This window comes from Chelon labrosus (assembly GCF_963514085.1).
Source record: "Chelon labrosus genome assembly, chromosome: 21".
NCBI classification, from domain to species: Eukaryota; Metazoa; Chordata; class Actinopteri; order Mugiliformes; family Mugilidae; genus Chelon; species Chelon labrosus.
This window is the reverse complement of record NC_140354.1, coordinates 7,546,143-7,686,561: the sequence shown is the minus strand read 5'-3', so window position 1 is coordinate 7,686,561 and position 140,419 is coordinate 7,546,143. Positions and strand designations below refer to the sequence as shown.

At 41.6% G+C, this 140,419-nt stretch overlaps 12 protein-coding genes across 18 annotated transcripts; 7 read left to right on the top strand and 5 right to left on the bottom strand.

The window, feature by feature from the left end:
• Positions 1-23,817: 23,817 nt before the first annotated feature.
• Positions 23,818-28,808, bottom strand: LOC311506228 (uncharacterized protein). Of its 2 annotated transcripts, none has more exons than XM_084570109.1 (4): positions 28,658-28,808; positions 26,853-26,984; positions 25,833-25,962; positions 23,818-24,813 (listed from the first exon to the last, which is right to left on the bottom strand). In XM_084570109.1, exons 2-4 carry the CDS (start codon positions 26,968-26,970, stop codon positions 24,531-24,533), a joined length of 531 nt encoding a protein of 176 aa, XP_084426235.1. In that variant the 5' UTR covers positions 26,971-26,984; positions 28,658-28,808; the 3' UTR covers positions 23,818-24,530. The 2 variants fall into 2 exon arrangements, with proteins under 2 accessions (XP_084426235.1, XP_084426236.1); XM_084570110.1 differs by having other exon boundaries at positions 26,877-26,984.
• An 841-nt stretch (positions 28,809-29,649) lies between these two features.
• Positions 29,650-40,932, top strand: ift70 (intraflagellar transport 70). Of its 4 annotated transcripts, XM_084570441.1 has the most exons (21): positions 29,650-29,973; positions 30,660-30,725; positions 31,175-31,384; positions 32,003-32,059; positions 32,167-32,302; positions 32,954-33,058; positions 33,178-33,306; positions 34,357-34,406; positions 34,988-35,140; positions 35,499-35,564; positions 35,699-35,752; positions 36,137-36,202; positions 36,715-36,791; positions 37,094-37,301; positions 37,423-37,470; positions 37,980-38,051; positions 38,215-38,318; positions 38,468-38,546; positions 39,695-39,824; positions 40,550-40,699; positions 40,797-40,932. In XM_084570441.1, the coding sequence occupies exons 1-20, from the start codon at positions 29,926-29,928 to the stop codon at positions 40,684-40,686; spliced, it is 1,995 nt and encodes a 664-aa protein (XP_084426567.1). In that variant the 5' UTR covers positions 29,650-29,925; the 3' UTR covers positions 40,687-40,699; positions 40,797-40,932. The 4 variants fall into 4 exon arrangements, with proteins under 4 accessions (XP_084426567.1, XP_084426568.1, XP_084426570.1 ...); XM_084570442.1 differs by lacking the exon at positions 40,797-40,932 and having other exon boundaries at positions 36,721-36,791; positions 40,550-40,695; XM_084570444.1 differs by lacking the exons at positions 37,423-37,470; positions 40,797-40,932 and having other exon boundaries at positions 36,721-36,791; positions 40,550-40,695.
• A 1,471-nt stretch (positions 40,933-42,403) lies between these two features.
• On the bottom strand, positions 42,404-47,119 carry cUnh16orf89 (chromosome Un C16orf89 homolog). Its single transcript, XM_084570446.1, has 8 exons — positions 46,895-47,119; positions 44,483-44,635; positions 44,177-44,327; positions 43,905-44,022; positions 43,470-43,632; positions 42,973-43,077; positions 42,687-42,776; positions 42,404-42,540 (listed from the first exon to the last, which is right to left on the bottom strand). Exons 1-8 carry the CDS (start codon positions 47,070-47,072, stop codon positions 42,437-42,439), a joined length of 1,062 nt encoding a protein of 353 aa, XP_084426572.1. The 5' UTR covers positions 47,073-47,119; the 3' UTR covers positions 42,404-42,436.
• A 1,027-nt stretch (positions 47,120-48,146) lies between these two features.
• alg1 (ALG1 chitobiosyldiphosphodolichol beta-mannosyltransferase) lies at positions 48,147-52,857 on the top strand (the record flags this gene model as incomplete). The annotated part of the gene is made up of 13 exons (XM_084571504.1): positions 48,147-48,492; positions 49,574-49,651; positions 49,742-49,845; positions 49,949-50,097; positions 50,263-50,352; positions 50,637-50,750; positions 51,002-51,123; positions 51,348-51,386; positions 51,476-51,535; positions 51,771-51,881; positions 51,982-52,096; positions 52,408-52,483; positions 52,723-52,857. Exons 1-13 carry the CDS (start codon positions 48,201-48,203, stop codon positions 52,855-52,857), a joined length of 1,485 nt encoding a protein of 494 aa, XP_084427630.1. The 5' UTR covers positions 48,147-48,200.
• Positions 52,858-53,203: 346 nt separating this feature from the next.
• eef2kmt (eukaryotic elongation factor 2 lysine methyltransferase) lies at positions 53,204-56,161 on the bottom strand. The gene is made up of 8 exons (XM_084571505.1): positions 55,993-56,161; positions 55,602-55,664; positions 55,424-55,504; positions 55,174-55,275; positions 54,329-54,462; positions 53,885-54,129; positions 53,512-53,649; positions 53,204-53,339 (listed from the first exon to the last, which is right to left on the bottom strand). The coding sequence occupies exons 1-8, from the start codon at positions 56,104-56,106 to the stop codon at positions 53,239-53,241; spliced, it is 978 nt and encodes a 325-aa protein (XP_084427631.1). The 5' UTR covers positions 56,107-56,161; the 3' UTR covers positions 53,204-53,238.
• Positions 56,162-57,553: 1,392 nt separating this feature from the next.
• On the top strand, positions 57,554-66,765 carry pigq (phosphatidylinositol glycan anchor biosynthesis, class Q). Of its 2 annotated transcripts, none has more exons than XM_084570345.1 (14): positions 57,554-57,649; positions 58,851-59,046; positions 59,290-59,476; positions 59,585-59,778; positions 59,899-60,095; positions 60,233-60,364; positions 60,632-60,752; positions 60,990-61,116; positions 61,255-61,408; positions 63,636-63,747; positions 64,394-64,474; positions 64,616-64,730; positions 64,825-64,886; positions 64,971-66,765. In XM_084570345.1, the coding sequence occupies exons 2-14, from the start codon at positions 58,894-58,896 to the stop codon at positions 65,121-65,123; spliced, it is 1,788 nt and encodes a 595-aa protein (XP_084426471.1). In that variant the 5' UTR covers positions 57,554-57,649; positions 58,851-58,893; the 3' UTR covers positions 65,124-66,765. The 2 variants fall into 2 exon arrangements, with proteins under 2 accessions (XP_084426471.1, XP_084426472.1); XM_084570346.1 differs by lacking the exon at positions 57,554-57,649 and adding an exon at positions 57,946-58,188.
• Positions 66,766-67,462: 697 nt separating this feature from the next.
• LOC311506606 (ras-related protein Rab-40C) lies at positions 67,463-85,088 on the top strand. Of its 2 annotated transcripts, none has more exons than XM_084570630.1 (6): positions 67,463-68,784; positions 73,925-73,985; positions 77,023-77,083; positions 77,207-77,284; positions 79,202-79,424; positions 79,841-85,088. In XM_084570630.1, exons 1-6 carry the CDS (start codon positions 68,643-68,645, stop codon positions 80,113-80,115), a joined length of 840 nt encoding a protein of 279 aa, XP_084426756.1. In that variant the 5' UTR covers positions 67,463-68,642; the 3' UTR covers positions 80,116-85,088. The 2 variants fall into 2 exon arrangements, with proteins under 2 accessions (XP_084426756.1, XP_084426755.1); XM_084570629.1 differs by having other exon boundaries at positions 68,696-68,784; positions 71,300-73,985.
• An 885-nt stretch (positions 85,089-85,973) lies between these two features.
• LOC311507126 (uncharacterized protein) lies at positions 85,974-90,735 on the top strand. The gene is made up of 2 exons (XM_084571349.1): positions 85,974-86,573; positions 87,147-90,735. The coding sequence occupies exons 1-2, from the start codon at positions 86,378-86,380 to the stop codon at positions 89,159-89,161; spliced, it is 2,211 nt and encodes a 736-aa protein (XP_084427475.1). The 5' UTR covers positions 85,974-86,377; the 3' UTR covers positions 89,162-90,735.
• A 2,949-nt stretch (positions 90,736-93,684) lies between these two features.
• soul5 (heme-binding protein soul5) lies at positions 93,685-95,780 on the top strand. Its single transcript, XM_084570344.1, has 7 exons — positions 93,685-93,729; positions 93,839-93,901; positions 94,069-94,150; positions 94,245-94,365; positions 94,783-94,919; positions 95,024-95,187; positions 95,291-95,780. Coding segments are annotated over exons 1-7 (657 nt in total). The 5' UTR covers positions 93,685-93,727; the 3' UTR covers positions 95,379-95,780.
• A 1,427-nt stretch (positions 95,781-97,207) lies between these two features.
• nr5a5 (nuclear receptor subfamily 5, group A, member 5) lies at positions 97,208-100,742 on the top strand (the record flags this gene model as incomplete). The annotated part of the gene is made up of 7 exons (XM_084570230.1): positions 97,208-97,307; positions 97,893-98,008; positions 98,201-98,342; positions 98,657-99,399; positions 99,544-99,663; positions 99,776-99,923; positions 100,038-100,742. 7 exons carry the CDS (start codon positions 97,208-97,210, stop codon positions 100,283-100,285), a joined length of 1,617 nt encoding a protein of 538 aa, XP_084426356.1. The 3' UTR covers positions 100,286-100,742.
• A 141-nt stretch (positions 100,743-100,883) lies between these two features.
• Positions 100,884-122,811, bottom strand: camsap3 (calmodulin regulated spectrin-associated protein family, member 3). The gene is made up of 17 exons (XM_084571067.1): positions 122,330-122,811; positions 115,840-116,102; positions 110,023-110,163; positions 109,736-109,822; positions 108,194-108,332; positions 107,960-108,099; positions 107,783-107,867; positions 107,647-107,689; positions 107,489-107,544; positions 107,186-107,258; positions 104,992-107,092; positions 104,764-104,888; positions 104,246-104,538; positions 104,059-104,146; positions 103,632-103,756; positions 103,420-103,538; positions 100,884-103,310 (listed from the first exon to the last, which is right to left on the bottom strand). The coding sequence occupies exons 1-17, from the start codon at positions 122,460-122,462 to the stop codon at positions 103,011-103,013; spliced, it is 4,311 nt and encodes a 1,436-aa protein (XP_084427193.1). The 5' UTR covers positions 122,463-122,811; the 3' UTR covers positions 100,884-103,010.
• Positions 122,812-124,439: 1,628 nt separating this feature from the next.
• On the bottom strand, positions 124,440-131,550 carry xab2 (XPA binding protein 2). The gene is made up of 19 exons (XM_084570890.1): positions 131,397-131,550; positions 130,900-131,048; positions 130,548-130,671; positions 130,259-130,456; positions 129,812-129,946; positions 129,550-129,714; positions 129,310-129,454; positions 129,077-129,228; positions 128,845-128,964; positions 128,606-128,737; positions 128,256-128,387; positions 127,992-128,105; positions 127,404-127,566; positions 127,096-127,286; positions 126,372-126,494; positions 126,084-126,255; positions 125,777-125,903; positions 125,587-125,696; positions 124,440-125,465 (listed from the first exon to the last, which is right to left on the bottom strand). Exons 1-19 carry the CDS (start codon positions 131,430-131,432, stop codon positions 125,404-125,406), a joined length of 2,550 nt encoding a protein of 849 aa, XP_084427016.1. The 5' UTR covers positions 131,433-131,550; the 3' UTR covers positions 124,440-125,403.
• Between the last annotated feature and the right edge of the window lie 8,869 nt (positions 131,551-140,419).

The window sequence follows — 140,419 nt, the reverse complement described above, 5'->3', positions numbered from 1 at the left end:
CTGTCCGCTAAACAGTGTAGATCAAAAACAAAAATTCAATTTTACTGTGTCATGTGGCCTTTGTTGAAATACTAATTCTGCTGCAGAAGCTAGCTGGATGTTAGCACATCAGATTCATCTTTTCCCAGTGCTGGTCCGATGAAGGAAGCCAATAAACTAAAAACATCTTTCCCAGCTGGACTTGACTACAGTCCAAACATTTATAATCCAGAACAGAGCTTTGGACAGTAGCCAGTGACGTTTTCTTTTATTCATTGCCGCAGCGAGGCCACAATGTTTCTACAGTGCACCGCCCTCAAATCAATGGAGATTTAAAGAAGCTTTATCCTTTGCATGTTTTTTTTTTTTTTTTTTTTTTTTGCTTTATTTCAATGCCGCCACCTTGCACAACTTATGTGTGTGTGTGAGATAAAGCGAGATAGCGAGCGAGAGAGAGAGTCTGAAGCTCAAACAACAAGGCTAAAGTTGTAAATCTGCTGTCTCCTCTTGGTGCTCACAGACAGTCAGCCTTTACAGTAGAGGCAGATGTGATATATGGTCGCAGCTCTGGAGAGAGGGACAGGGGAAAAGTGACGGATGAGGGACAGACAACAGAAGACGGATAGGTCTTCATTTCAGTCTCTGCAGCACATTTCTTCACCTTTAACATTGCAACCACATTTGTAATCTGAACATGCTAAAAGATAGCTGCTGGCTCCTGGAGTCTGCCTGAATGTTGCTGAAGTAGGTATTCAAACAGCCTGTGGAGTTTTTTCTTTTACACAAACCAAAATCAAGTCAACAAATCCTTGAGCTTTAACTGGCCTTGTGTTGTTTGCTTCCATTTTTCGTGCATAGGAGTTTTCTCCCTAGCTGCACTGTAGCGCTATTCGTGCACACACCTGTGATTCAAAACTCCTCAGGTAATCTCTGTATAAACAGCTGATTTAGTCTTGGACTGTGATACATGAATATTGCTTTAGTTTTGGTTGTGAAAATATTGTGTCGCTTTTAATGTCTTTTGGAATAGACATGTAATTTGAGAATGAGTGAGTTACAGTTGGATGCGAAAAGGTTAAATAGCTGAGCTTGCTCAGATTTGCACCATATCTATCCACATCAAAGTTCGTACTGAGACAAATTAAAAAATCAAGGCCCGAGAACATTTTTATGAAACTTTGAATGAAAGTCAATGATGCGCGTTCTCAGCTTTCTTCCGAACCTCATGCCAAGTTCTGTGTTCCGTGCTGAGGCAACACTTGGCATTTTTAAAATAAAGTATACTTTAAAACTAACAAAGTGACAAACAGACATGATAAATATTGGGATTAATACAATGCATGAGTATTGGGGACGTTCAATTTTGAGAATTTTGAGGCAACAGTTCAAGAAAAAGACGGAAAACATTAATAAAAATGCTTTATGAAGATAAATGTAACAATAGTATGAATTGTAGGATATATTTATTATCTGGAATACATAATTCGTGTTATTCTACATATGTTATAACTTGTAAAATTACAATTTTATTCTTGAAATATATCAACTGTATTTTCTAAAAATCTAAATTTAGACTTTTAGCTCCAAAGAAGAAACCTGGGCATCAGGTGTTGCTGTGAGTCTCTGCAGCATCCATGAGAAACCTCAGTGGAGAAGTCTCAGCTCATTCCTAATCCTTTGAGCCTTGATTGAAATTCCCAGGGACCATTAAGGCACGGGAGGCTCGTCGAATTCAAAATCCCCCCACCAGCAAGGGACCCCAGTCTGAACCGGGGCCATCCTTCTTTTCTGAGGGCCCGTCTGTCATATGTCAGGATTAGTCAGGCGTTGAGGTGGACCTTGTTATTGAAAAGCTCGCCTCACTCTCTCCCACCATCCGACTGCCTGATCTCCAGAGAAGGAAATGTTCAATTTCCGTGATATTTTACTTTGTAATGAAAGTGTCAGCAGGATGTGAAAAGGAGGAAATGCACCATAAATCCTCACCTTTAGAGGACAGGGCGGGGTGTACACACGTCTGTGCTGGTCCGGCTGCTCGGTGAGTCGATGTTTTATTCACAGCGTCTGTTCGCTCTGCTTGTGTTCACCTCTCCAGGGTTTGACAGGCCTTCATCTGGCAGGTAAAGGATGACAGACAGTCCATTTTTCTGCCTTCATCTGAAAACTCTCCTCATTCAATCACGCCACTCTTATTCCAGAAGTAAAAGTTCAATTGTTTTCTGCATAAAGGATTTTAGTGATGGATATGGAGCTCTCGAAACTTCAGTAAAAACCTTAGAATGGAAATCTCACTCTTTGATGAAAAAGTTCAAGCACATGGACTGAAAAGCCATCAGCTAAGAAGTTAACAACTCCAAGCATGGCCGTATAAACTTTGTGAAGTGCCTTGGGGCAAAGATTTGTTGTTGACCCCCCAATGTAAATCTCAGTTTGACTTATTCCCCAGAAAACAACCAGCATGCTAGAGCTGTAGTTGTTTAGTGAATCAGATTATAGGCAGAACATTAATTGGTAACTGTTTGGTAATTGAATAAACATCTTTTAAGCACCAAATCAATTTTGCACCAGTGTCTCCAATGCGAAGATTTGCTGATTTCCATTCATTTTGTAACAATTAACTAGATATTTCCCCTTCTGAGTGTTGTGAGAACTATAAAAGCTTAATGTGAGTTTTCTTCTTGTTTTTTGTTTGTTGGTTTGTTTTCCAGGAATTTATGCAACCTAAAGTGTTCAGACAGCTTTCCCTCAACATGACGCGAGGCATAGAACCGAGCAATCATGTTTGACATTGCACTTCAACAGTGCAAATGACTAAATCTATAATGCAGACACAAATAATATCGAGCAAACCCGGCCTCGTAACCTGGCCTCGGTCCCAAGGTGCATTTCAGCAAGAAACATTTAATCACGCAGCTTTAAACTCCTCCACGTGCGTCACCAACAGCAGATGGAGCTTCGGGATGTCACTGCCGAGCAAACTGATGATAAAATCTGCATCATCAATTAGTAGTTAGGGTTAGGATGATCACATGGACTCCAGTTCAACAACACAGTGGAACGACGTTGGTCTTTCTGTGAAGACGCTGCAATGATGTCAAATAGGTTTGGTGTGTTTGTCTTGATTTTTGACTGGACCCAGGTACGTGTGGAAATAAACTAAATGCAGATAAAGAAATAGTAGACATACAGACTTTTTCCTGTCTTTTGTGGGGTACTGTAGGTACCCATCCCCTTCAATAAAAACCAGACAAGCCTCGGCTCTGCTACATAATGACACTGTCTAATCTGAAGAGATATCCGAATGGTCAATTTCAATTATGGCCTTCCCACCTTATCAGCCTTGAGAGGGCCTGATCTTTGCTGCTGATTGGACAGCTTAATTTGCCGAATATTTCTCACATACCACCTGCCTTTGTCACAGATTTTTCTTTTTGGTGTAAAACAGGCCAGCAGCTGTGGCCTTCCAGCTTGGACAAAATGTGACCAAAGAAGAATGTGTGTTTGCATGAAGGATCAATAGCAAATCCTGAGCTTAATCTGGTGTCTGCTGTACAGCGTATCTGTCCTCCCTCTCCGCTGCCAGCTGCTTCCTTATGAAGAGAACAAGATCGTTTGTGTCTGACAAAAAGCTCCAGTGACTTAGGAGCTAATGCCTCCACCGGAGCAATGTCTGCACTCTGAGAGGAAGACGGAGGGACATCTTATCTCATCTTGACAAGATGCACAGCAGGGAGAGGAGAGGTGTGAAGATAAGGCAACAATAGTTTTAAAAGTTTCTTGTGTACAGTCGGGCTCTAAGCAACATCAATGGATGCTGCAACATCTGCCTGCTTTCAACACACCTGGAGTTTTCTTTGGAACTCATTGGGCTTGTCATTTCTCTCCAGAACAACACAGATACTTGTCTTCTGATCAAAAGCCTCAATTAAATGGACAACATCAAAAAAATATCAGTATGAAGAAGTTTTACAAGTTTTCTTCATTGTTGTCTTAAAGGTTAGTCACTTATTTTTTTCACAAACTACATTCTCAAACTTGCGTTTCCTGTTTCTGTTCTGAAAGTTTCTTCCTTTTTACGTCCTGTGTTTTCCCCCCTTCTCTTGATGCCTTGGTTTCTCCTTGTGTGTTCCTCCCCCATTAGTTTCACCTGTATCTCCATGTGTGTATATACACTACCTGGACAAAAAACCACCTGGATTTAACTAAGCAAATAGGTACGAGCCTCCTATTGGATAATTACTGGATGGACGATTATCTTTCAGCTGGCAACAAGTTATTTAACCCCAACTGATGCAATGAGTAGCTTCTCATTTCTTAAACAACCATGTCGAAAGACACATCACGTGGTTGTGGAAAAGATGTTAGTCTGTTTGAAACAATGCCGCAGCAAACATGTGCTCAAAGCTAAAGGCAGTCCAGTGAAATATTAGAGTGTGTGACTTTTTTTTTGGCCAGGCAGTGTATGTAGTCCTGCCTTTCCCTTTGTCCCTTGTCAAGTCATCTGTAGAATTACCCCCCCCCCCCCCCGAGTTAAGTCTGTTGAAGTTACCTCTGTTTACTTGCCCGCTTGTTCATGTGGCCTATTGTTTCGGTTCATCTCCCCATTTCCTGAGTTTTTGTCTTGACTTGTTTTTTTTTGGACTACCCTGCCTGCCCTGCAGCGCTTTCTGATCCTGATTAGTAAGTTTTCATTAAAGTTCTTTTGTTTCCTGCTCCTGCCTACCTCCTCACCTCACACCACAACAGAATCAACTTTTATTGTTCATTGCAAATCATCTGGTATTTGTTCTTTTCAGAATTAAGTATTCGATTGATTTGAACGGTACACGAGCAAACTGGGGGAGACTGTGGAGTATCCCTAAACAAAAAGCGATGCAGATCCCTCATAAAAAACAACAGCTGGAGCTTTAAATGCATCTGCAGTAATGGTCATTATTAATGGTTATTTAAATTAAATTAAGCTTTCATAAAGTCTGACAAGAACACTGAGGCTAGACAGTTAAATAGTTTAAATAAAATCCAATTATATTTAAAAGTAAGTGGCCTAGGACTACTAGCACGTAGTATAAAGATGCTAGTCACTAGGATTCCGTCTTTCTCAGTGTCATTTGTGTTGGTTTTGATATTTATTTGGGAATAGGTTGACATTGGATTGGGACTTGATTTTAGATTGGTTTTGGATTTGTTTTTTTGCTGGCCTTGGACCTTTTTCTGTGTTGGCTTTGAGCTTGGTTTGGGTCTTATTTAAACTTCACGTTTAATCCCAGACTCACTCCATGAGGATAGAAGCAGAACTCTGTGGACTTCAGATCTGTTGTGTGACTCCTTGTTCTACCTTCCTCTTCATGACTCTGCATCATTGTCTCATTCCTGAATATATAAATGACAAGAATCGGATACACCCCTTAACAGTACAGAGTGACTGATAACGGTCCAGGCGCGTGCTTGAAACTTTAACACAGTACCGTACATTCACCAAAACACAGATTGACTCGCGTATTCAACAGCACATGTTTCTTCCCCCTGTGATATCTTTGAGTCAATCTCCCCTCAGATCCAATCCAGAGCCGACGCTCCACTGCTCAGACTCATCCTCCTGCCGCCCGTGACACTCCTCCATCAGCCTCCAGCTTCGGCTCGGAGGAATAACTCACCACCAGCCCACAGTAATATCTGGCTGCCTATCGATTACAGAGCCGGCCGGGGAGACATTGACTTTTTTCGAACACAGACAGAGATGGAGTACATAGATGTGTTTGAGGGACTCTCGGAGTGCTGCAGACCTGAGGAAATGAACCAGAGAAATTGTATGAACTCACTGAAAGCCCTGCCCTCGTGTGCTGTATTACATGTTGTGCTTTTTAAATGTTCAAACCAAATTCTACACCCTGGAAACAATTTCCTCTCTTGCCCTTTTTACTGTGAACTTTGCAGTAATTTGTTAAGCAAGACAAATAAACAGGCTTCGTTAACCTTGGCGAGTGTACGTGCAAAAAAACAAATCGGTGGAGGTTTTCATCGTCACCTTCCCGTTTAGCGTCTCCGCGGGCGGAGAATTTGACACCAAAGTAGCAACAAGTGATTGTTTTGATGGCAGGAGCGTACACGCACGCAGCTGACCCGCCATACCTCACGTTAGGTGTCCTTCAAGATCCTGAGCGTGTGTCCTTAAACCTCCCATTTCACCTTGTTTAGATTAGACTCCGCGTAGCCACGGGGGCAAAATTAATTAAATTACTGCTGAGATGTCCGATGGACCAGTGACCTCCACTTTATCTTCACGCACACAAATATACTTACTGCTTGCATGCAGAGCACACACACACGCACACACCTCCCCTTCCCTCTCTTTCTAAATTAAATCATACTGCACTCTGATCATTAGTCCAATCTGCTGAAGCTGGACTGAGGGGAAAAGCAACAGGCTGTTTTTCACGAGATGTCAAGTTACTGCTCGTTAGCTTTCAGTTTTATTTACTCCGAACAGTGTGGTGTCTGATGCTGCTGCTGCCGGCAACATCAGTATTTTGCCAGTCAGCTAGCACGTAAATCGGACCCGACTGTGTCCACCTTCGACGGACATGTGTCTTTTTAGCTGCTCACCGTCTTCGTGTTCGTCGGCTTGCCTCCAGCTGTGTCTGTCTCCTACAGCTTCTCCTCTGAAACCAGCCAGAGTTGTGGCCAGACAGCTAAGCGGTGACCTGAAACTGGGACTGTGTCTACATTAATCTAGCCACATTTAAAAAAGCTGTTTGCAGCAGGCGTTTCAGCATGCCGGAGTTATGGCTCAGCCACAAAAAAAAGCCGTAAACCGAACGAGCCACCAACAAGTATAAATCTTCTCCCCTTTCCTGGTTGAGAACAGAGGATGCACCAAGTTACCCGACTCTCTGCGGACAGGGTCTCACTCGAAAGCACATTTATCACCGCGAACGGCCTCTTTCCCACTCTCATATTGGTTTGTTATCATTTAATGCGTCGTTATTTTAAATTTGAACATGACAAATGAACACGAATCTGTTTTAAGGGGTTAGAAATAAATCTGTCCGCTCCTGCATGTCCAGAAGCAGTCGTAATAATACCTCCATTACCATTAAACACACACTCGTTCTTCCACAAAATGTCCCGGAATATGATAAATAAATTACTTGGAAGTTTTACTACCGGGAAAAGAAATCTGAATTCAGAGAAGAGGCAAAACAAAGAATAAGACAGCCTGGATTTATTGAGAGTAATTAACGTGAAGAAGGAAAATCATTGAGGAGAGAGTGAGTGATCTGAGGTGCTGATTGTTTGTGTGTGTGTGTGTGTGTGTGTGTGTGTGTGTGTGTTATCTTGTCTCCCCACATTTGTGCCCTGTAAGCAGCAATCTCCACAGAGTTTAACCCACAGTAGTATAATTTAAAAGAGATTAAAGCAGACACCGGTGGTAGTTGCCCCAAGAGGCTGCCATGATTTTTAAATTCAATATACTTAAATATTTGCATTTACAGACAATTTAACTATTCGTAAAGTTGTAATAGCTGGGTTCATCCTCTGGAGAGCAGGAATGTGATCAAAAATTCTCACTTATCTGGCCTTCAAGATTCGAGATCACCAGAGTCACTAGGATCTATCGCCTGCATATTCACTCTAAACCTTTGCAACTATCTGTTCAGTAGTTTTGTAGTTACTTTGTTTTAAGTGTCTGGTTGATGTTCAGTGTTACTGAAGTCTAAAATAAGCCACCCTGACCCGGTTCTTGTTCACATCACAGTCACCGAATAATAACACAGTCCGTGGGGAGCACAGCAGCAGCTGGAGGTGAGATGTTTGACTTCACCGGGGCAGGACGGCAGGGTGCCGGGGCCCAGCTGGGGGTCGCGACAGGGAAAGGTCGAGACCCTTCGTGGAGGCGCGCGTGACTGACGTGAATCACAGCCTCCCTGACGTCCGCGAGGGATTCCCTCACCGCAGCACAAGCTCAGCCGCGCAGAGACGCTTTCACATCACAGAAACCGCCTGATGGGTGTCTGATTTCCATAAGGTTACAGTCCACACTGGTGCTACTGTCACATTTGAAGAGAGCAAGCTGCAGACAATGGGTGTTAAGACGATGATTGCTTTTGCTCATTTCTTTATCTTAAAGTTAATTTTCTTTACATCACACTGTAGTGAACTATGCTGTTGCAGCATATCGATAAGTATATTTTACTTATTTATAATCTTTCTTATGACATGGAAACATGTGAAAGACTAAATATGGCGAATTTAGTACTGTATATTCAACAAGATAAGAAACACACCTTTATATTGATAATTTAGATAATTATTCTCCAGATCCAATATGGAGCATCTTCTGTCACTGAGTGTAACCGATGTGCATGTTGTTTTTTTTGTTTTGTTTTTAATCCACCATGGCTCATAAGTTCATGCATTGTTTTGTACACTTGCTGTGTGATAACTGTGTGGCAGACTGGCAGTTCTGGACTTGTCTGTGCGGTGTCGGCTCCTGGGCCAAAACTGCTGCCAGTTCTGCAGCTTCCGTCACATCATTTCTGCAGAGTTAACTCAAGCGTCCCCTCTATCAGCTGGCACCTGCAGAAGTTCTCAGATGATACTGCAGTTGTGGGGCGTATCAGGGATGGACAGGAGCAGGAGTACAAGGGTCCAGTGAACAACTTTGTCTCGTGGTGCGTAACAAAGCATATTCTGATCAATACAGCTAAAACCAAGGAGATGGTAGTGGATTTCCGGAGATCTAGGCTTCACCTGCAGCCTGTAACCATCAACGGGGAGTGTGTAAAGGTGCTTCAGACCTATAAGTCAAATCTACAGCTGGATCACAAACTGGATTGGTCAGCTAACACAGGCCAAGCATAAAAAAATGTCTGAGCCGTCTCTATTTCCTTAGGAGACTAAGATCGTTAAGATCTGCTAAAACGGCTAATGCAACGTTGGTTTATTACACTTTGTTCGAGGGCATCTTGCTGATAAAAAATTTTGATTCTGCAAGCCAACCGGTACTTCCTGGACACGCCATTAATTTTTGTCTTTGTGCAGCAAAGTTAGTCCGTGGTTCACCTAACCTGCACGTCCTTGAGATGCTGGGGGAAACCGACAGCTGCTGCAGGGCGAATCTTCAAACCTCTCATCTCTTCCACTCTTAGGTGTAAAGCTGGTGATCGCCAGGTTACCGTCACCATGCTTCTCAGACTCTGCGTGGTTCACCCGCCGATCATCTATAATGAAACACCTCCTACTGTCTGGAGAGGACACACACGCACACACAAACTTCCAGACTCATGGGTCGGTAATAAAAGGAGATGATTTCCAGAGTTCCTGCTGTCTCACACAAACACACATTCGCGCACACACACACACTTGGAGTCCCACTTGCGGCGGGAAGCATCTGGTCTCGGCGATGACACAGGTGGTGGAGTGTGACACCGACCACCTGGCACTCTTTAAGTATCCTTTTATAGATGAAATGAATGACACTGTGTGTGTGCCTGTGTGTGTGTGTGAGTGAGCTCATCAAAGCCCTCGCCCTGTGGAGGTCCTTTATTAAAACACCTGTTGGGTTTTGTCTTCGAGATCACACCTGTCCGTCACTGACAACAGCGTCCTAAGCAGTGTGTGTTTCACATTTTGACACGTTTCCACACGGAGCCAGCGTGTACCTGATTTTTCTCAAGCTTTGCATAACCATGAGAGGGTCACAGATTTCAGAAACTCCATCCATGATAATTATTATCTTGACTATTTGTTCAACAATAAGCATACAGTATACAGAGTATACTGATCAGCCACAACATTAAAACCACTGACAGGAGAAGTGAATAGCATTGACCATCTTGTGATAATTCAATGTTCTGCTGGGAAACTTTTGGACCTGGCATTAATGTGGATGTTACTTAGACATGTAGCACCCACCTAGACCAGACCAGACACCCCCACCCCATAGCAATGACACTCCTTGATGGTAGCAGCCATCCCCAGCAGGATGCAGCCTGACACAGGCACACACACACACACAAGGTGTTGACCTGGCATCCAAATTCCCTAGATGATCCACAGAGTCCCCTCCCCTCAACCCACAGGACCCCATTAACAACATCCTGTTACCAGACACCACAGGACACCCTCAGAAGGCCCATGTCCATTCCCTGATGAGTCACAACTGTTTTGGAGGCACAAGGGAGACCTACACAATATTAGGAAGGTGGTCATAATGTTATGCCTGATCGGTGTAAGATGTCATTGAATATTAGGTGAAACTGATGTTTCCAAAATCAAATCAGTCAGCACAGTAGTCACTAATCACAGACACACAAAGCTATGGCAGTTTTGTTCTGACTCTGGGCCAACTAAAGACTTTCAGAGCCTCCATCAACTTTTGGCTCTACTCTTCATTTTTCTTGAACCACTGCCAATGACCAGAATTAGTTTTTATTTTTGGAAAATGAATATCAGGATTCATGATTTCCTCCCTCATATAGATTGTGACATACTTTAAAAAAAAAAAAAAAAAAAAGTAAAATAAAATTGATAATTAAAATAAAATCCTGTAATGGGGTTAATAAGGCTTTTATTAAAGTAGCACATTCCCACTGCGGCCGTGAAGTGAAAACGAAAGCCGATGTTAAACCATTATGTCATTTCAAAGTGCCAAGAGAGTGCCAACTTTCATCTAATTAGATTTTTTTGTTTTTAATTTGGTGGGAAAACTACGGCACCGTGTATGTTTAATCAAATTCCTCTCTGTGGCAGACTGAAAGGAGTTTTATTGATCTCAGACTGGGATTTGTGTCGCTCCCAGTGCACCCAATTTGACAGAGGACTGATTGGACTCGGATAAATCAGGCCTTGCAGAGAGGCTCCAAACAAATCTGACGAGATCACAGGCTGAGGCGTCTGTGATCCTGCTCTCTTTAAATTCGCCCACAGTTTTATTGTTCTCTGGTAACGCGTGAATTTTGTATGGAGATAATGGCTTCTGTAGAATTACAATCAGCGCTTTGAGAAATCATCAACACACACGAGCCAAAACTGTTAATTTTATTTGAATGTTTGCTGTTTTGTAGTATTAGTGGTAGCAGTTTCGAGACTCTGACTTATTTTCTCCATCAACAATGCTCATTCATACCGAACACTAAACGTATCAACAATCATTTAGTGTCTGTAATTAAGTAAAGAAGAAAATATGTATTTATTCCAGCTCCAGGTCATAAACGTGAGATAAAAGTACATTTTTAAGAGGAGGGTTTTTTAAAGATTGATATTATCAAGGTGAGAGGCGAATGATTCCAGAGTTTAAGGCCGTAAATCAATCTTAAAGGGCGATTTCAGCTTGCCGTCTTTCCCATTAATATGCCTGTTGCGTCTCAGTTGGTCACAACTAACTGTACACTCCTTTGAGGAATTCAGGCAAACCCATTATCTGCAGCCTTCCGAAAGAACATGTTGCTGAGCTGTTTAATATATTTATATTGTTGGGTTTCCTTTCCTCCGCCATCAGCGGCGTTATTTACTTTCACCTCTGTATCCCAGCAGAGGAATACGTGCTGCGTGTCGGCACTGCCTTAAATCAAAGACAGTGAATCCCTGGCAGGTCAATTACCGTCCGTCCTTGTGTGCTCAAATTTAAACACAAAGTAAATCACAATACAACGTCTGCGCTGGCAGCTGACATCACAGACTCACCGCCACTTCTCTAATACATTACCATGGAAAAATAATGTTTAGTAACACCGTTAAAAAAACATCTAAATGTCCTGTAGCGTGTTTTCCGCAATTACACTTCTGTACTCAAAGGTTTTATCAGTGCGATGCATTAGAACTGTATAAAAAATTAGACACATTATACACAACATTTACTTTCCAATGCTTTTTTATGTTCCTGGATGATTATTACTGTAATGTGTAAAACAGAAAAGCCTTCTAACCTTCTGGAGTGAATTGAGATTTATTTATAAAAGACATTTTGACGCTAGTTTCAAGTGGCAGCTTCAAAAATGTGTTGTAAGAATGTGTTGATAAAAAATACACTAGTTGTACAGCTGCAAAAACCATGAGAAAGATGAAGGGTGTGAACCAAAATGAGTCGGCTACAGAAAGTTATTTGCACCTGGTTGCATCATGTGTATTAACTTTTTAGAAGCTAGTCATATGTTGCCAAATGAATGCTCTAAATTGAAGTAAGACTATGCCGTGGTATTAACAAAAAAGAAAACACACAAAACACAATTTTTCAAGCGTAGTATTGATTTCTTCTCAGTGAGAGTATTATTTGTTGTCTTTCTACTTTTACTGCAACAATTTATGTTACAAAAACTCATCTGGTGCCATTTTCAGTGTGTGCTGAGAAGCGAAACTGACAGCGGCGGTCATTGTTGCCTTTCCTTTCACTTGCTGGTTTCACTCGATTTCTCTGCAAAACAGAAACCGCCTGCTGAACACAGTTAAAGTCTTCTCAAAAATCACTGAACAGCCTACTCGGACTCTTGCTGCCTTATGTAATCGTCAGACTGTGAAATCAGCTCACAGGATTTTACAGGACCCCTCCCGTATTCTGTTTCCAAATTGCTATCAGGCTGGTATTTCCTCTCTAGTTTACACTTTTCAGTTTTGCAGATCTCAGTGTGACCTGGTGATGGAGACAAAAGAGTTTCTGATCCATGGAGTGCAACGCTGGTCGAGTACTTTTACAGATTCAGTTTTTTCAAGTGGAAATGCAGAAAGACTAATAGTTTTGAGCAGGATGGCTCCACAACGTCAGGCTGTGTGCAGTTTTTGTAACCTTGTAATGACAAACATACTTAACAAATGCTGGAAAGGATGGATGATATTTTTGGTCTAATGCATACAGTATTTGTGTTCCCTCTTGCGTGCATGGCTCCTTGTATTTGTTGGTTGTGTGCCTTTAAATAAAAAGAATCAGCCAAAAAAAGGTTTCGCTGGGTTCCTTCAGCTACACCACAGATGGTCTCTGGCAGGCAGGTAAAGGTGGATGAGGTTATTATGGTGTGGTCACGGCACAACGGTTTCCATCACGACCCCAGTTAAGGCATTATTAGATAGCGGTGACAAGTGTGTGTGTGCGTGTGTGTGGGGACGGAGATGAGAGAATAAAACTGACAAGGCAAATTTTCCGCTTCAGGTGTCACCTACTTGTTTATCAAAGTGTCTGTAATCAAACTGCCTCGGTGAGAAAATGGAGCTGCCAGCGCCTGAGAATCCTAATCGCGCTAACCAGTGTGTCTGTGCGGCCAATTTGGCTTCCGAAGAGCCTCTACATCCCGCACACTGTTGCCTTCCAGATTTCCTGCGACCGATGCGGCGTCCTGCTGAGAGACAGCCCGCGACCTGCTGCCACCGGGGCTCCTGTAAATGTCAGCAGAGCCGTCAAGGGCCAAATATCCCGATGGGAAACACATGACATACGCTTTTTCTTTTCATTTTTTTTTTGGCTAACATTTTCAGGTGTCTGCTGATGAAAAGGGCCTCCTGTGTGCTTTTGGCTTTCACCTCCATCGTCTGACATTTCTCCCGAGTGTCCTGTGAAAGGTGTCATGTGCTCTCAGCATTTCAAAACCAGGCCTGTCACTTGAAGAAATGCTTTGGGGACAATTAGAGCATTGGGAATTTTTAAATCCTTCTCATGAAGCGGATTTATTATGCGGCATGAGAAAGTGTAAAACCATCAACCATTCAGAGAGACCAAGTAAATCAATGGACACAATTTAACCCAGAGTTTGTCCTGTTGCAGACAAAGTTCAAGAAGAGGAGGGGAGCTCTCTGTTCTTGATGTTTTTCCCTGTACACACAAGTGTTTTGTGTATTTTTTCTAGGTTTTAGGGGGACCTAAGCAAAAAATGTAGTGTGAGTACCAGCCTTGAGTCCAAACTAAAGAAATCTGTCATAGGGAGGATAGAAGGGGGCACCTTGGGAGTCTAATAGAGTACTGATGACGCACTGTAGGGCATCCCTGTTTGCCATGGGCCTCTTTCACATCTGTAGTACAAGTCATTTAATGCGAATCAAAAGCAAATAAATGTTATACACTTTATAAAGCACTTTATATATAACAATGACAAATGTTTTAAGGCATTCCTAAATGTCTGCACACATATGCAAGTTCCTAATGTGCTGTAGATATAGTACACATGCTTTCATTTTCCCTAAACACTGTCAAAATTTGCAAATGACTTTCTTCTTGCAACACAATGAACACACCAGTCCACCAGTTCAAAAAACCAGAGGACTGCGGTATGCAGCATGTCCCGGGCAGCAGAGAGAGCAAGCGAGTGGCTGTGGGTGAGGAGGAAGCATGCTTGCTGGGGAGCTCACTAAAGGTAAGGCTGGCTGCATAAGTTTAGTGTTTGCCAATCATGATAGATTTGGTCGATTGGTTCGTGGCTCAGTCCGCATCAACGGGACGAACCACAGTAGATTTGTTTGTTTGGATCGTGGTTCAGTCCGCATCAACGGGGCGAACCACAGTAGATTTGTTTGTTTGGATCGTGGTTCAGTCCGCATGAACGTATCAGGTACGTTTGATTGCTACATAAAAGGACTAGGCTAAATTACTGAAGGATTAGTTGTTGATAATTACTGAATGGTGAGATAAACAGGGTTGTGCAGTGGTAGCGTGGAGGGGGGTGACTCCAGGACGCTGGAATTCACTGTTAAGCCTTCTTGAGGTGTCGTGGGCCTAACTTGGGTGAAGGGAGGTGCCCACTTGAAAACCCCAATGACATGCTGCATACTGCTGTTGACTAGGCCAGGTATCTGATGTCTTCATGTTGGTTGGTAGTGATATTTCTTTGTTTGGTTAGCTGCTGAGCGGACCGTACAAGCCAGCAGCATTTGGTTAGCTTATATTTCACAAGGTTTGAATTATCCTTTGCTGCTCTGTGGGCCTACAAGCCAGCAGCATTTACTCATTTACTTCATTTAGATTGTAGGTTTATCGTCATATCTCATGACTGTAGGTTTGTTAGGGTTTCTCAGTTGGACAGTGCCTCTAAATGTGTTTTGCCTGGGATCTTGGCACGAATGCTACAAAAAAAAAATAAAAAAATGTACAAAAGTAGAATATCTACAATAGTTACTTTGACTGTCGTCGATTACGATTAATCATAAATCACTATGGATTTGCAAGATACTTTTTATTAATTACAACTAAAATAAACTTCTGATTTCACATATTTGAATGTATATGTCAATTCCTTGGAGAGCTGCATTTGTATGATAAGGACATTATTTTTGATTGAAGATCAACTTGCTTCAAATGTAAACAAACTGCAGGCAGCAGCCTTGGGTTTGCTGGAAAGCAGTTCTGAAGCTCAGTGTGGTTTTTGCGGCCGTCTTCATCTTGGCTGTGCTTGGTGCCCCATAATGCTCAGTCAGTTAAAATGGTATAATAGTTTCTTAATAGTAAGAAATATACTTTAGACTGAAAGATGGACAGCAACCTGTGAGGACATCCGCCAGACACTCGATGTAGCCATGTCCGTAATTATGCATAACTGCTTGATATAGCTTGAGCAGGCGCCTATCTAAGAATTTAGCCTGACAATTGTCATAAAGTTTAATATCGGGGCCTGTGAGGACGGACTTGCTTTTTGAGACTGCCTCAAGTTGTAGGTTGGCCCTTGGGGTTAAACATGGTTTCATCAGATTTCGTACTTCCCCCCTGAATCACACGAGCCAAAGCTCTGGTGACAGACAGCAGATCACAGCAGAGTTTATTAATGAACCTGATGCGTTTATTCTGAAAATCTAGGTGGTCTCTTGGCTGAAAGTAAATTAAAAGAAGTCACAGCTTTTTTCCAGCAGCTCTCCAGATGAACTGAGCCACACGCTGCACCAAAACATCAATTACACTGTGGTTTGTCTGTTTTCTTTCTTCCGTGACTCCATGATTCATTTCACCCGACAGCGAGCCAACTCGTTTACCAGTTTAACATGAAAGTGAGCCATTAGCTGGTGTGATGTTGCCGCAGCACCTTCTGCTGCTTGTGACTCTCATCCAAATGTCGGCAGAAACTCCAAGCAAATTAGCAAAATACTCCCCGGGTCCAGCTGTTTCCTGCTTTGTTTCCAAACAAAATCCCTCTGTTTGAGTGGGTTGAGCTGCAGCGACCTCACCCACAAACCCACCCACACATACACACACACAGTTGGCTGAGGAGCTCGAGGCATCTGGGACTTAGATTAGAAGCCATGACAGGGAGATGGAGGAGGGATTATTCTGGCTGCCTCATTTCAGTTTTCCCTTGCCTCGGTTTGTTTGCATGAGTTAGAAAGAGGAAGAAAATAAAAGATTGAGAGAGAGAGGAAGAGAGAGAGACTGAGTGTGGTGGTCTGAACGGCTGCTCTGTTATTGGAAAATAACAAAAGAGAAAGACCAAATGGAAGCTGAGAAAGCTGCACGGTTGAAACTGTTTCAAATTAGAGAACAGTGTGGTTGATCTGCCACTGAAACAACACCAACTCTCAACAAATCTCTACGCTGCAGACAGAGAAGTGTTTGTAGAATCAGCTGTTTGCGTATAGTACATTACAAATTAATATAATAAAAGTATGATATGTCATGGCCTGGTCTGTTTCTTATTACACACTGCTGGCACACAGAAAATATCAATTTTGGACAATTCTGTCTTTGGACAGTGGGAGGAAGACAGAGTACCCTGAGAGAACCCATGCTGACACAGGGAGAACATGTAAACTCCACACAGAAAAGGAGTTTGCATGTACATATTATATATAATAAATATGTTATAGTTTTAGTAATTGTAGTTATATATAGCAAGTATAATTTAAAGTTCAAAGTCCTCTTTATTAATAAACATGGACAATTGTGGTTAAAAAAGTAAACCGACTCCAGTGTTTTGTTGACCCACCCTTCCTCCTTTAGCTCCTCTCAAACACTGTGTTCCTCCTCACCTGGCTTTCTGCCTTTCTCCCCTCATAGTTGCACCACTAGAGGGTGCTGTTTATGGCAGAGCAGCCTGATCCAGATTGAAACATCTTCACTCTTAGATGGGATCAAAATCTTCAGAAGAAGAATCCTGCAGACTTTGGTGATCCTGTGACGACCATGACGTTCACGTTTTTGGTTTATATTGAATTTTGACAACTACTGTATATTTTGAATCCATCCTCCATGTTGTGTATGTATGTACTGCATGTACTTTATTTTTTTTTACTCCTGGTTTTGGGCAAAATACCTGCAAAGTTAATGTCATTCCCATCAGCCTTGCCTGTACTGTGCATTTTAAAATGCTAAACGATGGTTAACATGTTGTTGACTCTGGCTAAACGTCAGCACATTAGCATGGTGATAGATGGTGGTGCATTTAGGTCTAAGTTGTGTTGCTTGATAGATGCTGACTTTTAAATGGGTATAGAAACACTGTAAAATCTATGTATGGAAAACATCTTGTTGTCTCTTGTTCAGAAATGTATTTCTTTCTGATCTGACTGTTTCCAGCAAGTATTAGATGAATTTCTTCTCATTTATCACATTGTTAGGTTTAATAAAGCTTGCTGTTATTACAGTGTTGCACTGTTTAATCAAACAGATCTTTTTGCAAATTTTCATTACTACAGTCACATTCCTTTAGGATACTTGTGCCCTAAAACCTTGAGAATAATAAATAAAACCCATGTGAAGCAGTTTAAATTAGGGTCCTGCTCGACATTTAATCACTTTCGGGTCTGCTGAACAAATATTTTGCCATGCTTGTGTGGTCTGCAGGGCACGAGAGGCTGATCAAAAGAGTCATTACCACCTCGGAGAGCTTGTTTCAGTCTTTCTGGAGTTTTAGGCTATCTCTGCACTCAGTGAGCACATTTTTAGGAACGCTTGTAAGTGCTTCAGACAATCAAGCGAATGCACAGGATAAGACATCAGACTCGTAGCGACCAGAAAGGCCACAGAAACTCAGACTCACACCAAACACCAAACTTAAGGTGGATGAACTTCGACAGCAGATGGCCTCTACAAGTTCCACTGCTGTCGGTCAAGAACAAAAATCGAAGGCTACATTAAACAGGAGCTCACCAACTCTGGACAGCTGATGATGAAAAGATGTAGCCTGAAATGATAAATCTCTGTTTCTGCTGAGGTTTCAGATGGCAAGTCAGAACCAATGGCATGCCTCCTTCTGCTGCTCTGATGGTGTAGGGAATGTTTTCCTGGGCACTTTTGGCTCCTTAGCACCAATCGATCAAGGTTTGAATGCCACAGTCTCACCTTATGGCCACAGTTTGCCATCTTCTAATGGCTGCTTCCAGCACAATAATGCTCCATGCCACGAAGCAAAGTAGTTTCATTAACATGACAACGCCCTCTTCTTCCTCACCTGTTTTAATTTATCAGCACAGCCGCGTCTCAGTTCAGTAAAACTGCCATGGTGTTGGGTATAAATTTACTTTATTTGCAGGCAAAGTTTCAAATTGAGTGACAAATTAAATCTTAGTTTTTATCCTGATATTGAGGTTGCTCATTTCTTATTTCCTATTTTGAATGTGCAGTTGCAATAGCATTAGTATGCATGGCACTGAATGCCTGCGAGAAATGCCATCAGAAGCCCATCTACATCCCAGTTGCTGCGACTCAAGACAACAAAGACAAATGTAGATCTGCACCTGATGAATAATGAAGTCAGAGCAAGATTTTGATGTCTGTGCCGAGGTGGCTGATAATGTGGAGCCTCAACAAACGGAGCAGATCGGCTGAAAGAGCCGAGCAAGTGCTGTATCTTTATGCGCATGCACGCGGAAGAACACTGAATCGTTAATGAAACGTATGTGAAAGAGAAAAGTAATACAAACAATCTAAAGAACAGTGAACAGTTTTCACCAGGAAAAAAAAGTTGAAAACTGTGATATCTGCGCCGATCATCCATGGTCAAATTCAAGTAGTAGAAGATTATGCAGCGCTGGATGGACAGTCACTCGAGTATTTCATTCGATTACGGGGGGAAAGCTGCTTCAGTGAGATTCACACTGACTGCAGTGAATTCAAATGAGACGACTTCCTCTGCCTTTGATGCCGTACAGCTGCTGCCTCTACAGTTGCAGCAAGTGACAGCAGAACAACTGAAGTTCTTGGGAAAGAGAGAAAAGGAAACTTTGGCTCTCAGTGAAGGTGCCCTGAGTAACATCAGAGAAAAAAGTCACTTGCTACTGTGCGTTTACATGGACCCTAGTATTCCACTAATAATCTGAATAAAAATGTCTCATGTAACCACCTCAATCAGAACAGATTGGTCCTGATCAGAAGGAATTTTCAATCAGACTTTTTACACTTCTTGCACTTCTAGTTTTTTTAACATAGCAACACTGGTAAAAGAGACAGATGATTGTTATTCGCCACACTCTGTGATTGATGTAATGCCACAAACTAGTCATTGTTATGAAGAACAACTGTTGAGTTAATAAGCAGATTCACACAAAAGTAGCAAAAGAAACTTTTGATTTATTAACCTATCTTCTTCCATTTGAGAGAGCACTTGTCACTTTGAGGCAGCACAGAGACAGCAGACACTGCTGTAGCCCTGCAAACAGTTCGTCAAGCATCTTCCAACTTGCGCAGATTAAGTTCTTAAAATTAAAGGGAGGCGGCTCATCACATCCTCGCCCCGAGAGTGCTGCAGATTTACCCTCTGATTTAAATGTCATCCGAGGCTGCGGCATCCTCATACTCCCGGACTCTCTCCGTCACTCCAAAACAACCTCTCATCGCAGGAATCCAACATATCGACAGGAAAAGCATTAAGACACCATGAAGAGACAAGGACAAGGTGGCAGCTGCCCTTTTCCCCCTGACTTTAATTTATTCATGCAAGACCTTGCTGGAACAGAACCTTTCAGAGAACATTAGAAAAAATTATGTCTGCGTCAAATATTACACCGCTGCCGTCCGTCCGAGGCCCGTGCTCACAGCAGCTGACAAATCGAGCTCCAAAGCAATGTTCCCTTGCGAGAGTTTATGAACGTCCCCTCTCATCTTTCACCTGTTGTTTTTCTGCTAAGTCGTGCGGAGAGCTGGCATGGAAAAATCTCAGCATCAAGTTATATTTAATAAAAGTCTGTTTACTTTATTGGGTAAGGGCTCTGTTCTTAAATCTAGAGAATGATGCAAGTGGCTTCAAGGGGGAATGTCAGTGTGGAAAAATGATGCAATCATCCTGTTTCCAGCGGACAGGTGAGAATGAAGGCCTTCCTTTTTTTTTTTTAACATCCAAATACGGAATACATCACCGGTTCAGTGTAAGAAAAACGCTTAATAAACTATTTAAATGCACATTTATATATCTTAATAATTTACACATGTACTAATAGTTACTAAGTGTGTTAATAAATGGTTTATAAACATGCATTCTTTTTGTAACTCATGAATAATTCTGGCAGCTATAAAACATTTAGTGTTTGTTAATGATCTATTTTTGCCTTCTGCAGAGTAGCATTGGAAGGTTTCTCCCAGTGGCAACGGTGACTTGTTTGTCAGTCAGATTGAACTAAAACATGCTTCCAAGATTAGGATTAAAATAATGGCAATCCCTTGACTCCTGTGCTGGTACAGCATACTGTAAGGCTGACATTTAGAATGCTTAAACTCTTTCATGGATGAAAACAATGAACTCTGGTTAAATGTTCACGGTTCCCCTCGGGATCAGTGTAAACACCATCACTTTAATTTCTCTATTAATTTTGATTATGACCAAATACCTGCAAACTAACAGACATTCTCATCCACCTCAGCTTTATTTCTTTATTTTTTAATTTTTTTTATGAATGGTTGCATTGTCAGTCATGTCATTTTACCCTTAAGACATCTGCATGTTAGCAATTTCACTCTGAGCATGTTAGCATCCTGGCATCAGCATAAAGACCCAAGTACTAAATGTCCACGCTATAAAAGCCAATAGCATGATTGTAGGCTTTTTGTCTTTCACATTTGATTTTGCAAAACCAGCTACAGAAAATGACAACAGAAAAAATATGAAATGACAAAGACAAACAGAATAACCACAAAGGAACGTAACTCAGTTTGTGGCTTCATTTCATTTTTCTCATAATCTCATGATCTCATAATCGACCTATCGCAGAGATAAAATCTTTTGTGTGTGTGTCTGAACTTGCCTTTTGCCGTTCACCACAACAGTGAGTGAGAAAATGAAGAGCATCGCTTAGTGTCAAAGCCTCAGGACATGTTTCAAGGAGATGAGCGAGGACTGAATTAAGATGACGGCAGCTTCTCAGAGGGACGTGGTGACTCCCGTTGACCTCCAGGTCAGGAAGCCTTGACTGATGAGCTGCAAAATCAATCGTCACATCTGATTGGCAGAGACTTGTGACATACAGTGACATATGACTGCCTTTCAAATGAAGGGTCAGAGGTCAAAGCGGATTAATGGCATCACAGAGGACAAGAGGACAAAAAGGAAGAAGTGTTTTCCTGATATGTGGGAGTTTAAACTCCTTGAGAATATCAGAAAACCGCGACTCTAGCGATATCACACATGAAAGTTTTAAAAGGTAGCGTGTTTCTTCTCCAGTGATCCTGGGCAGAATGTCAATGGCACCAAAAAGCATGAAATTCATTATTGATCCGAAATACAAGCAGGGCAGTTGGAGCGCTGCAGCCGGTGAATCCACTTATGAACTGGCCAAGTGAGGCAAGCCAATAATGCCGTGTGGCCACGAATTATGGCATGAAAGTGAGTCCTGGGCTGGAGTTTCTCTTTCCGCCACCTGCGCTCATGTTGTATTCATCAGCTGATTCACTCTGTTCAGCCAGCTGTCAATGAGCCGAGTGAATCTGGAGTTCATGGTTTCGTTTGGGAGCTGTCACACACACGCTTCTCTAGTACGGCCACAACCAGTTTTATATTGTATTTAACATTAGAACAATGACAATTAAATTTGCAACATCTGATGTGCGGCAATTACAAACTGCATTATGAAGACTGGAGTACTGTAGTAAAACTAGATGAGTGCAGTGTTTGTAGAGAGGATAAACCAGGTTTACTTTAGCTTCTAGATACTGTACATTTTAATATACAGTATCTATTATGACTTCATGCATAACTTTCCACCCTAAACGTCCTTTACGGCTTTCTAAAACCTCCGATTTTCGGAGCCATTTTAATAAAGTCTGCAGCAGATTACAGCTGGATCATTAAAATGAAAGCAGCTTTCAATGTTTTATACATAAACTGCTTGATACACCGTTTGGTTCACGTTTCAGTGTTTCTGTCGCCCTGGTTAACCTCCTCTGCTGCCTCTCCGTCCCACATGGTCTCCTGCAGTGAGTCAGAAATGAGAGCAACGACAGATTACACACAGTGTGTTACAGTATATGGGATTACTGATGTTTCTCTCGGTGACTCTGATGTAATACAAATTTGGGTCACAGCTCGCAGACAGCTGAATTTGGCTTTTTGTTGAAAAGAGTGTTCGAGCCCCTAAACTGAGCCTCAAAGAGCTTTTGGGGCCTCAAATAGATTGGATTTCAAGCCCACAAATCTCTATACTTAACCGTTTTTAGGCTATAAATAAATAAAATTTATATTTTGTTGGACTGCCTTTAGCTTTGATTACAGCGGTGTGACATTGTTTTGATAAGCTTCTGCAATGTCACAAGATTTATTTCCATCCAGTGTTGCATTCATTTTTCACCAAGATCTAATATTGATGATGGGAGAGTCTGACCACTGCACAAAGCCTTCTCCAACACATCCATAAGATTCTCAACGGGGTTAAGGTCTGGACTCTGTGGTGGCCAATCCATGTGTGAAAATGATGTCATGCTCCCTGAACCACTCACAATTTCACAATTTGAGCCCAGTGAATCCTGGCATTGTCATCTTAGAATATATCCATGCCATCAGGGAAGAAAAAATCCATTGATGGAATAACCTGGTCATTCAGTATATTCAGGTAGTCAGCTGACCTCATTCTTTGGGCACATAATGTTGCTGAACCTAGACCTGACCAACTGCAGCAACCCCAGATCATAGCACTGCCCCCACAGGCTTGTACAGTAGACACTAGGCACGATGGGTGCATCACTTCATCTGCCTCTCTTCTTACCCTGATGCCCCCATCACTCTGGAACAGGGTAAATCTGGACTCATCAGACCGCATGACCTTCTTCCATTGCTCCAGAGTCCAATCTTTATGCTCCCTAACCAACTGAAGCCCTTTTGTCCAGTTAGCCTCACTGATTAATGGTTTTCTTAAGGCCATACAGCTGTTCAGTCCCAATCCCTCGAGTTCCCTTCACATTGTACGTGTGGAAATGCTCTTACTTTCACTATTAAACATAGCCCTGAGTTCTACTGTTGTTTTTCTTCTATTTGATTTCACCAAACGTTTAAGTGATCGCAGTCACGATCAATCAGGATTTTTTCCCGACCACATTTCTACCTCGAAGACGGCGGTTCCCCACTATCCTTCCAGTTTTTAATAATGCGTTGGACAGTTGTTAACCCAATATTAGTAGTTTCTCCAATCTCTTTAGATGTTTTCTCTGCTTGATGCATGGCAATGATCAGACTAACATCTTTTCCACGACCAAAAGTTTTTCACATCAAAATATCAAACACTAAATCTGAAGTTGTACATTCATCTGTTAAACCTAGAGGACCATGTATCAACATCACTGATCAAATGTTACTGTTAGGAATTTTCTTTTCTTTTTTTAAAAAAAACATTTGGATGAAATCAGGACTAAAGTTTTACTTTGCGTTCCCCTCTTGCTGTTGGAACATTTTCGGACCTTCTTATTTCAGATCAGAGTAGACTTGTTTTTAAAGAAGCAACAACTGAACCGATGAATTAATGCAATAAGCGAGTTTATTTGGATGCAGCAGTAATCCAAACCAACATTGTCAAGCATGCTCGCAGAATACAGACACAGGCAGAGCTGAAGAAGATGTCATTCAGAAGCCATGGGAAACCTTAAATCATTCAAAATTGTTGTGTACCTTTCCTTTTTTGGGAGTCAGTGGTGCAGATTAAATAGCCTTACCAGTCTTCCACCACTGGTCCCTGAGCACCTGATTCAATATTGTGACCCCATTAAGAGGCTGGTACAGCCATGTGACATCTCAGTAAGAAATGATTGCTTTTGGGGTTTCTGTGTCTAGCAATTTCCCTTGTGGATCAATAAAGTTTATCTAAGCCTAAGTCTAATTTAATTATTTATTACATTGCAACAGGGAAGCATGCTGTTTAGTAAAAACATTATTTTGAAATTATTAACTAACATGAATTGCCAATAAGTGCACCTCAGTGTATGAAGCCCAACACAAATCGTGACTATACACCTGCGAACCACTGATGACAGCTTAACAAATTTTATGACTAATTGTGTGCTTCAAGGATTGTCCCCATTATCGTATCAATCTGCTTGTCAATCTGCCAGAAAACATGCTGTGTAGAACACATGACCTGATAACAATGAAGTTAATGGAGGATTAGCTTCAGAGTGCCTGAGCTGTTGGATAAGATAGAGACAAAGAAGCAAACATCAGAGGAGAAGAAGCTGTTTAGGAGGTGGTGGATGGCCTCTTCCTCACTGTCCTCCTCTGAGTTGGCCTGGAGGCTGGGGCAGGAACTGGTGCGGGATCAGAGGCAGGTGCAGGGGCAGTATTGGCGGTATTGGCGGTATTGGCGGTATTGGCAGTATTGGCGGTGTTGGCACGACTGGCCTTGACCTCGTCAATGAAAGATTCTATGGCGGTAAACTTCTCGGTCAGGTCGCCCAGGTGAGCTTTGAGGGCGTTGAACTCCTTGTAGAGGTCGTCTAAAGCCTCAGACAGTGGCTGGATCCTGAACAGAGAGCGAGTAAAGGCAAATGGTAAACAGAAGCTCTTGAGTGGCATGTGTCAGATAATTTAAATACAAAACCTTTTACAAATACATGAAAAAATGATTCAATTACATAAAACCCGTCAGCTTTATATGTATTTTTGTAGACAACGGGTCAATTTGTGGTGAATATTTTATTTATAATTGGGAAAAGCTTGAGAAAGGTTTTCATTTCCTTCCCCTCTTTTGAAGCTAAAAAGCAAGACTGCAGCCTCCTTCAAGATCAGTTTCAGTGACATTTGGCAGAGAAGTTCTGAAAAAGCCTGCGGTGTGATCCATGTGGGTTTCTGACAGCGGATATTCTACTGATGTTTATGGATGGAAGAAAAGACTGGAGGATTTAATAAGCGCTCATACATCCGTGAAACTGATTTTCAACACCAGCAGCAGTGCTCTGCAATAAAATTGCACATTAACGTGAGATATTACAGATTTAGAACTGAAAATATTTCTGAGCAAGTCATCAGCTATGAAGCGGAGACTGAAAAGGAAACAAGAAAACAGAATGGAGAAAGACCCGAGGAGTGAGAAAAACAAGGATTAAATATGGCTGCTCCTGTACTGCTTATTTAACTAGTGGACCATAATGATCTCTCGTCCAATGACCTGTGGCGAGAGGCAGGAAGCAGCAGACTTCCTTGTGGAAAAACTCAAGTACATTTGATTCCCACTGCACAAGAGCACGTTTCTATTTTCACATTTAAATTGCAGTTTGAGCTGCAGTCTCTTATGACGGCATTGGCCGCAGCGCGTACCCCGAAAAAAAAAAGAAAAAATTCCTGTGGCGACCCTCAGCACACACACTGTTTTATTTGAAATTGTCTGCTCAGAAATAAAACACACAGGAGGACAAAGACACTCAATTCAGATCCGCAAAAATAACACTGCCTCCACACTTAGGACACAGTCATATTTTTTTTCCTGCAGACAAGTCTATTATATTATGCACGCTGATGCCAGATATTACACTGTGGTATCACCTGGCGTAGTCCGGCAGCAGAGCCTGGTGGTCGTTCTGCAGGAGTCCCTTCATCTGGCTCAGGATGTCGAACCTCCAGTTGTCCAAAACCTCTGTCAGGTTGGCAACGCCGCGCATGCTCACCTTCTCAGCTGATACAGAAAGTCACAACACAGGTTAATTTAGGACAATCCTCTTCAGACACAGCTGAGCAGTGACACGGTTTGTCACATAAAAGCTCATATTTATAAGTCCCCGAGGTCAGAACTCATGTTTCCTTCAAACCAAATGATGCAAAGATAAAAAGCTGCTTGAGTCATATAAAGTAATACTTTTGACATTTTGGAAACTTGTTTGCTGTATTGGCAATTTTTATAGAAGATTTTTTTCCCTGATGTTCTCTGCCAGAATATATGTATACAAAACGCACAAATGAAATAGATTACATTCCATCTAAAATGTATTTTTCTGAGGATATTCTACAGGTTATTTATCACAAAAAAGGAAAGCCTACATTTCTCAAATTAAATTTATCATAAGTCTATGTCAGTCTCAAGTTACTCTCCCCAAACAAACTAAATAAATGATAAGATGTAATGTGACAATTATACTGGGGTGTGTTTTAGAGGTGTATTTTTGAATTTTAGCCGGATAGTTTCCCCTTGTCCCCAGACTTTATGCTAAGCTAAGCTAACCGTCTCCTAGTTCTGGCTTCATATTTTGTTGTGTGAGTCTATTCATAATTTTTTTTTTTAACTGCTTTGTTCATGTTATTAATCTGTGGTCTTTTGGTATACTCGGCACAAGAGAAAATAGGTGTTTACTGTATCTTGTCAGGACATCAGGGTATTTTGACTCTGAACAGAAGACGCATCTTTCTCTAAATGTTATTCAAATAAAAGGCGAATCCATTCATAGGTTCACAGAAAGGATTGCTCTGAGGTTGCAGCGTGATCTTTCACCTCCAGCTCTGACATCACCATGATGAGCCCTGAACTTGACCTCTGACCCGGAGTAAACAAAGAGTAATCTGGGTGCTCACAGCCATCCCTGTAGTTCCATTCACCGTTGGCCTTCGAAGTCGGGCGTCTCCTCTGGGCCAGCACTGTTACCACGGCGACAGCCAGTAACAGCAGCAGCACGCTCAGTTTGGAGGCCATGATCAGACCAGCACCTGGCAGGGAGTGAGAGAGAGAGAGAGAGAGAGAGAGAGAGGAGATTAACCACGAGGACAATTTGTTTTTATCAGTTTGCCCCCAGCTTTAGTCAGGAATGGTAAGGTGGGACTCTCCAGGTGCTTCGTGATTCTATGATGCTTAATAGCCCCCGACAGACTTCAGCCTGTGGCCATGTTCCTGACCTTAATTCCTGTCATTTCTATTCAAGAGAATACCACTACTCTTGATGGGAAAATTAACAATTATGGGATGCTTTTAAACAAATAAAATCTGACTTACTTTGTGTCTTCCTATAGAGAAATGCAATGCTAGTCTCAGTGTCACTGGATCAAACAGGTGTCCGTCCTACGTTACTAGAAAAAAACATTTGTGTTTGTTCCACTTGCAGAGCATTTTTTAACTGAACTGTTTTGTTTTATTCTTTTACTGTGGACACTACATTAAGATAATGAATACACGCATTAAAGCTCCTTTTTTGGGTTCAAGATATTGCCTCCTGAACACGATGTCCTCTGAGATCTGTATGCCAGTTGTTATTATGGTCTAGTTTTCTGTGTCTGTGCCTGAGTCAGAATGCTCTGGGATTTCAGTATTCCTGAGCACCGTGTTAAACCAGGTATGGCTTTGCTACCGCCGTGGCTATCAATCCTAATAAAGCACAGAGAAAGGAAATCTAACTTCTCAGTGTACAAACTTCTAAGTCTTCCAGGCGTGTCAGGGGTTGGAACAAAGGAAGTCGGCCCGAGGCTATAAAACTCTCGGCAGTCAGCTTACATTAAGGAATGAGTCCAAGCTTCAGTCAGAAAGCTGGGGCACAAAACTGAACTGACAGGCCGACTTGGAAAACTTGGAGGAGAGCTGCAGAGGCATGCAGAGAAGACACTAGCTCAGCAACATCATGTTTGTCTCACAGATGCCTACAATAATACACAGAGGATCCAGTAGACTATACAGACAGCCATCTTGGGCATTTGTGTTTACCTGAATTTCACATGTTTTAAAGATGGACCTGCTTGTCAGCTTAAAAAAAAAAATTCAACCTGCAGTATTTCAGGGGATAACTGTGTGATTTTGGTATCAAACTTATCACCAAACAACTGAACATGCTTGAGCACCTGTAGTTAAGGTATAAACACTCAAACAGAATCTAAAACACACACACATAAACACAGTATTCCTGTCACCTTTCCTGTTGCAGGTTTTCTCTGAACAAACACTTTAAGCAACCCAAAATCTTATCAGCTCTTGCAGGCTCAATCTGACAACCATGAAATAAGTTTGGCCTTGCAGTGTAGGGAGGCACAATATGGAAGAATTACAGGAGTCCCCAGAGTTATTCAATATTTAAATGGCAGATGCCTTATCTAAATTCATGCTCGACATTAATAAAGAGTCCCATTCAGTTTCATCTCGAGCATGCATAACACTTAGAGAGCTCGTGCTTTTGTGCAGCATGAATACAGTGATGTTTTCTTGCAGAAGCAACAGCATTGTCTCTTTTGGCAATAATCAATATAAAGTAATTCCGAAAACAAGAATAGATAGGAAAAAAAAAAAGAAGTTTACTTGAGATGCCACAGATAAGCTGACATCCTCCCATCTGACAGCACTAATTTGGCTTTTTTTTAATCATACAGCTAAAAAAGTTGATCAGTATCTTTGCACATACCTGCGAATTATAGTGTTGTTTTGCAGCTCCTCTACTGCAAAGCTTCCTGCTCGCCTCAACAGAAGTCAATGACAGGCATGCAAGAAGTTGCAAAAAGAGAGAAGAAGAAAAAACACACCCCTTCTGCACACGAGCATGCATGCACATGTATATACAGAAAGAAAAGTCTTACACTCTTACTTTTCAACACACACATACACACAAACCATAAGCCCTGTCCCCCATCATTATGGAGGCATGGTGGTCAGCACAGTGTGGTTTGGGTTTGAGGCAAAGCTCCAGATCCTTGGGTGGTTTCATATGTTTTTGCACTTTGTGTATGTGTGTGTGTGTGTTCTCCTTTTCTTTAACCTTTGGATGAGGTCACCTCCTGGATCCTTCAGACATTAAGTCATTGGTAGATTTGATCAGTCTCTGCTTGTATTCTGTCGTGTGAGATGAAAGAACAGAAGAGATTATAAAACGAACGTGTGCATGAGCAGGACACGTGAAAGGACTGAACACAGCCTATAGGCTACCAGGCCGAGGCACAAGCACCCCCAGTCCAACGCTTCAGTTTGAAACAATGGTTGAAATTTTTTTCTGCAACTCCTGTCAAACAAACACAGAAAGACAAAAAGAAAAAAAAATACGTTTGAAATAACAGCAACAAGATGCTAAAAACTACAACTGCACAAAATATTACTTGAAGGAGAAGCAAAGACATCTGAAAGGACCACAGAAGAGATCAAACTTTCATTTATAAAGAGATGCAAACCAGTTACAAATTGACTCATAGTAACCCGATAAGAGGCAATAAGTTGAAACGAGTGCAAAATTAGATGCAAATAAAATGATGAAAAAGAAGCAAAATCCAAAGAAATTCAGAACAACTAAAAATAGAGGCGCAAAGTAAGAAGTTTTGTGCGTTCAGGATAACAATACTATATGTTGCTGTTTTATATTTGCTTTTTTTTTTTTAATAAAGAATAAATAAAGCATTTCTGTTGATACATCTGTCTCTGTGCAGCAGACAAATGAAAGCTGCAGGAAAAAAAAAAAAATATGAAACGGTTGACAACCATGCTGGAAACTGCCGAATGTGCTCGTAGATGATTGGCTGCTCCACACGTCTGTTACTCTTTCCTTTTCCGGTCCACTGGGTTGCTAGGTAACAGCTGCTATGCGCTGTCCACTGAAGAGAAGCTAGCTAGATGCTGCACTCAAAAGTTTGGGGATACGCACACATGCAAGTAGCTTGCATTCTTTGAAGCTACTGGTTTGGAGTCATGACAGCTATAAAAGACGGAGAGTACACTGCTACAATCTACAAACTGGTGAGAATAGTGTTCGATTTAAAGTTAGCGTGTTAGCTGAGTGCTAAGCTAGCAGCCGTCGATACTGCTCGACCGAATCTCAATTTAAAAAGCGTTCATTTTGGTGCGTCCAGTTTATTGAACAATTTACGCACGGTACAAAACACTTTTCCCGGAATGTTCGTGTATTCAGCATACATTTAATACAACGAACAACAAGCAGTCATTGCAATGTGTGTCCGTAAACCTGACGTTAAGTTGGTGTATAGTTAGCTGATGGTTTAAGTTGTCACTCCTGCAGTTCACGGAGTTATGCGTCAAATGGTTAGCGAATTAGGTCGGATGTACATTACTTTACAACTAACAGAACAGTTTTTATTAATAACAGGGGGTTTCAGTGGTGTTACAGAGTGTGAAACCATCCACATGAACAACAACAATAACTCTGCATTAATTGCATGTACTCACTGTACAAAATCCTGGATATTGTATATATCTTCTCTTATTCTTTATTCTTCAGTTTTTTTTTATTTTATTTTATGTGTACAGATCGAGATTCATTTTTTACGCTTTTATTTTTTACGCTTATTTAAGTTCTGTGTTATTGTACAAGAGAGCAAAAGTTACCGGTGTCAGATTCCTTGTATGTGAACAATACAGCTGATTCAGATTCATCAAAATGTGCTTTTAAATGTAATCTCTCATAGATTAAAGACAGCCAGTATGTAGAGGCAATCCACATTCTGAGTGGCCAGCTTCAAAAGCACACAAAGGTAAGTGACATGATTGTTCATCAGAAAAAACAAAACAAAACAAAAAAACAGGCATTATAGTATGTTTTTTTTTCGTGATGTATTTACGTCTTGTCATTAAAATAAATAGGCCAAAAATGAAATATGCCATCCATTCCATTGTCTGTTTTTTTGCTAATCTACAGAAGAAATTATGTATGTAATAAACAGTCCATGGACAGAAAATGAGCAACAATAAACAACAATTTCAGGCATTTCATAGACCAAGCAAATTAACAATAATCATAGGTTAAGCAGCCTTAGTGGAAATTTTGAACACTAGAGTATCACGTTTTGGGATGTGACAACTGCAGATTTACATTCTTAGTATCCCGGTGTCTTGGATGCAGATGGTAAGATGGGTGTTTTCTCTCTGTAGAGATGCAACAAACGGTCATCAGTATAACTTATTCTTACTCTCTGTGTCTCAGTCCAGGGCAGCGCTGTCTCTGCTGGGTTTTTGCTACTATCACATCCAGGACTTCACCAACGCTGCAGAGTGCTACGAGCAGCTCACCCAGCTTCACCCGGAAGTGGAAGAGTACAAGGTGTACTATGCCCAGTCCTTGTACAAATCTGGGGCTTATCCTGAGGCCACTAAGGCCTCATTTGTGCTGGACAACCCCAGCAGTCACATCAAGGTACAGTACACACACACACAGACACGCACACACACTGGTGGACTCAGAACAAGTATGATAATGCTTGTATGTGACTTTTATGGCGACGTAAAAGTACTTTGTTCCAGGTGCTCCATCACTGCTTCCAATTTGCATTTGAGGAACAATTTCACCTTATTTGCACTAAAATCTTTACGCTTTGTTTCAACCATCTGTTACACACCCTCCATCACTGGGAGCATTTGTTCCACAGAAGTGTTGTAACAAATACATCTGGGGCATAAATGCACAACAAATGAGATAAGGCAAGGAAAACTCAGTATAGCACAACAACAGGGAAAACATTTTCATTACCAAAAATTCACATTGATGCTGCCTTTAAATGTAATTTAAGTCTATCTTGTCAAAATGATTAAATCTAGCAGAGGAATTAAAAAACTTCTGGAGGATGTTTTTTAATTAATTGTGGGAAAACAAGTTTGAGCTCATCAAAATGAGTGAATGGACAGTGTGGATCAGAGATTGCAGTTTATGTTGGTGCTTAATGTTATGCTCTGAAGTCGAAGTAAAATGAGCCCTTGGCTTGCAGTATTGTGTCCCTGGTTTACCTTTTGTTTATCCTCTCTTGCTCTAACACAGATGGTCAAGCTTCAAGCCTGTATCAAATATTGTGAGGAAGATTATTCTGCTGCCAAGGTGACGAGCTGCCACACATTATCTGTAAATAGATGCAAATGACACGTTTTCTGTTCAGTATGGAAGCAGTTGAAATGATTATTATCTGCTTACTATTCCTTTTATAGTCACTGTTGGAGCAGCTTCCCCAGGACGATCCAGACTACGTCTACAATATGGGCTGTTTGCTTTATCAGGACGGCAAGTATGAGGAGGCTTGCAAGAAGTTCATGTCTGCCATGCAAGTGCTGGGATATGTGCCAGGTAGTCATTCAAAGACAGATGTGAATACACCTTCAATGAATTGTTGTTTTTTTACAAACAGAATGTATCTTCTCACATTTGTATGTCAAACTACCAGTGAGAAAACACATTTAGCCATATGTGCGCCCTACCGGAAAATGTGCACCGATACGGAACTGTATCCAGTTTCATATCAGATTTACATGTAGTTGAGCAACTGCTGTCTTATATTGTGGACAAAACACCTCCCAGATCTGTTCCACATGTTATTGCAAGACCACTTCTTTGCAGTCTCTCTGTATCTTCCCCAGAAATTTCTGTTTACAAAAGTAAATGAACGTAGCATATTTTATACATTTAAAAAACATACAAGCAATGCTTTAGGACATAAGGAAAGTTAAGGATGTAGAGGAATTAGAGAGCACTCGAAAAATTAGTCAACAGACAAAAGACGACTCTCTGTGTCTTCCCCAGAAGTTTCTTGTTAATAACTGCATTTGTACAAAAACGTCTAAGATCCTTTTTCATGGAGAAGAAAACCACTGATGTTGGTCACAGACGCGCTCTTAAAGACTACTGAAAGCAGCAGTCTTCAAGATCAGGTTTTGATTAAAATAAGTTGAACGTTCATCTTGGTTTCTTTGCCTTCCTGCTCCTTTCTCTCTCTGTCAGCGTTGTCCTACAACATCGCCCTGACATACTACAGCCTGAAGAACTACGCTCAGGCCCTCAAATACATCGGAGAGATCATAGAACGAGGGATCAAGGAACATCCAGGTAAAAACACATCTCATTAAAATGCTAATGTCTATTCCGTTGACAGACAACATGACATGAGTGATATTATTACCATTATTTGGTCATCAGAAAACAAGTGTGATTTTTCTGTACGCCAGAGCTGAGCGTTGGGATGACGACCGAAGGCATCGATGTCCACAGTGTGGGAAACACGCTGGTACTCCATCAGACAGCGCTGATCGAAGCCTTCAATCTCAAAGCTGCCATTGAATACCAGCTGAAGAACTGTAAGCACCTCAATCAGTGGCTCTAAAACCTGGCATGTAGTGAAGATAAAAAACTGTGAGAGCTCAGAGACTCATAACAGGCAGAGCTGGATTTATACTTCTGAGTATGTACAAGAAGTCAGGCAGGGACATATAAATAAGCTTTTAGATTACTATAAACTTGGATCAAATTACAGTCCTGTTTATGTAACATTTAACCAATGGACTGAGTCTGAAGATCTCAATCATTTAAATTTTTCACTGTAAAAACACAAACAGTGTGTAGACGATATTAAGGGGACAGAATACTTAGTTGCTGTGACACCTCAATATGTGAGCACCTACAGCCGGTCTACAGTATCATGGGACTGTCACATCACAGCATCACGACAACAATTAGGATAGAATGTGAGTTGAATCTGAGTTTTCCTTACTAAAGTGCAGCTCTTATGATTCAGTCCAAAGCAGGTCACTACCACAGAACTTGTTTCTAAATATAGCTACAGAGAGAGTAACCAGTACAAGAAGATGAAGATCACCTGGAAAAGCTTTCTTTTATCTTCAAAAGCGGGGTCGTTCGGTCTCCTCCCTGAACTGTCTGACACATTATCAAACCAAAGCTTTAAAGAATAGGGATCAGAGGACAACAAGCAGGAAGGAGGATGTCTGAAGCCCACATCAAACAATCTCCTTTGTCAGAAGGACAGGGAGCTACATCACCTGCTGTATGTCCTTGGTGAGACAGACAGGAGATTGAGGTGCTCGATTTCAGATCTGAAACCAGGTTGCAGAGATGATTCCAAATATGGAGCTAGGAAGAAGTTTTAGAGGTCGTCCTGTTAGGCTGGTGGTTAAAAGACTTGCCTTACATTTGCAATTATACCCTCTCCTCACGTTTGCTCTCTGTATCTCTTTGTCCAACTGTCCAACAAAGGCAAAGTTTTAGGAATTATGTAGGAAAGCCTTAAAATATAATGTCACTTTTTGTAAAGTAAAAAGTGTGTAGCAGAGACGTACACACACTTGAATCAACTGCTTTCTTTCCTGCTGTTTTCATGTGGATTCCTGCAGTGAAAGGAGCTCAGGAGGCTTTGACAGACATGCCCCCGAGATCCGAGGAGGTAACAATCATCGCACTTTCACTCCCAATCTATTCCGTGTACATGTGTGTACTTGTGTTACTGTATTATGTTGTGGGGACTTAAATCTGTTTGTCCACTCCCCCATGAGAGTAAGTTTTGGGTTGGGGACTCCAGGACATGTTTGGCTTTGTGTGAGTTTTCACTTGTAATGTGAATGTTTACATAGAGGCAATCATGATAGTTTCATATTCCTAAAGGAGCCTTATTAAAAATTAACATACAGATGTGGGACTGTCCTTGGTCCATCCTCCACTGCCGCCGAGTCACGACTGTCTTTTTAAGCTCAGAGTGAGGATTGTGAGAGAAATGCACGTCCACTGCCCCCTAGTGGAATTTAATACTAAGTGTATTTTATCACTGTCAAAAAACTAAACTAAATATTATTAATGACAATTTATTGATTATTTTTCTCAAACGTGTGTGTCATAAATTGATTTGACTTTAAGTATAGTGATGTTGCAGTGGGGTGTTGTCAGTTGTGTTGTATGCTGTATATATAATATGTTTTGTGTCTCTAAATTCATATACTTTGATATGTGTGTGTCGGTGCGTGTTGTCAGGAGTTGGATCCAGTGACTCTTCACAACCAGGCTCTGGTGAACATGGACACAAAGCCATCGGAGGGTTTCGAGAAGCTGGCCTTCCTCCTGCAGCAGCCCTCCTTCCCTCCTGTCACATTTGGAAACCTGCTGCTGCTCTACTGCAAACACGAGGTAATATGCAGTAGGTCATGCACAGAGAGAGTTTTATTAAAAAATATATGAAAGGTTTTCATTCACTTTAGTTTCAGCTGCATAAACCTGACAGCGCTCACCCTAACTTCATTATTTTGAGAATCATCAATGTGCTCTAATTTAATACAATGACGCCCTCAAACATGTTTGGCCCGTCTGTATTTTCCACCGTACTGTACATAAGTTAGGTTTCACGCAGGAACTAACAGTCTTAAAGGGATTTAGACTCATGTGGTGTGAGTCCTTGTGGAAAGAGCTAAAAACACGCAAAAAGGTGTAGAGAGGTGTGGCTCTTTCATTAAAATGGTATTAATCTCTCTGCTGGATATGTTTCCAGTACTTTGACTTGGCAGCTGATGTCCTGGCAGAAAACGCCCATCTGACCTACAAGTTCCTCTCCCCGGTGAGTTCCTCTGCTCTCGTACAAAAACTCAGCTCATGTCCAGTGTTGTCTGCACAATTGTTAAAATCTTCATCTACTTAATGAAGATGAAAGGTTTTCATTCAGTGTTTAAGTTATTTTTTTTTTCTTTCTAGTACATGTACGAGTTCCTTGATGCCTTACTGACCTGTCAGACGGCACCAGAGGAGGTACAGTATGAAACACCTGACATTTAATGTTGTGTTTCTTGAGAAGATATTAAACTGTAAGCAATCTGAGTGATAAATTATTTTAAAATGAACAAAGCCTTCATTTTTATTTAACAGCCTTGGTGAAGAGAAGAGGGAAATTGAATTTTGGACAGCTTGGATGCACAAGCTTGTCGGTTTTACATGTTCAAATGTGGTACATCTTCTTAGTGTGTATTGAAAGCTTGGTGAGCATAGAACTATCTTTCCTGCAGTCACATTGTATTTTAGTCGATTTAGATTTAGCTATAATTTACATATTTTTACAGCAGAACTTTTAAGTTTACAGATTTATTTTTTCATGCTTTTTTCATCGTTTTTTATTTTTATTTTCTGTTTTTACAGGCGTTCCGGAAGTTTGACGAGATGAATGGAAAACTGACTGAGCAGCTGCGCAAGCTAGCAAAGCAGGTCGTTTTCCTCATTCCTAGTTGTGTGTTTTTTGTATTTTATTTTGTAGAATTACATACTAATTACTTGTCATCCTGTCAAGATGTTTTTGTTAAATTCTATCCATAATGTAGGTGTCTCAGTAAGGACCTCTGTCTTCGATCTGATGTGTTTAAATAGAAAGTATGCAGTGTAGAATGTATTTAAATCAGTTTAACTCATGTATTGCTCTTATTTTAACTACATTTTTTATTCCCGAGTCATTTCTCTTTATCACATAATTGTAACACTTCACCTATACGGACAAACAAGTAAACAAATAAGCAAACAAGACAAAAAAGAAAAACTAACTTACCACCAACTTTAAAGGTGCTGCCTTAGAGGCTCAAAGGTCAGGAAGGCTTCCTACTCTAACATGGACTACCCAGATCCAGACTTCCACCTTCAACAGATAACAGAGACACTGCCACATCCTGAGATAATGGTAGACTTGAAGTTTTGTGTGAATATTTATTTTGTCCATCTTTTCTAAGGTGCAGGAGGCCAGGATGACTCGGGACGATGAAGCTCAGAAGAAAGCTCTGCAGGACTACGACCTGATGCAGGAAAAGTGAGGACACACAAACACACGGTCATATTTTCATCCCTTCAGAGGAAACTACATTACAGTGACCTACTTCATTTCCTGGACTTGTCTACTGTTTAACCAGGTCGTCACTCCAGAATTAAATAATTTTAGTTGTAGGGGAATATAGATACAGAGATATGACAAACAAAACATATGAAAGACTTTTTTCACAAACGACTATTACAACAGTTATTACATTGTCAGTATTCCTTACTCTCATTCTACAAGAAAATGCTTCCCATTATTTCCCTCTTCATCCTCCCTTTCTGATTGTCTTGTCTCAGGTACATCGTGGTCCTCATGGCCCAGGCCAAGATCTACTGGAACCGGGAGAACTTCCAGATGGTGGAGAAACTTTTCCGAAAGTCGGTGGAGGTCTGCAACGAGGACGACACCTGGAAGCTCAACGTGGCTCATGTCCTCTTCATGCAGAACAAGTACAAGGAGGCCATCGGCTTCTACGAGCCAATCGTCAAGAAGCACTACGACAACGTGAGTGTTTCAGCATGGCTGGTGACATTTCTAATGTGCGGTGTGAGATTTAGAATATCGTTCACCCGTCAGCAGAGTCTGTGGTCAGGACTAAACGTTGACAGTTTGCCTTTCTGTCCAGGTGGAGCAGTGTAACATACAGGAGTGTCCCTGCAAGTGTAAACCCTCGGTAAAAATAGAGCCCAAACAGCTGTTGGTTATTCCTCTGCAGTGTCTTCACATCTGTGCATGACATCTGTTTCAGTGATTTTCTGATGATTTTGTGTGGGTTTGATTGTTTGCAGTGGTGTTGGCATTTGTCAAATTTCAGATAATTAAGTCACAAAGACATGACTATGGAGCATGGGGGAAAGGCACAGGAAACTATAAATCTACTAATTTTGTTAAAGCAACAAGTCTATTCAAGGCTTTAGGTGGTCATGGCAACACAAGTTGTGTGTTTTTTTTACCTGAAATCTAAGCAACAAAGGTTTGTCTTTAGTGAAGATGTTTTTTTCCTCTAAAATCACATTGTCACATCTTTCAAGTACACTGGGTTTAGTTTCAACCTAGTTTTAAAAAATCTTCTGGCCATTGTGGCTGTGATTCTGTAAAGTCAGCTAAATACCAGCAGTCACAGGTCTGCAGTTTGTTTTTTAAAATAATAGTTGATGAATCGATGTGTGTGTTCCACTGCAGATCCTGAACGTGAGCGCTGTAGTTCTGGCCAACCTGTGTGTGTCCTACATCATGACCAGCCAAAACGAAGAGGTAATGTACGAAGAAGTCAGCAGGCCCACAGTGTCTTCACAGGAACTACTTGCTCTTGGAAATTAGCCAGCATTTATTTTTGTCTGTAAATGTTGTTGCTATAAGGATTACATTTCTACGGTAAATTAACGTTCTTCTTCTTCATGACAACTTGCTTCAACAGGCTGAAGAGCTGATGAGGAAGATCGAAAAAGAAGAGGAGCAGATCTCTTACGATGACCCAGACAAAAAGGTGTTCCACCTTTGCATTGTCAACTTAGTCATTGGGTGAGTTACATTAGCAGAGAGTGATTTAACAGGAATGTGCTGTAGACACAGGACTTTAAAATGTATTAAGGCTCTGTGATTGTACTGTATCTAAGGTGTTTTAAGACATGACAGGAAACAAACAGAGCGTTGTATTGTTTTATTTTCAGGACACTATACTGTGCAAAGGGAAACTATGACTTTGGCATCTCGCGTGTCATCAAGAGCCTGGAGCCGTACAATAAGAAGGTAGGCCATTTAATTGTTTTTTACTTACCTAAGTGTTTAGGGTAATTGTTCTGCTGCATCAACTAATATCATCTGAACTCCACTGAGCAGCCAGTCTGCCATCATCCTGTAAGATATGTTGATAAGCCTGTCCTCATCATCCAGTGATTTGTGTATAGAGCTCTGATGAAGTCTTTTTTTTCTGGACTTCAGTTTCATCTCTGAAGTTGGGCTTTTAGAAGCATCTTAGCTAGATGCCTTGAGAGAATGAGAACAACCACAGTCCAAATCTATCATCTATTTAAGGACAGTGTATCTACTGATAAATATCTAAACTCCCACACTTTCCATCTTTATGCAAACCAACATTTCTTGATGGTAGGCCTTCTAGTAGGAGTTATTTTTTGCAAGCCATTGTTCAAGCCTTTGTGCAAATATTAAACTTGAAGTGATTTTAATTAGTTAAACTAGCTTTAATCTTCACCTCTGATCTTGTTTTTTTTTTTTTATTTGGACTCCAAACTTGCCATGTCCTGAATCCAGTTCCTAATTGTAACTTAGATGAAGAACTAACACCATTTTATGTAGAAATGCTAATAATCCCACTTGCCAGAGTATTTTCCAGATTTTATTTTCCAGTATTTTCCATTTTCAACCAATTATTTTCTTTTATCAACCAAAAATAACCACCTGAGCCCTCCGGGACTCTGTGTGTGAGGAACTTCTCTGAGACTGAGCTGCTCTTTTTGGGACCTTTGATCCCGTCCAGTCACAACACCACACTCCAGCTGCAGCTGAGTCCACTAAGTTCCAGCTGAGAACACAAGCCGTCATCCTGAGTGTTTCCCCCTCTCATCCGCAAAACAGTCACCATTGCTGAGTCACATTCACAGTGAAAGCAAAGAGGAGTTCAGGAATGTGAAGCCTGGGGAGACGGTCACGCCAGCCTCTCAGAACCCGACCATTATCTCTGGTTACTTCAAACCATTTCACTATTTCAGGGGTGTCGATGCCACACACTGTCCTATGTAGTTAAAGCATGAAGCAAAGTTGTGGTTTACAAAACAAAACCGCTGGCAGGAATCAGGTTTTAGTCTGGTTTTACTAAGATTATATTTTTTTTGTATTAAAAATATAACAATTTCATATATGTGTGTTTGTGTGTGTAGCTGGGGACAGACACATGGTTCTACGCCAAGCGTTGTTTCCTCTCCCTGCTGGAAAACATGTCCAAACACATGGTCATGCTGAGGGACGCTGTGGTACAGGAGTGTATTCAGTTCCTGGAGCACTGCGAGGGTGAGCAGCAGTCGCACACACACACACTGAACAACAGTAACAACATTTCAGTTGGTTTCAATTTTAAACACAGCTGCAGGTTCACATTTTATCATTTTATCTCAAAAGCAACATTTTTTTCCTTATTAAAAGTTTATAAATTATCCTGTGTGTGAAGGAACAGATTTAGCATCACATGGAACTTTTCCATGCGGCTTTTTTGTCTATACTGTAATGATTAACTCACACCTGTGACAATGGTTGAGAAAAAGTAAAACAACAGATCATTAGAACAGTTTAGAATCTACAAGTACTCACGAATCACGACCTTTTCCACTTGGTTAAGTTTGTGTGCTCGTTTCTGGGTGGGCATTAAGCAGCAGGACCTCCATACCATCCCTCTAAACTTTTTCTTAATAGTTCCCAAACCATTAATAAAATGCCCTAGTGCAATTTGTCCCTGTAGTAGTTCCTTGTTCAATTATTTGACACACAGGTTTAGTTCTTAAGTACCTTAAAGCTTTTGCTTGTATAGCAAAGTTCCTGCAGAGGGAACTCAAGGCCTAAATTACCTTTTGAGGAGTTGACAGTGTTGTTTTCACAGACGTCACAACATGCTAGGGGAACTCCTCCCCAGGAAGGTTTCTGAATATTAGTTCTTGTGAAATTAAAGTTCCTTGAACTTACCCAAAACATGAGTTTATTGTTCTCTTTGAATTGACTGAGTTTTCTTTGTCTCCCTGCAGTGTATGGGAAGGAGGTGCCTGCCATCATTGAGCAGCCACTGGAGGAGGTCCGCATTCACATCGGCAAGAACACCGTCACCTACGAGGCTCGACTGCTCAAGGCTTTGTTCTACGAGGTCATTGGCTGGAACAAGTGACATCATTACACAGGTGTCACTGCAATGTTTTCATCCTGAAATTGTTTGATTCAAAGGATAACAGAACTTGAGTCAGAAGACAATAATTTCACACTCTGATGTGTTTTCAGTCAGGTCTTAGGATCAAAACCATCTTCAAGTTCCTGACTTCCTTCGTGCAGCTTCTTCACTCTTTCTCTGCTCTGTGGAAGCAGAGAGAGTTTTGACTGAAAGATCCGTTCCCAGTTTACTCCAACAAATCTTACACAATCACTGTTAAAGGAGCCTTCCTGCTCCAACCCTTAGCTCTACTCAACTATCACGGCCACTAATATATCACAGATTTTATTATCACCGCTACTCAATGTATTAAATATAAAGAGATTTGTAGAAATAGAGCAGACTTTGTTTATTAGTTGGGTTTATTCTGCTAACAAACATTCACATGATACCAGCTGGTCTGTCTCTTTATCTATCATACATTCATAGTCCATGCAGATCCCCTTTGGTACTGGACTGCTGCCTTAATATGAATAACATGGACTGTATATTAAGTTGATTACATGTCAAAAGCAAAAACATAAAGAAAATAAAGACTTAAGAAAAACTTAAGAAGTTTGTTTTTATGAAAGTAAAGTGTGTTTAAATGTAAATATAGACTCATAATAGAGATGATCCAAACTGTTTCAATAGACTTCACTCTTGCAGATGATGTCCAGTAATGTCAAATTCTGAGCCTGAGACAAGACAAATCAAATCCCTGAACTGCACAGAATGCACTAAGTCTCTTTAATTTTCTGTCATGTTGACATTGTTTTCACACTACAAGTAATAAACGGTACAGTAAATCTGCACACATTTTCTGGTCTCTGTGTTTCATAAAACCCTGATCATTGTCCTTTTGAAATGTTTGGCTTACAAAACATTTCAAACTTGAGTCTTACTCTCAGTTTACGCTGCCAAAGCAAAGGCATAATTTCAGTTAATTAGAGCCTGCTGACCTTTCCCTTAATCTGTCTATTGTGTGGCTCATGCATTCTTCAACTCCAATGTAGACAACGTTGCACATAACAGTGTATATTGGGATACAATCTGTGTCCATGCACAAATATACAGGGGGACCGTGTGAGCCAGGGAGTGCATATGGATGGAGATCAATCTCTTTTCTTAAAAAAATGGTCTTTCCAAGAAGCTTATTTCACTCAAAAACAAACCATGATTGCTCCTCATATCCCTGAATACAGATGCTGTTTGTCTTACCAAGAGACATTCTGACACATTGATTATATTACAGACATTTTAACCCCTACGCTATTGTTGAAGTACAAAACTAATAAAACCTAATAGAAATCTTCCTCCAAAACCATAATTTCATTTAGAAAAACAAGATCTTAATTAACTGCATAAGCTTCTAAGACCACTGACTTAGATTTCTCTGGCTACTTTGACAGACTAAAGACACTTATATTTGGAGCACAACAGGAAAATCACATAAACCTTTATTCAATCAAGTGAACTAATTGTATCTGGTTACTTATGAATCAAGCATCTCTACTTTTAAAAGATCTTTAGTGTGGAATTTATTATTTATACTTAACTATAAATGCTTTTCTACATTGTTTTACTCACAAAATCTAGTATGAAAAGAGATGTAAGTAAAAATCTCTTAAGTTTTCATTTTTCCATCTTTGAAGAACATTTCTAGCTGATGATCTACAATGTTTTGGTTGTGAGAACCCCTCAGTAGGGGTTAGGAGGGTGGGTGGCTGGTTCAGGACAGCGGCCTCTTTGTTATGTCCTGTTCTGCCAGGTAATAGTTCAGGTATCCCCCCAGAGCACCGACGGCCACCGCCGTCATGTGGCTGGAGCAGCCATCTGTCAGATGAGAAATGACAGAAAAAAAGTAAAAAGCCATGCAGTTGCATGATCATAAAAACAAATCAAAAGTGCAATCCATAAGAGTAAAGTGTAAAGAAACTAGAGAGTGATGGTCTGTGAAAATAAAACAAAGACAAACTTACCTGGAAGTATCTTCTCCCTCCTCTTCACCCTCCTGTGAGGCTGCAGCTGTTCCAGAAGCTCGTCTCCAATGATCTGAGACATGATGCTCTCTGTGGAAATACGCAGTAAAACATACTTAAAGTATTGTTAATGTTGTTATTGTTGAAGCTGCTTTGATAGTTTAGTCCAGAAATTAAATTCTATTACACAATTTTGCTTTCCATGTTGGGTATTTTGGCAATTTATATCTGCAGTCCTCATTCAGTAGCATGTAACTAGTGACAAATAAGTATTATTGATACTCACTGTCTCTCCCAAAGCAGCCCACCTCCTCATCCTGCAGCCTGAGAATGTGCTGCAGCCAGTCAGCTTTATGGAAGTCCGAGAAACCAGACAATCCACAGATCAGGACTAGCAAAAGAGGGAACAAGTAGGTCACCTTAAGAAATACTTATCAGAATCCCCCACTATACCATGTCCAGTTTACATTCATTTTGGTATAAAACAATCAGGTTTTTCATCTTTTGCATTATTTGTTGGAGATTTTACTGACTGCTGCAAAAATAACAAAAGAATCTAATTTTACACAGGGTTTTTACTTTTAGGTAAAGGGTTACTGGCTTGGAAAGTGGTGAGAAACACAGCATGAGTCTTTTTTCAGCTTTTTTTTTTTTTTTAATGTTACCAGGATTTAAGGTTCTTACCTGCCATGAACAAGTTCAAAACATAAGCAGTTTGATCTAAGTAAAACAATTTTAATACAGTCAATAGATTAATGAGCAAATGAACATGCTGATACTCACTGTTTTCAATGAAGATGTCAACTGTCTGTTCAGTTAAACCATCCTTTATGATATCCTGGTTGGTCTTCATCATGTTGGAGCAGAAGATCTTTTGGTAGTTTTGTTCAGTCATGTTGGCTCTGGACTCGCGTGTGTCACCTTTCAGCAGGTTAGTGCAGCCTCTCTGATTCAAACAAATTCAAACCAGTTAGCGTCTGGAGGTTTTGAGGTTATAGATTCTCTTCATACTGAAAATGCAAATATTTAAAGGTCTTCTCTACTTTAAATAGTTTCAAATTGTATTTTTTTTGCATGGAAAAGTTAAAAGTCACATCTGTGGTGTTCCCCAAGGTTCCATCCTTGGTCCTCTGCTGTTGTCTATTTAAATGCTTCCTTTAACTAACATTTTCATCCAACACATTATATTTTTTATGCAGATTACATACATCATCTCACCATTTTTCCAATCATGAAGTAGAGTAGCTGGTGGGACAGAGAATAGTGTGGGCAACCAAAACGAGTCATGGTGTCTCGACAGGGCTTTGTGACGATGCAGGGCGTACCATTCATCTTCCTATCCAAACAGACACACATGAGCCAGACAGGTGAGCATCCTCAAACTCAATCTAACATGTACACAACCTGCGTATATTGAGAGCCAGAGAGCTCAAACACAAGGCAAGACAAAGGAATTACGATACAATTTGGACAACACTGTGGCTGCATACCAGGTTCCAAGCAGCAGGGTCAAACATTTGTCACTGAGCTGCTCGTCATAACACTCAGTGGTCATGGTGGAGGAATAAACCAGACTGGGATCTGTGGAACACCACTCCTGTGGAATCAGCCAGAAAGTCCATGACAGCAGGGGCTCAAACTCTGAAAGGTGGAGAAAATTATTAAGGCCTAACGATCTCTGATTAACCCCAGTGATTCTCAATGAAACTCAACTTCTGAAAGTAAATCTTTTTGTGCTGCACATGCCTGCTCTTTTCCTCTTGAGTCAACCAACATTTCTGGGAATACAGACTTACCTCTGTAGTATTTAGGGTCGTTCTGTTTGAGGGCAGCGACGGCCTTTTCGAGGTTTTGGTCGAGCCGTTTGACCAGAGCAACGGTTGTTGTTCTCTGAGCCCAACTGACTGGGTCAGTGTGAGGCCACGTCCGAACTGCCTCCTTCAGTTCAGCTGAGACACAAAACAAACCCAACAGTAAAGAAACAGATCCTGTTGACTGACATTGTTGTTTTGGAAAGATTAATGGATTCATTCATATCCCAAAAGGTGTGTCAAGGGATCCTCTGACTTTTCCATCACCTACGCATTCAGTAATACACAGGATAAGATGTTATAATCCCTTGTGCCAAAATCCCAGGCAAAACACATTTAGAGGCCCTGTTCAACTAAGAGACCCTACCAAACCTATGGTCATGTGATATGACAATTAACCTATAATCTACATAAACTAAACACTGCTGGCTTGTATAGCCCGCTCAGCAGCTAACCATAGCTACCACGTAACATGAAGACAACAGCAGTATGCAGCATATCATTGGGGTTTTCAAGTGGGCACCTCCTTTCACCGATGTTTCGTTAAGTTAGGCCCAAGACACCTCGAGAAGGCTTAACAGTGACTTACAGCGTCCTGGAGTCACCCCCCTCCACACCGCCACTGCGCAACCCTGTTTTCCTCACCATTCGATGTCTATCAACAACTAATATAGTAACTAATAACCACGAGCCAAACAAACAAATCTACCATGATTCGCCCCGCTGATGCGGGCTGAAACACGTAACAAACAAACAAATCGCGTAACAAACAAATCGATCATGGCCTACATGCGGCCATCCTTACCTTAGCTAGTTCCCCAGCTAGCATGCTTCCTGCGTACCCATAACCAGTCGCTGGCTCTCTCTGCTGCTCGGGACATATTGCTAACCGCAGTCCTCTGGCTTCTTCCTCGTATGCCCAGCTCACTCAGCAGAGCAATCACCGACTTTGCCACAAATCCACGGCAACCCACTTCTACCGGGCGGACATAAGCCTTCCATCCATTCTGCTCTGCATCTGCTGCTAACTCTGCATACCTAGCTCTTTTTCGCTCATGAGCCTCCTCGACTCTATCTTCCCACGGGACAGTCAGCTCTATGAAATAAACCACTTTCTCTGGCTCAGACCACAACAGCAGATCTGGCCGTAGCCGGTTGCTAGCTATCTCGGTTGGAATAACCAGCTGTTCATTTAAATCCGCCCTCATCTCCCAGGCTCCTCCTACTCTTAGCTGTCCCGTGTTATGCCTGATGCCTGCTGGTCTAGCCTTTTCTCCCTCCCGTACAAACTTAATACGTATATTCTCTCTGTTAACGGCCATGGAATTTGCATTCACCCGTTTTTCCTCAGTTACAGCTGCTAAACATTTCAGTACCTGATTGTGATGCCAGGTATAACGTCCTTGGGAAAGACTAACCTTACAACCTGTCAGAATATGGCTAAGCGTGCAGACACAAGTGCACAGTGGGCAGGCAGCATCCTCACCTACCCACTGGTTTAGGTTCTGGGGAGTTGGCAGCAGAGCCATAGAGAGAGAGTCTCTCTCTATGGCTCTGGTTGGCAGCACATCATAAGTAGCCCCTAACATAAATCTAATCCTGCTAACCTCCATGCTCCAAAGCTCTCTCCACTTCAACTTCCCTTTCTCCACACTCTCCCAGTTCACCCATTGACCCTGCTTAGCCTGCGACACTGCCTTAGAGCATCTAACTGCTTCCTCTTGCTTCTGTACCTCTACCATTACCATATTTCTATGCTTGAAATGCCTTGAATCATTTCCTGCCTCAACCCTTCAAACTGCGCCTTATCACTAAGACTTGCATCATACCATCTTCCCAAGCTGAACTAACAGCATTTCCATGAGCCTCATCTGTATTAATCTTGATTGTTAAATGGCAAATGCTCATGCCGCATAAAAAAGTCAACATGATGAACACACTGATAGAGCTGCAATAGTTAATCCAGTTAGTTTTCCAATTAATTCATCAGTTTATTGTTGCCATTTATTTATTTGTTGTTTCAGTGTTTTGTAGACCAACAATTAACTAAATAGTTTGAGACAATTATTAATTAGTTTTATTTTATTTATGAATTCATCTAGTCACTCATACATAGACCCAAACTAACTTATTAAACAGTAGGCTAAGTCGTGCAGCAGTGGGTTGAACTTGTATGTACATGACATATGCAGAAGCTTGAGGACGCTTTGTCTTATCTGCACCCGCATTGGTGCACCATATTTATTATAGTTTCCATTAATAATCTGAACATGTATTCAGAAAATATTTATTTTCCACCGTAGGTAAGTAGGTTGAGAACAACGTCGAAAACAAACACAAAACCCCTGCAGATGTTTCCCAGATGTTTCCTGCAGCTGAGGGGAGCTGCTGACTTACCCTGCAGCACGACAAACCCGACCACCCCGTCCAGGTTGATGTGGTCATGTTGCCGCTCCAGGAAGGACACTCCGTGGGAAAGGCTGCTCAGGATGTCATCGATCACCTCCGCCTGTGTCCCGCACACTGCGGCAAACAGAGCCAGCACTGCGGCCAGCCGGAGCCCCGCCGCCCGCATCTTCTCACTCGGATGAGCCCAGTCCGGAGGCTCCGGGACAGTTTACTCCGTCAGACAGACAGGAATGAAGGGGAGCAGAGAGGGCAGACTGCCTCTTGTTTACCAGGGGGACGAAAGTAGGGACCAAAGGGGAGGAAACCGCCGTGACGTCAGATTGACTGTCATTACGATACTTACAATCAGCATATTTGTTCACGCCTGCACCATCAAACCTTCAAATTACTGCAGTGTCTTCTTAAAGATTTTAAAAGATATAAAGTGAAGCTATGAGATCAGCACAATTTAATAAACGTTTTATTCCCAATCATTGCTGTTTGTGCATCTTTAAATTGAAGCAGTGTTCCCTAGTCCCTTAGCCTAACCTTAACCACCACAACTAAATGCCTCACCCCAACCCTGCGCTGCCTTGAAGGCTCCGTTGGGGGCAAAAAACAGCATTCAGGCTCCGCTCATGGGATGTTATTAGCTTCCTTTGGTTCATGTTACTAACATATAGGCTAATGTTAATAAAAGGCAATGTGGCATGACGTGAGGCAAATATCAGAGGCAGAGGGCACCGCTGACGTTGTCAAAATAAAATAACTTTTTGATCAATTTAATTTGTTTTAACACTTCTGCTTTACCAATTATGTGCACGTCAGTGCTTTTTAGGGGCTGAAATAACGAAATACATATATTTGTAGTGCCCCCTTGTGGTAGAACCCAGAATAACTTTTAGTACCTTTTATGTGTGGTGTTTAAGTGTTCTTTTATAAATGTGAGGTGGAAAATCCTTGCATTTTGTCAAGAGTGCGCTGTGTCTATTCAATTTAATTTATTTGGATACTGTCACTGGTCTATTTTGTATTTCTAAAGCTGCTATCTATGTACAGATTTGTGTTTTCATTTTCTGCAATTTTCAATAAAGTTTTATAGGCTGCTATTATAAAAAATCTATTAACACATGCTATCAGATAGTGACATGTTGGATCAAATCTAACAATGGTTCAAAAGAAAGTTCTTATTTTCTGATATTCATGAACATCTCCTTTGTTGCATTTGAACGCATCGTTTCCAACTCCGCTGCCCCTTTAAATCTGAAGCCCCTCCCCCCTCACTGAGCCGCGTCATCACAAATCTCAAACAAACATGGCGACGCTCTGCAGCTCCACGGCTTTTCTCGTAGTTTTTTCGCTGTTTGCTGTGATTTTAGCGGCGTGTTATGCGACAGACTCGGGCTTAGCGTGTCCGACTGTGTCTTTCACTGTCGTTACCGGGCTGCTGTCGCTGTGGTGGCGGAGCTTGCGGCATCGGGACGGCGGAACTGACCGGCGGGTGTGTGTGCTGGTGTTGGGGGACATTGGTCGCAGTCCTAGGATGCAGTATCACTCCTTGTCCCTCAGCAAACACGGATATCATGTCACTTTTGTGGGGTTTTTAGGTAAGAATACTGTCATTTATTTATTTGTTTCCCTTCATAATGTTTCACAAGATGCTGTTATGATCAGCGGAACTTTAAATAAAGTTTCATTCAAGTGTCAACTCATGTACGAGAATGAATGCACACTGTAGATTAGACGAAAAGCAACTCTAAATAAAATACCTGATCGACCTATCCAGTACTGTACATTACACCTAGAACACATGAGAGTAATACTGATGACCCCAGGGATCAAGGGGTTCCCTTTTAGAAATTATATTATTATTATGAATATTTTGATGTTCCACAGTCAATCAAATTATCACAAAGATAACAAACCCTCTAAACAAATGTTAAACATTCACAAATAAATGCAGAATGATTATTGAGACATGAAACGACCAGAAAGCAGAGCATAATATACCATTAGTTATGTAGAGACGCAAAATTGCTGCAGAGAGATTTGAAATGATCCCAAGAAGAGACATGACACAGCGGAAAGGACATGTAAAAAAAAAAAAAAAGTTATCACAAAGATTTAGAATGACCATGAGGAGATGCTGCGATAGACTGGCGACCTGTCCAGAGTGTACCCCGTCTCTTGCCCGGGATACGCTCCAGCCCCCCCAGCGACCCTTCACAGGACAAGTGGTTACAGAAGATGAATGAATGAATGAGGAGATGCAAACCAACGTCCGGGAAGAGACATAAAGCAATGAAAAAAAGGCAAAGAGACACAAGCCAAACTACAGAAGATGGGTTTGAAATAATCGCAGAGATCCAAAACAATCACAAAAAAAGATGCAACATAATGAATCCTAACATATTTGTAGCATATTTAGAAGTATATTGAATTTTCACAATACTAAAAGTTCCAAAAACAATGAAAACATAATATTCTGACTGAAAGTCCTGTTTTTTAAAAAAACAAAAAACAAAACTATAATATAGTCTTCTTGCCTTTTCTGGATCTATTTTTCTATGTGTTCATATTAAACCATTATCCCCGATGTAGTTGTTGTATCAGTTAGCACTTGAAAAAGTCATCAAATAAAAACTCTGGGTGTTACGTTAACAGATGTTTGCTCTGATTCTTTTCAAGACACCAAGCCTCACCAAGACGTCCTGAATGAGGAGAAAATCAGGATCGTCCCCATTGCAGAAGTGAGAGGTGTTCGAGGTAACAGGACTTATATTTTTATATCTGCTCAGTGATTTAATGAAACTCCAGAGAAGCTGGTTCACACGAAGCGCTCTGTTGCTTTTCCAGTCGGACCCAAAGTCCTCACATACGTGACGAAGGTGATCGTTCAGTCGCTGCAGCTTCTTCGCGTGCTGCTGACAATGGAGCTCCAGTCTCATATTCTAATGCAGGTTTGTTTGCACTACTATATGTACTGCTTTTATAAATCTAATGTGCCCCACTCGACTAGGTTTTGCATAGACATCGCCCTTTTAATGACTGTTTGTATCCCAGAATCCTCCTGGGCTGCCTAGTATTGCCGTAGCCTGGCTCGTGTGCGTTCTGCGTGGCAGCAGCTTTGTTATCGACTGGCACAACTACGGCTACACCATCATGGCGCTGAGCCACGGTCCGACACATCCTGTGGTCCGCCTGGCAAAGTGGTGAGTACAGCTGCAGAGCGGTGATCAATCACTTGAGACTCCCCCTTTTCCTTGCGATCCAAATCTTTCAATAAATTCCTCTTTGGTGGTGTTTAATTCCAGTGATTTATCAGGTTAAGCAGATCTGGTGTTTCTCTGATAGCAGTTTTCATTCTTATCTTACAGGTATGAGCACTTCTTCGGACCTCTGGCCACCCACAACCTGTGTGTTACCAATGCAATGAAGGAAGACTTGCAGAAAAACTGGGGCATCAAGTATGATGTTCTTTGCACTTTCAGTATTGAATGTCCCATTTTTAGTGGACAAAAACAGAATCAGAAATTTAGGATCCAATTCTCTGCTGTGTGACCCTGACGAGCTGTTGTATTTTTTGCTGTTAAGTCTTACAGTGTGTCATTAACATCATGTATCATCAAATATCATGGCAGACTATAGCAGCAGTAAAACCAATTAACTTTAGACTGAAAACATGAGCTGCAGGATAAAAGATTGTGATTATAGACGTGCAGCAACATTGCTGACGGTGTGATCTTTGCAGGGCGACAACTCTGTACGACCGACCTGCCTCCATCTTCAGAGAGACTCCTCAGAAGTTGCAGCACGAGCTCTTCATGAGGCTGGCTGACACTTATCCTCAGTTCCAGCACACAGGGTGAGAAGTGAAAAGAGACAGATGAGTGTCACTGAAGTATTTCAGTCACCAACTGTCTTGTAAAAAGCACAAAAGTTACTTCAATTTTACTTTGTGCGGCAACACATGCAGAATATTTTTATATTTAGGTGACTGTGGAGCAACAGAGTATAGTCATGATAGTTAGCGTTTAATGCTGAATTTGCTGTTTGCGGATTTGTTGTTCTGGAGGTTGTTGTTTTCTTGTGTTAAAAACATCTGCGTGTTTTCAGACCTGAGGATCTGGAGGTGGAGGCAGAGAGAAGCGCCTTCTCAGTTCGTGACCCCACTGACGGCTCTGTGGCTTTGAGGGCAGAACGACCTGCGCTGCTGCTCAGCAGCACCAGCTGGACAGGTCAGAGAAGAAATAGTTATTACTCGCTGGGGATAAATCTCTGTGGAGGAGAAGATCATTACTGTGGTTTCTGTCTTGTCTGTGTCATCCAGTGCAGTCATAAAACGTAAAAATGACAAGGCTTATGAACTTTACTTTCATATTTTTGAAGTATTTTCTGTAATTATCTCGTTTCATGGTTCAAACTCATAACTACACTGTTTCACTGTTACAACACTCCACAGAGGATGAAGACTTTTCCATCCTGCTTAAGGCTCTTGAAGGTACAAAATGTTTTATACTGAAATTAACAACAAATAAGTAAAAAGTGTTTTTCTTTCGTTCTCACCTAAAATCCATTTTTTCTCAACAGTGTACGAAGGTTTCATTAAAGGAGGAGCTCTGTTACCGTCGTTAGTCTGTGTGATCACAGGTAATAAACTTCTCTTGACTTCTGATCAGTCTCAGAGAGAAGGGAGGGGACAAATGATAAATAAAAGAGGGTTTTATTTGCTCTGTCTTGTACAGTACCAACCAACGACTGTAGTACCCGCTATGGATATCCTTTCACTCTCCACTTAGAAGGACTGTTTTTGTATAATTGTGAAGTGTGATTTCATCAAAGGCATCAGGGACATACTCCCACTAACATGTATGCATTTGTGCAGGTAAAGGTCCTCAGAAGGAACACTACAAGAAGCTCATTGACTCGCTGCATTTGGAGCATGTGAAGATCTGCACGCCTTGGCTGGAGGCAGAAGACTATCCTGTCTTATTAGGTGTGTTTCATATTATTTGATCATATCGAATGTGTAGAATAAATGTTTGCAATTCAGGCATTGAGTGACCTCACACTCTCGTGTTTGTTTTGTCCTCCAGGTTCAGCAGATCTGGGCGTTTGTCTCCACAAGTCGTCCAGTGGTCTGGATCTGCCCATGAAGGTGGTGGACATGTTCGGGTGCTGCCTTCCCGTCTGCGCCATCCACTTCAACTGGTGAGAACGCATCGCGGCACACTCAGTTTCATCTGTTACTGACACCGTCTACACACATTAGTTTATTTAAAAAGGGCCCGTGCACATTAATACACAAACAAGAAACAATTTGCGCCCAAGTCAATTTACTTTTGAATGCTTGCAGTTTATACCGTCCTTTAATGTAGCATCAGTGCTTTATTTCAAATTGAATCAGAGCCTTAACACCATCACTGAAGACCTGACTCCTGTACAAGTTTCACATTGCTGTCAACCTGTCCTTTTTGCCTAAAGTTGATATGAAATCCAACTCGTCTGTCTTTTCTGTCCAGTTTACATGAGCTGGTGAAGCACGAGGAGAACGGACTGATCTTCAAAGACTCTCTGGAGCTTGCTGAGCAGCTCAAGGTGAGAGGAACATCTGTAACCAAAATACAGCTGAACCTGTGCAGATCATGAACAGCTCAGACTCAGGATAATAAGTGCTGCCTATTATCCCATTGCCTAACATGGAAGGGGCGGGGCTTATGAGGTATACTGCAATCAGCCAGCAGGGAGCGATAGAGAAATTTTGGCACTTTATGATTTACAGAATCTCTGCTCATGCTTCTTTCAAGAGACCAGTGCTGACAATGTTGTGTTTTCAGTCTCTCCTGTCAGAGTTCCCCAGTTCAGATGGCAGACTGGGCGCGTTCAGGAGGAACCTCCACACCAGCAGAGGACTGTGCTGGGACGACAACTGGGACCAGAATGTCCTGCCTCTGATTGCTGGTCCTAGATGAAATACAGCTAGAGTGGGACAATACAGGGCCACCACTCAGCCTTCCTGTTGAGGTTTCCCATTGCCCACATCCAAAGAGATCTTTGAAAACTGTTGACACCTCAGACTACAACCTAGGTTGGCTTTTACACTCACTAATGCGCGTGTGCAGTGGGCCACCCTCTTATAGTCCACTAGCAGTTTCCAAGTATACACACTTTAAGGGGCAATACCAATATTTTTCAGATAAAGTAGTTTTTTTTTTGTTTTTTTTTAATGTTGTGAAGTTAAAGAGTCTTACGTTTCCATTCCTTCAGTTTTGTCTTACTTCACTTGAATGTATAAAAGAGACTTTGATACGATGTACATTTGTAAATAAAATCTTTATTGTGCTACAGTCGTGTCACCTGTACAGTTTAATCAGCTCTATGGTGGAGAGTCTGTTGTAGGGAAACACGTGGCTGACCGGTCCTGTCATCACCTGATGGCTGATTCCAGCATTTTCTGCCAAAACAAACACAAATGTGTGAGCTCAATGAAGCATCCCAAAGCTTATCCTGTTGCACAACTCACAATTCATTAATAAATTCTCTTTGTCTCGTTAAGTTGATTAAAATATTCCAAAGCAGCCACGTTAATGATACATGGATCTCTAACGTCCTCAGTGGTTTCTTACCGAGCTGTTTTTTAAAGCTGCTGTACGTCTCCGGGTTTCTAACCGTGGAGCAGATGAGGACCTCGGCAGACGAACACCTCAGGATATTGGACAGCAGCTTCACCAGACTTACTGCGACTTCAGGGTCGTACACCACATCTGCACCAGAAAGAAGGGACATCTGTAAGACTTTAAAGTTCACATGTTCACATATTTACTGTCAGTGTAAAGTGCTTACAGTAACACGAGAGTATGAAACAGTGTTATTCACAGAGACGAGGTCTAATCAGCAGAAAGGTGTTTTGATTTATTATGATCAACATGTTTTAATAAGGAGTTGTTTAAGCAAAAATGCAACATATTAATTCACATTCCCAGCAGACAATAACTGAACCTGCAGCGATGACGGTGTCGGCCCCAATCTCTTTAAGCTGTTCTTCCGATGCCGTCGTCCAGTCCAGCTCCTTGACGCTAACTGCAGGAGACCCCTGCTCGGTCAAACCGTTCACATGGACGTTGTCTTTGAGTTTCTGCAGGACTCTGGAATGACAGTCACTGAAGACGAATCTGTTCGGGCTGCAGGAGCGGCAGATGGTGATACCGGTCAGCCCCACACCGCTGCCCAGCTCCAGAACCGTCCTGCAGACAGAACGGATTTAAAACCTCAACTCACACCTCTCTAGAGGATAATGATGCCTATCAATTTCCATTCAGGGTTAAAATATGTGGACAACAAAAAGTAATCTATTCATACTGAACAGCTGAGGACCAAATATGAGTCTCCAACTAAATTGACAAAAGATAAATTCATTTTCCTTCTGTTTCGGGGTGGTGATACCTGCCACTGAAGGCCTGCTTGTGATCCAGAGCCCACTCTGCCAGGTAGAGTGCAGCTTCCCAGGTCACCAATCCTGTCGTTCCCTCTGAGATCAGAGCAATGTTTTCCAGCAGGCTGACGGCATCACCGTTGGGCTGCAGCACACAAAGTGACAGCAGACATGGTGTTCAAGTCTTTTTTTATTACCATATTCATATAGACAATTTTAAAATTTAAAAAACTGGTTAGGATCCTTGTAAAAGTTTATGTTCACAAAAAGAATCTGGTAAATTGGTAAATTCTGCAGAATGAGTACTTTAGCTATCATACTACTCCAGAGTATTTACTGCATAAGTAAAACTGAAATGATAAGTCGATTGCAAGAAAATGACCTATTTTATTATCCTCTTTTTTTTATGCAAAGATGTCTAACATTTTATGGTTCAAGTTGGGAGCATTTTCTGGGGTTTAGGTTAAATATATTGTCATTTTAAATATTTTAAATAACTAAGTATTTGGTGGTTGATCTGGGCAGAATGAGAAACGGGAAAGTGTCACTTTGAGCTCTGAGTGACTGATGGAAACTTTTTATCAATTAATTGAGCAAACAAGACAAAGTGAGGATCACCTGCTGCTGTAGTGTTAAAGTGATGCACGCTGTTTGAATTGTGAGCCTTTTTACTTCCAACTGATATATTATTATTGATGATGATCATTTATCTCTGAATGTGGAAACAGAAGCTCACCATCACATAAAAAAAACACATTTCTACGTTTGAAGATTTTGTTAATTTCCAACTAAGACAGCTGTCATCATCACCATAAAGAGTCAGTTTGTACTACAGTGAGTGCTGTGTGTCTGGTACCAGTAAGTAGCTCTTGTAGCACTCTGTCCTCTCTTCAGCTCCTACCACCTCAGCCAGGGCATCGTACAGCTCGTCCAGAGGATCACAGTCTGCAGCCTCCTGCTGTGGAAAAACAACAACCATCGGATTCCATTTACTATTTTGTAACCAATAATTAACACAAAAGGTTTCTCTGTACGTTTTGATTATATTGACAACGTTACTAAAAAAGGAATTTTGATCAGGATGCAGCTCAGAGAGAAACACCTACCCGTCTGATGAGCTCAGAGAGAAACAGCCTCCTGTATTTGACCGATGGTGGAAAGTTCTGGCACAGAGGATGAAGACACGTCTGTAAAAATAACAGCATTACTGATTACGCTACAGATAATTATGAACAGTTTTATTTTTACAATATGCTGCATTGGATCGTATGTTGTCCCACTTACATGTTTTAGTATCTCTGAAATGACCGCTGATGACTTGTTCCTCTCAAGGTCTTTTTCCACAAACTGTAAACAATCAGATATGATGCAATGACTTAACTGTGGTCTTTATAGTGTCACAATAATCTACAGCATCAACTACATGTGTGTCAACAACACAGTGAGACTGGGGTTCAACTCTGAATTTAAGATAAAGAGCAGGAATTGAATTTTGTTCAGTTTAGACCTACTGCTGGGTCATAGCTATGCCGAATTACGCAGAAGGGTCAATTGACTGGTTTCAGATATAATTTGAGTCAGTGAGCATGTTGCTAATGAATGTACAATCACAAACGCACGTATTTTGAATAGAGTTTGGCGAGAGATTATCTCCCTGTCTTGTTCTCTTACTCACAGTCCACGGTAATGAAGCCAGACGACTCATAGCGAAAAACGACACCTGGAAGTCTTTTAAAATATCCCCATCTTTTACTGTTCCCTTCTCTGTGGTTTCTTCTAAATGCGCCATCTTCCACGTGTGTTTTGTTTACTTCCTGCTTACCCACAATTCACCGCGATCATTTCTCGCCAAAGTCACCGGGTAGTGTAGTTTATTCTTTTAGTGTAGTGGCATATAAATAAAATAAAAACATTAGAGAGGCATTGCATCTGTGGAAAAGTTAAATAAAATGTTGCACATTTACGTAACAAATAAAATAAAATTATTATTATTTTTATTTTAAACGCTAGAGTAACTTTTAAACATAAACTTATATCTAATTAGTAATCCTCACAAAGACATTTCTTAAGAGTTTGATGCTAAGAATATGTTTTGTTATTTTTAGTCTTCTGTTGTCATCCCGCTCTTTTCTTGCTGTGTCACCGCAGGACGAGATAAATCTCTTTACAGTTGGGCCAACTCCTCATTCACAGGAACAGCCTATACTGAGCCTTTACTGGTGAGTAACAAGAAAATTATATTATTTTTTTATTAGAAAAACTGAAAATAACAAAGTTGATCATTCTGCTTTCATCATTGTCGATTATTTATTAGTTCTTAAGAACTATTTCTTTTTTGAATACATCAAATTATTAATCACAATGGATAACTAAAATATGTTTAATGGTATGAAAACAATATACATACACAGAGGACCAAATATCTATAGTAATTATTGATAACCCAGTACATAAATGATGGTCAACAAGTTTTCTGAACTTAATGTTGTATATATTATTTATATTTTGAGCTTTACAACTTTAACAGAAAAGCAGGGAAATATAAAGTCAGTTTATATAAGACTTACTATATTGCAAAATAAAAATCATAAAATAAAGACATTATAGTAACTGTCATGACGGGAAAGAGTAATATAGTACTGCCAATAACGAATTAAGAAATGTACGTTCATAAACGAAAAACAAAACAAAAACAAATAAATAAATAATCGGAATTACTGATGGAATTGGCAGATTAACATTATACTGCATATTTTAATGTGTACTGTATACTATACCTAATTTAACCACCTTGTTAGTTAATGTTTTATCAAATATATCAGTGTTTTATTGTTTGAAGTTCTTAGGTTTTATTTGGGAAGACACGTTTCCTGTTGTGACAGTCATATTAAATTAGCAGATACCACACAGTATTATCATCGGTATAATCAACAGTAATGTCAATTTACACGACGATTTCTGTCAACAGTTTATTAATGTGTGACCAACACCAATAACATATAGCACTGGTCATAATAACCGTGTGGATTTCTAGTTTTCTTTCAAAACGGAAGTGACTAAACATGAGCCATCATTTCAGGGACACCATAGAAATATTCAAACTTTTTTTTTATACATACTTTTCATTCTTTGTCATTTGAAATTCTGATTTCTCCTCAAGTGTTGAACACAAGTCGACTAAAAGGAACACATACGCACTTGTGTTCCTCGTCGGAGCCTTTTTGATAAACGGACTGTCAACAATGAAAATGGCGGCTGTCTCGATATAGCTAAACCAGACTCTTCTCGGCGTTTCAGATGGAAGGTGAAAGCCTGTATTTGTATTAAGAAAGGTAAATAATAAACTGTTTACTCTCATTTCGCGTATCTATACTGATGTCAGTAGTTTGGGCATTTGCGCTGCTCAATTTAGCTTCTGTCACTTAATTAAAAATTTATTTTTAACACTTTTAGTGAACGGGTTGTAGTGAACTTCGAGCAGGAGTTGGTTAGCTCGAATAAATCAGCGTTACGCCTTTATCATTTTTCATATATATGTTTACTAAGTTCCCCGTATATTTTTTTGGAGCTAGCTCTACAGATAACCTACTTTCTTGTGCTAGCTTGCTAATTGACATTACTGCCACGAAAATCAATGGCATTCCTGCCCCGGGCTTTCAGTGTTGCCACAACAACACGCTTCAAACTCAATATTTGAAGGGCAAAAAGGAGACCGACCGTCTCGTCCCGTTACTATTGCATCAACAAACTCCATTCACACGAGGGAAATCTAGTGTTTTTCTTCCGTCGTCTTCTTCAGTTCTTTACGTGAATACATCCATCAGAGGACTGTTTTTTATGAAGAGTAAGGATCCGCTCTACTATTCGGCAGGTATTGTTGATTTAAGTACAGATATTTTTTTTTTTTTTTTTTTTTTTGAGGGATAGTTAGGTTCAGTTGAATCGGTTTGCAGCGACGTGCATGCTACATAAAGTAATGCAACATACTGCATCGTTTATCAAACCAGATGCGTTAAATATGGGACCGTTCAAAACACAAACTGCAGTACAAAATAAAAAAATAAAAAAATAAAAAAATATGATACTTCTTTGTTTCAGTTTAAGTCCCACATGCTGATCCATCAAACAGAAAAAAATAAAAGTTGTAATTTCCACTTATTCCATGACAGTCGCGTTATTTGTGTGCCATCACTTTCAAGCAGACATCCCCAGTTTCTCTCAGCAAGTCTCCAAAATTAGTTTTCTATAGCGTAAATTTTCAGAATAACTTTTCTCTTGGAGGAACAAGAAAACAAGTTATAACTTCTACTGTTTAACAGTGTTCTGCTGTTCTCCAGGCAAAAAAAAACCATGGCAGTTGAGTTTATCCTTCATTGTTTAGTACATATTTCTAATCTACAGTTTTAATCTCAACAAAACTGTTGCGGGAATAAGTATGTGCGTCTTAAACTGCTCTGTCATTTTGGCCGCTATTAATTATTTACTTCAGTAAAAATAACAACTCACGGCCATGATTTTTCTCCTCTTTCTCAGACCGTCAAAGCTGCTGGAGGCTGAACTCTGAGCTGCAGTAGTCATGGTCCTGAAGATCTTCTTCCCACAGTGCTGTAACCGGGCAGAAAGCGGGCTGCTGGTGGGCCGCTGGATCTCTGGTCATGACTCAGCCGTGGTGCTGGCAGTCATCCACTATCCCTTCATCCCTGGCCAGGTCAAACAGTATATCCAACAGGTTGGTGCAGTTACAGGGCAGCTGACTGAGTGACATTGTATAATCTTCTGCATGAGTCCTATCTTCAAAGAAAAACAGGCTAATTGTAGGCAACTAGTTGGTCCAGCAGGTGTCACCTTTGTTTCTCTTTTTACAAATCCAGACAAAGTTTGTAGCTGCAGAAGACATATTGTTCAATTTGTACATTTGTACAGCATTAAAAATTCTTTTCTCACGGCTCTGCTTTCCATTTTTTGGTTCAAGATGCAGGCCCAAAGCGGGGTGGAGCTGTCAGTGCTGGGCTCCTGGAGTTTACCCAAAGAGGGTCAGGAAGGCATGGAGAGCTTCCTCAGGGACCTCAGCACCATCTTCCCCCAGGAACGCTGGCTTCAGATCAGGCGCCAGATGGGAAAGACAGGCTTCACCTGCGAGATCCTCAAGCAAGATCAAAGTAAGGCCATCAAACCAGGCCAGCAAGTCAAGAAGTCAAAATAGTAAGATTAATAAAACAAATAGAACAGTTCATAAAGATAATTTTTCTTTTTTCTGTCACAATAAGATGGAAGAATAGTTCAACGTGAAGAAAAAAAGAAGAACGAGGAAGGGGTTGGCAGTGATAGAGAAGAGGAGGAGGATGAGCAGAAGGTGATCTTTGTCCACTATGAGCAGAGGAAGGTGATGCTGTCGCAGCTCCACCCCATTGAGAGCGGAGACCACGACCCTAAAACGGATTCACCCTCCGAGCTGAGACAGGTAGAGAAAAAAAAAAGCTGGACATTTCCCTGCTCGATGTAGACTGATTTTCCTTGCTCCATATTCATTTCTTGTAAAAGAGCCCTGTATGACTAACATGCTCCTCCTTCTACTGTGCAGATGTTCCAGACGGTGGCCCACAGCCAGCCTCTGTTCTTTCGGGACAAATATGATGACGGGCCACTGAAGTCGACACACTGGCAGTCTGAAGGCAGAGAGGCCAGCATCATCGTAGAGCTGCTGAAACAGGCCTCCGTGCCGCTATGCATGCTCATCGGCTGGCTGCTCTCCATATGGACGTGGATCTGTAACATCCGGTGAGAGTCTGAAAATCAACTATTCCATTTGTCTATAAAATGCCAGTAAATAATCCAAACATAAAAAATACTTTGTTTACTGTCACGTAAACCAAACCAAACCATAAAATCCTAAATTTTTCTAATTTTATTTGCAGAATCTTCAGCCTTTACCCGCTGCGCTTCCTGTCCAGTAAGCTGTCCACATGTGTCCAGCTCAGCTACAGAACCGAGCACATGAGGACAATCAGCTCACTGAAACCAGCCACTAATCACACACAGTTCATGAGGTAGGCTTCTGGTAATGTGTGGAGCTTTTCTGTGTACTACATATGTGGTGCTGTGAGCATACCTCGTCTATACCAACAGATTTTGCTCTGATCATTTAAATTTATGCATGGTAGACTTGGTGGAATTGTACGTTCAAGCTGAGCCTCCTGATGCCCAAATCCAAATCTCCGTCAGAAGCTCTTCACAGTTCTTAAATAAATGTTGTTGTTACCGTGCTGAAACTGGTAGGTCATTCTTCCCCTTCATGTCTGTGTCTCTGTCGGTAGGAAAGCCAACATCTTGGTGTCGTTCCTGGTGGACGTGGCTCTCGGAGTGTTGCTGATGTCTTGGCTTTACAGAGACAACAACATCACCATGCTGGCCAACACCCTGGTGCCTGTAGCTGATGTGAGTTTGATATGATCACTGTGTTCAATGAGGTCATCATCGCAGTAGCATAAATTCTTGCTGCGGGGCATGGCAGACTGCATGTTGAACACGGCCATCCCCCGGAACGTTTTCCACAAACACACACATTATTAACAAACCCCTTTAAGTCATTTGTAAATGACCTGATTTAATATATTAGTCATTGCAGATTTCTTTTTTGCATTTAAAATCCTCCATTTCTCATATCATCTTCAGCACGTGTCTAAAGAACTTGAAGAACTGCTGCAGTGGCTGATGGGAGCTCCAGCAGGGCTGAAGATGAACCGAGCTCTGGACCAGGTTCTGGGCCGCTTCTTCCTTTACCACATTCACCTTTGGATAAGTGAGTCCCAGCACAAAACATGCTGAAGCTTTTCTACTATGGCGGGATCTTTCCACATTTTAAAACAACACATAAACCCTGCCTGTGCTGCTAGTGACGCTAGTGCTCAGCGGTTTGCTGTATCGTCTTTTCATACAGGCTACATCCACCTGATGTCTCCGTTCATTGAGGGGATCCTGTGGTACGGAGGCCTGTCAGCCTGCCTCGGCCTCACCTTCGCCCTCTCTCTGCTGTCCGACATGGTGGCTCTGCTCACCTTCCACATCTACTGCTTCTACGTCTATGGAGCCAGGTACTTAAAGTTGAATTCATTCTAGCATAAAATATAAAATATTATACAGTTACCATTATACCACACTGAAAACCTCAGAATTTAGAAATGTTTTGCAACGGCATTACATGCTTGCAATGCAAGAGAGCACTGTGTTGTAATGTATCTGAGTGAGTCATTGCTTTTAATAACCTGCAGTGGGGAATTCTTCCAAGTCAGCGGATTCTTCTGTTGGTCCAACAAAAACATTTTAATTGTAGTGATCTCCACTAAGATGTAGACATTTTCTCCTGTTTGTAAAATGGAAAATGCAGATAACTGCAACTCTGCAACACACAGCGGACCTTGGAGCCCAACGCTCTTTAACACCCAATTAACAAAACATATGCACCAGTAAAAAGGCTGCAAGTCAGAAAAATAGCCACATAGAGAAACGAGCTGAACGTAGTAGCGACTACAGTCGGCACGGACAGTGGATCTTAAATCAAATAAACAAAACCAGATGTGGGCTCAGGAGGTATTCATTACAGAAATGAATAGTTTTCGCCGTGATCGCTTGACGACATCGTGCAGCGGTTTTAATCATTAGAAACCATCTGTTAACGCATTAGTATAAATGATCCTTCAAACGATGAAGTCATTCATGCATTAGACGAGGCTGTTTTTTCCCAGAGATGTGGCAGAGACGTTATTGCTATTTTCGGTGTAGTTTTAACTGCTGCAGCAATACGTAAAACAGCAGAATCTCGACGTTAAGCACAGGATGTTTTGTTTGACATCACTGTTGCATAACTGGGTCAGATGTTGGGGAAAAAAAAAAGAATTCAAGTTGTTTCTTACTTCAGCTGGCACACATTCTGCTCTGCTCTTCTAGTCAGTTTGCTCAAAATGTTTGCACTCCCTGTGCTCAGAAGTAACAGACAATAAGACATGGTAAAGACTTCGAACTGCAAACAACGGAACTTAATGTATTTGTCATCTAGCTGATCCATAGAATAGTAGTATTTAAACATACCTTGGTGCATAGATACCTGTGGAACTGACACACCTGCTGAACAGGACTATGTTAGCGTTGTCTTTATGTGCGTGGTTTGTTTATAATCTAAACTCTGGAGCATACGGTTATCCTGAGGGCTCAACGGACTGCAACACACCAACTGACGCTTGACAGTAGAGAAATGAGTTGAAATGGTGAAGGCTACAATGGGCGTTTTTCCAAGGGGCACTAAAAAGTGACGGACGTGACTCAGACACCCTCGCTGTAGTTTAAAACTAAATATATTAACCTATCTTGTGGGCTCCTTTGTCTCAGAGTAACCTAGATATAGTTTAATCTTTGTCAGTGGGTCTTTATGTTTCCGGCGTTATGATATTTAAATTTTAAATGTCTCTGTCTCCTAAGCTACTTTAATTGGGAGACATGTTGAGGGATGTAAAAAACGTGTTTAACTGTGGCATCACTGCTAAACCGTGCTCAGGGATTAAAGAACGCGTGTGGTGATATTTAATTCCTGATTTTCTTAAATCATGACGGATCAGATACGCTCACGTCCTCCGACTTCCATTCAGTCATGCGTTAACCCGGAGGAATACTGGCCGCGAGTCTGACGTGAGGTGTGATGGGAGCCTGAACACTGTGATAAAAGTGGAGGAGAGAGGATTGACTAAATTATGCAGTTCTTCTCTAAAGATAGCTCTCGTTCGCCCATGGTGCATAATAAAAGATTACCCACTTTCCTTGTTACATATTTATGCTCTAACAGCTCTTGGAACATGGTCGAGTGAATGTTTAAATTCTCTTAGAGAATCGTTGTCAGAGGTTTTTATTAAATCTGTGCATCTGCATCTAAAAATATCTTCTGTGATCGCAGTTCAGCGTCTACTCTGGAGAAGATGCAAGAAGAAGCATCGCTGTGGTTCTGAGTTAGAAAGCTCCTCTGTTATAAAGATAATGTAGAATGAGTATGTAATCGATAACGGTCTATGAAACCTGATAATCACATTTTGTTTGTTACTGCTGATGTTTTTGGGTTTTTTTTTATTAATTTTTCAAATAACTTTATTTGCCTCCAGTTCACCGTAATGCTTTCCCAAAAGTGGTGTCACCTTCTACTCAATCAACATAATATCTATCTATAATAAAGGTTTTTTTAACATCTATGCTGCAAAACTGGCCCGTGGAAGAATCTGATCCCTGATTTACACCTGCTCAATACCCTCAATTTAATTGGTGTTTTTTTTCCTGCAGGTTGTACTGTCTGAAGATCTACGGCCTCTCGTCCCTCTGGAGGCTCTTCAGAGGGAAGAAGTGGAACGTCCTGCGCCAGAGAGTGGACTCCTGCTCCTATGACCTGGACCAGGTAGCGCACGCAGGGAGAACATCCCAGTTTCCTTATCATTGTCCACCTAAAAGAGCTGACACCCTCCTTCAGAACAAATAACCAACTCGAGATCAACACCTACATTTGGATTTGTTTTCAGATTCATCATCTACCTAGAAAGATTCCCTGTCATGGCTCTCTTATTTCCCCTTTGAATCCGTCTCACAAGTAATTTTACAGTCGTGGAGAGAGGATGAGGACAGTCTGATGTCTTGTAGCTATAAATCATGTTATTTCCATTCAGTCACATCTGAGGTTAGAATACCCTGTGCTCTGGGTCATGTCTCAACTTTTGGGCTACTAAAAAATAAAACATTCTGTTCCAGCGTAGCCTAGATTATTAAATGGCACATTTTTTGTTGCCACTGTTTTTTACTGAATATGAATAAAAGCAGATATTTAAGAAAATAGTTTCTCCCAGAACAAATGTGGCTCATGTGCATTCAGTTTCTGTTTTTCAATCAATGTACAGTGTTGCATCATAATTAGTATTTGGTCTGTACGTATATAAGCAATTACAAGATGGAAACCAAAATGACAATGAGGTTACGATTAAGGGAATGCATCATGATCATCAACACTCAGAGACTCACTCAGTGTTCACTGTGAATTTGTGTTTTTCCAGCTCTTCATTGGAACGCTACTCTTCACCATCCTGCTGTTCCTACTGCCGACCACGGCCCTCTACTACCTGGTCTTCACTCTGGTAAACACACCTTTACGTAGTCAACCTGAATTCTTGTCAGTAATACCGCAAAGTATCTATCTATCAATTAGGAAGACATCTCTTCTTTTCTCACTCATTTCTATTGACATTTTCCTACTTGTGTGTCCCTGTGTTGTGTAGCTGCGGCTGGTGGTGGTGCTGTTTCAGGGCGTCCTCCATCTCAGCGTGGATTTCATCAACTCTTTCCCCCTGTTCGCCGTGGGCCTCCGCGTCTGTCGGTCCTACAGACTGGCAGGTACAACATCTTCACATCTTTACAAGGTGTCCTGGTAGATCTAAAAATAAAAGCGTGAACTAAATGCATGTTGTCTTGCGTCGCGCGCTTTCAGAAGGTGTAAAGTTCAGGGTGCTGTGTGACGAGCCGGGATCCGCCCTTCACCTGCTGATGGAGGTAAGAGGTCCCACTTTGTTTCTATTTAAAGCTCCTGCATGGTCGACACGCAGTCTGTAATCATTTTCGTGTTTTAATCCACAGATTAACCCTCTGAAGGGCAGCACTGCGGTTCAGACCTACCGTACACCGACCTACAGCTGCTACCCCAGAGACTCGTGGGCCGCCCTGGTCAAGAAGCTGTTTGTCGGGGAGCTGATTTACCCCTGGAGACACAAAACCACCAAGACTGACTGAGATACATAAGCCAGAAGTGTCACAGGGAGAGGAGAGATGAGGGGGCGGAGGAAAGGGAAGACAACGGAATAACTGATGAGATTGAAACAGACAGAAGACCTTTGAGATGTGCTGCTTTTATTTTCCACAGGACAAACGTCAGCGTGTCAACTGAAGCTGCCGTATTATATGAGATATGTTTTACAGCGCAGTGAACAGAAACCCAAAACCCAGCAAGTAGTCACATCCGGCTGTAGTGTTTTTAAGAGCTGTGATCATGAAGGTGAAAGTCCTTTACTTATCATTCTGTTGATTTGAAAGATCTTTTCTTTTCACCTATCATGTTATTTAACAAGGGACCAAAACAATTCCTTTGCTTGTGTTTGAAAGTGGGGCAGCAAGATAATAAATAATGGATTATTATTTTACACTTCACCAGCAACCATGCAGCATGGTTAGGATACACTCCTTTTACTTGAGTTTATATTTCTTGATTATATTTTATCTCAGTTTAGGGTTTAGGTGTCTGATTGTTGAGGTCAGGTCATCTGATGCTTCCCTCCATCACTCAAACAACCCTCAGAGGACCTGGGGGGTCTAATGATGGTCCCACTGAGCTCAGACCATGGGATGGTGTGTCTCTGAAGGATGTTGTGGTAACCATGTTTGTTGTGTTTCCTGTCGAAACGTTTAGCCAACTGACCTTGTTTAGTTTAACTATTAAACGGAAGTAGACAGTATTTTTATTTTTAGACAAACTGTTACTTTAAATCCTGCTGGTTAAAGATCAGTTATTGTGTATTAACTGCACTGATTATGTATAACTTGTAATTGTGTAGATTTTATATTGACACAAGTGAAAATCAAATAATAACTGGACAAACTATTTTTTTTTTTTAAATTTCCTTTTACATTTTTTAGTCTAAATGTTTTTTTTTTCTATCACCGTGTTACCTCCATACGTTTGAACTACTTGACAGATGATTACCAAGCGTTAAAGTCAGCTTTTGTCTGTTTGTGTATGCCTAATGATGACATTTTTGATTAAATATTTGATTAATGTTAACAGTTTGCTCCTGTGTCCAGTCCTCGTGATACATTAAACACACTCCATCTAACTGTAGTAGACAGCAGGCATCAATTAAAACTTGCTTTAATGTGCATCATTCTTTTATTTTACCTTTTTTTCCCCCTATCACACCCTGGCTTTTGACCTCCTTTTGTCATTTGTAAGAATTAAACTGGTATATGTGCATTTTAATTAGATTATCCATTGATCAGTTCTAATACAATTCATATCCTGGTGGGAGTCCTTTTCACACGATGTCCAGAAGCTGCAAATACTGTTACTGAAGAAACATTTCATGGGTAATAACTGTAAGTCTGAAGGCTTATTTTAACTCAGTCAATCACTTGTTCAGCCAGTCCTTACTTTTAACGCAGTAACAGTACGATTATTGCCATATTTCAGGCCTGTCACACTTCAAATGAACTTAAATGGTTTCAGTCAAGCTGGTGCTGCCAGCACAAGTCGGTATCTTTCATTCATTATGTGTGTAGGTGTTCATCCTCGGGAGATTGTTCTGGCAAAGCTGAAGGGAGAGATGAGTCATTATAAAAACACATCTGACACATATACAATCACACTCGTCCTACTACTCTATATCACATTTCATAATACTCAAGCGATGGTTACGCAACAGCAATAATATCGTGGGAAAAGGAACAAATGTGATATTTTTTTTCATCTTTAATGGTGTGAAAATTGAAATAAGACTGATAAATCGTGTTAAAATGTAAACCAGTACATGGCATCCTGCAGAAATATTCATGCAGCAATTTGCAAATTCCAGTGTTTGTATCAAATTAAACCCTGATTTTAAATACAGTATTTCAAGAAATATATCTGGAAAATCGCATGGAAGGTTGGTGTCATTTTATTTCATCTCATGTAATCTCAGTTTAACCTATTTTTGTGTATTCTGATGTTCAGAGATTAACTGATACGATGTTCTTCTCCAGGGTGTAAATTATGTCTTTAATTTACCTTAAATCGATATAAGTGTGTCAGAATTTCACTTTCTAGTCGACCTTTAATCCAATCATGCTTTCTCCGCACAAGATGTCTTTGTTCTGTATACATTCAGCGAGAAATGATTCATCTTTGTTGTCCACAATTCACTCGCCATCTGCGTGTTGTTGACAGCAAACTTTGATGAACGTTCGTCTTAGCCAATAGAAATCGCTCCTTTCACGCCACGTCCAATCACATGCGGGGGTGGGCGGGGTTACGAGCGAGAGGGCGGGGACAGAGAGGGGACGCGGATCTGTCAGCGCCGCGTTCAGTCAGTGTTGTGGAGAAGCCGCAGCTGTGATTATGACTGAGTATAATGGAGAAAAATGGAAACAACGCGCACTGACATTACGGAGTACACGCACAGAGACCTGGACTGGACGTGAAAGCCCAGCAGCCGTTTGACTCCGCTGCAGGTGTCGGAAATTTCCGGACAACTTAAAACGCAGTGAAGTTACGAGAATCTTTGTCATCCCGGACTGAAGAAAGACAAGGGGGCCTGAAATTACACTGACGTCGGTTGAAGTTGAGCTACGGACTGTGCTAGCTAAGTTAGCTATTAGCTATTTGCTGTGAAATATCTCTTTTTATTTACTGGAAAGTTATCTTAACGCAGTGCTTTATATGGCTAAACGTATCCTGGCAGTGTCTGTGAATAATTGTTGTTTTAGGATAACGCCAGCAGCAGTGAGAATTGCTACGCTAGCGTGCTAGCTCAGTTGCAGTGCTAGCTTGTTGTCCCCCTGCTAAGTTAGCCAGAGAGCTCCCTTTAAATAGGAACAAAAAGACAGAAAATCACCCCCCAGGTTTGGAAGTTTGCCAGCCAATTAAAAACACATGTCGTCAGATGTATGTGCTTATACATTTTGCAAAGTGACAGTTGTCGCTTAAAACAATAAGCATGTTTTTCTTCCTTACATAGATTTTACCACAAAGACCAGCTACAACGGTCATCCTGTCCGGATACAGCTTGAGTTACTCTTTGGTTATCTGTGTTTTTAATCATTAATTAAACTTAAGTAAGATTTTTGGGACTAGAAAGAATTTGATCTTGGTTGTGGTTACAGATTTTTTAGCTGTGTTTGACCGTTGTTCACTTTGGATAAAGTTTGTGAGCACCTTGGAACAAACTATTATTTCTCTTATCGTTTGGCTTTAGCAAAAATAATGTTTTGTTTTTCAGAGCCACAGTTTTGGCTCCCGCCTTGTTTTTCAAGCAGGACATTCCTCTGAGACTGTGGCTGTTTTTTTTTTAAGCCTGAAAATTACCTACTTGCACACTTTTAAGAAGACTAAACGGGCTAAACAAAGCCTGCTGGACCCCCATTCATCACGTTCATGGCACAACAGATCTTGTTTTGGATCAAGTGAGGAGGAACACATAGGGGAGCTGCTTGGTTACCCGTCCAGGTTTTCAGTCCCTCATCTTCAGCCTCCATCGCTCCAGGGCTCAGGTGTGCGAGAGAATGGGCAGCCAGGGCAGCCCGGTGAAAAGTTATGACTACCTGCTCAAGTTCCTCCTGGTCGGAGACAGCGACGTGGGAAAAGGAGAGATCCTGGACAGCCTGCAGGATGGATCTGCTGAGTCCCCTTATGCGTACAGTAGTGGTGAGTCACTCCTGTCTCAGCTGATTTGGATCTGTTTGTGATTATGAGCCCCTCGTGTTGTGTCATGCTTGCTCATCACTGAAGTCCCGAACATACTATCTGTGCATGCCGCTGTGTCTACTGTGGAGAATATACAATGCGCTCCGTTCTTCTTTATGCACACGTTCACATACACTAACCCCCATAACACAGAGCATTCACGTGGAAGCGAGTCAGACAGTCATGAATGTATGTGCATTGTTGTTTCGTCGGTGCATTATTCCAGTTGCTAAACAATGCTTTTCATTGACCTCAGAGTTTTACAGTAAGACGCGATGTCGTAGGTGATGATGCTCATGTTGAATATTTTCCAGTCCTTCTTTTTTTCCTGAACAACTTCAGTTGTGTCTGGCTGTAAACAAATAAAGGATCCTCCTAACCGCGTCCACCTCGCTGTAGAGGGGAAGGCTGGTAGACCGATGCCTGATCAGCTGATCTCTCCTTTGGTTTGGGAGCTCAGATCACCTGGGTATCTCGCTGTGATTGCTGCAGGGCTGACAGTCGGCCGCTATCCGATGGCAGCTTGCTGCCACAGAAAGCTGCTGTTCTGTGGCTGCAGCGCATGCATATTCACGCACTTGCGCACCGTACAACCAGTTAATGCTTAGTAACGTCTCACATGAACATCACAGAACTGTGGTTAATGGCTTCATTTGAACACTGGTACCATTGAGTTTATGAGCATAAATTCCTCAATTTATAATAATTGAGGAATCATTTTACCATTGGCATTTGTATGATTAAAAACCCACGTTCCTTTAAATTGGTTTAATTTAGTGTATGTAATCTTCAGTCAGAGTCGGTTTGCAGTGGTCAACACAGAGGGCTGGATCACTCAACAAAACTACTTTTGAGACACAAGCTACTGTGGGTTATGTTGGCCATCACAAAGCAATGTAATCAAAATAACTACCTTCTTATACCTTAAGGGTATTTCCACAGAGAATAGCTGGAATAATAGCTTTGATAACACAAAACAGAGCCTTGTAAATCCATTTTGACGGGCTGTGCAAGTTATTACACCTGCGAAACACTTTTTTACAGACAGTAGGTCGCTTTTAATTGCGAACTAGAATCATATGAAACCACAGAAGTCAGGAAGAACTATCAAGTATGTATGTACTAGAACTCACTGACATCAAATCCTCAGGTATTGAATTACTTAAACTGTAAAGATAAAATCTGGATATTTGCATGCGCTTGAGTTTCCATTTCAGTTTTCAGATGAGGATTTCCATTTTTCCTCCCTTAAGCAATAGCAGCAAGTGTTCATGAAAAATACATCAACCAGCAGAATGACCCCCTTTTCACCAGCGCTTATCTAATGAATTTTGGCAAAGGGTGACGCTGCCTGTTGGCATTTGGCAGCAGTATGGAAACCCTCCCTCGGGTCATGTGTTTTTGCACACATCCACATTTACGGTAGGCCAAATTGAATGTTTCATTGCAGCTGTTGGAGGTGATCAAGCTGGGAGCAAAACAGTTGATTAGAGCATCTGCATAGCGGTTGAAGTAGGGCTCGGCAAAAAAATTAATGAATTTATAGTTTGAGTTTCTAATTCACGATCTAAGCTTCCATTAGCAAACTGCTAGGCAGGGTTAGGTTAGGAAATTCAGAACCTGCAGAATATTTTTTTATCTCTAACAGTGTCTGAATCATAGAATATGGCATAAAAATGACTAAGTCTGTCTTTATTAACGTAAATATAACAAATGATTCTTGATTTTGTGCCTGGCGAACCAGTTTGGCACCATTTATCAGGATTAGAATTCACTCGTTGCTGAAACACAAAGCCCACGATCAATGTCCAAAGTACAAAGATATTTACAGACTTATCAAAGAAAGAAAATCTGACGTTTTAGCATTATGAAATGCCTACAGATTGTTGCCAGTGATTTGAATCAAGTCAAACAACCGTCGCAGCTTTGTCAAAATGTGAGCCAGGGCAGCTCCTAAACAATCTCTGAAAGAGGAAGCAGTCCCAGTTGATGCGAGAAAGATCAAAAGCCTTCAAACGGCTTCATTAAATATGGAGGGCAGAGTGGAACGCGGCTGAACACACTTCGCCGTAGATGTTTGTGCAGGCAGAAGCTCTGCTATTGATTTCCATCCCTCTGGCAGAGAGAGGTTAGCGTGGAGGGATGGGGGAGTGCTTGTGAGGACGCTAAATATTTCAGGAGGAGAAAATCAGGACAGGGGAACAGATTTTGATTGGATAACAGTGTCCTCAGGCTGCGATTGTCTGATTTGGGGGTGCCAGCTGGATAAACCGGTCTGTCACATTTCCTCCGCAGCACTGGTTGTTTGTGTCCTTTATTGATCGTAAATTTGGTGACCAGTAACTGTAGCAAAGGCATCACACGTATAAAATATGTAACCCACTGCTTTTATCATTGTCACTTTTTTGGCGGGGGGGTTGTTGGTAATAAAACAAGAGAGATATATCTTGAGTTTTTTTTTTTTATCTGTTGGCAGTTTCTGCAGTTTGAGGATCTTCTGCTTTTCTTCCTCTCATATGGAAGTAACATCTTTGAGTTTTGGACAGTTAGTGGAAAAAAAATAAGATTTTACGCGTTTTCTAAGATTAGATTCACAAAGAAATGAATTGGAAAACTGTTGATGAAGTAACCACAGATTAATCCACGAATAATTAACAAGTCAAATCAAGGTTCAGTGAAAGAAATGAGTGATTATTGACTAAATTATTGACTATTCCTTGATCTTACCGCGCATTGATCGGTGTGTTGAGGTTACAATTAATTTCTGAGAGGATTTCAAGATTAATTCTCGACACCGCGATAAGCTTTTGAATTTCACAGTTGGCTGAAGGTAGCCATCAGATAAGAGCAGCTTTGAAGTAAAGAAGCCAATTAAAATGCAAAAGCATGCTGAAAAGACACTTTTCAGTGCATCTGCTAGACAAGTGAGGCTCTTACATCTTTTTTTCATTCAGCGCACACCAACAATTGAATATTCCCCAGGGATCCAGCAAGCGCGGCGGCCCTTTGTGTCGATGTGGCAGCGGACTCGCAATGGCACGTCCAGAGACAGCAGTTATCGCTGGATGCAGGCCAGCTCGTAGATAACCTCCTATACAGCGGGGTGGTTTAGTGTGTACGACAAAGAACTGGGAGGTAAATGAAAAGCTGAACCTGACCTAATCCTCCTCAAAGATGCACAGACTGACACGCCGAATGTTCAGTATCGCCCCAGAGCTCAGCTGTAAATGCAGTCTCACTGCGGTGAAGTCACCTTTTTTTTATCCATTTTCTTTCTTCACATATGTTGCGTGTCATTCATTACACCACATATCTGCACTAGGCATGTTTTTCTGCGTAAATCTGCTGCACAGACACGCTGCAGACTGAATTTGACCTGCATGCCCAAATGAAACTTCTACATAAACTCTTGCGCAGAAGCCACAGCCTGTAATGTGTCAGGCTCAAATGCTAATTAGGATAAAATGTGGTGGTGCATCAAGCGTGTAGTTGTCATTGTGTTGGAGTAAAGAATGAGAAGCAGCGTGTGCCTGCTTTCGCTTTCTAAAAAGAATTTCAAAAAATAAGTAAACTGTCAAATTTAATGAGAAGACTGTTAGTGCAACCACGCTGCACCGTCCTGTGGAGTACTCCTGCACGCAACAGCAAATAAGAATATATTTTGTAATACCGGTGTTACAGATGAGTGGGGCTTAGATAAAATTCCTTCATTTTTATGGATTAATGAAATGTAGATGCACTTGTTAATGTATGCATAATTATTTTATAGACCCTAACAACATGTCAGACCTTAGCGGACCCTCTCTGACGCTTTTTCAGCAAAAGCTGAACATTAGAAGCTTCAAACAGCTTTGAGCGCCTCCTAAGAAGAAACTAACTCAGCTGACTCCCAGAATAGAAGCGGCAGTTTTCAGCTAAGACATCAGAGAAGCTATCGATTATCTGGGATATCTAAGCGAGCTCTGGCAGTGAGAGGAAAGGAAGCGCTTGGTACGAAGCCCTGCACTTACTCCAATTCAATTAGGCTAGCCTGAGCTCAGCACTTTAGCTCGGCAGCAGCTTTATGTTGCCTGGAAAATTGGAAGATATTGCTAATGTTGTTAGCTAGCAGCTGCTACCCATCAGGGGCAGATGCAGTAATCTATGAGAGAGTGTTTCTCTTTTCTGGGTGGTTTTTTATTGAGCTGTCGGTTGATGGGTTGGTAGTAGAAATATCAAAGCTGCTTAAAAAAAGCGGGGTTTGCTTATATTTTTAAAAACGAAAAGTAAAAACTTTAGATAATATCTAAAGTATCTGTGCGAAATTAGTCTTTATACTTTTTGGATCAGCCTTTGGATTCACACACTTAATAAGGTAATTTCTCTATTTGCTTTCTGTCTTATTGACTTATTTTCAGCTAATAACTCAACCACAGCTGTCCTTAAAAGAACTAGTGAACAAAAAGAACAGATTGACAGATGCTTTATTAAACGAGGGCTTAATCGACGCATGAGGCTGTTGAATAAAAAGATAAACATCTTATCGGAGACGGAAAACACTGATAATTGAGCGGTACACCTGTTTGGCCTGAGGTGGTAACAGACTCGGTGAAAACCACAGAAAGCTGGCGAGCACACTCAGCTGAACATGCCCAGACGCGGAGCAGCAGGTGTAGCAGTCGGACAGGTTCGTCAGAGATCTGTGAGCTTCCTGAGGCGCTACGCTGCTGCCTGTGTCCTCACGGTTAAACGGTAAATATTGTGTGCACGTAGCATTAATTACAGTGAAAGTTTATGACGGTGCAGTAGAAATTATGATGAAAATGAGTCAAAAGAGGTTGACACTGCAAAAATATTTAGTGAGGTGAAGCTCTTCACATATTAGTGAGTGGTTATTTTGTCATTACTGCACATACACACTGGTAAATGCTCGTTTCTGTTGTGTAATGGGTTGTGGGTATGTCTTACACTCTCTTTAAGTGGTTCATGTTAATGATGAGTCATTTCGTTCTGCACCAGCTTCCGTCTGACTGCTTTATTGTTCTCTTGATTGATGTTGGCCTGCTTGATGAATCCATTTGTCTGATGCCCGCCTCTGTCTGCCCTCTCTCTCTTTGTCAAGGCATCGACTATAAAACCACCACTATACTCTTGGATGGCAGAAGAGTGAAGCTGGAGCTGTGGTAAGCGCACGTCACCACTCAAAATACTGCAAACTTTTCCCACATGCACTCTGAGATCCATCAGGATGCTTCTGTTGAAAATGCCAAGTTAGGGCAGAAATCCCGTATCAGGCCAGAATTATGGAAAAACCATTAGTACAGCACTGATGTGGTGAAGCTTAGTCACCTTCTCTTTATCTAATAACATCAGATGTACAGCTAAATAAAAAATACAGTGCTCATCTTCGTAGAAGGAAGAAGAAACATCAGCTAGCCATGCTGTCTTTATATTCTTCACCTCCGTTGCATTGAGAAGATGCTCACCAAACAAAGACGAATGTAATATGTAAAACTGGTGTAATAACAAATGCTTTTTGGGCAGGCAAAACTAAACATGATTTTGCCTGAGTCATTTCAATTCAGCAGAAAGTAGGTGGCACAGACAACAGCACAGAGTGACACACACAGTTGGTATATTTGTCCTGCTTCGGTTCGTTACTTCCTGTTATCCAAACACTTCCTCTCTGTTGATGTGGAGGTACTTGCCTCCTGGGAAAAAAAAAAAAAAAAGTACAGGAACAGTTTGGTTTCCACCTTGAACATTTTTAGTGGAGCTACAGTTGTTGTCTGTTAGATATGTCATGCTAGCAGGGTTAGCCTTGAAAAATGCAGACGGCTTGCGATTTTCATTCACCTGGAACATTGTGTCAACTCACACCACATGCTTTAATTGGCCTTCTTGCAGATGGAAGCTGCAATTTATCTGCTCACGCTGGATGGGATTATTGACGGCTGTAAACCCCCAGCCCCCACTCAATTTCCCGACAAAATTTTGTGCAGTTCTTGAACTGAAACTGCACTCCTTGCTTTAATCCAAATTAGTGATGGATATGTTGCACTTATTAATGAGTCAACTTAGCAGAAACATTTGCAGTCTCCTGTGTTGTTTTGAATTTTTATTGACACCATGTGTGTTTTTTGGTGACCTGACCTTTTTACAAATTTCACAAGTGACAAAGATGATGAATACTTGGAACAAAATACATAATAGCATGAAAAAGGAATCAAAGAACAGGAAACAAAACATATTTGCTCTGGTACAGAGAAAATAAACTACACAAAGCTGAGAGGTGCATGTACGTAGTTCTTATCTACCTCAAGCTGTTTATTTCCTAGCAAATAATCTTGCATCGGTAGAGCTGCAGCAGATGCATGTAATTGTCAGTTAAGACACACTGCAGTGCTAGGCGAGGCTTGTTTGGTGGAAGTAGGCCAAGGAATTCAGCTCCTCAGGGGAGAACCAACGCCTCGACTTCCCCATGGAGAGAGAAGTTTGAAGGCAGACTTATGATGCAGAATCCTCCTTATTTCTGCTGCCTAAGTCTCTCTTTACCCCTCCTCGCTGTCCTAATATCATCTTTTCCTCTTGCGCGCACACACTCGCACTCTTCCCCTCATCCTCAGTTTCCTCTACATTTCTACCTCATGACTCAGACTCCTCTTAGTGCCTGCCTGAGTTAGCAAAGAGCCAAAGAAACTTAAAGGAGAAGTCTGGCATTGACATAGTCATCAAATCCCATGTTAAGACACTGCAGTTTATTTTGACTCAGTCCTACATACATCGTGTTGCTGCCACAAATTCTCCACATGAAATGTGGATTAATCTGTGGCTGGAAATAGTCTACAGCAAATCCACCGTTTCCTCCTGTTAGTGAATAACACAAGTGTGCAGCTGTTTGAGGAACTTACTTATGTTTTTTAAAAGATATCTTCAGCAGTGGACTTGGAGAGACAGCAGTATTCAGAGGTGCATACTGTTGTTTTTTTTGGTTCTTCTCATGGGATTAGTTGGCAGTAAGAACAGTGTTTTTGTTCTTCAGCCTCACCACAGACTTTTGGCCAATTACATAGTACAGGTGGAGGACTGACTGAGTTCTGCTCCATTTAAATTGCCTAACCCTTAATAAGAGCTGACAAGGTTGAAACAAATGTGAGGGGAGAGAAACGTGCAAGTAAATGTAAGTAATCTGACTGCAGCTGCACTGGTTATCTCCAGAACTATCATCACTACTTGCATTACCACAAAAAGGACACATTTTCAGGATTTAGGCATCAGTCTGGTCCTGAAGGGTTTGTTCTTGTGACACCGTGACCATAGTCTAAACCGTAAATCCCTTAACCTTTAGGATTCTTCAGTTATCTTCACCAATCAGTTCCTAAAACTCACCGGGCTCAAAAGAGTGATGTAACTGTCATTTGCTGACTGCATCTTTTATTAAAAAGCAGATGTCAGCCTGTCAGTTTTATCCAACATCAATAAAGCAGGTTCCCCTAATTTACTGTAACTCCTCAGTAGTCATTTGAGAAGCTGGATTTGCGCCGGCCTTAAGAAGCAAAAACATTTCATTAGCAGGCTACGTCATTTCTGCTACACTGAACAACAGATGGGTGAGACGGCTCACTGGGCTGCTGCTGCTTTTAATTTTTCACATTGGATAAAAGTGCCGTCAGATTCTTTAAACCAAAAATAGTTTGTAAGTCAGTCTGAGAACAGAAACAGGCTGTTCATTACTATCTTAAAGTCTGCTCAGTTCTCAGGCTTAGTTAGTTCTCTTGTAGGCTGCGTCTGGTTATGTCTTGGCATGACTTGCAGCTGAAATGAATAACGCAGAATTTGATAAGCGTGAGAAACAAAATCTCCAGATTTGGGTGATAAATACACAGCGCATTCACGTTAACTTGCTCTTGCTCTTGCATATACTGCCGCCTCACATTGTGTTCAGTCAGTGCTCAGAAATCTAGCCCTCCGTTTTGTTTATAGAACCTACCCACAGGAATGTATTACATGAAAGTGGTGATGAATGTGAATTGCATGTTTTCACCTCAGCGTTGGCCTTGTGTGGCTCACTTTGGAGGGCAGCCTGCTCCTCTCAGGCTCAAATACAGTCCGCTGAAATGGAATGAGTTTTGGCTTTATGCACTGTTTAGCCCAAAAAGGATTTATTCGCCTGCAGCTGCACGAATCCGAGTTGAGCTCATCTTTTGCTCGTCTCCTCAGGGACACCTCGGGGCAGGGGAGGTTCTGCACCATCTTTCGCTCGTATTCCCGCGGGGCTCAGGTGAGGATCAATCTACTTATAGAGAACAGTGACAGCAACTGCATGAAATAAAGCCGTGAGACTTAATCTAATGGTGCATGCTGTGATAATGAGGTTACAAGCCGCATGTTTGTCTCTCTTCAGGGGATCCTGTTGGTGTATGACATCACCAATCGGTGGTCCTTTGATGGCATCGACAGGTGGATCAGAGAGATCGATGAGGTGAGTCTATGAGGTTTATCAGGTTTATGTGTTTTTGATCAGAGTCGAATCATCAGTTTTAAGAACTCCAATTAAAACTCAGTTAGACGCAATCATTTGAAAGGAGGTGTGAATGTAAAGCATGGTTGAGGCCCCGTTGGGGTCTCTGTCAGTTGACGGCTCTGTGTGCTGGTCGTCAGCATTGTTCTGTCATTGTGCTGCCAAAATGGTAGTGTAGCTATGTTCGCTTTCTCTGTTTATTTCACACAATGGCAAGAGGAACTCAGTGGCTCATGTTGAGGTCGAAGTTAATAAATATTGAACTTTGGTTAATTTGACTGAAATCACTGTAACGCAGGAAAGAGATAAGATGTTTGAACAGAGGCTGAAGGAGGGAGAATGTTCTGTTCTTGACTAGTCACAGAGAGATGTGAACGAGGAAATCCATTTTTGAGCTGTCACAGCTGCTGTGGTCCGCATCGCCACAACGCATGGTTACGTTTTCTGGGGAGGTGTAGCTACAGTGTAGACCACGGAGCTAAGTGATGTGTGCCACTATAAATGAAGCTTTAGACGAGACCAAAGTCCAAGCTCTGTATCCTAACGATGTATATTTTTATTCTGGCGCTCTACAGACAAATCACTTGCAGTTAAACAATATACACTAGGTTTGACTTATTCTAATTAATGTTCGAAACAGGCCATTTACTAGATTGCACTTCTCATTCTTTGTTTAAAATGTCAACTTCTGCTTTGTTCGTTTCCCATTAATGCGTCTATTGTGTCACAGTGTGTCATCTTAACTTTGTGGATTATTTTAAAAGTTACTTTACAGTCTGACTGAAAGGAAACACAAAAAAAAAATTGCCGCCTGGAACGGACACTTTTCCAAACCCGCTCGAGATCCCCATCCAGGATGCTCTCTGTCTGACCTGGTCACCTGCAGCTTTTATCATATGTTTGTGTTTGCAAAATTCAGCCCAGTCTTGTCTTCATCCTGCAGGGATTATTGTAGCTGCCACGAATGGACAGTAGCAGACACTTAAGACAACCTGTGTCCGTGTGCACGGGCTACTTCATGTCCTTCCTGCTGACTTGGAAACAGAGAGGATGTCCGCTTTGTCTGCATGTTGCTCTGTGTGTGTGTGTGGTATTTTTGGCCTGTGGAATGTGAGTTTGGCCTTTCCTGCTCCACCTCCACAGAAGTGGCATGGCCGGTTTACTTTTATAAAGAGGAGATGGAGGATTCAAGAATCTGTGGAGACTGAAAACAGATGCAGTTTTGTATACCTATTAGAAGCGGTTTGATTGTTTCTTAAAGCTTGTTCAGTTATGATGCTCAAACTTCAAAGGGCTCAAATGAGGTTAACAATGTTTTCAGCCTTACGATGCTATTGGTACACAAGGTCCAGGTCCAAAACTGAGACGTGTCTCTTAAATGACTCTAGTGTGGGCAATGTGTGACAGATTAGACGTTTTAACACCAGCTATCTTACTTCCCAGCTAAAAAAACAAACCTTGGCATCTTTAGAAACGCTCAGCACCAGCACGACTGCTACTAAGAGACTCTGAGCTGAAAAGGCAACAAAGAGGAAACTCAGAAGAGAGGCTGATGACCGTGACAGTCAGGAGGAGTGAAGAGGGACATAGGTTTGCCTCTCGCTGCCATCGCATTTCATTCAGTTTGTCAGAACAGATGAGGGTGAATTAGACCTACAAGCTGCCGCCTCCAGCTTGCTAAATTAATAACAAACCTCCGCTGGTCACTTTGTATGAATGTAATGTCTCTAACTCAATTTTTCTGTCTGATGCTTTTAATGAACTGGGAAGAAAAAGATGCTTGTTCGAGGACATTCTGCAGGCATATTTGCAGGTTTTATTATTTCTATCAGCAGTAGATAACCCAGTTTTTTTGCTGTCCTTTGTTTCCCCCCACAGCATGCTCCAGGAGTGCCTCGGATACTCGTAGGTAACCGCCTACATCTGGCCTTCAAGCGACAAGTCCCCACCGAGCAGGCGAGGGCATACGCCGAAAAGAACGGCATGACCTTCTTTGAGGTGAGCCCCCTGTGCAACTTCAACGTCATCGAGTCCTTCACGGAGCTGTCCCGCATCGTCCTGATGAGGCACGGCATGGAGAAGTTCTGGAGGCCCAACAGAGGTGAGCGGATGGGAACTCATTTTAACTCTGCTGGATTTTCAGCATGAAGTCTGCAGAAAAACAGACCATCTGTGTAGCATTAATGAACACTAATGGACCACAGCCGTCAACAGATGGATGTCATATCTCTAGACAAACTCTCTCATTCTCTAATTAATTCTACCTCATTCCCGTCATCGTTCTGTCTCCCTCATGTGTAATTAGTGATTAAAGCAGTGGGAAGTGATGTCCTGCATGTCCTCTGAGATTTAACAGAACAGGCCTGATGTGATGAAACTTGGCTCCTTCACTTTTCTGACAAGCTCTGAGATCATTCTTTAGTTTAAACACTGAAACCACTGCGATTCCTGCTGGGATTTTGTAGTCTTATCAGAGCTAAAAGTTGTGCTGTATTAATGTTACCTCCCCCTCTGCAGTTTTCAGCCTCCAGGATCTTTGCTGCAGAGCCATCGTGTCGTGCACGCCAGTACATCTCATCGATAAGCTCCCACTTCCGGTTGCCATCAAGTCCCACCTCAAGTCCTTCTCCATGGCCAACGGCATGAACGCCGTCATGATGCACGGACGCTCCTATTCGCTGGCCAACCCGGCCGGCGGCTCCAAAGGCAATAGCCTGAAGCGCTCCAAGTCCATCCGTCCGCCTCAGAGCCCGCCACAAAACTGCACCCGCAACAACTGTAAAATCTCCTAACTTCTGCCACGTCCTGGGTGCGGTTAAGGGACAATGAGCGATCGACAGCGAGGGATCAGGAGACGGATGTCGGAAGGAGTTGTTAGATGGAGGAAATCCCTAAACCTGAAGAGCAGGGCTTGTGGATGAATGAGTGAATGCCTCCCACCTTGATGAGTTCATGTTAAAGGGTATAAAGTACTTTCCGTGTGAAGGTGAGGGGGTTTGAATGGTGCCTCAGGATATCAGAAACTTTTTGACCTGATTCTCACTACAATGAGAGAAAGGACTCAGAAACCCTGCTGGAGCGTTAACTACATGTACAGAAATCTATCACCAACTCATATTTAGTTTCTCTTCACGATGCACTCTTCGTGTTTGTGCATCACCGACATCACCTCAAGCTGTATTCTCCACTTTATGTCGCACATTTCGTTCTTTTGTTTGTCTGTCCACAACTCCGTTTGTTTGCTATTTTGACGACCAATAAGCTAACGATCAAGACACTAGGAGCCATTTATTCCTTTTCTAGTACTTTATTGATCACTGTTTGTCCTCACCTGGCTGTAACATCTACTGAAGATGAATGAAGGTTTCCCTCTGGTGTTGTAGTTGAAGTGGAGGTCTCTCTCCTTAAAAACCCGAAGGAAACAACCTGAAACAAGTCTCAGGTCCAGACTTGTTATCGTGCCTTGAGTCCAAGTCTAGGTTTTCTCACAGGAATCTCTCTGGTCCATAAAAAAAACAAGAGTGGAAGCTTTAATTGGAGCTGAGAGCATCCAGCACACGCTGCATTTTTGAAAGAGCCAGAGTACTCGCTAAAAGCACGACAGTAACAGTGAATTATAAAATCCACTGGCGTGTAGATTTTAGATTTTTTCTTCAGTCTGCAGAGCCTCCTTCTTTACCAAGGGAACCTGTGATGCTTGTTGCCATGGATACCATGCAAAAATAGCCTATTTAAGATCCCTCCATGTTTTATGAAGTTTATTTCTAACTTAATTGGAGCATGTTTCAGCAAGTGGAACCCATACTTAAACACATCTGAGTGCCGTGTCAATCTGAGATAAATATATAGTTCTGCTGAGGCTTATCCATTAAATAGACTCCTCCATCTTAGTTTGGTTTTTTTTCCTGGGAGTTGTAGTCCAGAGATGAGAGGGAGGATGACACCTTCATCACACAGTGGTGTTCATTTTACCACCACTCCCTCCTTCACCTCCTCTTCCGTTCTTTTTTCATCCTGCCTCTTTCGTCCTCCCTACCGAGTGTTCAGGGACTCTTCTTCATGTTTTCAGATTTCACACCTCACCTGTCTTGTCACACCTGTCAAACGCAGCAGAAACCTGTCTGCTTTATCTTTTGTTTCTCCTCAAAACACACAACCAGTCCACAAGCCCTCATAGTGATACTCCACCCAACGTCTGCGCACGTCTCTGTGGGGAGTTCAGTGGTATCGACACTAGTCACAGTGTGGTTGGTGTTAATTTATTACCAATCAAGGCAAGGAACGTTAAATGCTTACTGTTTCCAGCTAACCCTTTGGTTATGGAAAATTGTTGCCGGTCATTGTCCACATTTTCCTTCATGAACACTGGTCATTGTTAGAGTCCACGCTGACCACAGCTGCTACTCCTCATGAAGAAAACAAAGGAGAGTTTAGGCGAAGTGTCATTTAAACTATCCCGTGCCAAATTTTAAAACCGGTAAACACCAACTCACACAGTTTCCTTAACAGTTTGATTACCCCCCCCCCCCCCCCGCGCTCTTCTTCTTGTATGTTTGTTTGTTCCATACATTTATGTCAGTGTTAGTCAGCGAACAGACGTCGGCCTTGAGAGAAGCAAAGCGCGGATATGCCAGGCTTTGTGAAAAGCGTAGCCAACGGGAGTTTGGCTCGTCCTCAGATGACGGTGACAGCTGAAAGTCAGGTGTAAATGGAAACCAGTCAGAGTGGCCGGACGAGCTCGTGCTAAAGTGGAATATTCCCAGTATTGATTGTAAACAGTGACCTTTTTTATCACCGGCTCCACTTGGTGCATGTTTCAGCCCTTTAAATTCATTGGTAGGTGTCAAAAGCAGATCAAAAGCCATTGATTTACTTTCATTGCAATAGATGCAGAGATAATTCATTCACCTTAAAATATTTCCATTAATTATTGAAGTTTATAAAAAGTATAAACTTAAAGATTTACATTTTATTGAAGTAAATGGAGCATGTTCAGGCTGTAGACTGTTTGACTGGATGGAAATAGAAACAAGTCACCAGTGACCGTTTTTACCGCAGACGTCCATCGTAAAAGAGATGTCTATAAAACTATTGATAACACTTTCGCCCGTAAGTGACGTCAGTAAACATTTCCTAGTTTTATTTTTTCTGACGTCATCTTGTCTAAAGGGTCAGCAGGAGAAACACTAATGAGCAAGTGCACAAAGCAGAAGGAAACCAGGAAGCTCGACCTGACCTTTTTTTGGCTCGTCTGTGAAGGGAGCGTTTGTTATTCAAGTGGGTGGACGCCATCTTTGATTCTCATCCACTCCCTCTTTATACATCACTGGCTGTGAGGTGCAGACACCGAATGATGACGACATAACCCGCATGAATTCTGATCCGAGCTTTCTGTAATGAGACAAAAGGAGACGTATGAGGCCTTTGATGCGTACACAGTCATTGTTTATTTTCTCGAGTGATTAGACAAAGCACAGCGTATCTGCAGACGTGACCTTTAAACATGAGCACAATGTGTCATCTGTACATAATAGGATTAAGGTGTGATCACGAGGAAATGGTTAACTGTCCTAAAAAGCAATTAGCAGCCACATGTTCCCTCCTCATGTCCTTACTCTGCTGCGTTCATGTCCAGCGGGAAATACGGCCGTTGCTTGTAAACATTGTTCAGCATCAGTCTCTTGATCAGGCTCCCGTGGAAACGAGTCTGAACACGTGAACTCTTCCAAGTCGCTGCCTTTTAACCGCCAAACCGCTCCGACTGGATCTCCCGCGGGACTGAATGCGGCATGTCTTCTGCTTCTGATCTGCACCACCGCCTCCGCATGCTGTCCCATGATTCATAGCTGCTGAATAATAGATGCTCCTTTCATAGATCTCTGGAGGGCTTCATCTACATCTCTCCTCGCTGCTCTTTCATCCACCTCTCCACTCGCTGCGTGGTCTATCTGCATCTGCCTCGTTTCCCTCCTCTGTAGTGTCTGGATTAGCAGCAGGTGTTCAGTTTTGGCCTGGTTTTGGTTTTGGTTTATTTTTGGTTCCCTTTCTTCGGGTGGAGACGCCTTCTTAAATATTTAGTTTTACTTTGTTCCGTGTTAGTGGACTCTCCTTCTGTCTCCCCTTTTTCCTCCTCTTTTCTCCCCATCATATCTCACAAAGCTGGCTTTGCCTGCAAACTTAAAGATGTCTTTACTCACTTTGGAGGAGATTTCTGCTTCCCTCTGATCTAGAGTCAGATTACTGCAGCATTAAGACACCATACCAGTGTTTTTACACGCTGTAGCCCATTTACCATCATTTTCTACAATCCGTTTGTCTCGTGAGCCTCTAAAACGAAGCTACCTGCAACCTTTTATCACGAGTTGTACCTCAGCAGCTGTCTCAGGTTGTTTCATTTGAATACTTTTTATTCAATTAAAACAACTTTTATGGGTTTGGAGAGAGAAAATGTCCATTTATTTTAAAAGCCAATTTTGCATTGCAGGGACTTTTAGACGGTTGTGTTAGCTTGACACTTCAGTGCCAGATTTGGATGGCACTGCAACATTTGAAAGCCACACTATCAAACTGATTTCACATTTTTATCTTAAGCTAAATAGTAAGGTTGTTTTTCTGTTTTCCGAGCAGCCTCTTGGGTCAATCAAAAACAAAATTCAAAGCCACAAAATTTCTACTCAAGATCCCCAGGTTTCCATTTGAAGACATCTGATAAAGGTTTTGGGTTTTGATTTGACAAAAACATCCAAAATATTAGCCGAGGGTGAAGCTCCATAAAAAAATAAAAAAACAACAACTCTCAAAACGTTTGTGATCCTCAGACTCAGAGTCCACTCGTTTTATCTTGTGAACAAAAACCCGCACAACTAATTTTCTCTTCAGCTTCCGCTTTACTTTGTGCAAATGTTAGTATGCTGAACGTCGCCTGCTAAACACTAGCATGTTAGCATGTTAAGTTAAACCACTGCTGTTACTGTAGTTAAATAAATGGAAGTCAGCAGCTGTTAACATCAGTAATGATCATGTGGTTTGTAGGAAATGCTCTAAAGCTTACAGAAACACCAGTTTGCACCTCAGTGAATCAAACAGAAGTTCATTTTTTGTAGCTTTTTTGTAACAGATGTTTTCCCCGCAGGAACAACCACAGTTAATGGATAACAGAGATTTAGAAACATGTCACACACCACAAGTGTTTCAGATCAAGTGTTAAAGAAAGAAGGAGCGATTCTCAAGCTCATTCCCAGAGGTTACATTTTTTTAGCCTTCCCTCTCTGATGACTTTCACTCTTGTTGTTGACTTGTGCTCATCAACATAATGACTGTCCTCGCGTGAAATTAGACATTTTGTGTTGTACACCCTACCATGCCCTCCATGTCTCGGTTCTTCCTTGTTTTTTTTTTTTTTCTTTTATTTCCATTTTTAAAAACATGGCTTGCAGCAGATCATGGGACGTTCAGGACCCCTTCAGGGCCGCCCTCTGATATCGCCGGGTTCTGTTGGAAGTGTTTGTGTAGAGGACTAAGAGAAAAACAACCTGTAAAACGCTATTCTTGTTTTTGTTTTTTTGGCTAAAGCTGCTGGGTAATCTGAAGCGAGTGAGTGTGTGTGAGAGTTTGTGTGTGAGGGAGAGAGAAAATGTTCTTCAAACACCAAGCTGAACATTTTTCCTTTTTTTTATTTTTTATTTTAAATTATTGATTGTACAGTTCAAGACAACAATGTATGAAGAGACTTTTTCACAATAAAACTATTGAATGTTGAAGTCAACATGGCTCATGATTTTATTATTTCACTACTAACAGCTTTAACACTTCCCCAAATGATTATAGATTATAGAATCAGTACGAAAATGTGCGTTTGTCCCTGCTTGAGTGGACTCTGGTGTGGTACCATGTGAATAGGCTGCCATCTACTGGAAATATCTAACAGGAAACACCCCACAGGTTAAGAATCAATTAATTTATTTGAATTTAATTAAAGTTTTAATCAAACCAAGTTTAAGTTAATTCTTACATTTATGTGTAAGCAGTGTTTTACAAGTTTAGCTGGTTGATTTAATCATTTTCACAAGGGATTACTAACCTTTTTACAAACATGCAAGTTCTCTGGCCCAATTATACAGGGTGATTTTCTGACTCACATTTGTAACATTTAATAATAATGCTGGTTACACATCAGTACAGTAATTTACCTTGATCATTTAATGTCCCATTCCCGCTGATGCCCTCTGATCGTGGGTTGTTGTCAGCTGGCTGCTTCGGTTCGGAGCAGTCAGCTGTCTGCGTTAGATCCGGGCTCTCAGCTGTCTGTTGGAGATCCAACATAGCCTCTGCACATTCCGACTGTCTTTGTTGGTCTTCCTTGAGCTTCATCCTCTGCTCTCGTTGAAGAGATGCCTCTGATTTGGGCTTAGTTTTTTGGTAACCGAGGTTGACCGTCGGAGCCCAGTCTACCGACTCAACGTCACCCAAAGAGCTAGGGCAGCCTAAAAAGTCCCAATGAAGTCCATATTAGACTACCGGTAACTGTATAATCATTACTAAGTAAATGAGCATTTAACGACAACCTAATGCTATATAAACACAGCCACAAAAACCAAGTTAGCTAGCTAACAACTTACCTCCGACGAAGTGGTCGCTGCAGACAGGGGGAATTAGCAGACTCTGCTCCTCTGGACTGCAGACGTACGTTCAAAATCCATTTTTTACGGCGTTGTTCTGTGAGCTTTCTACATTTCTCACCTTTATGAACGACAACCTTTGGTACTCTATAAAACCCCTTTCCTTTTTCTCGGTTAGAACGATTGGAGCAGCCGTAAACTACACAAAACATAGGCATTTTCAGACGGCAGATCCTCAGCTACTTCACTTCCTGGCCGCCATCTGAATTTCGCGCGCTCGCGACGCAGCATTGTGACGTCATGTGAAACTGTATGGCGCTACCTTTACACTGATCAGCCGTCCATGTTGTGCTCCCGTTTTCACAACAAGAACTGCTGAAGTAAGAGCGCGTCCGTCGGGTTGTGGTGTCTTGTCGGCCGGCTGTCCGCTCCCATCATGTCCAACATGCAGCAGCTCAGAGAGCTCGTCAACGAGCGGCTGTCCGCGGCCGCTGAGGAGATCTTCGAGGCGGTCAGGAGGACCGTGGCGGGCTACGAGGAAGAGATCCGGCTCTCCAAACGGGAGATCCAGCGGCAGCAAAGGCTGCTCCTCAAAGCGTCAAAATCTGAAACAGGCACAGACAAACACTCAGGTTTGTGTCCGCATGCATTCGCTCTTTCACCTTAAAAGCTTCGGCTACGACTATGTCCTGAAAGGCTACTACCACCATGAGTCCCTTAACTTTATTGAAAACATGTAGTTAGTTTAGCTAGCCTAGCTAATCTGATGCTAAAACTTGTTAGCATACCTCACATGAACCAGAATCATGTGACCACGATGAACAGACACCTAAGACGCCAAACTCCATTAAAACATTTTAAAGTTTAAGGTTGATCTGTTTATTTTTCAACTGCTAAGACAGAAGTTAGTTATTCCTAATTATAAAAGTATAATTTTGTAAAAGGATTACAAATGATTCACTGAAGCGCTCAGTGTTTATAAAGAAATTAAGTTTGGCCGAATAATCCGAGTTGTTTTGGTTAATTTAAATATCATAATTTAAAATTATAATATTAACTGGTATCGAAAAGGTAATCCAATATAACTGTTTTCTGCAAATTATGACTGGGATGTGTTGAGAAAAATACTTAAACTGATGTGTTAATAGCTCAGGGTGATTGTAAATTATAAATTGTAATATTGTGTCCTGTACTTTTACTCACAGATCAGCCCGTGCTGGCCCTGTCTGTCTGGGACGAGGAATTCTCCTCTGATCAGCAGCCGGCGGAAGTCCAGTGTGAGCTGGAGTGGAGCTGCACTCTGGACCAGGACGACCAGGAGTCTCAACACATGGACAATAACGAGGAGGATCACGTCAGCAGTAAAGAGGTGCAGCAGCTTCAGGAGCTGAAGGCGGACAGCGCCACCGGGTTCATATTCAATCCTCCATACGTGAAGGACCAGCTCGACCCTGGCTGTGCAAGCACTGAAGGTGAAGGAGGAAATCCCCTGCTGGGCACTTCAGCCGAGCAGGGTGAGGCGAAGGTGGATGATGATGACGGCGCATCCCCCGCTTTCTCTGGCGCCCACAGCGACGAGGAGTGGAGGGCCAGTGGGGATTCACAGACGGACGACAGCGACGACGACGACGACAACTGCAAATCGACGAAGGAGAAAACTGAGCTTCGTTTACCGAACGCCCCAAAAGTGCAGCTGACCAAAAATAACAAATCCAGAATCTGCTGTAAAGTCTGCGGCAAGTCGTTCCACGCCACCGTCTCTTTGGTGAACCACATGGAAGTTCACCCCTCCGACGTGTGTGGCGTGTGCGGGAAACGTTTCCACAGCGAGGAGAGTTATCAGGTACACTTGAAGACACATGTGAACGCAGAGATATGCAGCATTTGTGGGAAATGTTTTGGCGGCTCCAGGTCTTTAGAGACACACATGAGGGTTCACACAGGAGAGAAACCCTTTAACTGCAGTGAGTGTGGGAAATCCTTCAACTGTCGCCACAACATGATACGACACGTCAGGATACATACAGGGGAGAGGCCGTACTCCTGCACTGTCTGTGGGAAAAGCTTCAGCGACTACAGCACTCTGAAACGCCACCAGCGGATGCACGCCCCCGAGAAGAACAGCGTTTTAAAGAATGCAGATGAAAAAGAGATCGACGATGAGGAGGTGGCTGAGGAGGCGGCCGAGGAGGTGGTCAACGCATCATCACCAAAAAAGCAGAAGACCCGGGTCATATGTGACGTGTGCGGAAAAATGTTCCACTCCACGGTTTCTCTTGTAAATCACGCTAAAAGTCACGCCGCAGACCTCTGCGGTGTTTGCGGGACACATTTTGACTCGGAGGAAAACTTAAAACTTCACCTGAAAACTCACAAAAATGGTAAAGTCTGCGAAGTGTGCAGCAAGTGCTTCGACAGTCAGAGAAGCCTGGAGATGCACATGAGAATCCACACGGGGGAGAAGCCCTTTAACTGCAGTGAGTGTGGGAAATCCTTCAACTGTCACCACAACATGATGCGACACGTCAGGATACATACAGGGGAGAGGCCGTATTCCTGCACTGTCTGTGGGAAAAGCTTCAGCGACTACAGCACTCTGAAACGCCACCAGCGGATTCACACCCACAAGAAGAACAGCGTTTTAAAGAATGCAGATGAAAAAGAGACCAACACTGAGGAGGTGGCCGAGGAGGTGGCCGACACATCATCACCGAAAAAGCAGAAGTCCCGGGTCATATGTGAAGTGTGCGGAAAAATGTTCCACTCCATGGTTTCTCTTGTAAATCACGCTAAAAGCCACGCCACAGACCTCTGCGGTGTCTGCGGGACACATTTTGACTCGGAGGAAAGCTTAAAACTTCACCTGAAAACTCACAAAAATGGCAAAGTCTGCGAAGTGTGCAGCAAGTGCTTCGACAGTCAGAGAAACCTGGAGATGCACATGAGAATCCACACGGGGGAGAAGCCCTTTCTGTGCAGCGAGTGCGGCAAGTCCTTCAACTGCAGACACAACATGATGCGGCACATGAGGACGCACACGGGAGAGAAGCCGTATGTGTGCAGCGTATGCGGCCGGTGTTTCAGCGACCACACCGCTCTGAAACAGCACAACAGCATGCACACCGGAGACAGACCGCACCGCTGTGAGGTCTGCGGCAAAGGATTCTACCGCAAAACTTATGTGAGGCTTCACATGAAGAGCCACAAGATTGAGAAGTGATTGTTATCTTAATAATGGATTTAAAATGTCAGTTTAAAAAAAAAACAAAAAAAAAACACAAACCTTTTTCTTGCATTATTGACTCAGAATAGACTTGTGTTTATCCTACACAATACCAGTATGAAGATAAAAGGAAAGCGTTGGACGTCAACAATCGGTCATTTTATCCTTTGTCGTGTATAGTTGACAATATCCTATGCTGCATCATCAGCATCCCAACAACAAGGCCGGTTCTTCCACACACAACATGGCAAAGGTAAAGAGGACGAAGGACATATGTGCCAGACTGTCCTCTTTAGGAAGGATGGTTCAAAAATCAAGCTCTTGGGAAAATAACTTGTTCCCTAGCAGCTAAATGCTGCACTGTGTTCACCAGCTTGTCTTTAACTGTGTTTGAGTGCTGTTTGTTGCTCAGCATGATGTGTACATAAGTTTAACCAGGGAACACTGTGAATGTCTTAAAACCTAGAATAAGCCAAAAATATACTAAGTTGTTAATGAGCAAATGAATGCTAATAGTACAACTAGTAAGCCTAGAGTTAATCCAGATACTGGGGAAAAGTAGCAAGAAAAGATTGTAGGAATGAATTTTTTTATTTTTTTTATTTTTTTTTAAATGATAACATTACTGCAAATTGTGTGAGACAGTGAAAATCGCGAGGCTGGACAATGTAAAGATCAAAAGGAAGTGGAGACAAATCATTCATCTTTATATTCACTTTATCTGTTAAATAAAATAGTTCTTATTACAAGCGATGTTAAAGAGATGCACATTTTTTACATACTGCATATATCTCTATTTTCCATAATTTTTTATTTTCCACCGCATATATTTTTTCCCTCTCAGATACACCGATCAGCCACAACATTAAAACCACTGACAAGTAAATAACGTTGACCATCTTGTGATAATTCAATGTTCTGCTGGGAAACTTTTGGACCTGGCATTCATGTGGATGTTACTTAGACATGTAGCACCCACCTAGACCAGACCAGGCACCCCCACCCAATAGCAATGACACTCTGTGATGGCAGCAGCCATCCGCCAGAAAACACGAAAAACATCACAAGGTGTTGACCTGGCCTCCAAATTCACTAGATCCCAAACTGATCAAGTATCTGTGGATGCACTGGAACAAGCCTGATCCACTGAGGCAATTCCCCTCCACCCATAGGACCCAAAGGCCCCCCACTAACAACATTCTGTTACCAGACACCACAGGACTTGATCGGTTTATGTTACATTGCTTATATCATGTTGGGTTAAAGTTGTGTGTGGGATCACGATGTCTTCCATGTGCTTTTTCTTCCTTAAAATTAGTATTTTCTACTACAGCAAAGACATTCTACGACAAGATAACTAAGCACACAGGCACTAATAATCACTGACGTATGTAAATCTGTCTTATCTGAATGCAGCGCAGTCAAAACATGTCTGCTTACTTCTTTAGCGTCATGCCGTCTTATATAAACGCAGAGATTTTGACTGGAGTCATTTCATTCAGCCCGAGACTCAGACTTTTTGTCGGAGATTAAAATGGCTTGTTCCAGCTGTTTTAATAAACCTTCTCTTTATGACAGGGTTTTGTGTCGGATGTGTTTTTATTTTTTTTTAATTTTTTTGTGTAATTAAAAAAAAAGTTGCAGCTACACAACATCCATAAATGACATATGTGCTCCTTTGTCCAACCTTCATTATTGTTTCAGCGGTTAAATCAAATCATTAGGATGTTATTATAGCAGTTGTTTTGACTGACAAAATACACCGCAGACATGTCTCATATAGTGTTACCCCACACCTAGAGTAGCGTTGCAGTTTCGCTTTGTTGCCACTAGAGGCCACTCTAGTAACAACAGGGTAGTCTGTCCTGGAGTGATCACAGCATGCTCCTCATACGCAGTTTACTTTGGGCAGAGAGAAAAACAACTTTCATGCGCCATCATTCCAGCCATGCTTTAGCCATGATAGAACCAGATGAGACTAATTAAGAGGAAATAAGCAGTTACCCTAGGGTGTGCGTGACCGCAGGGTTTTTGGCATTATTCAGTTGGGACTGTGTTCACTTTGGAATCAAAAGTCACATTTTGTGACTTTTCACTGCGGGGGAAGCACAGATGGAGTAGGATTTGCGTTAAATACGGTTCAGTTCCATTAAGTATCACAGTGAACCTGCAAGCACAACAAGGACCTTCACCAAAGTGAGCGGCAGCTATGACATATCAAAAAGGTCTGACACGAAAAAAGATCTGTCAGGAACTGGTTTTTGTTATTAGTAAAGAGTATGTTCGTGATGTAAGATTATGAAAACAGTTCCCGTATTTGTGTTTTGTAACTGGAGGTTGGAGAGTTATTGCCCCCAGGGTATTGCAGAAGTGGCAGCCCACTGCTCCAAGTGTGCACGCACTACTGGGGTTAAATACTGGGGAAAAAGAATTTCCCCATGAGGGATCAATTACTCAAAAAGCCTCCTTAAGTAGGTTTATAGATAGATAGATACTTAAAACCAAAAACAACCATATGCAAAAGGTGCCAGCTGTCAGTCTAGTGTCATCTGTCACATACAGATGAGGAGTTGTACAGATTTATGGATTGTGTCAGGAAAGATTTCCCGCTGCGGTCCATGAGACAACAAAGTGGGCGGAGCCTTTTGGAGAAGACAATCCGTCACCTGTCCAATATATGCTTGGAGAGGGTGGTCAGAGTTATCCATGATCAATAACGGTTTGTTCAGTGTCCCCCTCTCCACCGTCGCTTCATAAGTCTCCAGCCTGCAGCCAATGACAGAGCCAGGCTTCCACATCAGCCTATTCAGTCTGTTGGTGTCATTGGCTGCAGTGCTGCTCCCCCAGCAGACCAGGGAGGAGAAGAGTGTGTCCGTTTTATGCTACTTTGTACTTTCACTCTGCTATTTACTAATAAAATAACATAGCCAGCTTTAAAAATACGACATCTTGCTAAAGACCCACCCAGCGGTGTGGTACTTTTGTAGCATCTGAAACCTTACAAAAAGCAGCAGCAAAGAGTGTGCCTGTTCTTTCACTGAAGCTGTAGAGTTCATGGAGAACTTTACTTACGTGGCTGCATTGTTATTTCTGTAAAGCAAAGGATCTGAGTACTTTTTCCACCGCTCTTTGTTACGAGAGAATAAGACCGAGGGATGGTCTTACCACGCTTTGTCCCGAAAAATAAAAGGGAAAATCTTTTAATTCTAATTCTACGCTACTGCAGTCATGTTACACCTGTTCACTGTTCGGTTACGTAACCATGATAATGATGATTAGAGAGTTCTTGAAGGAGCTAAAACTTCAGGTATTTCTTTCAGTTGCGGCCGTTAATGTGTTCTATGAATCATACTTAAGTTTGACACAAGAACTTTATGTAAAGCTGTTGACGCTTGATAGGAAAAATAGGCTCCACGTGAATTCATACACACCCTTTAAAATAATTCCAACCAACTGTCAGTAGCTTTTTCTAAGTAGTAATGCACAAACACAAAGCACGTTCTTAAGATGACTAATGTTTTATTGTGTTTGCGTGATTCTGTTTTTACAAACATTGAGATGGTTATCTAATTGATATAATTGCTGTCAACTCCTTCAGCTACTAACTGTAACCCTGTATTTATAAGTTCAGCTCGTTCAAAATGTCGGCCTTGTTATGCACCTAAGCTCTGGTCTATTGTACACATGGGTGTTCTTGAATCCTTTGTCTGGTGGTTGAATCTTTGTTTTTTGTTGAGAACATACCACAAGGATTTAGCACAAAACAGGTATCGTGTGGTCTGTGCCAACAAAAGGTGCCGTGTCATTAATTCCCTCGAGAATGCTGACATATAGTCCATCACCTCTCATTTTCCTTCCGCCTGACCACGTAGCTAAGGGGGCCGCTTTGGACATTTTCTTTACAATGACATGTAACGTAATATAGCTTGGGAACAGGGTAGTCCAAAAGCGTGAGGCACATCCCTTGTAGCGTTACGACACAGTTTGTACCGGTCCATGTGACTTTGACCTGGGGTGATCCTGTTTTTTATTTATTTTCATTCTAATCGTTGGATTGGAAAGTAGCAGCACAGGTTGAAATGAAAAACTGACCAAAAGCAAACAAAAAAATAATGTAGAAGAATAAGAAATGTATATATGATAAGATAATGTTTAATGGATTATTTATGCTACGTATGGGTTCCACCTATCAGTTTTATAATTGCTATTACATAAGATTTCTCAGCAACCTTTTGTTTTTCAAATGTTTTGTTTTTGGTTGTTGTTTTTTTTCACAAAGATAAAGGTGCTGTAAATAAAATTAAAAACATTAGCTCCCAGTATTTAGGAAAGCACAATAAAGTCACATTATCAGATAAAAAGTATAAACAGAATCCTGCAGCCTGGACTTAATACAGCCTCTGCTCTGGGTTACCATTGGGTCTTGAGAAACTATTGTCTGGTTTGTGTTATGTATTCAGGGAGTGGCCAGTTGTCCTTTCATAACCAGGGTTGAAATAAATAGTTGCTTTGGGCCAGAGAGGAAAGATCCCGTTTTTGACTGCAGAGAAGACAACAGCCACGATGTAAGTACAGCTCCACTTTCCTAGATAGAAGGAAATTTCTTGGCGTGCAGCCTGAGCTTATACTGTATTTTCAAATGTTTTCAAATAACTTGACACGTGCATTCCTCAGGATTTATCTTCCAGGACTTGTTGCTGGCTTTCTGCTGGTTCTAACAGCCGAGGCCAGAGTTGGGTAAGACCCCTTGAATTTAAAGTAAAGACATTAACCACATTTTTACTACGCCTAGCTCTAATTTTTTATTGTTATCAAGAAACGTTTACCTAATATCTGCATCAGTGTCTTTTTTTATTTTATTTTATTTTATTTTTTTCCAAATAATCCCCTCTCTATTATTACAGGAACTCCTCTGAGTTAAAGTTCTGCTTTGAAACCGAGCAGTGTCTGGTGTTTGATCAGATCTGTGAGACTGCAGACTATGAGGTGAACGGCTCTGAGCAAAGCACGCTTCAACTTTTCAGCTGCATGGAAACCGCTGAATAAATTGACAAACTTTTTATTTTTCTTTCCCCCTCAGGTGCGTCGCTATGGCCCTGTGAAATGGGTTTCCACCAACGAGAAATCCTACTTCATGGAGTTTGCAGCACCAAGAGCCTTCTCTCGGCTGTTTAAATACATCACCGGTGAAAATGAGGGCGGTGCGTATGTGTGTGCATTTCAAATGAAAACAAAAAAACAACAATATTAACATTATAAATGATTCCACATTACTGATATTATAAGTGCCATTTCCTTATTCTTAACTGTCCTTCAAAGAAACATAATAGATTGCAGTTGCAAAAAACAAACCATTTGGACTCATTCCATTTGTAGGGTGCAGCATCTGAAGCCAGTTTTCCAATACAAACATGTGGTACAGCTAAAATTAAAATGTACTTTTAACCAAAATGACTGTATTTAGTTGTGAGCACAGGAAGTTTGGCAGTTGTGTTGCATAGCTAAGTCTGAACAACTGCTTTTTTTTTTTTTTTTTTTTTTTTTTTGCAGCTGTGTACATGATTTTTTTGATGCTTTAGGGAATATTTGCCCTAATATAATATTATATTTACCTTCAGGAATCAAAATTGAAATGACTGCTCCTGTCATTGTGAAAATGCCTGTCAAGAGCTTTTGGCAGAGTGGCGTCTACACAATGAGCTTCTTGCTGCCGGCCGAACACCAAGCAAACCCCCCAAAACCTACCAATGCTGATGTAAGCTTTGCCGAAACGCTGACCTTCATTTGATTCGTGCCATGATTGTTTTTGAACTTTTGAAGCTTAGCTCTGGCGGATAACGAAACCTTGCCGACTTGCAGGTGTACATCCAGGAGACTCCGGAAATGGGAGTGTATGTGAAGAGCTACGGAGGATGGATGACAAGCATGTCCGACAGTAGCAAAGCCAAAAGTCTGTCCTCCGTCCTTGACTCAAGTGATGCACAGTACACAAAAGGATTCCACTACGCCGTTGGATATAACAGGTAAACCCATCGCCGCCATTTGAAGAAAAAGAACAAAACTAGAAAAATCATGATGGCTTTTTATTCATATTTCTGTGTGTGTTTATGTGTCTTTGTCTTTCAGCCCAATGACGATGTTCAACAGGCACAACGAGGTGTGGTTCATTGCCGAGGACGAGCCGGTGTGCCCCAGCAGCGAGGAAATGGACTAATCCCCGCTCTCTCTCTCAAATATTGAGAGGCCTGTGCCATGACAGCTGCAGATAGGGTTGTATTTCAAATTGTTGCAGCTGAGCATTGCTTCATGTCACATATATGGATCAAATACACCATTTGGTCATTTTTATACATCATACCAACTAACAAGTTTGTTGTATTTTAATTTTCAATAAAGCTACCGTTTTGCAAGTTACCATCTTTTGCAGGCTCTCAATCAATCAGCACACAACAACAGCCTATGTCTTTTTGTGGGGCAGTCTTCATCAAGGTGGATAAATTGTCAGTGGATTTCATTCATAAATTCAGTTGTGGAACCTAAGAAGCCTGCTTTACTCAGGTACTTTAGTTGAGTATAGGTGTGAGTTGTCTCTTACTTTCCACTCCATTACATTTGAGTAAATAGAAATACTTTTTATTCCATTTTTAACTAAAATGCTTTGACACTTTTATAAAATACAATACATTGTTAGAGGTCCTACCAAGTGTCTAGTTGTGAACCCATGTGCCATGCTTCAGATGTCTCTGTTACACTAAGTGTTATGTTGAGTACAACTTATAAACTCACGCAAAAAAAAAACCCCAGGTGCAGGACTCGGGAGTTCAGGCTCAAAAAAACTTGAGTTTAGGCAAGAACCTGAGCAGAGTCTGCTGTCTGCTGAAGCGGGCTGGCAAACATTGGAGGAAAAGCAGGCAAATGAGGAGTTTGTGCTCACTTGGGAGACAAAAGATTGAAGGCTGGCTCACAGTTAAATAGCAAAAAAGTAGAAGAACTGGCAGTGAGTGGGAGGGTTGCAGATCTTTAAATACAGCTTCCTCCCGCTGTCCAAAGACATGCTGGTTAGGTTCACTGGTGAATATAAATTGGCCGTAGGTGCGCATGTGAGTGTGAATGGTTGTCTGTCTCTCTGTGTTAGCCCTGTGATAGACTGGTGACCTTACAGAAGATGAATGAATGAATGAATGAATGAATGAACGAATTCATACAGCTTCGGGTTCAACACCCCCCAGTGTTAACACCCAGCAGCAGCATCAATTATCACACCTGCAGACAGGAACAGTGCAGACCAGCAGAGGGCGACAAATCCCCTCTTGACACAAAGTAAAACTTACAAATATTTAGATTTTGGGGAAAATACTACACATTAGTGATGTTTCTTGTGTTTTTATTTATTTATTTTATTATCAGTTTTTACCATTTCACTCTTAATGCCATATAATATACTAGTATACTTGCACTAGTAAGTGTTAAGTGCTAGTTACATAATCTATTCAAGTAAGATCTTGAATGGAGTAACTAAACTTTACTCTTGTGCTAAAAAGTACATTTGCTGTATGCACTTCTCGTCCCGCTTCATCATAAATAGATAACAATTACAGATGAATTATCATTTGAAATGTGAATGTGTGTAATTTTGACACTGATTGTGTGACCCCTTTCAATGGACTCTGAGCTTCTCGGCTGAGCTCCAGGATGTCCCGGTGATACCGAAGTGATTTCACTGTGGTAAGATTCCAACAGTGGCTATCTGACTGTCTCCCACGGAGGGGCTGGCTGGTTGGCTGGCTAGCTGGCTGACATACTGACTGGGTAGGTGTGCCAGTCAGGAGAGGTTTTATGACACTCACTGAGGATCGAAGTCCGCTTGTGGGCCTCGAACAACCGTCAGTCCACCGGAGCCGTCGGGCCTGTCTGTCTGCCTGCCTGCCTGCCTGTCTGCTGACTTTTCTCCAGCTCACCCGCGGCATCCGTCTGGTCTCCTGATCTCTGCAAAAATGAAGATCAGGCTGGACTGACAGTGGAGCCTATGCCCGTCTGGCCTAGATGGACCCATCTGGTTATCACCCAGAGCAGCCCCAGCCTACTGTCCACCACCTTGGAAACTATCCTGAGGATCTGGTAACCTTAGTGGGATCATCAACATGTGAGTACTAAATGGAAGTGCATTGTAGGTAAATAGTGACCTGTTAGGACCTGTATTATAAAGGTATCTGAAGTTTAAATACAGTGTCTACATCTGCAGTGTGCTGTGGTGCATAAAAATACAACACTCACTACCATTTGAAAATCCTTGTTTGCAGTTCTAAAAGATTAAAATAGCATTTATCACATTTTTTCTTTCATTCATCAAACTGGTTCTGGAAATCAAATGTAATGCAAAGGTCATATCTCTAGACGCTGTCAGGCAAATCAAGCTGAGTGATAAGATACTGTCTGCAACAGAGGGATCGTCCTCCACTGCTCGGCGTCCTCTCAAGAGATGAGCAATAAACCCCATTACATGACATATTTAGCTGTTGGCGGCAAAGCTGCCCGGTCTCTTCAACCACTTGGGCTTTTAAAAAGTCAAATGCGAGTTCCATTATTCTTTGTGGCTTGTCTTGATATGCTTCTTACCGGTACAAGACAGGAATATGGCTGTATGACAGTGATTCCCAACTCAATGAATGTCAGTATTGTCGAGCTTGGATATTAAATGTTGCTTATTGTTACTGGTGTCATTCTCCAGCTCAGGAGCTAAAGACAGAGGCGGACAGTAGGCAAGACTTAGTGGAAAGCTGTCCTGTCTGTGGAGACAAAGTGTCAGGATACCACTATGGACTGCTTACCTGTGAGAGTTGCAAGGTAACGGATGAAGCTTGTTCATGAAACTAATGTATAATGGAATGGCACTATAAGTTGCTTTGGTATATGGTGTGTCCTGCACTTCTGTTTCATGATACATCATTTGTACTGCCATCTAGGATTGTCATAGAGTCTGCAGATAATGAAGCAACATGCTTACAGAGTCTTTCTTCTCTCTTTCGATCTCTGTAGGGTTTCTTTAAACGCTCAGTGCAGAATAACAAACATTACACCTGTGCAGAACAACAGAGCTGCCCCATGAACCTTTCCCAGAGAAAACGCTGTCCTTCCTGCCGCTTTCAGAAGTGTTTGGCTGTCGGTATGAAGAGAGAAGGTACAATAAATGTCCAGCGCTTCCTCTACCGAGACATGCACACATTCTGCTCATGCCTCCGTAATGCTAATCTCCACAGCAACATGCTTTGTGTTCTAGTGACATGCATGCTCTTTTGATCTTTGAGGCTTATCTTAGAAGTCATAAACCAGTGCTGTAATGACCCAGATTTCGTATGATGACGTTTGTATCGTGGAGATAACGTGAGCTATCAATAGTGCAATGTCTGTGTAGGAGTTTTATGAAATAATTATCTCTTAAATTATTTTTATTGTGAAGAAAAGAAAGAAACGTATTTTGTGGTCTGTCATCAGCAGTGAGAGCAGATCGAATGAGAGGTGGCAGGAATAAATTTGGCCCTCTGTACCGGCGGGACAGGCAGATGAAACAGCAGAAGGTGACGAACACTGACCCCTACAGGATTAAGATGGAAACTACACAAACGCACTTCCCCCAAACCCCATATGACGTTCAAATACTAAGCAGTCACACAAGTGATCCGTCGTCTTCTGGAGCTTTTCATCACTCGCACATGTATTCTTCCGGCATGGTGCAGTCAGATGAATCCATACCCCTGGACTGCACCATGAACACAAACAGAGTGCCCATTTCTCCACCCTTGCCCTATCCTGGACTGTACCACTCCACCTTCCCCGGATACCCCCCGGAGAAAGGAGAAACGTCTTTCAGCTACAGCCCATCAAACTATCCAGTGCATTTGGTTTCAAATAATCCGTTCACACCAGGAAGCACACCAGCATCATCCCCCTGCTCAACACCATGCTCAACCACCCCACTCTCCCAGGCTCCCACACAAACGCCAGCCACCTCTCCTTCGTCCACTCTCACGCCCAACTTCCTAAACCAGCTCCTGGAGGGGGAGCCGGATGAGGGGCAGCTGTGTGCCAAAGTACTTGCCAGTCTGCAGAGAGAACAGGCCAATCGAGGCAAGCATGACCGCCTGAATACTTTCAGCATCATGTGCAAAATGGCTGACCAGACCCTGTTTGGGCTTGTGGAGTGGGCCAGGAACAGTGCACTGTTTAAGGAGCTCAAGGTAACGACTCATAAAGTCACGGGACACATTTTGCACCACCTAAACTTTGCTCAGTGCAAATGAGCTGATGGAGCACACCCATTGCATTTACTCTTTGATATTTGTTGAGTGCACCTACATCAGTTCAGCTGTTACTTCTGACAGGTGGAGGATCAAATGGTGCTGCTGCAGAGTTGTTGGAGTGAGCTGCTGGTCCTGGATCACCTCTGTAGACAAGTGACCTATGGCAAAGATGGCTGCGTATACCTGGTCACAGGACAACAGGTAAAGCATAGCAGGAAAAAAACAAAACAAAAAAACTGTTGCAATCTTTAACACACCAACATGTCTCTGGATTGTAGTCATGTGATAATCTGCCTTGTTTTTTCTGATGCAGATTGAGGTGTCAACCATCGTTTCCCAGGCAGGAGCGACTCTGAGCAGCCTGGTATCAAGGACCCAGGACCTAGTCTGCAAACTTAAGGCACTCCAGTTAGACAGAAACGAGTTTGTCTGTCTCAAATACCTGGTGTTATTCAACCCTGGTGAGTTTTTCCTATGACAGTCTTTATAGCCTATTATCTGTGTTCTTTCCTATTTGTTTTGCTGCTATCCATGCAGCTTATACAATTTCTTTGTTCATTTTGTCCCTGGTTTAGATGTGAAGTCAGTGCACAACCGCAGGCAGGTGGAGCAGACTCAAGAGAGGGTCAACAGGGCCCTGATGGAGCACACCCACCGCAGTCACCCGGGACACTCGGACAAGTTTGGCCAGCTGCTTCTCCGGCTGCCTGAAGTACGTAGCATTAGCCTGCAGGTCGAGGACTATTTGTACCAGCGCCACCTTCTCGGAGATTTGCCTTGCAACTCTCTACTCACGGAGATGCTGCACACCAAGCACAACTGAGAAGATGTCGCCGCATCCCCCCATCCCAATGATGCAGCGAATTATAGCACCTCTTCTTCTGTCGTTCAGATGCAACAGTCCCTTTTACCTTTAAAGGCTGTTTGTTGTGAATAAGCTACAGTTCCAGAAGTGAGAGGAAAGCCATGTGGCCCAGGCTCATGATTGAAGAGCAGTGTTTGCTCATCCTGAACCACGCTTTGGCCAAGTTTCCCTCAACAGCAGTATTACAACAGCCAAATAGCCCAGTAATTTTGTATTTGTCAGTATTGTAACAAGATTTGAGATCCAAGCACTACCGTGATGTTTTCAGCTTCATAACTCAAAGAAAGAAAATGAATAAAGGAAGTTGTTTCTTGCATGTTAGTGAGTTCTCAAGACCTATAATTTGTGTATAATAAGTGTGTGAGTACATCATCCATCCTCATACTGAGAAAATCTCCCTCTCAGAAAAGCCCTTATCAGCTGATTTTTTTGCAGAAAAATAATGCTTACGACCACGTGCACCAACTGATAGCAAGCATCACCCATTCAAAAGTCTAACAGCGCGTATGGAAAAATAAACGTGAGAATGAAACAACTAAGAGATGTGGATGATTTAAAAAGGATTTTATTCGTCTGGTCCAGTTACCCAGGGTAGCCAGTTTATGAAATGGACATACATGATGTGCTGGCACAGATTCGATAACAGAAAAGAGAAGGAAACATGAATGTTATGACAACTTCTACAAAATGAATATGAGACTTGGAACCTTAACCAAAGAAGGAAAAAAAAAGTAGAACCTGAAACTAAACATCAAAATTTAATTCAAAGCAAATAAATACACCTCTGGATGATGCGGGGGTTTCTAGGGGGAGAATTGCACAAAATCAAAAATATGGTGCTTACTACCACATACTAGTCTTCACAAACACAAGTACAAACATACAACACTAATTTCATATGCACTCCTCCACACACCTCCAATCAATCATTTCACGATGCTTTTTTCCCCCCTCCTAATCACTGCTCAACAATTTTCCTGCACATCTGTATTGGAATCTCATTCAAACAACACATTTCTTGGAGGCAGTCAGTGATTTGAAAGAATGCGGCTGCACCCCGGCAGCTGTTGTAGTGCTGAGGGTCGCAAAGGAAGAGAAGAGGGCTAATTTCCCACAGTTTGTAGTGACCTTATCACGAGCAACTGCTGTGTCAGTGTTTTTTTTTTTCCTCCATAGCATGGACGCTGGCAAAGAAAGGAAGCAGTTTGGCATTTTTACATTCTCCCAGTTGTACATGAAGGAGTCTCTAGAGACTGTGGGGTAGATGAGGGCTGTTACAGTCCAGAATGATCCTTCGAGAAACCTACTGTTTATATGCCAGGACACACAAACAGGGAATAATATAGTAGGAAACAGACTCCTAGTGACCTAAAGGATTTATTAATCCCCAGACAAATTCAGCAATGTCAGCTGTTTGACAATTTCTAATCATTCTCATTCACTCGTTCTCATCTCAAACATACGTCTCACAAATGCATAAGCAGCAGGCTAGCTTATTTGTAGCTTACAAAGGTCAACTTTCTTTTTACAAATCATTGTCCAAAAAAAATCTAAATAATCAGCATTCATTATATATTAAATCAGCATTGATTATCGTTTTCACACAGAGCTGTATCCGAGTAATGATAAACATGATAAAGCCCTCCTTCATGTTTTCCAGGATTTGTTTTCAAGATAAGCTCAGGTAACATTTCAATTCATCACATGTTGAAAATGAGAAAGCACGTTAAGAGGAAAAAGTCATATGAATTTCATTCTTCTTTCAGCTCTCAAAGGCTGAATTTCTCAGTTTGTCCAGCAAAAATGTCAAAATTGTATTAAAAAAAAACAACATCCATATGTCTACAGCTGAAGGAAAGTTGGAGTGAAGGGGAGTGGAGTGCACGAACTATGGTTTGGAACTTCACACAAGGTGTACAAGTCCACTGACAACCACAGTAGCAACCACCAGTGCAGCCCACAGAGGGACCAGCCACTATGGTATTTTCTGGTCCTGATCAAACTGTGAAAACACCCCTGAATGGAATGAGTGGCAAGTGTGTACCCTACATTCATATGAGTGCAGTGTTACCTGCTATTCATTTTCAGCTGAGATCTCCTATCAGGACTGAGAGCTGAACCACTTGCCTCAGTAGAGTGGAGAGATAGAGAGAAAGATAGAGAGAGAGAGCCCTGGAAGAAGAAAAGGCAGCAAAAGGAAAAGCAAGCGGAACTGAGAGGGGTGGGAACTACTTGTGCCAAAAATACTGTTGTACAAAGGCAAAGGCAGTGTGGTCGTCCCCTCTTTTTCTTACCTAAGAGTCGCAAAAATGACTCAGGCATGGCAGGGTAAGGCAAGGCATGAGGAGGCAAGGGAAAGAGAATTCTTCATCCTGACAGAATCAGTCAAATTACATTTTACAATCTAGGTAGACCAGAAAGAGCCGATCAGAACCTCTCTAGACATAAACTACTGTAAATACATTGGCTGATTGAGTGAGTGTTTGGCTCTTTCTCTTGGCATGTGGAGTCGACAAAATTCTTCTCAGAGTCCATGTTTACAGCTGGCCAAAAACCTAATCAGTCATGCTTTCAGCTGCTATTCTAACTAGGTAAAGAACAAGTGCCACGCTGGGCAAAGTAAAAGTCAAGTTGGGAGCTGATTCCCTGAACGGTAACATTGCTAACCATCTTAGGTAAGTCTTTATTTGGGGGTGCCAAGCTTTTTGGGAGTTCCCGGGCGCTTTTGCCAAAAGTGTCCAGGGATGGTGAAGGCATCGACGCTCATGGACATGGTTTTGGACGGGATGACAGTGAACTGCTTGCGGTCTGAGCTGTACTTGTAAATGGACTCCACCATCTCCGGAGAGATGACGCGGGGGCCGATGCCAGTGAGCCGTGACATCTCCTCTGTTTCAGGGTTCATGGTGTAGATTGCTCTAAATTGGCAGCTGGAATCTCTGAAGAGAATCAGGAAGTGATTGGCCGTGCTCTTTTCCATTTCCTGAAAAGCGAACAAAGAAAACAAAGGGGAAAAAAAAGTTAAGCGTGTCACTTATAGCCTAGTTAGGGTGGACATCTTCGCTGGACTCTGACACGGCAGCATTGCTTACCTCCACAATCTTGTTTTTCTGCGGTTCATTGACCTTGCCAGCCAGGCAGCAGCGAGTGATAGCGTTATGGATGATGAACTTGTTGGACTTAAAGCTGGGCTCCTTGTACAGCTTTGGTCCTGCAAGACACAGCATTTCCAACTGTCAGATACCAAACAAAGCAACGCTGCTCACTGGATTCCTTTTCTCTTAGTTTGAGGCATATCACTGACCTGTGTATTCTGGGATTGAGGTTGAGGAAGAAATGGTGGAGCCATTCTCCCAGTCCTTCTCACCGTTACGAGCACTCATCCGTCCTGGCGACATTACCCGTGACCGGGCGGGAGAGTGTGACCGGCTAGAGAGTGAAAAGGACTTGGTGAGTACAATAGGTTATAGACCTTGAGGCTGTGTGTATGTTGCATGCACCTTTGCACTTGATAACACTGATAACAGCTTGCACGATACCTGTGGTGTACATAAGGTAATACATAAACACATCAATGCTGTAAAACTATTACTGCAACTTTTGTTAATAGTACTCCTCTGTATGACACCCGAGTCTCATATGATTGAATACATTTTCTAATCATATACTGCTCACTTCTAATATATTATAGCAAATGTCTTATGGTGTGAAAGACTTGGTGTGCAGGTTACCTAGGAGACTTTCTCATATTTCCAGAGTCATTAGCCATTGAGGAGAGGTTCATGGTTGAGTGGGAGTACACCTTGTTCAGCCTCGGGCCTAAAAGAGACAGAGGAATGGAAAAGAAAACAGTCAAACACATGTGAATGCAGGTATGACGCACACAAAGACTAACAACTTTGGCTCAGAACTATTTACCCATGAAACCCTTGACAGGGCTATGAGAGAGAACAGAGTCATCTCTAAACACAGTCTTGGGTCTCTGCTTCTTGACGCCACGGACCGTGGTGGGCTTCTGCCTCAGGACCTTGTCCAAGTCCTCCATGATCTTTAGCTGCTGTCTCCTCTCATACTCCTGCCTCGTGAATTCCCCTCTGCGCTGCGGAGTCCCCTCCACTGGCGGGGTGCATGATGCTGGTGGGGTGCCTGGGGTCTGAGGTCTGTCTTCATTCTTATTCCCCCAGCCTTCGATGATCATCCACTGTGGCTTGCTAAAAGTACAGGGACATGCTATGTAAAATGTTCGTAGACCGACGTATCGTACAAGTAATTCATTAAACAAAAGACAACCATTTAATGAACCTAATCAGTTATTTGCTGCAAATAATTGACTACACTGATGTTCAAACTTTACAAACCTGACCAAATTAAATGAAAGAGAGTCAATTCTATGCTCTCTGTTATGAACACATGTTTTAGACTGAAAAGAGTCTCACTTTGATTCTTTTTCTTTTTCCTGCTCAAGTTTGCGTCTTTTCATCTCTTCTGCTCTTTTCTGCTGTTTTTCTAGCAAAGCTGCTTTTCTCTGGGCCATCTCATCCTCTGGTCGATCCTTGTCATCCTAAAAAAAAAATAGAAAAAAAATAAAAAGGCATAAATGCACTCACCTTTCAAAAACACATTTTAAATGGTATAAACAAGCCTAACAAGAATCAGTCACCAACCTTGAAAAAGAAACCAAGTCCTTTTGCCTCTGGCTCTGTCCGATCACTCATTGAGTCAGAGAAAGCATCAGGCGCTTGGTCATCCTCGTCCCCGTCTCTTTGCAAGGCAGACAGCGAGATCTCGATCAGGCTACTGCGTTTGCCGTTTAACATCCCTGCAGGGGCGTCGCTCTCAAATGAGCACTCCGAGGGGGCACCAGAGCTGAAGGCCCCACCTGCAAGCCGGTCCTTCTTAACCAAAGGATCAAGGGAGGGCCCCGCCTCAAGGTCCATGCTAAATATACTTTGTCCGTCATTGGAGCCCACCTCTGATAGGGAGTCATCTACAGCAGGATGTTGAGCTGGGGTAGGAGTTGATACAGGGGTCAGACTAGGCGTGGGGACTGGAGTTGGTCCAGATGACCGCAGCTCATCTAGGCTGTCACTGTCACCGATGGAAAATGAGGACGAAGTCTGGACTTGTGACTGAAAGGGATTTACGCGTCGCAGGTGGGGGATGCGGTCCACATTTTGAGGTGGGTTGAGAACCCTTGACAGGGTTGGGACCTTAATGTCCATGGGGCGACTGTGCTTGGGGCTTTTTGGGGGTGCAGACTGGGCTCTTCGATGGACCTGTGGAGATTTTGGAGGAGTGGCGTAGTTCGTGATTTTGCGGGATGGGGACGGAGAAGAGGAGGCTGAATTTAAATCTCGGGTGGATTCTCGGGACAAACGTACAGGGGGAGGGGCTTGGGTGGAGGTTTTAGGGCTGGCTGGAATAACCCAGGATTTGTTGTTGGATGTCGTGCCTTTCTTTTTGATTAGGTGATTCTGCTGCTGAGTGAGCCGCTGCATGTCACTTTGCAGCGAGCTGAGAGCTGCAGTTAGCTTGGACACAGCATTGTTGTAGTCCCCTAAAGGAGCTACTGTTTTGTCACCAGGTGTGCCAGAGCCCTTGTCTCCTGGTGTAGCTGTTTTTTCTTTGGACCGACCGACCTGTTTGTTGAGATTAAGTCCATCTCTAACACTACCCATATCCTCCACTGAGGGGTGCTCTTCATCTTGTTCGTCCTCCTCCATTCGAGCCAGCCTTTCCTCCAATGTCAAGCGAGCAAGGTCTTCTTCTGTAGATGAGGAACTGACCGTGCCATCCCCTCCCTTCCCATCATCCTCTCGCTGTTCCTTCTTTAACTGCAGAAAGGCACTCTTCCCCAGTCTTTGCCGATGCTTTGCAAAAATAGCCTCAATGCGTTTCTTCTGGGCTTCAATAGCTTTGCGTTTTTCTTCAAGGCGAACCCCGAGCTCGGACACCTCATTATTGAGTTGTGGGCTCTTGCTGGGGCTTTCTTCAGACTTTTGTGCCCATGAAGTCATCTGAGGTGAAGACTGATCGGCAGCTTTGGGAGAATCCACAATTTGCTTCTTTTTCCGTTCAGCAAAGCTGGTCATCTTTACACCACTGTCAGCCCCCTCTTTATCTTGGCCTCTAGTAGAGTGTGCACCAGCAGCCGGGGTGCTTGGAGTGGACTGGGCCTTAGGCAGGTCTTCTGATGCATCTGAATCCACACTACCGTCTCTCAAGACAGAGTCATCATCTCGTGAACATTCAGAGGTTTTTCTGTTGCGAGGGGACTCCCTGGACTCTCCATTAGGTCGGTACATCATTCCTGAGCGTGTCGGGGCAGAGCAGCTGATGGGCGCCAAGTTATTGTTGTATCTAGAACTAGCAGGGTCATCAGGAGAGTGGAGGTAGAAGCCGTCAGGAGCACCATCAGGGTGTAAACGAGGCTCCATCTTGCTCTCGTTGTGAATAATTTGGAGAGCCTCTTCAATAGTAGGCAGCTCTCCTGTTTCAGTTGGTCCAAGACCGTTCTCCTCTGCCACCTTGGGAACAGTGGGAGTCTGGGTGGCCCAAGATGCTCTCTGTGGACCGTTGGGTCCAGGGGGTTTGCTAAGTAGATGGTTGATGTCTTCAGGTGGGGTGTAGGGCAGCCGGTTTTGGCCTGCTGGATTAAGTTGATCTGAGCTCACCGAGCGGGTTATAACAGGGTTGCCCATCACAATGTCCACATCACTGTCCAAACCGAAAGGAATGCTGAAGGATACTGCTGACAAGGGCCGGCTAACGAGAAAAAAAAAAAAAAAAAGCGAGTATGAACACAATATCGATATGTTAAAAACAGTTTTTAAATTGTACTCATTATATGGGTCATACCTGAGAGGTTTCTTGGTCCATGTCTTTCCAACTCCTTCTATATGAGACATTGAGGTAGACTGAGTCAAAGATCCTGAATACAATGGGACACACAGACACGTAAAGGCATGCAAACCACACGGGGATGCACAAATCAACCACAAAATACACCACTGAAAGTAACAATGTACACACAAATCATGAAATAGCCATAAAAATCAGAAAACAGAACAATGCACAACACACTTAAAAGACAAACAAGGTTTCAGGGAAAAAGGTGGTTGTAAAATGACTTGATGCAACGATGACAGGGCACAGTCATACCTGACGCAGTATTGGAAATAGGGAGGAAAGGCTTCTTGAAGATTGACGGGGAGGTACTGCAAAGTGTTGGAAAACCCTCTTAGATCAACAAAGTATTTCATTAAATGAACATGTGAAACTATCACAACAGCAAGATCACATTCAGAACGCTTCTGTACCTGTTACCACTCAAGGTAGTTGGTGTTACTGGTGTAGATCCATCTGCCAAAGAAGAATTCCCCAAATCAGAATACGTCATAGATATTAAACGTTGTGATGTCAGTGGACACAGGACCACAAAGGTGTGACACTTACCTAGTGTGTCTAATGGCTGAACAAATTCTGGCCTCTGTACTTCAAACCAGCTGAGCAGTTCCGACAGAAAACTTAGCAAGTTGAGCTAAACAAATCACACAAAATAAATCAGTCAATAAGAAGATACATTTTATGTTAACGCGCCAAGTCGACTGATGATTGGGAGTTTCAAAGTACCTGAAGCTCCTGCGGTGTGTATAGCATGTCCTCCAGTTGCAAGTGACAGCAGGACTTTAGACAGCTGTCACAGAATTCACGGATGAACAGCAGGTTGTATAGACTATCTGCCACCGACATGGAATCCTTCATACAAACATCTTGCAGAGAAAGAGAGAGAGAAAAAAATGATGTAAACAACTGAAGATCTTGAACACATTTCTTACACTACATGACACCAATGTTTGAGGATACCTTCGAGTCTCAGCAGCCCTGGGCAATAGTAATGTATGACAGCAACAACAGCACAACCACTGGACAGGTCTTTAACTTCATTCACTACTGGAAAGATGGGCTTTAGTTTGGACTGAACCTTATCCTTCCTGTAGCGGAGCTATAAAAAAAAAAAAAACACAAATGAGAAAATCAAAGGCAGCTCTGTATTCAATATATTTAAAATATTATTTAATGTCATCATAAACCATCATCAAACTCCAGGTTTTCCATGCGTGGATACTCTTAGTTATACACACAATGTGATGTGATGCACAAAAAGGAATAAGAAGATAAATGTGACAAAGAGGACAAACAAAGGTCATGCGAAAGTCATGAGTGAATAGGTGAACAAAGGCAGACGCACAGGGAGTGAGTGAATCTGAGCAGAGGGAGGAAGCTGAGAGAAGGAAGGTCTTGTCAGGAGAAAGTGGGTCACGTGAGAGTCTCAGGGGGCAGAGAGAAATCAAGAGAGCCTCGGTCTCACAGAGAGAAAACCGGTTTCAGGTACAACTACAGTATACGGACAAACAGATGACTGTCAGTGGGAACCAGCTGACTTGAAGGCTGCCCCTGTGTGTTTGTGAACAGCTATGAGGTTATAACACACATCCTGGTCACACATCAAAGGAACCAGCTGTACATGGCAGTTTCAACGGCCTGCTAGAAGACAGAGTGTGATTCATGCACAACAATTCCTCTCACACCCCATGTCCCACCGCACTCTATCACTCTGTTAATGCCGTTAAGTGTAAATTAACGCAGACTAGGATTCGATGCATGATGCATTCTCACACCAGCTTACGGGGAGAAAACACACCTGACCATCAGCTATTTGCTGATACATTTGATGAAGACACTGGAGGGATGGAGGGACATGGGGAGGAAGCAGAGGAAAGGAGGGAACTTACAGGAACAAGTTTCCAGTACCAGCGAGTAGGACACTGTCAGAGAAGAACAAGGACAGCAAATAGAGAAAGACAGGGAAATGGAGAACAGGAGCACAGGGAGAGGTATTAAGCCTAGAGTGGAAGAACTAGACAAACAAGGGAAAGGGTTGTGGTGACAGTAGTTTCTTCAAATGATAAGACAACCTTATTGACAAAGCAATGCGGCTGCCGGTCGTTTCAATACGTCACAATACTAAATACTAAACCAGCTTAATGTACTGTGCAGAATCATGCAGGGTGTCCGATTTTCATCGTGGTTTGAGCAAAAATAGCTCTAACCATACCCGTAATTAAATATTGGTAAGGGTCTGCTAGAGAGTGAAGGCAAAGGCTTGGGGTACACCGTCAGTGCACAGAACAATGACCCCACCTGGTTTGCAAAAGCAGCCGTGGTTATCGAAATTTGCCAGTCACACCCTTTTATGTTTGCACATGGGGATTTTATTTTACTTTACATCAGTACCTTTCAATTGGAAACCTGAGCCCTGAGTCCATTATCTGATACAGTGTTATTGGATATGTTGATTTGTAATTAAAAAAAAATTTTAAAAGGCAAAATGTGTAATGTACTCACAGAGGGTTGCACAGGTTGTGGCTCTGTAATGGCCTGAGATGAGTCATTCTGGGCTCCATCAGTGAGTTCTCTCAGCTTCTGGTTTAACTGGAAGCACATTAAGAAACACTAAAACACTTATAAAGGATTCATACGGTACGTTTACAAAGTAAAACAGGTTATTAAAGCAAAGTAGATAGAAGAATAACAGCTGCAGATAAATAGACACTGGGTTATGAATAACAGGACAACAACTTAGGACACGTAATTAGTAATGAGCCATAATTTCTCTCTGGCCTGCTCCTTACCCCGTTAACCCAATGAAGAAGAGCATCCTCCCAGTTGGAAGCTTCGCCCAGCAGCTCGGCAGAGCCACATGTCCTCGCCGCAGTCACCGTCTCCATGGCTCCCACGACCATCAGGGCATCTATCACTGCCAGGTGAGCACTCTGCACCAATCACAGGGAGGAAAAAAAGAACAGCTGAGTGCCAGAGAGCCCGGACAGCATTAATCAGCTAACACAATAATGTTCTGCATTTATATTTCTACAGCTCTAGCAGTGCCTCTTATCTGCTGCATCACTCAAATTATTTCCCAGCAGTATCCTCTAGAGGTCACCAGAAGCCAGATGCAAGTCAACCGCTGACAAGAGTTCTCAGCGAGCACACACACATCAATAGTTGTGGGTGAACTTTGGACCCTTGTTTGTTCACTCATTAAATCATTACAAATGCAATGGACCTGTAATATGAGAACACATGTGTCCCAGGACTGTCATTCCTCCGCTGCTTTCCCTTTATTTGCCTTTTTCGCAGTCCCTTTACTTCCCTTTTCAGTGGTGAAACATTTCTGTGTGACTGTGCAGGTTAAAATGAGCCGTTGTAACTGGATCATCGGGGCAACTACAAAGAACTCATTCTCTAAAAGAGCCAAGTGTTTGTGGTTGAATTTGATCAGGGAACATAAAGGATATAAAACCTTCGGCGGACAAAGTTTTTCCTCACATAAATACAACAATCGCTCCTACATAAAACATATTTAACATTCCCAGGCTTCTGCATCCACCCATTTCCTCATACTCATGTCCATTAAAGAGAGCTTTCTAATAGGCAAAGGCCATTAAAATGCACCGCCAACATTATCAGCTCAGTCAGAGCGAGCGCCTTAACTCTATAAACCTGTTATCTTATTAGAAGTTGTGCTCTGTTTGTGCCTATGGTGCTACAACCAGCATTACTTTAATCTTTACTTTCTAACCTGCATATTGCTTTAAATAATTAAAATAGAAATATTTTTAAATGCATTTAATTCAAACACAAAAAATGGTTTATTCCTTGGATTTATTCAGATCATAACAAATACTCATAATGTAATTTTTGCAAAGGCAATAGAAATCCTTTATGAGAACATAGCTCACTGACAAAGTCAGTACAAGGATAGAAAATGTTTTGCCTGCGAGTTTATTCTGTAAACAGCTCACACTAGTTTTGTATTTACGTATCAACCTTCTGTCATTACCTCTAACTTTGCCTCTCCTTTGGGTGATATTCTACATCAGTACTGGACAATCTATTGGTTAACAACAACAAACACCTTGTTATAATAATGAATCCTGGCCAATAGAAAAAAACAGGCACGTCAGTCTGCAAGTTTGAGCTTAATCTGTGCAAATCAGTGCCTTCCTCCCTTTTACTAGTTATAAATTCCTCCTTAGAGGCCAGACATCATTACTCCAAGCACTTATGTGGCCCCAGGTGGGGGCTGGTGGCGGTCCAGCAGCACGCATGAGCCCTGTCTGCATGTCTGCCTACTCAACCTTGATGTAAAGTGCTGACCTGGGCAGACCCAGTGCTAGGGGGGTGGGCAGCAAGAGCTATGCCAGCAAAGGCATGTCAGATAGTATTGGGCCAAGCACTCTGGTTGTGCTACAGTCAGTCACTGGAAGCAGTGGTTTGTCTTGTGGAAATGTCTGCAGCACAGATGAGCTGCCATTGTTACCTATACATGTTTTATTTTCTCACATTTACTACACAATATCTTAGGGTTCCTCTATATTTTTCAGTCTATTAGACATAAATAAAAAGAGACTGGTTTGACTGTTTTTGCATGGCAACTGTGCAGCCCTTTGCTATTATTATATTGCTTCGTTTTTGTTCAAACTGATGTTGCCACATATATCTGGATTAGATAAGGCTTAGATTATGCTAGCAACTCTAAATGAAAACCAAGTGATTTATGGCAACATATTTTTGCATTTAGCCTCAAAGTGTAATTATAGGTTGGAGCTACTGCCAGTAGTAGTGTGAAAGGAGACAGGATGACTGAGAGATAAAGCTGAAGAGAGAACGACAGACCTAGTGAGAGTGGCCAACTCTGTTGTCATGCTCTACAGTAATTATTGAGAGGAGAGTGTGGTGGGTAAATGGGCAGAATGAAAGCGGAAGACAGGGGGCTGTTACTAGTGGATTTCCCGTTGCGGACCCAGGAGAGCTCGCTAAGCTAAATCACAAGTCTCCCTAATGAGAGGAGAGAGAGGAGCAACTCGAACACACAGCACTGAGCCTGCCAGATCACCATAACAACCAACCAGCTGACCCACAATGCATCTCAGTACAAGCCTGCCTGCTGCACTGCTCTTTGCTCCCAGCTTAGCTCGGGCTCTCTGCTCGGTAACATCCAGCAGCCCTCAAACCGACGTGACAGAGAGAGAGAGAGAGAGGGAGGAAAAATTAATACCCCATCAATTAACTCATCAGCACAAAATCTTTACGGCCTTCTCTGGCAAACCTGCTCCATAATGATGTGAACAGCTCAAACTAAAATGAAAAGTCACCTTGTTGATCATTAAGTGAGATTATAACAAGGTCAAAATCAGATTATGTCTGAAATATGACTTACTTAACCCCATCCCCCTGCCCTGCCCTGCCCGGTTCCTACAGACAAACAGAGGGATCAGGGAGGCTTGGGGCCCAGCAGGGGATTTTGGAAAGGAGGTTATATGAACACCAATATGTACATGGGCTGTATCATTCAGCAAAAACCAGCTCTTACACAGGGTAAGTTTAATTACTGCTCCACAATCAGTTCTGATCAGAAAAAGCCCAAAGCAGATCAAACGGTATAAGATGATGGTTAGCGTTTCTGATGGTCTGCCTCCTCTATTTTCTGCTGAGCTCCTGACTGATGCTCACTTGACCAGAAACCTGCCAGCACAGCAGTATTATTTAAGACAAAATGGCACTGCCTGTCCAAAACCAACAGGGAACCAGGAAGAGGGTTAGCGTCATTATGGCTACATTACTTACTTTTTCACTGAGGCAGCCTCTAGTGTAAACAATACTGCTGTGTTTAAAATGGGTAGTAATTATTACATTCTACTGTCTCAACAGCGTGTAATTTGACATTTTGAGAAATGTTAGGTGAATGGTGAGACCGTGGTCATCTCTGGTGTGTCATCCAATAGTGGATGATGACGCTCAGTCTGCACGGTAGATTATCTCTAATCTTCAAAGATCTTTATCCTCAATCTGAGGAGTGATGGGGGCTGGGCCACTTCCAGAAGGACATTTACCAGAAAGACACACATATACAGCAACTAATTGATGGAGGCAACCGGAGGTCCTGCAACCTATCCCAAAGAGTGTTACCCATAAAGCTAAAAGGTAGCTTGACCCTAACCCTGCACAGACACTTGGGCATGGTTGCTACATAAGGACTGCAAAAGCACTGGTCAATATGTACCTCTTATGTTTTATTAAGGTGGTTTTGGGGGTGGTTTGTATCAAATATACAGTACATCATAAGATAGTATCATCAACTTGATATCAACTAAATCCAGTAATACAACAATCGTTTATCAAAAGTTAGACCCACACATACCAGCAAAATTAATAGATTTTATAAAAACATGTATAGTATTTATATTAATACAACCTTCACAATGCTCATAAATTGTTAAGAATCCAAAATTTAATAAATCTGTCTTTCATTTCTTATATTTCAGAGTAAAACATTGGACCCATGGCTCACATGATTTATTTCCTTCCTAAATGTTTTTGAATCCGCTAACACAAAAATTTCAAGGCCTAAAAGCAGAGACAATACGCTTGTTTATTCTGTAGTAGCCTTGTGCAGTTTGATGATGAAAATAATTGCTGTCGTACCGTTCTAGATGTATAGTATTAGGTTAGCTATGACATGACTCCTTTGCCCTGCTTTGGTCGCAGCGTTAACTGCGTAGACAGACAGCAGGTCACAGATCCTCTACACTGTAAAAGATTCATCAAACCAAGCATTGTCATGGGTCAGGATATTCAGCAAGCAATAAAATAAAATATCTAATGCACCAATCAACAGCCTCACATGTCACCTGTCAGCGGCAAGCGTGACTCCACATACTTTTCTAAACATGCCCTGTGGTTTATCCTCTTGTCTGACACAAATATGTAAAGCTTTAACGTACAGCAGCCCATAAACCCGTTTACTGGCCAAGACCCACATTGATGCTCCATCCTTGTAATACTGCAGCATGACCCACTTTCTTTGCTTGCCACAGTGTAGCTGCAGTGACAGTCAGTGGGAGACAAGCTGGAAGAGCAGCCAAGCAATGAATGGAAGGCTCATACACCAAAGCAGCAAACAGCAATGGACCAAAACAAGAGTTTGATGATTTAGGATTTACAGATGAGGTGGACCGTGGTGACCTGGAAACATCATCCAGAGCTAAGGCGTACACCACGCAAGCAGAAACATATATACAAAGAGAAACTGGAGCAACATCATGCTCTTTGTCAACAGGCCCCTATTGTTGGTGCTGTAACAATGAAGACAAACTTGTAGTCAGTAATACCGTGACATCATTTTTAATCTTTTTGCCACTGTATTCCTTCTGGTTGCCTTTGCGTGAAATTGCAGTGTCAGAAATCCTGCGAGAACAAGCAGGATCTCTGAGAGAAGTACTGTGTGTCCTTGAGAGTGCGGTGACATGCTTCAGGCTATACATTTTAACAAAAAGTAAATGAAAGGCAGAGCCTTAAAAAGATACTGAGCAAAGCATGTACAGGATGAGTTAATACACTGGGACTAGAACTAGAAAAGAGATGCCCATTAAAAGCCTATGTGGTCCCAAAGTATAACTTTAGAACAAACCAGTATTTCCATATTACATATTTCTGTACCATACTACAACATTAAACAACCGCAACGCATCCATTTCACCAGGCCCCGCTGCTAATGAGTAAACAATGTCTATGATATTTAGTTTGTCACAGATGCATGAACACGCTTTCAAGCACACAATTGGGCTCATCATCAGAGCAGTGTCATCAACAGTAACCTGCCTGCTGCTGAGACCAGCAAACAACAGTAGTGGGGCAACAACATTTTCTCTCCAAATCCCTGGAGGGCCCCTACTTAGCTTTCAAAAACAACCTGTATGTTCGTGAACTAAGATGGCTGGGGCACTGCAGCAGCATGCCATTTTGCAAACAGGATAATAACAGTAATAGTATTAGTAAGTAAAAAAAAAAAGCAAAGATTGAAAGGAAGAAAGAAGTAAAGACAGAAATAAAATAAATAAAGAAGTAAAGAAACTAAGTGCGAAAGAAAGAAATTTTGTTGGCTAAGAGGACAAACCAGTTCCTCTTGATCTACCTCGCTGAGCTTGCCCAGCGTATTTTCTTAACACACAGTATCTAAAGTTTCACCAGAACTGTTTAGCTATTGTTCTGATTAGGGCTATCTATTGTATCTAGGCTCTCTCTCCCTCTCACACCCTGAAAGTAAAGTAGTCATCCCCTGTGTCACCATGACTGCCCAAGTCCTTGCAGCTGGATCCACTCATCCTCTGGGATCAGCTGGGGCACCATCGGGGAGTGGGGGGCAGGGCTGAATGAGTGGGGGTCTTTTTGATGTCCTTTAATCCCTACAATCAAAGCATAAACAACCCCCCCACTATCTGCAGCCAAGTGAACTTGACCACTTCTGCTTTTGTAGATTCCTGGATAGAAGGAAATCTAGTTCCACAGCAGGAGCTATGCACTCCTTAGGGCGAGAGACAAATATGAAGGAATTCCTACCCCCTCTGACTGAAAACATACTGGTGTCATATAAATCACGACGTTACCATTTTGATGGGTTTATGTCGAAGGTCTGCATCGGTCACAGGTGAGTCCTGGTCTTTGGCGACTACGCCTCTCTGAATGAGGTGCTGCAGCAGGGCGACATTGTCTTTGGGCTGCGCCTCATCTCTGGTAGCCCCGACTAACAGGCTGTAGGTGCGACAGTAGAGCTCTGAGGACTGCAGGAGGCGTGTGACCGGCGGTTTAAGATGCTCCTGTTCATACTGGTCACAGTAGAAAGGGTCACGCAGCTCTGCAGGGACATTTTCTATGAAGAGAAGAACAGCACAAAGACAGACTTAGACAAGTTCTTGCAGCGATTCAGTGAGACGACTGTGAACAACAACATAACCAGACAGACATGATGCAAGAGAAAAGCTATTTTGCAGATTTGTTTAATCAAGGATTAGCATGAACGTGTTCCATAGTTGCTGACATGGGAACCTGCATTACGCCAGGTTCAGTAGCAGATTGAAACAGCTGGTGTACACCATAGAGCTATAAGGATATCAATGGGTAGAGCAGACCAAGCATCAAGGTCAGTGGGACATGATGAGCTCAGAGGTTATCCTCTGCAGATTAAAAGATGCTCTGACACTTGTTTCTTCCCTCTTTCTAAACCGATCATCTAGTTTTTGAACAAGTCTTTTTGAAATTGTTCTTTTCGATCCTCAGATATGATTATGTACATCCCGGTATCGGAAATTAGCAACCTGATAGGAACCTCCAACCTAGCAAACCACAGAGAAGGTGTCGTAAGGTAATATATTGCATTATTAGTAGCCTGATGACGATTGTTAAACAACCTGTTCAAACTGGTCTTTTCGTAAGCACAGCAAACATCATCCGAAAGACACACACGTGACACACCCTCTCCGAAACTGGTTTCTCTGCAACCAGAACGAACCAACAGCAAACTTAATAGCCCTTTCTCCGTGTGACAGCACACTTGAATTGGCGCCTTTCTGTTTTAAAGGGCCTCCAGTAACAAAGTCGACAAGCTGAGAATACCAGCAATGGGCCTGGAAAAAAAAAAAAAAAGGAGTAACTCTAAAGCTGGCGTTCTTAAGATAGATTAAGACAGCGCCTAACCGAGGAACAAAAGGGTGATTACAAGGGAGGTGTCACCACACCGTTTTATTATTATATAGTCATGTAATGGATACGGTGACTTTAGTTAACAAAACAACCTGTGTTAGACGACGCCATGTCCTCTGTTTCTCACTGTATGACTGTAATCGTCAGTCACGCCACATGGTCCACCTTGTTCCAAATATTGCAATGTGTGCCATGGCTACAATGATCGCTTTACTGCGGCAAACACCGACGTAGGCCCATGCAGTTGCATAGTATATGTACAAGAAAAAAGCCCCATAGTGATGTGTTAAAAAAATAACAAAATTTTTTTTTAAAAAGAAGCACTCCTCCAGAAGGCAAAGCAGGATGCAAATACCACACTCAACGAGATGAGAGAGATCGATATAAGCATGATTTCCCTATGAGGCTGCCTGCCCATGAATGATGACTTTGTACATATACTGTATATATAGATATACAGAGGGCATGAAAAGTCCAAATATGTCTGTTAAATCAGCAGGTTTTTAGGTAAATCATCAGAATTTCTGTAGTTTTATTTTACAAACGGCAAACAATGAAATGAGACTGAAAGCCAATATGATAAATTTTTAGAGAAAAAAGAAAGAAAACTCTAAAAAGTGGATAATGATATTGGGACAGTCCAAAACTCAAACATGCACACCAAAAATAACTTCCACCTAGTGCACACCTAATGTTAAAAACTACAAAGGAAGACAAAGCTAAAAAAAGAATGATTAAATGGAAGCCTCGTGTGAAAATATGCTCACGCAAAACACAATGTGGTACCAAAACAATTCCTGGGAAATATTTAGATTAAAAACACGCGTTTGTGTGTTTAGATAAACTGGAGCAACCACCTCTCTGTCACTTTCACAGGTCACAGGGCCAGAGCTTATCTACTAGTTTGAGTACGAGGGCAAAAGTCAAATGTGTGCAAAGTCACCACGTTGCTTGAAGGTAACACTTTAAGTAAAGAAGTCTGAGAAATTTAAAGTCTGCTATAAAAGATTTTGACAAAGAGGCTTAAAACCTTCTGTCCACAGGAGGTCTGGGCACTGCATCCTTACACCCAAAACAAGCTAAGAGAGACGACATTTAAGTAATGAGCTCATAAGCAGAACATTTACTTATGTAATATTAGCCAAGCTCTCAAAAAGTAAAGTGGCACTTATGCAGCTTCCCATCATGGCAATAGTCACGATAATTCTGTTGGATTTGCTTCTACCTACACTGGCCTGCATAGTCTGATGGCTTGAGGATAACAAGAGCCATGTGCTCTTGTACTTGTCTGGCTGATTGAGCTACTGCTGCTGGTCACGTCACAGATATTACCACACGTGTTCGACAATAATCAGCAGACACAGAGCAAAACAAACTCACACAAACAGAGTCTGGTTGAAATGAGCCATTGTTAAACGTAGCCGGTTCCTTTGGTTCAAGAAGGTTAGACAAGAACCAGTTCTTCGCTTAATTTGAGTGGAATGATAAACGTTGCATTTCAAGAAGGTTGCCACAGTAACATGAACATGAAGTAGCTTTCTCTTCGTCTCTGTTAATAACTTGCAGCACACGGTAGTTTGCAAAACCGGCTGGATGTGACAATCCACACAGACAGGCGGCTTACTGGAACCTTTCAGGAAGTCTCACACATTAAATAATTTACATGAGCTTAGACATGCAGAAGTGTGTAAGGAAAGTGTACAAGCAATGATATCGAATGACAGGATTTCCACCTCTACGTCACGTCTGAGCATCAATGAATACACATAGAAGAAGTTGTGCGACACATATTGTTTTTCACTATGCCACTTCTGGACAATATTTTACAAAGTGAATAACATGCCACCGCATGTGTTTTGATAAGGCTGTAATGCTGTAACATCTAAATCTAACTTGGAAAATTGTGCTATAAACATCCTCATCATGTGGTGGTAAGGATCAAACACAGATGATTATCCGCTCGCACTTTTAGAACAAAGCAGGTACTGTTTTGTTGCCCCAAAACCTTGCTGTGGTGAGAGGGGCTATGGTAACGTCCTATCCCACACGATTCCTAGCTCTGCATGAAATGCTAACGTCAACAGAACTCAAAAAACACAACACTGATGGAGATTGTCGTTAGACTTCTCTACATGTTAAGATGGTATTAGTCCCTTTATACTATAAATAATAATATCATCTACTGGCTTGCATAAAATATCACATCACCAATAAACGTTCACTGCCTTGATCTTATCCGACTCCATCCTTGTGGTCAGTAGCAGCAAAGAGAGAAACATGTATTTGATTTGATGTGTTTGATCCGTGAACCAGCATCTGGCGGTAGCGCTCAGAATGAAAAAGCGCACATCAAGCACAACACATGAAGTGTCTCCGATGTCCACATGCACCCGCAGGTCCACTTATCATAAACATGTCACCCCTAACAGCCCTGTGTATCCTGTAACACATCGACAGAGGCAGCGCTCTGCTGTAGCACAGTAGCCTTAAATTGCATTAAAGGGCCAGCGTACACAGAAGCACATGCTACGGACAAGAGTGTGATTACATTACGGGTGCTTTCAGTGGTAACATGACAACACTGGAAAGCAGGCTGAGTATTCGCCTTGCAGAAGTGTCTTCAAGTTAGTCCAACTCCCAAACAGATGTAATTTCTTCTGTAACTTACACAGGCCTCTGATTGCCCTGTGTGGAATGGAAATGTATTTTTCTTACAGTAAGGTATCAAAGTTATAGTACAGCTCAGTTTCTGTGTGAATGGAAAGCATTCATGAGTTTCACATAATATACAAACAGGAATTCCTACCTTTTGTGAAAAACTGAAAAGCAAGCCAACATATTCCTCAGTTTCTTGTCTCTTGCTGACTCACCTTAATAACAATGGCTGAATGGAGGTGGATGAGTAATCACTCCAACAGGATTTTGGTATGTCATGCACCAGCAACTTTGTAGCTATGGTAATACAGGAGTGTATAGATTACCAAAAGGACTGTTGACCAAAACAGGGAGATTGGGTTTTGTAAATGGATTTACAGGTGGATAACAAACTCACAAAACGTATTCAGGAGGAAAACTGAAAACAGAATTCACGTGTCATCCTGTGCTCTTATAAACATGTCACTTTATAAGTGCATGCTCTTATAAACAGGTAAATCAAGAGTGTCTGGTCTCATTCCAGCATAAAGGCACACACCTGTGTCACCCTTAAAAATTACCTCTCAAGTCATTTGTCAACCTCAAGGGTGGATCGTAAGTTACATCTTTAGCGAACCACTTTTCCTTCGCCTTGTCCGCAAACATAAATCACATGTTGCACATAAATCACACGTGACAGCATTACGTAACCTCAACACACGTCTTTGATATACATACATTATATAGACTATATATATTTTTTAAAACCTACACCTATACCTACTATAGAAGCCAGCATTTACTAATGTCAGTACTCCATAAGAAAGCAAGTAATATGATTTCATGTTACTTATTAACAATGTTATTAGTAAGCTGTGCCGTCTACTTCCTGAGTGAGCTTTATTGTCTTTTTAATCAGAAATTATGTTTCCGCGTTTCCTTGGCTAAAGGGGCAGCGAAACAACTGCTGCAGCGATTTAGCATTTACAGAATATTACAAGCTTGAAGTATTGCCTCCAAAACTTGTTTACTAAGCCACGATCGTAAGTGTGTGTGTGTTTTGTTTTGTTTTTGTTAAGATGGTAGACTTGGCTTTGGTTGTGGTGAAGATGTCGTCCGAAACTACTTACTAGCCTCAAAACATGTTTGCTTTGGGTTTGTATTAAAGCTAACATAGGTGTTTCTGTTCAAGTCTATAAGCAGATTATCAGGACTGCACATAGATTCTGTTTAGACTGTCTTATATTAAACTGGAGATTAGAAATGTTTAATTTAGTTTTTATGTCATTAGACTCTTACCAGTTTCTTTTAATAGCAACAGTGAAGGTTTTTAGGGCTTGAAATATCTGCACTATGTGGTCCATTTCAAAGTTCATTTTGTATCAAAGATCGAAACTGTCACCTGCTGGTGTCATTAAGTTAACTGACCTGGAGGAGCCGAGGGCCAGATGACTGGGCTGGCTCTGTTGTCAAATATGAGTTTCTGGGAAGGGACCAGATGATGTCATCTTGACTCTGCAGGAAGCTATCAGCAAGGCCATTGAGCTGATGAAGACTACACATCACCACTGTGTTTGTCCTCATATTCCTTCAGCCTGGAATGGAGTGACTTTGACCATAGGGTGTGGTTGAGGTGCTACACAGAGTACACACAGACTGCAGCAGCCTGGAGTCCTGGACCCGGGGCCTGTCTCATATTGTGCAACACACAAGTCATGCTGTTAAAGGAAAACCGGAGCTCATCTCACGCCCATTCCACCGCCACAGTCTGCGTTTTTAAACCTTGACCGTTAACCTCTGCACACATCATTAAGACGAGTTTGTTTTTGTTTTCTTCCCTCTTGCGTTTTAGTGAATGTAAAAGATAAACAATGAGCCGTCACAACAGTGGACTTTGAGTAAAGCAAAAGCTACAATGAAATGAAAGGCTTTCTCAAACAGGTCTGTTTTGGTTTCTCCTTTGTGAGATCTAATCTTTACTGGTTGTGCTCAAAAACAAAGAGAAGTGCTATCAGGACGGGGTCAAAGCTGAAGGTGTTTTAAGACGCACCTAAAGTCACCTAACTAAGTATGCATGCTCCGTGCAGCAAAAGGATTGTCATAGTTTGTTGTGTTTTGCATTAAAGAGGGTGGATGGTTTCTCACAAACGCCTCTGGGATTTTGCTGACTAAGTAAACTAGAAGAAAATCCCTTATAATTACCACGGTGTGTGTTGTGTCTGTCACTCAGTGCACAATGAGGTACAGCCTGCTTATGATGAAAAATAGAAACCGGGGTTCACTTCAGCTAGCGGGGGCAGACACCATCACCGGGAAGGAGAATGACATTGGGACACATATCCGCCCCATGTGCCGTGTAACCGGATTAAAAACATCCCCAGAAGCCTGCAATTTGTGACCGGAGCCTGGCGGCTGGAAACACGACAAAACGAGTTAGCGTGATAAGGCCTATAGGAGGAGGCCCGCTTCTCCCTGACACACATCGAAAAATGTGACCACCCCATTCAGTGAGAGAACAAATGACATGTGTCAGAGTCAAAAAAACGCATACAGTGCACGGCCCCTCTTTTCATATGCGGCTCTTTGTGCTGGAAATCGCTGAACTACCCACACTGCGGTTCCCCTCACATGCATGCGCTTTTCGCTCCACTGCTGAACATAATATAAACACATTACAGGACAACAAAAGGATGGCGGTGTTAGTGTAACCCTTCACACTAACATTTTAACTCAGCAGGCCCCGTCGGCTGAACCAAAACATACCTGCACTGCCGTAAGACTTTGCCAGCAGCCACCCGACACTTGCGCATATTTTTGATTTAGTGCAGTCATACAAATCCAATGGCTTTATGTCTGGGACCACAAAAGTCTTCTTCATGGTAGGGGAGTCCACCATAGCGAGTCTGTAAAAAAAAAAAAATGTATAGAGATGCTGGCGAAAAAAAAGGATAGTACAAAAATATTCAAACAGCCATTATTTAAGTAGGCTATTCCACAAGACCGGAGCTGGGAATACGGATGTGGTTCAGGGGTTCGTCGGGAAAATATCCGCCCCGGAGCAGCTTCCACGCCGGATAATGTCCTTTTCTGCGTGGTTTTTGAGACGAAATCCCTGCTAAATTAGGCTTTTTTTACAAGCTGAAGCCCCGACCCGCCGGGCTGTTGCAGAAAAGCGGACTATTCCCCTCGTTTTTGCCCTTCTTCGTCCGCATTGCTGTGTTGTCAGTTCACTGTACGCAGCTCCACTTTTCAGTCCCGCCGATGACTGACTGCCAGGTGATCCACACTGGCACCGCTCACTCACCCCGCCGTCCAATAGGAACTCAGCATGGACAATGGGGGCGGGACCTCCCTGTGAACGCAGACAGCAGGTAGGGTGGTGTCACCTCTGCTACAGGTGCATATGCCGGAGCACAGGTGAGCGCCTGGGGGGCAACTTTTGGATGGGGAAGCCAAACAACTAAAATATTTCCAGCATTGGAGTTTGCGTACTAAAAATGGCATTTTATTCATTATTGTAAATATATATAATATAAAATATTCTAAATATAAGCCGTACTCTTCTTAGTATACTATCTGTTACATTTACTGTATAATGCATAATATTTTGTGAGTCTAACTTGAAGTGGTCAGATCACAGTGGAATGATAATTATTATATCTCACTGAAGTGTAGTTTACAAGAAGTATGAGCAACGTAAACTGGAAAACCTCAAAAACAACAGTAAAAAATAAAATAAATAAATAAAAATTGTATACACTTTACTTTCCACCTCCGAGGCTAACATTAGCCTTAGCTTTTGTTTGCTATACCCTGATGTAGACATTTTTATTTTTGTACATCTGTCATATTATTTACACTTCTTTCTTTCAAAAGTCAACACAGATTTCAAACACATTTAAAAACTTTCTATTATTGTCTTGGATTGCGAAAATTCAAGAAAAATAAATAGCTTACGGACCGGGTCAAGTGAATGGTTCCACAAACTTCCACCATGCGGATGATCTTCACCATTAATTTCTTTCAGCTGGAGCACAACAAATTTTAAAAATAGATCCTGTCATACAAGATTACGCCTAGCTCTGTGCACAGGCTATGTAAATCAGGCATGTTTATTGCAACTATATTTGTTCTCTTCAATTTGTTATCAACTTTCTGACTAAATGCAGGACATGATAGTTACCAAGGAGGAATTTGATTAGAGCAGAACAATTCATATCACTCCTGGCTAAATAATCACAGTATAGATCAGCAGCAATATAATACACTCGCAGATTAGGGCCATGTTTATTTTACTTATTTTAAAGCAAGCTGCAATATAAAAAAAAACTTTATGAGAGGAACACATTAAACATACTAGTAAGGAGGAAATTAAATCTAGAAAATAGTTTGCCTCTAATATTATTGTGACTCAAGACTTTCCAGTTGTTTTTGAAGTTGTGTTGTGCTGCTGCAGCACCATCCACAATGGAAAACAAATCTCAAGAGTGCCTCATCACATGATGTACAAAGTTCCAAGAGCTCCTCAAGCGCCCCACTGTAGTAACTTTGTAAGAGGATTACCTCTCAGCTATTTTAATCTAATTATGAAAGAAACAATAATTCCTAGTCAGTACCTTTTTTTTCAAGGCCCCAGACATTTTAATTCTTGTGATGGGGTGGCCCCAATTAACAACACAAGGCTTTACGGCTCTTCCACCAGACTGAAGTAGATCTACAATGTGTTTAATCATAACAGAAAATTCTCCAAACGTTATGTTTAGCATACATTGTCAAGAGAACAATTTTAATGGTTTTAATGTGTTGACTCATGTCTGAATAAAGGCTTTTTTGCAAATCTATACCATAAACATAATGACTTCAATGCTTAGCACCCGTTTCTATTGCATTTATTTCAAAATAAACCAAGAAAAGTGTCCAGTCAGATGACAGTCACTGTTTTATACTAGTATAAATGAATTGTCATTTCAACTGCACTGCTAAGAAACCGAAAGAAAGTTTCCGACTAGCTCGTCACAGCCAAAACTGCGTGCAGAATTCCCAACCATTGTTTTGGTATTCAGTGTGGCCAAAATATACCCAAAACTACAACCTAAATAATGATCAACGCACCAAGTAATCTTTTTAAAAAACAACACAGGATTTTAACATTTGTAGACTGTAAAGCAGGTACATGCACAACTAGAGCATGAATCTAACATTTGGATAGTGACATTTCTCTACAAGTTATGAAACCTTTTTTAAAAATCCCGGGCTTTGCAAGACTCCCACCTACTTGTGATCCAAAAGCCAACAATTCAAAGTTTGAAAGCTCAGCTCCATTTACAAATAAATGTTGAAGAAAATATGCTCCTCCCCTGTGTTTTCTAGGGCAGAGCTTCCAGTCCGAGCAGGATCTCTAAATAAAGAAGGGTCTGTATTAGGGCTACAAAAGTATTTTTACTCTTAAATCTCTTACAAAATGTTGTTTGGAAATAAAGTCATACTCCACAAGGCTTCAGTTACAGTTATCAGACAACTAAACGTTATTGTATTTCATAACAGACAGATAAAACTGCTCAATTGCACCATTATCTCGAGTCTCATATTTGAGAAAGACTGACACCATGTGGCCAAAACTAACAATTGTCTTTGTATACAGGACTACAAAAATCCACAAAGAAAATACAGAGGTGTCTTCAGTACTGCCATTCTGGCTGTTTTTCACTTGTCACATACTGTTAACATAAAGCAGACACAACTGGACATTTAAACAAACGTAGAAATGGAGTTACTGGTGTCCACTGAATGATTACAAGAAATATCAAAAGTCTGTAAGATTCAGTGAGAGTTATTTCTCAGTCGTCTTTAAGCCCTCCAAAGACAGCTGTGGGGACACTCTTCTGTTCAAGTTGCACCTCTGTGAATGTCAAGAGGACAGGACAATTAATATATGCATTTTCATGAATAAAGCATATCCACATGAATGTTTAATCAAACGCTTTTTAAAAAAAATTGATTTTAATGTGCCTGTCACTCACCATCTGGACCTTGGTCTTCATCTTCATCCTCATCGTCATCATCAATGTTAATCTCATCAGGATTGGCTTGTTTGGAGAGCTCAGCCAACTCACTGCGAGAAGTGTCACTCCTAAATAAGTAGAGGACAAAAATAAGGCTTACGTGTCTCAGTCCAGTTTACTTTACACCCATAATAGACAAACAACATACCTGACAAACAGAATCTTCTCTTTGGGCTTGGGTTTGTCCTGCTCGGCTTCAGCAGCAAGCTGTTGTGCTTTCTGCTCCAACATCTTCATGTCATCAATTCCCATCTGGCCAGGAGCAAGATCTGACACTGGAAACAAGAAGAAAAAAAAAACAATAGGACAAATGCAGAAACATCAGTTGAAATATATTATTACATGAATTCCTGTGGAGTCTAGAGACTTCAATAATGTCCCCTTATCGCCCACAGGCCATTTATGGTGCTAGAGCAAAATAGAGGACACTGTTAAGTTGTTTCAAGCTGTCTCACCAGTTCCTGTAGAGCTCGTTGTGGCCTTCATCATCTGAGAGGACATAAAGTTGACCTGGGTGTTGTATGTAGCCTGGACACTGCGTTTGATCCTCAGCATCTCTCTAATGGTGTCCTCATTTCCATGGCGGATCTCAAATTCTTTCCAGGTCTGCCAGAAAGTAGCCGTCACCTGGAAGATGGGTGTTCAGAAATATATCGAGAGGCGTTGTGAAACATGTCCACACCTTTGACAGAAAAGTGACATTTCATTGTGAAAGATGTGACGGAGGACGTGGTTTCTCTCACCCTTGGGTCACAGATCTGGGAGCAGTAGGAGTAGATCGCTCTGCCCCGATCAATCTCACCCAGTTTACTCTCCATGTCAGCAAATCGTAGACACATGTCTCTTGCATGCTCATCAGGAAGGACCTGGAGAGACACCAATAGTAGCACACAGATCTCAGACATATCTCCACTGAGTACAATAACTGAATATAACTAGGAATGCAAAGTATTCTTGTGGGATGACGGCAAGTTGTAGTGCAACTTCAGTTCAGTAGCATTACTTAGTACATGAATTTTTCTGTAATTTACATACAACAAAAAAATATATGCTTCATTGTAATGAGATAATGGTTTACATATGAAAATAAACTATTGCAAATTATTTTTAAAGCCTAAAATACTGGTGTTGAATTTGCAAAATAAACTTGTCAAGCACAAATCAAAACTACATTTAAGTATTTAAAGGTTTGCACTTGCAAGGCTAAGATTGATTATCATAGCAATATCAGACACAACAAACAGATAATTATTGGTTACTTTGAAATTCCATTTCCGTGCAACTCTAACTACAAACAACAGGTTGTAATAAACATTATTACTAATATAAAAATAAATCAAATTGGGCTAGTCTCGTATGAAATCCTGCAAAAGATATAGAACAGTTTCATAACAGATCCTCTGTAGGAAAAGGAAATCTGTAGAAAACACATATTTTTCAAGAGCAAAAGTGCCAAGAAAATGTTACCTCAATAGCTTTCTGGTAAATTGCTCTGGTATATGTGACTCCATAAATTTCCGCTGCTCTCTTGATGTAGATGTTGAACATGTGATGTCTCTCGTCGGTTTCTACTGCTTGCGTCGCTCTTTCATAGACAGCCATGGCGTGCCGCGCCAATCCATACTCCTCCTCCAGTTTAGCATACAGCAAATAAATAGCTGCAAAAAAAAAAAGACATTTTGATTTAGAGTTTTTCATGAATGAAATAAATGAATAACACACTGGAATATGCATATTGCATAAGCTGTAAAGGCAATTCAAATAAATATATTTACTCTTGGCAAACTTTGCAGGGCAGCCATCCAGGGCTTGCTCAAATAAATCCCTGGCTCGCTCCAGCTTCTTGCCCCCATAGCGGTCAATGAACTTGGTGAGGTACGTGTTCCAGATGTCATAAACGTTTGGCCACCTGAAGAGAGCGATACCGCGCTCATAAGCCTAAAAAGATATCAACACAGACATTAAAGATAAAGGTGCTTAGACGTCATCAGCCGCCAACATCATCTGCCAACTTTTGTTCATACTAATTTTTTAAGTTATTCATTAATCAGTTCCACAGGGAAGGTTACATAGGTCTAAAGTGTCACCAGTAACCAAGCGTAGCCTGCTTTCTGAATATGAATGGCATATGTTGCACATGTTGGCTGTCAATAAATTAAAAGTTGTCAAGTCATAATAGTTTCTCATCTCTTAATTATGAAATGCATTTACATTAATAATTTTGTAAAATGTAATTTGAATAAAAATAATATCGGCCAATAGGCCAAAACTTCTGATTTAAGTACCCTTAAAAAAATAATTATTTGAAAACATGCTACAAAGAGTAATATATTTTGAAATGGTGGTTAGTTTCATGTTATTACCTTAAAGCTTTCCTCAAAATAGTTGTGCTCTTCAAGGAACATGGCATAATTGATGATGATCTGTGGAGTGGCGATGCGGAGATCAATAATGCGGTCATACACCGCTTTCGTAGACTGAGGAGAGAAGGACGAGAATGGAGGAAGAATTAAACGTCAAGAAAAACAATAACCTGATGATTTTATCTACCGCGTGATTTATACATACTGCATATCTTTAACTTATATAACATACAACTACAAATCTTAGACATATAGAGAACATACCTGGAACGTGCCAAGACTTTCCTCCAAGTCTGCCAGCATGGACCAGACCTTCAAGGACTTGTACACTCTGTTTTGTACCGGCTCAGAGGCATCAAAGTACTCTGCCTTCTTGGATGGGATGGCTGTAGCTTTCTGTATTAAAATAATCAAAATAAAGACAAGAATAGTTTGATACACAAGTGTACAGAGTAAACGGTTTGTACCATTTAAGAAGATGCAACCACTGACATTTTGCACTTGCTGAAAACTGCAGACTTACAAATATTGCTACACAATGCCACTCATTTCCTAAACATCTAGTTTACGTGCATGTGTTATAATGCCTGCAGATGTGAGTACATGTGAGTTACCCTCAGTATGCGTAGAGCCTGTTCGTAGTTCTCGTGGCGAAGCTCCATCTCTCCATATTCACACCACACTGCAGCAAGATCATCTACCTGCTTGTAGTTCACCTTGGTAGCCTTCTCAAAGATTGTTCTTGCCTGAGGTACAGTCAGTAAACATGTAATGCATATTTAAGAAGAGAAATAAATAAAATCTTTCAGAATTTCAGAAAGTTTACAGCTGTGAAAACACCTCAGTGACTTACATCATCCAGTTGCTCATTTTCCTCATAGAACTTGGCAAAGGAAACCCAGAGAGAGTGAGGCTTCCCCGTGGCCTTCAATGGATCCACAGTCTGCACTGCCTCCGTATACGTGTTGATGATCTGCAGAGAACGTGGAGCACATGGACTGATTGTTAATACTCAACATAAAGGATTTGTTATGTGTGTGCACTGTTGCTTAGCAAAAATATGCAGGAAAAGACCTAACGCTGACCTGCCGTGGAGTTCCCTCGTACAGTTTTACCCGCTTGTGCCATTCATGAACATTATGGGGGTTCTGTCTCAACAGCACACTATTCAGCAGGAGGGGCCGTCGAGCTATCAGCTGCTCAAAGCGGGCCAGTCTAAGCTCCATATCTATGTCGTCTGGGTGGAAAAGGACACAAGGTAAGGCATGCATGACAAAACATGTTAAAAAACGTGTTATCAGTATTAATGAATCCAAACCTTCTTCATCCTGCCCCATCTCTGCAGTGGTCTCCATCTTGGCAGCGATCATGCTCTCCTCAAACTGGGCGTAACTATCAAACACTTGTGTGAAATCCCTCACTGTCACCACTGTAAGAATGGCCTCCTCATACACATCACGTGCCTGAGAAAACAAAGACAAGTAAAGAGCCCGAGTTAGTCAAACATCTTTCAGTCAGTTAAGTGCTTGATGTATAAAAACTGATCAGAGGAACACACTTTCTCAAAGTGACCACTCCTGATGTAATAGTCAGCTAAGGAGCACCAGAGTTTTCCAAGTTGGTCTGTGAAGCGGGTGAGGCCTCCTCGGATGATGGCTCCCACATTCAAAGAGGTGACCTTATCAGGATTCTGGGAGATCAGGTCGCAAAGCTCATGCCACAGCTGTACAAGAAATAAATGTAGAAGAGGGATTTAAACATTTTTCCAATCAGCTTAAAAGACAAGGACACTGTGAGGTACTTAATGTGAGAAATCTTACTTGATAGTTCGACTTGCCCTCTTTAGATACAAAGCTTTCATCATTGACAATAGCTGCTAGTCGCACAGCTGCTTCATCCAAGCGGCCAACAGACCGTAGGTAGTCTATGTATTCCTCTGCATTCTCTGGAGAGAGCTACATGGTATAAAGAGTAGAAAATACATTTTGAGAACATATTCACTTACATTTCCACAGCATAAATTATTAACAGCTTTCTTTTTGAATAATCCTATTATACCAAATGACAAAGCCTTTAGATCATAAATGAAAGATACTTAAGTCAAAAGGAGCAGATGCAGCAGCCTTTAATTTGGCAAGAACCTTAACTTAAGGCATACATTCAGATTTATATCAAACTATAACATCGATGAAAGTGTCTAAATACCATAAGCTTTGAAATAAGTACCCTAAACGATAGCTCTCGTTATTGACCTGGGTTGTGCTCACCTTAAGGTACCTGCGGTACACCCGGATGGCCGTCTCAGGCAGGGGCAGGTTACGGACAAAGCGGAGATACAGAGGCCAGATGCGAGGGTGCTGAGTGACAGGGAGAGCTCGGAGCGCGCGGTCGAATGTTCGCCGACTTCTCGTGATCTTGCATTGAGACACGAGGAACTGGCAGTAATCGAGCCATATCCTGGGCATCTAGTTTAAGGAAAGGCAGGTGGTTAGTTTAAAGCACACCTCCCGCAGACAACAATCCCATGTTATTTCTATTTAGCGTCATAGGTATTACCTTATGCATGAACACCAGTGCCCTTTCGTGGCAATTATTGACCTCTTCGAAGGCTGGTTCAGTGATACATTTTCCTTTAACTTGTTTCCGTCTCTCTCTCAGGTAATTGTACCATAACTTGTAGCTGTAAAAAGGAGACAATGTTGTTAAGAGGAGTTAGGCTGTGAATAAAATAGCTGTTATACAAGATCTTGATAAGTCCATCTTACCACTATCTCTTGTTTGTATGTACTTTTATTTTAACAACGTACAACAGTGCTAGTAACATTTTAACAACAGAGAATGCATCTGCAGGTATATGCTTATTACTAAAATGACAATGCTTTCTTTACAACGTAACCTTGTTGTTTACCTTCCAGGCAGTTCCTTCAGAGCCCGCTCATAGATCATGTTGAGGGTGGTTTTGGCTCCATTCTGTTTGAATTCAATATAACGCATCCAGCACTTGACTGAATACGGATTCCTGATAATCTCCTCTTCATAAGGCAGATCATCGTCCTCCTAACAGAGAGGACAGCCAGACATCACAGGGGTTAACACTTCAAGATAACTTCTGGAGGGGTTCCGTTAAGCTAAAGCTAACATTGTAGCGCGACAACCTGTAACGGTGATTTTTTCCCCAGTGCTTATCTATAATGACTAAATTGACAACAAACATGTGCTCATAATGTCAATATTTTAAACACAAATATATTTTATTAGACGTCTCTCCGAGTCAAAGTATAGTAACAATAACTTCAACAACGTTCAGGCTACGCAAGCTCCCCAAGCTAGCAATTCAGCTAAAGTTAACTTAGCTAGCGACAACAAACAAATATAGAAAACGATATGTAATGTGGTGTGACTTACAAACTTAACATCCGTTTTTCCGTTTAACGAATGCATTTCTTCCCCTGAGAGAAAGACTGTTCTCGGGAAAACGTAATGTCAACTTCAGCAAGCTAACACTAGCTAGCTTCACGACTCAAAGCCCAAAGCGTGTAGTCGCCAGTGAAACTTCCGGTAGGGGTACGCTTACGCGCAGTCGTCAAAAACTACAACACGGAAAGCGTTTGTAGTTCTTCTTCTTTTCGGCAGTTTCGACGCTACGACGGTATTACTGCCCTCTGCGGGATTAAATTAGTTACTACCGCGCATCACATACTCCTGTATATACAGTTTCGCTTAGTTTTTCCGCCCTTTGAATTTTCTACATTTCTATACATCAGTCCTAAAAGTAGACAAAGAACAAACAAACAAGTGGCACATTTCACTTGCATCATGCACAAGCTGTAAAACAGTTTTTACAATTAGATGGATTCCTATCGTGGCCAAAAAAAGATTTAATGGAAAACACCTAGGTCTGTCAGGAATGTTTTTCTTTCTGTGTATTACTTGAGTCTTTCTATATATATAATCAAGGTTTCTCAGCTTTTTAAAAAAATGATTTCTGCATCATTTTCTAAACACATCATTTGATGTTTGTGTTGCTGAGGCTTGCGTTCTGATTTCTTCTGGAAACGTTTTCCATCTGTGATCAGCGGTCTTTGTTTGTGCCAGGATGTCACACAAGATGAGGTAATAGTCTGAATCTGTAACTCCGCTCACAGATTACAGGCACGGAAAAAAAAAAGTCTTCTTTATCGTCCTTGATTCGTGTCAATTCGTGACATGTGCGCTGTGCTATTTAAGTCAGGCAAACTACATGCATGTGTCTAATCACATGTGTGTCCTTCAGCAGAAAACATTATGTTTACACATTAATATGTGAGAGATGTGAAATCACATGTCTGCACAGAACACTGACATGTGTGCATGATTATTCATTCATTACACTGGCTCCTTCTTACATATTTTCATACAATTATGTTTTTATCAAAGATTCTTATGTAATTCTTCTATAGAGCCTCATAATGCTTTAATCTATTATCTTACATTTTACATAACTCCCTTGAATGTATTTTTATGCAGCTATTATTATTTACATATTTTTACATAACTCTGCTTAGTTTTTCGTGAGTAATTAATTGATTAAGATTTCATGCTGCAGTGACACAATTATATTCTCTTTGAAGGTTTAATTAAATACGCATGTTAAGTCGTCCTCATGTTGGTGAAATAAAATGATGACGTAAAATTCACTATTTCATCTTTATACTTGGGTTCAGATAACAACCTAAAAGGGGGTCAGAAAACTTGTGAATAACAATCCAGACTTCGCTCAAAAACACTGAAAGAAAGTGTTTGTTCCGTTGCTTTAGGTCTCCATCTCTGAAACTCGTTTGTATTCCCCTCCTGTCGTCCTGTTTGTTGTCCGGGACGCTGTGGCCTCTTTGGGTGTCCCTGTCCCTGCGTGGTCGGACTGGTGAGCAGGCCTCTCAGGGCCGTTGTCATTCCCCGGCCTCCCTGTGCCGGACACAGCCAGACTCCTTATCATGGGTCAGACTTTCCAGCTCATTCATTTTCCTCTTTTAGCTTCCTATACCTTTGTGTGAGACTTCACACGGTCATGATAAACTACAATTTTTCTACAGCAGGTCAGGTTTGAGGGCCTTCACACACCATCTTCATCTTCATCTCATGTGGAAAAGTTTATTAGCATTATCATCTAGAAGGAATAAACTGTTGACCAACTGAACTGCACGATTGAGGAAAGGATAGTTCTTTAAGATGGTTTGGAGCTTTTCCTTGCTTCCTAACCTCTCAGCAAACAGTAGGTTTTCCTATTTACCAGCCGGCTGTGGGTTGTAGACATTGCGGTGTGTTCATGTGCAACTTGCTGGTGTAGATACAGGCGACGTGACATGAACACTGTTGGCCTTCTCTGCCAGAGGTTCTTTGATGCCAATTCGGTGTGTCCGTACTTTTAAGATAAGATAATCCTTTAATTTATCCCACAGTGCGATAAACAGATTCTAAAGGTGTGAGATCTGCTGGGATAATAGTATATTCCATGTGCCGGGTGGTCTGTTGCACAGAATTAAATGAAAAGTCATCCATGGAAAAGATCACGCACCAGCAAGGCCTAACTTCAACCAATCAGAGCAACAAACCATCCATAAGAGAGCACCAAAGACGAAACAAATGAGAATATCAGCAAGCAGTCAGTGTAGCTAGCTATGTAGTTAGCATGTCAGTCACACCGACTGTTCTGCAGATCGATAACTGAACTTCTTTTCCGAACACAACACAGATTATTAAAAATATAAAAATATTTTGGTCACGTAGTGTATTTACCTGATTTGCAACACTACCAATACTATAAAACGCAACATTCAGAACGTTTAGGCTCTTTAAATAATGTGACTGCAGTAAAAAAAAGCTAGCATCTTAAAAGATATTTGGTGAACACATCCACTGTAATGAATGTAGATTAGTGAGCTAAATGCTACACTAACATCAGTACGCTAACAATCTCCGTGCACAGTGACGATGCTAACACGCTAATGTTTTTTCCCCACCTCGGTTTAGCGTATCAGCATGCTAACATTTGACAACTAGCTCAAAGCACAGGTGAGAAAGTAAATGTTGACATTCTGACCTGATAAAACGTTTAGCGATCAATAGTTTAGTTAAGGCACAGGATTTAAAAAAGTAAAAATAAAAATCCTCAGGTTAGCATGAACGTTTGCACAAGATTTCCCGAAAATCCAATAGTTTTTCACTCAAACCCACAGATCTCAACCACATTATGTGCCGAGAGGACAAGTCATCACCAAAATCAGTAGGATTCATCCCCTGGGGATCATGCATGTCAGTACAAAATATAAAAGTAAATAAATGCAAAAGTCTGGTGTGGCCAAAAACAGACCGGATAGCTATTCGAAATTTCAAAAGGTTTTTCTCTGATAAAACTGTACTGATACTCATGTTTAAAAATAACTGACTTAATGGACTAATACATGATTAAGTGGAACATTAATCACAGTTCATTATATTATAATACTGACCATATATATATTTATTTGGGGGGATTTTAGTTACAGATTGTACCAGATGGTAGTAGCAAAGTCCATTAGTTCAGTTCTGTTCCTGTCCAAAATAATCTACCAGTAAAATCAAACCTCCTGTCAGAACATCTTCAGCCCTTTTTGCCAGAGATGTAAATTGATGTAAATTCGCTCCCTGTGTTGTTTAGGTGCTAAGGGAGCATCCGCTGTATTTAATGAGGCCATTATGTTTCTGCATGAATTAGTGCCTGCAGCTGTAGAGCAGCAGGACCAAGATAAAAGGCTGAATTATTCCTGACAGTGAGAATAATGGCAGTATTTTTCTTGCCTCATAAATCCAGTGTAACTAAATTTCACTTACAGAGACGGATTAGCTGTTTGTTTACCGAGGCTTGAACTGCTACAGCTCCCGCAGAGTGGTGGTCAGTCCACTAATCAAGTAGATGAATAAACAGATTTCTAAGTTTGTGGTTCTTCTGAAGTTGGCTGGAGGAAATGTCAAAGCCGGCCTTGGCAAACATGCATGTTGGCAGTCTCAAATGGCACAAAGAGAGTAAGAGAGAGTTGCTTTGTGGGACATTTCACTATAAATCTTCTAGTTTGAAGCCACAAAAATCTGCATTTGGCCTGCTGGTTTTTACCGGGAAGAACAAGACATCACAAAACACAAAACAAAACTGATCAAAACTGATTATTTATCACCTGCTGAGTGGAGTTGGTTTTCTGCCAGCATCCAAGCTCAGTGCTGGAGATTAATTTGTGCAAATAATTACATTTTTTTATACCTGATGAAGACTAGTAATGTTATGAATTGACCAGTCTTCGTCAAACTTTCTTTTTTTCCTACCTTCGTAAAAACCAAAAACACAAGGGCTGAATTGGAAGGACTAATGTGAAAAAGTCTCATCAATCATACATTTTATTTTCTTTTGGTTCTTCTATCCAGATGTTAAGCTGTTCTTCCATTGCTGACAGGTGAACCTGAAGTTAGAAAGAGAAAAGAGAGAGAGAAAAATGATCTCCCATCTTCCCATATCTGGGGCCTTGAAAAGTTGACTATGAAGACATTCCTCAGAAATCAGTTCAAAGTGAAGTTTCGTGTACTGCCTTCCTCCCCATGGATATTAATAAATAAAAGTTTGAAGAAAGTGCAGAAGGAAGCTTTTAATCCTTTGGCTTTGATTCTGCAGTGGAAGATGCTGAAGATGTGCAGCGTCTGAGCTACAAAGTTGCTGAGTTAACTGCTGGGACCTGCTCATGACCTCAGTCAGCTGCTTAAAGGGATTAAGTTTGGACCTGTTGGTTATGACAGATTATTAGTAACGAATAGTTTGTGGGTCATAACGAACCTGCAAACAAGACATCAAACAAGGATGTTAACGGATTTACACTTATGCTTGTAGATAAATGCTAAAGCTAATAGCAAAATATTAGCACATTAGAAGCTTGAAGCATGATTGTACTATAAAGTCCATTTTCTACTATTTAAGGTAAGATTAAGAATTCCGGTTGCGGAAATGTATCCGCTTTTAGATACCACTGACTGTATGTAAAGAGATGAACCCTCAGTGACATCACATATGTTTCTGAAGAACAGTTTTGAAGCTCAGTGTTGCGTCTCCGGCCGTCGCCATATTGGCTGTACCTGACTCCAACTAACTCCCAGGCTTGATATTATGTATAAAGAAGTGAGTTATATAAAGTTGTCATGAATCGAAAATAGCGACAGAGATCAAACCCATATCTCTGAACGGGACTGACAGACATGTTTCTACTGTAACGTCAAGAATGTAAACATAGAAATCTAAGTTGATTGACTCACTTTTGGAGGCTGCCTCACATGGACATAAGAGGAACTGCGGTTTGTAGCACTTCCTTGTTTGCTTCCTTTTTCCACCCTGGAGGTTGCCACTTGATGGGTTAATCATCCATTGTACCATCCATCTATGAAATTCAAGAAATGCCAAGACCAACAACAGTGAATAAAATTTTACAGCTTGGACGTTATCTTACAACGCTTCACTGTTCTGTGTTGAAATGTGAATGAACTGAAAGCCTGTCTTTTTAATTAAACTTATCTATGTTTTATCGCCGATAAATATGCGACATTTGTAACAATCAAACAGCTTGGTTGAAAAATCTGTGAGTTGAGATGACTTTAACTGTGGACAGACTTCCTGCACTGATGCATTAAGAGGAACGCCTTACTTGTACCAATATGGTAGCTGTGTCGCTGCCATGAAGAGAAGGTATCCTCATATTTTTTATTTACCTCTGACCTTATACAACTCATTTTTTCCCCATTTGCCATTTTTTCATTTGGTTATTTGTTCCATTTGTTCACCCATGTTTGTGAAGATGTCTTGCGAGCAGACAACCAGATCTACCACAGGTATCAAAATAAATTAGATCACTTTTGGTCTTTTATTAGCTAAGCCTTTTACTAGCTCAACAGCTAACTGTGAGCCATAGCAGTGCATTAGCTTTATGTGTCTTTATTGTGAAAATTTTCATCAGCGCTAATTGTATCGCACTATTGTTTCCCGCCAAGTGAACAGCTGGTTAAAATTTGTCGAGCCACGCAGTGAGTAACGCTGGTTGATGCTGCACAAAACAGCAACTCTTTGAGTTAAAAGATGAATTCAGTTTATTTCAAAAGCTTACGTCCAGCAACTTTCCAAACAATGTTTTTTTTTTCATCAATCAAACCTTTTGTTTTGAGTGTGACTGTGTTTGAGTGTGACTGAACGTAAACACAGAAATTAGCTGCCCGGAGCGGATAATTTTGCTAACTGTATCAGGGATCTCCGTCCCTCCAGTGGAGAGCAGGATAATCTGTCAAGTGAATTCTTGTGAGTTATTATTTTTGTTCAGCTCAGAATTACTTATTAAAATTTATGAAATAACTATTGCATAATATTTTCCAGAAGTCATTATGGAATTTGACTTGTCTCGAAGTCGTTCTTTAGCAGCCATGATTAAGATTTTTGTCCTCTTTATTTTAAAATGTTACAAAAAGTTTACTGAATCAAACACGAAGCGATTACCACAAAATCATTACAGCACATATACAGTGTGTCCGTTTGTCAGTGTTAACATTTCTAAATGTCTGACTCATGCTTCCATTACACTACCAGATAAATGTTAAGGCTGCCATACTGTCCTTTTTTTAAAATAATGTGAGTGGCCTTTCACTCAGTGTTTGTTGTATAAAAGGTGCATTCTGACTCAGCGGCTGCAGCAGAAGCTCCTCTTTACTTGTCATGCTGTGTTTGAACAAAGTCGGTGACCATCATCCGTATCTTACATTTGTGTGTCTTTGCAGAGCAGCCTGAACATCAACTTGAAACTTTGAAGGTATTCTTTAATATTTGATTTTCATGATCAGCCCCCAGTTATATAAGCAGCTACATGGTTCATTTTACTGACCGTGAAGGCAAATAGTCTTTCATTTTTATCTACACAGTAAAGTAAAAAAAAAATAAAAAAACATATCCGTTTGCAAGGTCGTTACTGGAGGAGAGTAGCAGAGCTTCTTTTATTTTGTTGTATTTAGGCCAAGGCAATTAAGTTTGATCTAACAAATGTTATGAAACGACTGAATTATGAAGGAATCTGGAAAGATGAGGTCTCCAGTTTTTAATAAGCTGCAGCGACTTCTGTCGGAACGCTAGTCTCTGTGCCTTATTAAAAGCTCTAAATGAAATGGTGATTCAGATCAATTATTATACTTACAACGACATAACCAACAAAATAAGCAGCAGAAAAAAAAAAACACTAGTTACAATGTGATAAATGAATAAACAAGCAGAACTAAAATATGTTTAACATATTCAATCCATACATACAAGAAACATCAACCACAAAACCCCTGGCTAAAATTAAACTGCTTCAGTGGCAGTAAGGAGATGTTTGCAGTGAGGCTGATAATAATGACAGGGAGAACACTGACAAATATTCACAATAGCGTAGAGAAATATAGAAATACAATAAATGGCACATTCATTTTGTTTAAATGAAAATCTTTCACGATGCCACAACTTAGTTTTTGTAGGGTGATGAAAACAAATACTGAACACAACATTGACATTATGAGCTATCATGTTGCTTATTTATACATTTAGAGACGTGTTTGTCCGTTATTTACTCTCTTTCAGCTCTGCTTATGGTCTCCACCTATGTTCAGGTCACATAGTGAGAGAGAACCAAAACATGAAACATTCAAGAAACTTTTGGACCTGGCATTCGTGTGGATGCTTAGACATATACCACCCACCTAGACCAGACCAGGCACCCCCACCGCATAGCAATGACACTCCCTGATGGCAGCAGCCATCCCCAGCAGGATGCAGGTACACACAGAAAAATGGTTTAGGAACAACTCAAACAAACATGAAGAACAGCACAAGGTGTTGACCTGGCAGTTCACTAGATCCCAAACTGATCCAGCATCTGTGGGATGATCCACAGAGTAGGCACCCCCACTAACAACATCCTGTTGCCAGACACCACAGGACACCCTCAGAAGGGCAATGTCCATTCTCTGATGACTCACAACTGTTTTGGAGGCACAAGGGAGACCTACACAATATTAGGAAAGTGGTCATAATGTTATGCCAGATTGGTGTATATTCTTATTGAACTGATTATCAGAGGTTTACAACACCCCTCTCAGTCTGATTGAAAATTCCTTCTGATCAGACCAGTCCATTTTGACCAAGGTGGATCGGTAGTGTCCATGCAACGCAGGCTATACAGGCTAGCAGAGCTGCAGATTCAGTGGGTTCATCAGTACAACTACATTGTTTTCACATTGATACATTTTAAAATATAGACTATAGCTGCTTTAAATGACTGAAAACAACGAGAAGAAAGTGTTCAAAACATGTTTTAATCACGAAGCTTCTTGTATTTAAAAAAGAAGAGCCTTTATAGGCTGGATTGTTTACTACCGTGCAGTGAGGTGGGCCTTTCTCTATCTGCAGTCCGCAGATAATCACACTGCGTTAATATTCCGAGCAGCCAGCGCCAGGGTCAGGAGGAGCTGCCATATCTGCCTCTCTGAATATCCTCCTATGCACGCCTGACTAAACGTATGAGATTCCGTGCACAAGCAGAGGGAACTCACGCAAGCTCGTTCATGCACGCGCATTCTTTAATTACACACCCTGCGACACAAAGACATAGACGTGCCGAATGGCTACGAGCCGAGTGCATCAGTCTCCAATCAGGTTGGTTGGAAAGCTGCATGGAGCTTGTTGTTTCCTTAAATCTCTACGATGAAAGTGAAGACTGCAAAGGTGGAATAAACCATAGAGACACAGGGTGAAATATACCAGGATAACAGTATGATTTAATAATGGTCGGAGTGACAGCACCTGCCATAAAATAGTATTAATAATAACAATAATCTGAGGATATTTATTAGTCTGCATGCACGTCTGCCAGAGAAAGGTTATCAGATGTCCCTGCAAACCATTCGCTGCAGATTTTCAGCAGCTTCCTGCACAGCTACAAGCTTTAATTTACTGTTTATAGCCTCAGCATGATGCGGTGTGCTGTAGCCAAGAGAGGACTTGAATCATTTTAATCCTCCTCATTTTGAGATTGTAACACAAAAACAAGCTATTGACTATTGATGCTTTTGTCTCTTGAGAATTTATTAATCATTACAAACCACTCGCTTCAATTAACAGTCCCTCAACAGAGAGTCACAGTGGACAGAGGTGGTGGTGAAAATAAATATTCTTCCTACTGTTCTGTTGTCAAGGGAGAAAAAAAATAAAATAAAATCACAACCAAGCAAGCGAAAGAGCGGTGTCAGAGTGCAGTTTATGTTCCTCCGGCGCACGTGTCCACGCGGTGCCGTGTCTGCTGCACGAGCGGCTTTCATTTGCCGGAGTGCCGAGACCTGTGTGGGGGCGTATGCTTTCTCTGTTGGTA

Excerpts from the sequence above, each read along its gene's own strand:
- LOC311506228 (XM_084570109.1), bottom strand. The coding sequence starts at position 26,970 with ATGGCCTCCAAACTGAGCGTGCTGCTGCTGTTACTGGCTGTCGCCGTG. Across the intron at positions 25,963-26,852 it reads ATGGAACTACAGGGATGGCT|CTGAGAAGGTGAGCATGCGC; the intron begins GTGAGCACCCAG and ends TTTCTGTATCAG. Across the intron at positions 24,814-25,832 it reads CTGCTGCCGGACTACGCCAG|GATCCAGCCACTGTCTGAGG; the intron begins GTGATACCACAG and ends CTCTCTGTTCAG.
- LOC311506606 (XM_084570629.1), top strand. The coding sequence starts at position 73,762 with ATGTCTTACACTCTCTTTAAGTGGTTCATGTTAATGATGAGTCATTTC. Across the intron at positions 77,084-77,206 it reads CGTATTCCCGCGGGGCTCAG|GGGATCCTGTTGGTGTATGA; the intron begins GTGAGGATCAAT and ends GTCTCTCTTCAG. Across the intron at positions 79,425-79,840 it reads GTTCTGGAGGCCCAACAGAG|TTTTCAGCCTCCAGGATCTT; the intron begins GTGAGCGGATGG and ends CCCCCTCTGCAG.
- cUnh16orf89 (XM_084570446.1), bottom strand. The coding sequence starts at position 47,072 with ATGCGGGCGGCGGGGCTCCGGCTGGCCGCAGTGCTGGCTCTGTTTGCC. Across the intron at positions 44,636-46,894 it reads CGGGTTTGTCGTGCTGCAGG|CTGAACTGAAGGAGGCAGTT; the intron begins GTAAGTCAGCAG and ends TTTGTGTCTCAG. Across the intron at positions 43,633-43,904 it reads ACTTCATGATTGGAAAAATG|AGAGGCTGCACTAACCTGCT; the intron begins GTGAGATGATGT and ends TGTTTGAATCAG.
- pigq (XM_084570345.1), top strand. The coding sequence starts at position 58,894 with ATGGTCCTGAAGATCTTCTTCCCACAGTGCTGTAACCGGGCAGAAAGC. Across the intron at positions 60,096-60,232 it reads ACGTGGATCTGTAACATCCG|AATCTTCAGCCTTTACCCGC; the intron begins GTGAGAGTCTGA and ends TTTTATTTGCAG. Across the intron at positions 64,731-64,824 it reads TCGGTCCTACAGACTGGCAG|AAGGTGTAAAGTTCAGGGTG; the intron begins GTACAACATCTT and ends GCGCGCTTTCAG.
- eef2kmt (XM_084571505.1), bottom strand. The coding sequence starts at position 56,106 with ATGGCGCATTTAGAAGAAACCACAGAGAAGGGAACAGTAAAAGATGGG. Across the intron at positions 55,665-55,992 it reads TGGCTTCATTACCGTGGACT|TTTGTGGAAAAAGACCTTGA; the intron begins GTGAGTAAGAGA and ends GATTGTTTACAG. Across the intron at positions 55,276-55,423 it reads TCTCTGAGCTCATCAGACGG|CAGGAGGCTGCAGACTGTGA; the intron begins GTAGGTGTTTCT and ends GTTTTTCCACAG.
- xab2 (XM_084570890.1), bottom strand. The coding sequence starts at position 131,432 with ATGCATTCGTTAAACGGAAAAACGGATGTTAAGTTT. Across the intron at positions 131,049-131,396 it reads GAAAAACGGATGTTAAGTTT|GAGGACGATGATCTGCCTTA; the intron begins GTAAGTCACACC and ends CCTCTCTGTTAG. Across the intron at positions 125,904-126,083 it reads AACGAGCTCTACAGGAACTG|TGTCAGATCTTGCTCCTGGC; the intron begins GTGAGACAGCTT and ends TCTTGTTTCCAG.
- camsap3 (XM_084571067.1), bottom strand. The coding sequence starts at position 122,462 with ATGGTGGACTCCCCTACCATGAAGAAGACTTTTGTGGTCCCAGACATA. Across the intron at positions 116,103-122,329 it reads AAAGTCTTACGGCAGTGCAG|AAAATGTCCCTGCAGAGCTG; the intron begins GTATGTTTTGGT and ends TTCTCTTCATAG. Across the intron at positions 103,757-104,058 it reads AATATGAGAAAGTCTCCTAG|CCGGTCACACTCTCCCGCCC; the intron begins GTAACCTGCACA and ends TTCACTCTCTAG.
- LOC311507126 (XM_084571349.1), top strand. The coding sequence starts at position 86,378 with ATGTCCAACATGCAGCAGCTCAGAGAGCTCGTCAACGAGCGGCTGTCC. Across the intron at positions 86,574-87,146 it reads AGGCACAGACAAACACTCAG|ATCAGCCCGTGCTGGCCCTG; the intron begins GTTTGTGTCCGC and ends TTTTACTCACAG.
- ift70 (XM_084570441.1), top strand. The coding sequence starts at position 29,926 with ATGACAGCTATAAAAGACGGAGAGTACACTGCTACAATCTACAAACTG. Across the intron at positions 35,565-35,698 it reads CCTACAAGTTCCTCTCCCCG|TACATGTACGAGTTCCTTGA; the intron begins GTGAGTTCCTCT and ends TTTTCTTTCTAG. Across the intron at positions 37,302-37,422 it reads TCAAGAAGCACTACGACAAC|GTGGAGCAGTGTAACATACA; the intron begins GTGAGTGTTTCA and ends CTTTCTGTCCAG.
- soul5 (XM_084570344.1), top strand. Across the intron at positions 93,902-94,068 it reads ACAGCCGAGGCCAGAGTTGG|GAACTCCTCTGAGTTAAAGT; the intron begins GTAAGACCCCTT and ends CTATTATTACAG. Across the intron at positions 95,188-95,290 it reads TACGCCGTTGGATATAACAG|CCCAATGACGATGTTCAACA; the intron begins GTAAACCCATCG and ends TTTGTCTTTCAG.